The sequence below is a fragment of the Pongo abelii genome, chromosome 3 (genome assembly GCF_028885655.2).
Source record: "Pongo abelii isolate AG06213 chromosome 3, NHGRI_mPonAbe1-v2.0_pri, whole genome shotgun sequence".
NCBI lineage: Eukaryota > Metazoa > Chordata > Mammalia > Primates > Hominidae > Pongo > Pongo abelii.
In genome coordinates, this window is record NC_071988.2 from 207033002 (window position 1) to 207177180 (window position 144179).

The 144179-nt window shown below is 44.0% G+C and overlaps 1 protein-coding gene across 6 annotated transcripts; it reads right to left on the reverse strand.

Moving 5' to 3' along the window:
• Nucleotides 1–5731: 5731 nt before the first annotated feature.
• Nucleotides 5732–77772, reverse strand: ACSL1 (acyl-CoA synthetase long chain family member 1). Of its 6 annotated transcripts, none has more exon segments than NM_001132153.1 (21): nucleotides 5732–7399; nucleotides 7769–7840; nucleotides 7953–8054; nucleotides 10496–10639; nucleotides 12544–12660; nucleotides 13304–13392; nucleotides 14987–15059; nucleotides 16019–16114; nucleotides 16745–16879; nucleotides 18445–18579; nucleotides 20505–20582; nucleotides 23219–23292; nucleotides 23802–23853; nucleotides 23986–24018; nucleotides 27561–27739; nucleotides 27961–28060; nucleotides 31415–31516; nucleotides 34980–35044; nucleotides 39653–39767; nucleotides 54342–54568; nucleotides 76857–76976. In NM_001132153.1, coding segments are annotated over 20 exon segments (2097 nt in total). In that variant the 5' UTR covers nucleotides 54537–54568; nucleotides 76857–76976; the 3' UTR covers nucleotides 5732–7258.
• Nucleotides 77773–144179: the final 66407 nt, after the last annotated feature.

Consider the following 144179-nt stretch of genomic DNA (forward strand, 5'->3'; position numbering starts at 1 on the left):
AGGCGTGGTGGCTCATGCCTGTAATCCCAGCACTTTGGGAGGCTGAGGCAGGCAGATCACAAGATCAGGAGTACAAGACCAGCCTGGCCAACATGGTGAAACCCTATCTCTACTAAAAATACAAAAATTAGCCGGGCGTGATGGTGGACGCCTGTAGTCCCAGCTACTCAGGAGGCTGAGGAAGGAGAATCACTTGAACCCAGGAGGTGGAGGTTGCAGTGAGCCGAGATTGGGCCACTGCACCCCAGCCTGGGTGGCAGAGCGAGACTCTGTCTCAAAGAAAAACAAACAAAAAAAGACACAGAAGTATTCAGATAGCTCCCTAATCTTTCCACCCCAGTCACCATGGGTCTACCTGACATCTAACCCACATTGCCAAGTCTTCTCTTGTTGTAATGGAAGAGTCCTATCAATGGCCAGTCTCACCACTATCCTTCAGTTCTAACCCTCCCCACCTCTCGAGCTAGCCCTTTCCTAAATCATTCTCTCTCTGCTGGATCACTTCCACCAGCATGTCATTCTACTCCAGTATCTCCCATCTTAGAAACCACCACTACCTGCGAGCAAAAGCGAACCTCTCAACCCCACAGCCCTCTGCAGTTATCCATTCATCTCCACTTTCTTCACAGCAAAATAGAGCTATTTACCCTTTGTCCTGACCTCCTGGGAGTTCATTCCTCAATGTGCTCCAGCAGTCTCTGTCCTCCCTATTCTGCTGGAGCAGTTACTGGCAGGGTCACCACCACTGCTGAATGCAGTGGACTATCCCCACATTATTCTACCTTAAAAACAGACAGAGGTCTTGCTATGGTTGCCCAGGCTGGCCTCAAACTCCTGGCCTCAAGCAATCCTCCCGCCTCGGCCTCTCAAAGTGTTGGGATTATAGGAATGAGCCACCATGCCTGGCAACATATTCCGCTTTTAACAGCATATGCCTTAACCAGTGCCCCTTATGCCTTTCCTGCAATGCCTTTCTGCCTTGGCTGCAGGGACGTCGCACTCTTGGTTTTTGGTCGTTCCTGCAAGGCAGGTAATTCTCAATCACGCTTGCAGGCTCCTTCTTTAACCCACTTGTCAGAGGGCCCCAGGACTCTGTCTTGGGTCCTCCTCTACTGCATTTGCTATCTACACATCTTCGCCAGGTTACCTGATAAGGTCCCACAGCTCTAAATCCCTTCTCTAGCTGATGGCTTTCTGAACCGTTCTCTCCAGCTGGAGCTGTCTCCTGAGTCAGAGCCGCAGACTGGTGTGTTATCTTCAAGTGGTGGTCTGACAGGAACCTCAAGGGAAAACTTCCAGTCCAAGCTCTTGATCCCCTCCTCCTAAACACATGCCTCAGCATCTTCCCCGCCTCAGTAAGCACAGCCCCACCATCTACCCCAGTATGCTCACGCCCCAAGCCCTCTCTGCTCCTGGTTCCTCCCGTGCAGTGGTGCTACCTCCAAACTGCTTTCAAATAAACTCCTTCTCCAGCCACTGCCACTCACTGGGCTGAAGCTGCCCTCGCACACTGTACTCTCTCCACCTGTCTCCGTGCCTCTCCTCTTATCCCTCAGCAGCTGTTCCCAAAAGGGGAATTCAAGGAATGTCACTCCTTGCCCCAAACCCTTTCCTCCTGAACCAGCGGAAAACTGAGATTCCCTCTAGGGCGGCAGGGCCTGGTAACCTGCCCCCGCATCACCAACTTCTTTCCAGTCCACTCTTCCCCTTGCTCATGATGCTTTAGACACATCGGCTTCCTTTCAGTTCCTTGAATAGATCAAGTTCTTTCCCACCCCAGGGCCTTGCACCCACTACTTCTTTTCTTGGAAAACGTTTCCTCCAGAGCTTTGCAAGGCTTTCTGTTCATTCTTTGGCTTATCACCCCAAATGTCACTTCCTCAAAGAGACCTTTTTCTGACCACAACACTTAAAAATGGGCACTGTCAATACAACTGCTTTCTTCAAAGCATCCATCACAATCTGCAGTATTCGTTTGTTTTCTTGTCAACTGTCTCCTCTCTATTAGGAAGTAAGCCTCCCGAGGGCAAGGATCTCGTCTGCCACACTCACTGCCGCACCTCCACAGTATACAGTAGCGCCTGGCACTTAGTTGATGGTAAATATATCACTATGGACCGGCCACCCATCTAACAGGGGTTTTGTGAGAATTAAATTAGAGCATAAAGAGCACAGCATAGTATACTGCCCGTTAGCAAATCCACAATACGTATGGCTATTACCATTGATTGCCATGGTTGGTGATTCGTGGAAGTTCTGGGGAATCACATGAACCTGCGTATCTGTGACTCACGTGAGCATATGTTCTTCCTAATACAGAGTATCTGTTTTGTTTTTTTGAGACAGGTTATTGTTCTGTCACCCAGGCTGGAGTGCAGTGGCAGATCACAGCTCACTGTACCCTTGACCACCTGGGCTCAAGGAATCCACCCACCTCAGCCTCCCAAGTAGCTGGGACTACAGGTGAGTGCCACCATGCCTGGCTAATTGTTTGTTTGATTTTCTGTAGAGATGAGGTCTCATTGTATTGCCCAGCCTGGTCTCAAATTCCTGAGCTCAAGCAATCCTCCTGCCTCGGCCTCCCAAAGTGCTGGGATTACAGGCGTGTGCCACCACACCTGGTAAGCGGTGTTTCTACCAAGCTTTTGTTCTTGATGGATTTGGGGTTTCATTTTTGCTAAGTCATAAAACCAGAATAAAACTCTGGGAAGTGGCATTAGCCTCTACTGGGGCAAGGAAAAGTCATTAGATCAGAATCAAAACCATTTGTACTGAAGCTTGGAGGCAGAACTTGGCACCAGGCAGTCCAGGTCTTGTCAGGAAGTTCAGTGCCAAAAATACACATGAAGGAACAGCAATCCACAGCATGAGGTTTAGAGTTCAGTCTCTGGAGGCAGATGGCTAGCTCTAATTCTGTCTGGGGGCATGACACTGACGAAATTATTGGTGTGCTTCCATTTTGTCATCTGTAAACTGGAATAATGGTGGCATTTGGCTCAAAAGTTTGTAAGTATAAAATGGGTAATCTATGTAAAATATTCCTGGCGTGCAGCAACACATTTTAATTATTCCAATAATCTACAAATAGGGAGTGGGACAAAAATATTTAACAACCACATGCCAAATAGACTTAAAAAATAGATTGCTTTCTGAGTTTAGATATAAAATGAGGGTATGGCAGAGCTGGGGCCTGGGAGGGGTCCCTGGGGAGCTCTGAGGGCAGCAGGGTTGCTCTTGCCAGACCCTCACTTCCCCACTTGGGCCTCCTGACTCAGGCCCTACTGGAGACTTCAGCTCTCAGGGAAGTTGCGGAAAGAAGTGGTATTAGCATGCCAGGGGCCTGGACGGAAGAAAGGACTGCCACACAGCCAGGCAAACAACCATCTTGGAATCAATCATATGTTTTCTTTTCTGTTCTGGCTGGAGAGAGACCACTGGGCTTTTGAGACGGTTTTGATTTGAGGGAAGAAGCACCATCACATCTCTAGTGCTGTTGAGGAGGCACTGAACCTAAGCACGGCAGTGAAAATTAAGAATGAAAAACAGTGTTTAGGGATTAATATCTAGAATACATAGAGAACTCCCACAGCTCAATAACATAAAAACCCCAAGCAACTCACTTTTTAAAAATGGACAGAGGATTTGAATAGACGTTTCTCCAAAGAAGAGACACCAATGGTAATCAAGCATGTGAAAAGATGCTCAACATGACTGATCATCAGGGAAAGGCAAATCAAAACCACAGTGAAACAACACTTCACACTCATTAGGATGGCTACTTCTGAAAATAACAGAAAACAAGTGTTAGTGAGGATGTGGAGAAACTGGAACCCTTGGTGCGTTGTTGGTGGAAATGTAAAATGATATAGTTGATGTGGAAAACAATATGGCATTTCCTCAAAAAAAAAATTAAACATAGAATTACCATATGATGCAGCAATTCTACTTCAGGGCATATACACAGAAGAACTGAAAGCAGGGACTCCAACAGAATTGCACACTAGTGTTCACAGCAGCATCATTCACAACAGCCAGAGGGTAAGAACAATATGAGTGTCTATCGATGGATGAGTGGATAAACAAAACGTGGCCGATATATACGATGGAATATTATTCAGCCTTGCAAAGGAAGGAAATTTCTGACACATGCTACAACATGCATGAACCTTGGGGACATTATACTGAGTGAAATAAGCCACTCACAAAAGGACAAACACTGTATGATTCCACTTATATGAGGTACCTAGTCAATTTAATAGAAACAGAAAATAAGTGGTGGCTGCCAGGAGTTTAATGGGAGGAGAGAATGGGGAGTTGTCGTTTAACAGGTACAGAGTTTGCCTGGCAAGATGAAGAGCTTATGCAGCTGGATGGTAGTGATGACAGCACAGCAGTGAGGATGTCCTGAATGCCACGGAACTGTACACTGAAAAATGGTGACGGTGCTAACTTTATGTGAATTTCACCATGATTTTAAAAGAGCCCAGTGTTTATTATCAACCTCATTGCAAGAGGAGCTTTGTTCAAAATTTCAAGTATTTGTTCAAAAGGTTTATTTAATGAACATCTATTAGTTTCTAAGCCCTGTGTTCAGTGCTAAGGGAGAGGGGAGAAAGGAAAGGCCTTAAGAACCTCACACTTCATCAGGAGAGAAGGGGAAGAAGGTAAGCTGAGAAGACATGAGAAGGATCTTCATTAAAAAAAATTCCTGCCAGGTACAGTGGCTCACGCCTGTAATCCCAGCATTTTGGGAGGCCGAGGTGGGCGGATCACGTGAGGTCAGGAGTTCAAGACCAGCCTGACCAATATGATGAAACCCTGTCCCTACTAAAAATACAAAAATTAGCCGGGCATGGTGGCACGCACCTGTAATCCCAGCTACTCGGGAGGCTGAGGCAGGAGAATAGCTTGAACTTGGGAGGCAGAGGTTGCGGAGAGCCGAGATCATGCCATTACACTCCAGCCTGGGCAATAAGAGTGAAACTCTGTCTCAAAAAAAATTCTTTTAAGGGGCAGGCTGGACTCGAACTCGTGGGCTCAAGGGATCCTCCTGCCTCAGCCTCCCATGTAACTGGGACTACAGATGCACGCCACTGCCCCCTGCTAAGATAAGGATCTTAATAAATAAAAGTGGAAGAATGGACGAGATAGCATCTGCACAGGGCTTGATGTGTACCTCATCACACCAAACAGAATTTAAGAGAGGAAACTAGATTCAAACACAACAGTCTTGGAAGAAATTAAGGGGTTGATTCATTAATACCTGTGGAAAAGAAAATCTTTAAAATGGTAACAGAAGGAATACGGTGGAGATAGAAAAAGTTGGCTGCTATAAAGAGACATCTGAAATAATTCTACAGTAAGAGAATGACTAAATACTGCTAAAATGCAAGAGTGGAATTAAATTGACCACAGAGTCACCAGTTACAGCCAGCGACGCCTGAAATATACTTTCCAGCAAGGAAGCTGCATTTTCAGGACCTTCTCTGTTATTCATACCATGACTTTCTTTTCCACAACCAGTTAGGACTTTTGCCACAGACAACCTGGTGGGAGGCTCAGGTCAGTGTCTGTCAGTGCCTGAGGCCAGCTGAGTTAGAGGAGGGTGACTAAGAAGAAAAGGAGACAACTGGGAAGGATTCCAGGCCCGGGGCCATTCTTGCTCTTTGCTTGTGCACATTACAGGCTGTTCCGAATATTAAACATGACATTAAAAAAGATGCCTCACTCACCTGAAATGCAGAAATATTTATTTTGGTTTCCTTCATTGTTTTTGGAAATTTTGTTTTGGTTTATAAAACACAGAAATAGCCAACACTTAAAGCAAACATTCAAAACCCCAAGGTGACAAATTATTGACTTTTTGTGCAATTAAGAATACATATATGAAGTTAGGCTACCAAATAGTGTTATTACAATGACAATTCTTTAGTGCAAGCCCTGTTGTGCTTGTATATAATACATGTACTCTCACATACCCCAAAATAGCTGCTTTAAATGTACAAATGACAGCTCAATTCAGTCAAATGTGGCAAAGACTCACAATAAAGTGAACTGCTGTTAATTTCCCAAATTAACTTTAAAAAATCCCTGGAGAAGTTAATCCCAGGAAATGAACTTTCCAGATTTCTACATCCTAGAATTTTGGCTTGTCAAACACATTTCATAGAAACCAGGTAGCATTATAAGAACATTTGCTTATTACTGTCCATTTCAATAAGTACTCAAGTATATTTACTCCCTTAATAGCTTTAAAGAAATGCTTGCCTGAGAGTTTATTTTTTGGGGAAAAAAGCAAGTTAATCCCAACATGATCTTTTGATATGAAAACCACATTAAAAATCTGTTGGCCTTTACACAGAGTGAGTGGCTCAGTGAAGATAAAGTAGACAGTTATTCAGGCGTCACAGCTGAGCATGGCTGATCCAGGTAACTCTTTGTTGAAATGCTTCTCTTCACTATAGAATCTAAGGCAGATTTTTAAATAACCCCTGGAAAAGGATGGAGTAGGGGAATCAGGCCTGGAGAACCGAGTCCAAGAGCATTCTGCCATGAAAGAATCCACGCGTTCTGATGAGCACCCATTTGCCGGAGGCTCCTTTTCTGCACGGTTCTGAGTTGGATCTGCCCTCCCGCTTACTGGAAACCTTATGCTCCAACAGAAACCACAGGGGACTGGAGAAGAACATGAGTTTCGTAACCCTTATGAATCAGAAGGGTTCTGTGAATGCCTGTGAGAAGGGACAGTAGCAGGGATTTAAAAAGATCTCTGGTCCGCTTGTGAGATTCTCCAGCCAGTACAGTTGTTCTTATTTTTAAAGGGAACACTTCCCTCTAGCGCACTGTACTCTTTAGAGCAGCAGACAGCTGCAGAATTTGCAGCAAGTAGCAGACATCTCAGAGATAGCAAAGTCCTAACCCCTTGATTAGAAAAACAGGGAGACAGAAGATTTAAAACCCACTTTTTAAACTGAGGAAGTCCCAAATAACTTAGCACATTTATAGTATCCCCTTTACAATTTTTAAGGCTCATTTTGGAAAGTGTGTATTACCATAAACATGGTCTGCAACACGAGGTGACTGTAAGGCAGTGTTCTGTTTCCTCTAGCATTCCTATGAGAAGAACCCCGAATGGACAAGTCAAACATGAACGCTTCCTTCCCTACACTTGCTGTATTCAAAATTAACAACATGAAGGCCATCAGCAGGAGAAGAGATTGTGGAACTGTGCCATTTCCTCTGAGCTTTCTTCTTCACACTAAACCTTGATAGTGGAATACAGTTCATCTATCTGCGACCTGAAATAGTTCCGCAGCTCTGGCCTTTTCGCCTTCATTGTTGGAGTCAGAAGGCCATTGTCGATAGAAAATAATTCAGGGTGCAGTGTGATGCCTTTGACCTGCCAATAAACAAGGCAGTTAAAAGAGGAAAGAGGACACAGGCCACCGGTCTAAAAAGCACGTAAGCCTTGGAGGGGATCAACACTCTCCAGCCATCTAATCCATCCTTTTATTTCAGCCAAGCTGCACTTTCTCAACAAAGGACAGGCATCCATTCTTACGATAGGATTCGGGATCATATTCTGATGTCCAGGAAAAGAGAATAAATGCTCTTGATTTAAAAACCTTTCCCCTGTCAAACTACTCCATTATTTATTCCTTATGTATGTCTTTAGGTCACCCCATATGTTTATATAATCTACCGGTAAAAAAATCTTAAGTGGAAAATTTGTTTTACAGGAATTCATGCACTCAGATGAAGGTCATACCTGTTCAAATGGTTTCAGACCAGAATCCTTCCCAAGTCTCACCATGTCTTCGAGGATAGCTTTTTTGACATCCTAATAGGGTAACAAAAATAAATTACTTCCTCTGTTGGAGGTCCCTGAATATCTACAGGTAGATTTAATGCCAAGTTGTGATGAGGACAGACTGGACCCTTCAGAACCTTACCTTATTTCTGCACAGTTCCTCAAAGGACCCTTCAAATCCTCTCTTTCGGGCCCAGGAACATAATGTCTCGACATCTGGCACCACAATTGCAATGAGAAATGCCTTTAACACAGACAAATGAGTTATTACATAGCTTGATCCAAATGCTCTAAAATAGTGGTTCTTTATTTTTCCATCTTGTGGCCCCCTGGGAGAATATGATGAAAGTTATGGCTCATCTCTTCAGAACATACTACCCCCCTCCCCCAGGAGTTCACTCAGCCCAGATTAAGAACTCCTGGCTCTAAAATGTGGTAGGCATCAGGAATTTTGCAATTAATGTTTTTAAAAAACCACTGGAAATACCAATCTAACAAATCTCTAATTTGTATTTACTTTTGTATACTTATTTTTTAAAAGCAGGGTCAAATAAACAAGGTGATGGATATCAGATAACTGATTTTAAAAAAAGGGAAAAAAAGGGAGCCTGTCTCATGCTTGTAATCCTAGCACTTTGGGAAGCCAATGGGGATTACTTGAGGCCAGGAGTTCGAGACCAGCCTGGGCAACATAGTGAGACTCCATCTCTACCAAAAAATTGAAAATCAGCTGGGTGTGGTGGCTTGCACCTGTAATCCCAGCTACTCAGGAGGCTGAGGTAGGAGGATCCCCTGGAACCCAGCAGTTTGAAGCTGTAATGAGCTATGACTGCCATTACACTCCAGCCTGGACAACAGAGTGAGACCCTATCTTTAAGAAAATAAACAAAATTTATATAGGTTCATTTTTAAAGAAAAATCTCTAATATCCCATTCTTTATAATCTACTAACAATAAAATTAAAAATCAAAAGAATGAGAAGATTCTAGATCAAACGAAAATAGCTGCAATCTCAAAGAAAAATAAGTGCATTCTCTTATAAGAAAATATCCTAAAATAATTTTAAAATCTAACAACTTTTCTTTTTTTTTTATTATACTTTAAGTTTTAGGGTACATGTGCACAACGTGCAGGTTAGTTACATATGTATACATGTGCCATGTTGGTGTGCTGCACCCATTAACTAGTCATTTAACATTAGGTATATCTCCCAGTGCTATCCCTCCCCCCTCCCCACACCCCACAACAGGCCCCAGTGTGTGATGTTCCCCTTCCTGTCTCCATGTGTTCTCATTGTTCAATTCCCACCTATGAGTGAGAACATGCAGTGTTTAGTTTTTTGTCCTTGCGATAGTTTGCTGAGAATGATGGTTTCCAGCTTCATCCATGTCCCTACAAAGGACATGAACTCATCCTATTTTATGGCTGCATAGTATTCCATGGTGTATATGTACCACATTTTCTTAATCCAGTCTATCATTGTTGGACATTTGGGTTGGTTCCAAGTCTTTCCTATTGTGAATAGTACCACAATAAACATACGTGTGCATGTGTCTTTATAGCAGCATGATTTATAATCCTTTGGGTATATGCCCAGTAATGGGATGGCTGGGTCAAATGTCTAAAACACCAAAAGCAATGGCAACAAAAGCCAAAATTGACAAATGGGATCTAATTAAATTAAAGAGCTTCTGCACAGCAAAAGAAACTACCATCAGAGTGAACAGGCAACCTACAGAATGGGAGAAAATTTTTGCAATCTCCTCATCTGACAAAGGGCTAATATCCAGAATCTACAATGAACTCAAACAAATTTACATGAAAAAAACAACCCCATCAAAAAGTGGGCGAAGGATATGAACAGACACTTCTCAAAAGAAGACATTTATGCAGCCAAAAGACACATGAAAAAATGCTCATCATCACTGGCCATCAGAGAAATGCAAATCAAAACCACAATGAGATACCATCTCACACCAGTTAGAATGGCGATCATTAAAAAGTCAGGAAACAACAGGTGCTGGAGAGGATGTGGAGAAATAGGAACACTTTTACATTGTTGGTGGGACTGTAAACTAGTTCAACCATTGTGGAAGTCAGTGTAGCAATTCCTCAGGGATCTAGAACTAGAAATACCATTTGACCCAACTTTTCAAAAGGTTAATTTTCAGGAAACCAGATCCTCTCTTCCTTGGCATCATCTGTCCAACATTTTGGCAAATACCATAAATGTTTCACTGCAATACTGATTTTGATTTTCAACTTTGAGTATTCTTGGTTCACAACCACCATTTGCTCAAAAATGATTAGGAAGCATATCATCAATAGGCTGGGTTTAATATGTTTGAAAATTGTAAACTTTCTTATAACCCATGTCAGTATTTTCTTTCATAACTGGAAACATATATTATCCACGCCCCTCTCCCCCAGTATGTTTATCCAGCCTCCCTTGGTACATCAGACCTCTCTAAGTAAAATAAAAATGTGGAAGTTAAAGAGAACAAATTTTTCTGAGTAGGAAATGCCAAGCAACAAAAATCAGTAACAGGTCAATGATATTTTAGCAGGTTAGACATGAAAGCCAATTTATAGGCGTCTCAAACTTCCAATCACATTTAAAGCCCCTGGAGTACCAGGCAATGGCAATGTCTATGCAGCAAGATTCAAGACCCAGAAAGCACCTACCTGCAGGCTTTCTCCGTGGACAAACACCTGAGCAACAGGCTCACTTCGCACATAGATATTTTCAATCTTTTCAGGGGCTATGTATTCTCCTTGTGCCAGCTTAAATATGTGCTTTTTCCGGTCGATAATCTTCAAGGTGCCATTCTGTTGATCAGAAGGGAGGGGGTTATGAATGGGCTGATGGCTGGTTTCCAACCAGGATGGATCCCAATACAACAGTGAAAGGTATTTAATACACACTATTGATTAATTCTAATAACATCCTACAGAGGTCAGTTATGATCCCATTTTACAGAGAGGAAAACTAAGGCTTAGAGAGACTGAGGAACTCGTCCAAGGCTACTTGGCCAAGTGCAGAGATAGAGAAGGGGTCCCAGAGCCCGTGCTCATTCAGCGTCACCACTTGGCACCACTGACTGGTCAACACTAGCAAGGCTTTGCTCGCTCATTTAGCCTCCTGTCTGAATCAGGTGCATACACATCTGGCTCACCAAGTGACTCAAGTTCCTTAATAGCAGGAACACAACTGTTCCTTCCAAAGTGCTCTGCACAGCATAAGAGTTCAAGAAATGTTTCCTACACAAAGGCCAAATTCCTGTTTTCTTCCTCAATGTCTGGAGGGGTGCTCTTGGCCCTTTGGGAAGAGTGAGTCAACTGCGGAAGTACTCTAGCATCTCTGGACCAGACCAGCCACATCCCAGTAGTGCCGTAAGCAAAATCCTGGTCCCACTTTTACCCCATCCCACCCTGGGGCCACTGTCATGCCTCCAAAAGTCATCTGTAGAAAGTGTCTAGGGTTCTTTTGTTCCACACCAGTTCTCCATTTTCAAAAGGAGCAAACCAAGGTCCAGAGAGACTATGGGATGTGTTCGTGAGTGCCACAGTAGAATCAAAACTGACATTTAATCTCTCTTGAACCGGAAGAGGGGGACTTAATTTATCTCTAAATAGTTTGGGTATTGCAAAATCTAAAGTAATTTTGGGAGGTATTTTTCTAATCAATACAAATTCCAGAGAAGTAAGCACCTAAAATCTACAAGAATCTGCCAATACACAATAATAAAAATTATATTTGTAATTTTAGTGCTTGCAATCAGCATCATAATAACTTCGAAACAGCAGGTTATTGGTCAAACCAACAGGTAGGACAGGTCAGGCTTCACGAACAAGCTTCTCACTCTTAAGATAGTCTCTTCAGAATTTCTCTACAGTAAATGGTTCTGAGACTACATTCAACTAAATTCAAGGAGTCTGTCTAATCTGTGAAACACCCTATTTTTAATGAGATGACAAACCTAAGAAACACATTTATTCCCAAATCCTTGCCCATCCTACATTGCTGGAAGTCTACCACAACTTCCCCCAGATCTTATTTAACTGAGGCCTCAACATCATGGCTCAGTACGGCTATTGTAAAAAAAAGCCACTGTCTCTTTGTATTCCAGTTGAGAAGCAACAACCAGAATTGATGTTAAGCATCAAAACGGGCCAGGCATGGTGGCTCACGCCTATAATCTCAGCACTTTGGGAGGCCGAGGCGGGTGGATCACCTGAGGTCAGGAGTTTGAGACCAGCCTGGCCAACATGGTGAAACCCCGTCTCTACTAAAAATATAAAAATTAGCCAGGTGTGGTGGTGGGCACCTGTAATCCTAGATACTCGGGAGGCTAAGGCAGGAGAATCACTTGAACCCGGGAGGTGGAGGCTGCAGTGAGCCGAGATCACGCCATTGCACTCCAGACAACCTGGGCAACAAGAACATGACTCCGTCTCAAAAAAAAAAACCCCAAAAAACACAACAAACAAACAAAAAAGCATCAAAACAAAACATATTTGCTAAAGTGAAAGTGAAAATCCAACCAAGGATGCTAAGTGTAACCCTGTCCCCTGCAGGAAATGGAACAGTCTACATCATACCACTCACCAAGGAGGAAGGGAAAGAGAAAATTCAGGATGCCACTGCCACGTGGCAGCTGTACAGCAGACAAGATATTTTCTTCCCTACAGTGGAACAGAACTGTTTGTGACCTGAGGAGGCGGCAACTTACTGGTAACCATTTTCCAATGTCCCCTGTGTGTAACCAGCCATCTTTGTCCAAAGCTTCTGCTGTTTTCGCTGGGTCCTTCAAGTAGCCCTGAAATACATTTGGCCCTTTCACACACACCTAAAGAAAAGAAGATCATCAGTGAACAGCATTTACTGGGGTTTCTCCAGAGAAAACTGGTGTGTGCATGTGTGTATGTGTGTCTGCCCCAACCTTTAGCTGGAAGCCCTAAACTCCAGGATGCAGAGGGAGTTACCAGAGCCCCACCGGGGTCTGCGAGGGATCTCCAGTGCCCCTACTTCCCTTCCTGAATTACCTCAGCTCTGGCCAATTTGTAAGGCAAATGCTTGCCCTACGTTCTGGCTCAAAGCTGTTGGAAAGCCCCGCAGGGAATGAAATCACTTTTAAGTAATTAGGCTTCCTATCCAGTAGCCAGCAGCTCACTAATAGGTACCCAGGGCAATCAACAGGCAGGAGCTTCGTCCCAGGAACTGAGGCCACTGGGTGCCTTTCTTTGCAGGCTCTCCAGCCCAAATCCCTATGAGGCCTGGCAGAGGAAGGCAGGTGTCAGTGTCCCTCCTGCCCACTCCCCGAGAGCTGAACATAAATGTACCCTCAGAAAGAAGCCTGGCAGACTCCAGGATCACCAATGAAGTCAAGTTCAATGGCTTTACTGAGCTGTTGGGAAATACCACAGCATTCGCAAAGTCCAGCGATCACAGGAAACAGCAGCGAGGGAAAATGACTGACGGTTTTCACTCACCTCGCCCTCGCCCTCGGCAGCCATGTAATTCATTTCTTCCACATCAACAAGTTTTATCAAATTGCACGGCATCGGGGCCCCAACATGGCCTGTATATTAAATAAGCAAATGGTCATTCCTAAGGGAACTACTCATAACCTCAGGTCAAATTATTTTGATAGCAAACAGGATTCCACATAAGAAAAACAGCTGGGATAAACTTCTGATTTCTGCAATTACAGCCATTCTCTTCCTATTATAATTTAAGAGAGTCTATTCTTAGACTAGGGAAGAACATATTTAGTGTCTTCAGGACCTTTTCCAAGTGTGATGCTCTGAGTTATTTATGAGTAATTTGGCCTCTATGTGAAGGTTCCTACAAACACCTGGAAGCAGGCTCTCTCAAACCTTCACCCAGCTTCCACCCTCTGATCGCCCCCACCCATTACTTGCACTCATCTTACACAGAATTCTTAGCATCCTGTTCTCTGTAAGAAGAGAGAATATATGCAGCTTTGGCAAACCTCACACACCACCTGGTTCTGATCAACCTGGCCTTTATTTCCCTGCGTATGAAGAAGCATGTCTTACAGTTTTTTCTAAGATGGGACAGTGCTTATTTCTACAGCTAACTTAACTCTCTTGCCAAAGGCTGTTAAGACTGGGTTGTCTTTTCCAAAAGCTGCAACAACAGACATTAGATATGTTAGATATCACATTAGATATCATAAATAATTCTTCCTATGTTTTAATAATTTGAGCTTCTAGAGATCAGTATTCCAAATTCTCTGTTAAGGAAACTGAGGTTAAAAATTAAACAAATACCATAAAGAAGATTCACAGACTGTCTGCCTCAATTCCAGTAGAATGATGTTACTAGACAGTGCTAGGTTCTAGAATCTATGTTACTAACTGGTGCTAATACTTATAATACTCCAAATAAGCCGGGGAAGTTGATTTATCGCAGTGTAGAATTAACTACTCAGGTGACACAGAGGAAGCACAGAAGTTCTGCAGTCGGGCCGGGGTTGAAATCCTGGCTCCAAAGCATAATGCTGCGTAAATCCTCATACATTATTTACGTGTTACTTAAGCAACAATCTATGATTTCCTGTGAGAAGTACCAGAACTTATCTCACAGGGACACTGTTGTGGTTACACTGACATTAGGTACATCCTAAGCACCCATCATAGAGGCTTACCCATGACAGAAGCTCAATTATTTTTGTTTGTCCTCCTCCTTTTTCCTTTTGAGAAAAGACTCTTTGAGAAAAAGGACTTGTATTTATTCCTATCGGTAGTCCCAATACCTAGCACAGCACACAGTACAAATAACTATTTGTTGTTTAAAATGACCAGCAAATAACGAGACCCTACTCAATTACTAGGAAGCTCTGTTGGGCCAGACACTCTCAATCTGGAACACAGGGGCCCCTCTCAGATGTCACTAGTAGAGTCTAGGCAAGTCTCTGCTGCCACCAGCTTTACAGTCCGATCCCCAACACCACCCCTCAGTTGCAGGAGGTGTTTTCCCCACAATGCCCTGACTTACAAGAGTGTTTGCCCCCAGGGCCTAATGATCAGAAACATAGCACTTTTGTTTTAAGATGGTTAATGAACCAATCAGTGATTAACCCAATTCCAACATACCAATAACCCAATACGAATAACAAAATTCCAAAAAGGAGCCTCCCACAGCCATACCTGCGGTCCAGTCTCCAGGCATGGTCAGGCAGCACCCGGCAGTGCACTCGGTCTGTCCGTAGCCTTCATAAAACTGGGGCACCAAGAGACGTAACATTATTAAGGAGAGCACAATCACACCTTTGCTGGAAGTGCACAAGCAATGAAGTCTCACTAACTCCCAAGTCATGGCTGACTGGTGAAATCTCGTTTCAAATGGTCTGTTCAGTAAGTTCAGTCAATGGTCCAGTGTGCTTTACGCCAACACCAGCCGTCACCCAGGTACATCTTCTACTTAACTTCCTGTGGCCAAGCGAGGGAGAACCCCTATGTGACTGGTCACCACCCAGCAGCAGTGAACTCCCTTGGCCAATTCACAGGACGTGTACCCCACACATGTCCCGTCTGCCACCAAATCCTCCTTTCTCCCTTTACTACAGGTTGTCAGCATGGTGTGCGGGTAGGCTCATCACCTGTGACCCATTCCACAGCTGTATACCTGCTTCTAAAGGTTGTCTTGTACCTGATTCTAGAGAAACTTCAACAAATGGCAGACACACACATTCCCCTGCCTAGGGTAAAAAATACACATGTGGTTGCTTCTCCAAGCACCTAGTAATAACATATCTTCCAAACAAAAATAACACACACACACAAAGTAGGGGGTGGGAAGGATAGGGGTGATGTTGGTGAAAGGACACAAAGTCTCCATCAGGAGGAACTGGTTCAAGAGCTCCATAGCACCACGTGGTGACTACAGCTAACAACAATGTATCATATACTTGAAAACTGTCCAGAGGGTAGATTCCAAGTGTTCTCACCACATGGGAAAAAAAAGTATGGGTGGTAAGACACATGTTAATTAGATTGATTTAGCCATTCCACAATGTTTACATATTACATACATCAAAACATCATGTTGTACGCCATAAATATAGATACACTTGTCAATTAAGAACACACACACACACACAGAGTACAGACGACTTTTGGTGCAGAAGACGACTGGGCGTCCTAGTGTGGGAGAATCAGGCGCCGTGACATCCACCTCACCTGACAGCCCAGGGCTGCTCTGAGGAACGTCAGCACAGTGGCAGACACCGGGGCGGCTCCTGTCACCATCAGCCGGACTCTTCCGCCCAGGCTCGACTTTCAGGGAGGGAGAGTGGGAGAAGGTGAGGGTTACACACCTGGAAGTCGGTGGCCTCTCAGCAAGGAGGCCTGCTTGGGACCCCGTTCCCTAACCCATTGCTGCAGGCCACACGGAGGCCACACGGAGAACTCAGCCCTCACGATGGCAACACAGGGCTACAGTCTGTTTCCACCCGTGACTGCTCTGTTGCCTCCCAACGGGGATGAAGTCAGCCCCACCTCTGCAGAAGCTATTTCAGGGAATTAGAACACGACTGGGCGGATCTGTGGCAACTACCACAGTTCTGGCCTTCTGGGGGGTATGATATTGTTACACATTATCACTCATGCTTGAAAAATTACCTCAAGAGTGCCACGCTTGTTCCGGAAAAACGCAACAAAATGGAGAATGAGAAAGGCTCCACTACCCTGAATCCTTTTCCCCCAGATGGTTGCAATACTGTTGATCTTAGAAACTGAGGCCTCCTTAATGGCTTTGCCTTAGTTTTTAAACATGTGCCAGAATTAACAAAAACGTGTTATTCTCTCCCTTACCTTCCTCTCTCCCTCTCACAAAACAAGCCCTCCCAGAACTCTGAAAACCGAAGTTGGTTTCCAGGGGAGCAGTGGCTGTGAGTCACGTGTTACCTGTACTTTGTGGAAGATCAGCCGGTCCCACAGGCTGTTGTTTCTGATGATGCCGCTGCGAAGCTCTGCTTCTTTCCTCTTGGAGGCAAAGTCCAAGAGCCATCGCTTCAGTGTGGTGTTTGCTTGTCCGAAAATCTAATGAGGCAAGACATGAGAAGGTTTTCACACCTACTAGGACGGCCAGAGTCAAAAAGTGTGGAGAAATCAGAACCCTCATACACAGCTGGGGAACACAAAATGGCACAGCTGCTCTGACAGCCTGGCCGGTCCTCTAACGGTCCTATATGGTCAGCACAGGACCAGCAATTCCACACCTTGGTATACACCCAGGAGCAACGGACACATACATCCCCAAATGCCCATCAAGTAGGAATGCGTAGGCCAGGTGCGGTGTATCCCCACGCTTGTATTCCCAGCACTTTGGGAGGCTGAAGTGGGCGGATCTCCTGAGCTCAAGAGTTTGAGTCCAGTGTGGCCAACATGGTAAGTTCCCATCTCTACAAAAAATACAAAAATTAGCCTGGCATGGTGGCATGTGCCTGTGGTCCCAGCTACTCAGGAGGCTAAGGTGGGGGGACTGCTTGAGGCCTGGAGGTGGAGGCTGCTGTCAGCCATGATAACACCACTGCACTCTAGCCTGGATGACAGAGAGAGACCCTGTCTCAAAAAAAAAAAAGGAATGGATACATAAAATGCATTATATCCATACAGTGGAATACTATTTGGCCGTTAAAAGGAATGAAGTGCTAATACGTGCTACATGGATGCTTGTGAAAGAAGCCAGTCACAAAGGAGCACATACGGCATGATTCCATCCACAGAAAGTCCAGAATAGAGAAATACACAGATTTAGAACACAGATAAGCAGATGCTGAAGGGCGGAGGGGGTCTGGGAGATGATAAAGAATAGGTAAGGGTTTCTCTTGGAGGTAATGAAAATGTTCTAAAATTGATTGTAGTGATGGCTGCAGAACTCTGTGAAAGTACTCAAAACCTTTGAATTACACACTTTAAATCAGCAAATTATCCAGAGTATTATATGTTGATAAAGTTGTTCTTTTAAAAGGAACCATTAAAAACATAAAAAGGTTCTGAGAGATAACAGAAGTCCTGCCTCAAAATAAAGAGTAAGTGAAAACTCTTCCTGGAGATTGCTCATGCCCCTCGCGCCTGGCCCTGGCTGTGCGGTCCACACGATGATACCCACCGCAGAGGGGCTGGTGTTCTCTTGGGCTCTGCTGTGGCTTAGTCACTTCTTTCAGAGTAGCCAATTAAGTAATGTTTTACCATGTCCATGCAAGGAGCTTTACCATGAAGAAAACCATTTCATAGTTACTATTCTTACGTGATCCCATTAGCAACTTTTGGAGACAAACAGTAGGAGAGAAGAGGTAACAGTCCATGTTATACATGAGGAAGCAGAGGCTCGAAGTGTTTATTGTAAAAATAAAATGGCCTCCCACCTTATGCTTGTATTGTGACCACGGTTTACAAAGTGTGTTCATGCGTTTGCTCTTATAATCCTTATCAACAACTCTGAGAGGTAAACGCATTCTAATTTTACAGATGGGTAAACTCAAGTTCTGCAAGACTGGGAGGATTGTCCAGGGTCAGGTGGCACATGGCACAGCCCAATTCAAGCCCAAGCCCCTGCGTCCAAGTCAGTGCTCAGTTCTGGGACTCTGCTGCTTGGAACTTACTCGGTCAAACATCCGGTTCAGCAGTCTTGGGACCACAGGGAAGATAGTGGGTTGAAGCACCTTGAGGTCGTCCATGAGCAGCCTGATATCTCCTTGGAAAAATCCGATTTTAGCTCCATGACACAGCATTACACACTATAGGGGTAATGGAAACAACGAACATTTTATCGTCACAGCAGGGGTTACACAACACATGGACAACATCCAACATTTCAGTTTCAGCATTTCAGCCCAGTTTCCAGAAATCTTAAATTTCCTAAATATAGGTAACTTAAAAAAAATGTGCATTTACTAGTCACTGTACAACATGGAAATGTGGTATTTCTCTTGGTTATCCTGAAGATACAGGACTTAGTAGAAAACTAGGCTATGTTGTTTTTAGTGATGACCACAGAGATTCTACTCTTTTACTGCAGTGGTAAGTATCTGTTCAATGAATGACGTGGTATTACATATTCTAAATATTTTTAGTGGCCGAGCACGGTGGCTCACGCCTATAATCCCAGCACTTTGGGAGGCTGAGGCAGGTGGATCACTTGAGGTCAGGAGTTCCAGTCGAGCCTGGCCATGTTACGGTGAAACCCCATCTCTACTAAAACAAAAATTAGCCGGGCTTGGTGGCGGGTGCCCATAGTCCCAGCAACTCAGGAGGCTGAGGCTGGAGAATCGCTTGAACCCAGGAGGCAGAGATTGCAGTGGGCTGAGATTGTGCCACTGCTCTCCAGCCTGGGCCACGGAGGGAGACTCTGTCTCAAATATGGCCTTCCAGAAACTTTACATTTAAATTATTCTCAAAATAAAAACTTAACTTCTTGCCTAGAGTCCAAGTTTGTTAAAGTCTCACTTTCTTTTGTCTGAATCTAACTAGAAGTTTCTGAAAGGCCACCAAGTATGATGAATTTGTGACACCAGGGTATCTAATACCAGAGTGGCTTGCCATTCAGCTAGAATACACTGCATGATTTTTTTCCTGTCTAGTACAAACCGTACTGGCAAGCCATATGGACCTGACAGTTTGCCTATTTAAAATTTAAAAAGAAAAGATTCAAAAGATGACACAAGGGAAGTATAAATGTTCTCCGGCTTAGAAGCAGAAACCACAAGAAAGGTACACCATGGTTCACTGTTTAACGATTACAGCTCAGAAAGCTTTTGTTCAGTGTGCCCTGCCTTCTAGGCACACCTCTAAAACTCGTCAGGTACAGCAACTCATGTGAGATTGCTTTATAAACCCAGAAGATCCTGAGGTGTGCAGGAAGTAGAAGGAACAGATGGCAGATGGGATCTAATCGCCTTCGATCCTTTGGGGTGAGCAAATCTGACAGGGCAGCTGTCATCCAAAGCATCAGCGGATAGTCACCTCTGTCTCCAACACAGCAGCGGGCACACAGCTAGAGCTCAGTAACTACTCACTAAATGAATGAATGGTGCTCATTGTTTTTTCCTACAGCATAAAATCCAAAATTGTCAAAGAAGGAAAAAAGATGGTTCTTGGTCAGTTTTAAAATTAGTCACACAGTTGATTACAGGGAGCCTAGGAAAGTCAACTCAAGGATCATCCTCTTTTTCCAAGGGCACTTAGAATATTGCTGAAAAAATTAGTTGCAAGCCAACTTGTGCATTATGAACAAGCACAATCAAAAATAGAGACTTCTCACAGAATGGAAGCCTCGCTGGGCTTTGTAGAACTGAATTAATAATGACTTTACCTTTATAGTTGGTTTTTCTGGACTCATGTCCATATTAGTATCCTTCAAAAGTCTGAGCTCCTAATTTTAAAATGAGTGATTAAATTCCAGTATCCTGTTCATACTCACAAAAAGAATTTATATTCTTTCAAATAATCTGCATCATTTCTAAAACGGGGCTGAGCAAAGAATTCTCTATAGGGATGACAGTCTGCACGTCACACTTACCTTCAAGAGCTGTTCATACATGTGTGCAAGTGGTAAATATGAAATGTGTGTGTCACTGGCATTCAAGGGAAGTGCTTTCTGTAAAACACAACAACTTAGCAGAACATACACAAACAAGCAAGGAAAACAAAATTAAATGCCTACCTCTACAACTCTCTCAAACATATGGGCGAGAGGCAAGAAAGATATCAAAGTATCATCTGGGCAAGGATTGACTGTATTCTGTAAGCAAAGATAGCAGCAAGGCAGAAAAGCATTAAGACTCCCAGTGAAAGGGAACATCGCACACCGGGGACTGTCGTGGGGTCGGGGGAGGGGGGAGGGATAGCATTAGGAGATATACCTAATGCTAAATGACGAGTTAATGGGTGCAGCACACCAACATGGCACGTGTATACATATGTAACAAACCTGCATGTTGTGTACATGTACCCTAAAAGTATAATAATAATAAAATTAAAAAAAAAAAAGACTCCGAGTAACCTTCCGTTTTATTTCTGAGCACATAGTACCTCAACACTGAGGAGAAACAGCTTTTGCTTATGGTCTGCAATTTCTTCTCACTAAAGAATAAAATGAAAAGCAAGGGGCATGGTGGCTCATGCCTGTAATCCCAGCACTTTGGGAGGCCGAGGCGGGCAGATCACTTGAGGTCAGGAGTTCAAGACCAGCCTTGCCAACATGGTAAAACCCCATCCCTACTAAAAATACAAAAATTAGCCAGACATGGTGGCACATGCCTGTAATTCCAGCTACTTAGGAGGCTGAGGCAGCAGAATTGCTTGAATCAGGGAGGTGGAGGCTGCAGTAAGCCGAGATTGCACCACTGCACTCCAGCCTGAGCAACAGAGTGAGACTCTGAATCAAAAAAAAAAGCAATACTTTAATTATTCAAATAAAGTGGAAGTCACTCCCAATGACAAAGTAAATCCACTTCAGGGCTTTAATCAAAACAAGGAAAATTTTGCTCAAATTGGAAGGTTAAGGGATTATATGCTCTAATCAGTTAGTATTTCATCACTACAGTATCCTAGTACCCAGCAAGTTCAATTTTACCTTAAGAAATACAGGACCCATTTCAACATAAAATTGCATTTTATGTTGCTAGGGAAAGGAGGAAAGAAGATAAAAGAAGGTGGATTTCCAAGGTCCTTAGAGTATTTTGAGTTTGATCAATATTTGTAATACCTTAAAGCCCTACTTTACATATCACAATTTGTTTAATGCAACCTCAGATCTGGCACCCAGGAATTTGCTCTCCTATAAAATGCTGATCGTGATGGGTCCACAGACAGATTAAGTTTGGACATCTGGTTTCCCTCAGAATGGGCCTTACTTAGGGCAGTCACAGTGAGGGTTTGTATAGAATATTCATGTTATTAACATAAAGAATTCTGGCCAAAACAGGGGGTGTCCAACAGCAGCTGCTGTCATACCAACTAAGAAATGAGGGCATTGTCGTTACCTAGGGGATGATATACCAAGTTCTGAGCCATGCCCTTTCCTTTCCTAAAGCTGGGTCACCCTTAATAGTAATGTAACAATGGATGAAAGCATCAATCCTGAGCAAACACAGCAGCCCCAGAAGCACTGGATGTGGACTGAGCATGCTATAATCTCAGCTTGATATTATTCAGGTCTGACAGGCATCCCAAGTAGTACTTCTCAGGATGAAATTGTTATATTAATATAATGAGAAATCAGACTCCATTCTATCTATACTTTTCAACTTTCCGATTTAGAACAAAAATATTGTCCATTATCATGATCAGACATCTTACAAAGCTGAGAAGATACTGATATTGTAATTGACATTGTAATTGATTTGATATTGTAATTGACTTTAAACAAAGTTCTGTAATCGACTTTAAACAAAGTTCTGTAATCATTTGCCTCAATGAGCCACCAATGCGTTTTAAGTTTTCTTTGAAGGCCAATTAGGAAATCAAAATTTCACATTGGTAAGGTACTAAATGTTGAACTCTGTTTAGAAAGTAAACACCTTTAAAAAGGGCATTTGGAAAGTGTGAGCCAAGTAAAGTAAGTGGCAAGATCCCTCAAAGATCAGTTTTCTGCAGCCACCAAACATGTCCATTCCCCAAAGCCATTAAGCTCAGGCTCCTGCTACAAAAATCAGAGCTACGGAATACTTCCAAAGAGACTGCAAAAGCCAATTATGTTAAATGTAAAAAAGAGTATAAGGAAAAGGCATTATATGGTTCAATAAGCACCTTTTTAAAAGGCAAGTTTGGAATAGACTCTTGGTGTTATGGACTGAATCACATCACCCCCTTCTAAATTCATATGTTAACGTCCTAACTCCCAATGTAGATGGGGCCCTGCTGTGACTGGATAGACTAAGACACTGGACAGTAAACTTTAAAAGTACGGGAAATTAGCTGAAGTGCAAGGCTTTACTACTTCTAGTGCAATGGAAGTCACACTGACCACAACAGATAATAATCATTCAAAAACTTTTAACATATCATTGCCAATTTAAAATAAATTATTTCCCAAATACAGGGACACTGGATAAAAACACAAGAGAGCCCATCTCTTCTCTGTCTTTTCTTGGACATGTTTCTAGGGCAATATCCAAATAGAGTTTCTCTATAGAAATGTTGCAGTGAACTTCATCTGTCAGTTCACCTTAATTATCACAGGCAAGGGTTGGCGATTAGGTTCAAAGTGAAAAAAGAGAGAAGGTGGACTTGGGCCTGAAGTTCTGACCTTATCCGTACGTCACATCGTTTCTAAATGCCACATGGACCTAACACAGTGGTGCCACCTTCAGCACTTTCATTCTCAAGGACTAATGTCAACCAATGAGGAAAGATGACTACATCCCAAAAAGTTACCTCTGTTGCTTTCACAAAAGCTGAACAATCGCTCACTATGTTTCGATGAGTGACCATTGCTCCTTTGGGGTTGCCTGTGGAGCACATATGAAGCAGAACAAAGTTAAAGAATGACAGAAATGAAGGAAGCCCAGAAACCTCACATAATTAGGGCCTCAGACACCTCTACTGTTAGATATATCGTGAAAGCCAAATGTTGAACACTAAATTCCTAAGCAACCTGCAATCCTTACACTGACTTATCTTTAAAAACCTTTATTAATATGGGCACATTTTAAAGGGTATATACGTAGTCATAAGAGAAGAAAAACCAGAAATTTTCTTCCTGGGAGCCACCGATATAGTCTGTCCTAGGAAGATAGGCGAATCTATTACCACCCTCAATAAATGTTTGAGGAATTATCCGACACTCTTGGACTCTGAGAAGAGCTTACAGAGCAACAAGAAGACAGCACTTGAACCGCTTCCTTTTCTTCTGCTTTTGGTCTGTCTACTGTTAGCTGATAAGTCATCCAAAAGAGGTGGGGGAAGAGTACAGACCAATGGCTGCCACCTGTAGAAGCAATTCTATCTCAAAACTCACCTGTAGTTCCACTTGTGAAACAAATTACTGCAAGATCTTCAGGTGCTGGAGGCTAAAGAAGATTAAAAAAAAAAAAAAGCTGGTATAAATCAGAACAGAAAAGAGAACTATAAGCCACAAGGTACCAGGCTAGATATTGAAAACTACAAAGAAGACAGAGCAGGGTCTGCCACGGTGTGCTTACCTTGGGCTTCCGTCTGTTGGCTCTTCCCAGGTCCTTAATTAGAAGAGAAAAAAAGTCTTAAATGGAAACGTTTTCTAACTGTAAAGGATAAGGTCATATCAAGTCACTTAAAGCTGGCTTCATTCACAGCTGGCTCAAAAACAGCATAATTTTCTAATTAAAGAAACTATGGCAGTTTTAATTAACCAGAACCAAAGTATTTATTCATTGTTCTCAGAAGCCATTTTCCAGTTACCTCTTCTCTTACATAAAACTCCATAAATGGTATTAGGACTGGTCTTTGAAATAGGATGTATTAAAAAAACAGCAGCCAAAGTCTTTACCATGCATTTCTGGTCCCCACTTCCACTTCTTATTAGGGCCTTTAATAAAGCCCTGTTCTTAACCATAACGAGATACTGCAGATACTCTGCAGGTTCCTCAGATCAGAGCACAGCACTACCTCACTCCCACATTCTGCACAACTGACACATGCAATCTGGGAAGAAGAAAAATCAATCTCTGCTCGATTGAAATGCTAGGCATTTTGGAGAGGCTCAAATATCTGCTCAAATATCTCCCCTCGTAGAGTGGAGATAGGATTTGGGAGCCCCCAATTATAAAACAGGCCACAGCAGACCCTCTAAGACTACTTCCTGAATGGACTTGAAGGTTAAGAATGATGGACATGCGCATTGTGCAGGGACAGCATTTCCCAGCGGCAGGCTTCCAGTCACTACCACTGATGGGGTTCGGTTTACTGCATTAGGGCAGTCTTGGTGGCCACTTTAATATCTATTAATTTTAACAAATGAACTATTTATATTCTTTTCCTATTAAAATGGAACACCTTGAATGAGGATATGGAATGAACATGCCATTGAACATGTTCAATTCACGTGGAAATTAGATGGGTGTGCTCAGGGCTTAGTGAGTTTCTGCCCAGCATACATTAAGTTTTCAATCTTAATTACATTTTAAATGATGTAGTGACAGACCACCGATTAAGAACAGGAACTAATATATCCAATTAGAGGTCAGCCAAAAGCTAAAGCAATAATTCTGTACATTTTTTTCAAAATAACCTTTATTAGCTCCAGATTTCTACTTGTCTATTAAAAATTCTTACATAACTTCTGGAGATGCCCAATTCTTCAAAAATTGATGTTAAATAAAATAAAGCACCAGTTACATACAATTTTGCTCTTAATTTATTGGGAACAAACATTATCCAAATTAGTGCACTGTTGCCACAAAAGTTTCACAGCCTTACATCTCTCTTACGGTATCACTTAGGAAAAATACTGCAATTATTATTATTTTTTTTTTTTGAGATGGAGTCTCGCTCTGTCACCCAGGCTGCAGTGCAGTGGCATGATCTCGGCTCACTGCAACCTCTGCCTCCTGGGTTCAAGCAATTCTCCTGCCTCAGCCTCCCAAATAGCTGGGATTACAGGTGTGCGTCACCATACCAGGCTAATTTTTTGTATTTTTAGTAGAGACAGTGTTTCACCATGCTGCCAGGCTGGTCTCAACCTGACCTCGTGATCTGCCCGCCTCAGTCTCCCAAAATGCTGGGATTACAGGAGTGAGCCACCGTACCTGGCCAAATACTACAATTATTTAAAAAAAAAAAAAAAAAAGTTGCTATCTTTATGTTCCAAGAAAAAAACACCACCCGTAAACAAAAACTGAATTCTAGTTAATGATAAACACACTGAAGTATTTAGGGGTAATAAAATCTGCAACTTACTGGAAATGCATCAAAAAAATAAGATGGATGGATGAATGGAGGGACTGAGTGATGGACTGATATGCAATGAGGCAGATATATTAAAATGGCAATTGGTGCCGGGTATACAGCTGTCACGGCAGTTGGTGCCGGGTATACAGCTGTCACGGCAGTTGGTGCCGGGTATACAGCTGTCACGGCAGTTGGTGCCGGGTATACAGCTGTCACGGCAGTTGGTGCCGGGTATACAGCTGTCACGGCAGTTGGTGCCGGGTATACAGCTGTCACGGCAGTTGGTGCCGGGTATACAGCTGTCACGGCAGTTGGTGCCGGGTATACAGCTGTCACGGCAGTTGGTGCCGGGTATACAGCTGTCACGGCAGTTGGTGCTGGGTATACAGCTGTCCGCTATGCAATTCTTTCAACTGTTTGTATGTTTAAAATTTTCATAATTAAAACACTGAAAAATGCAAACATTCCAAATACCAGTGATTCTATTTTTGATCCTGTAAAAACATACATTAATATAAACTCAACACAAGATCAACCATAACGCTAGTTTTAAATTCTTTTTTTTAGACCTTCACCTTTTGCTCAGAATATTTTTAAAAACTAAGTATAAATCATATTAAGCAGTTAAGTGTAAAACAATATCTTCTATAAATTAATATTTTAATATAAACTTTATATTATAATCTTCAATCATCTAAATAATTTTTAAATTTCAACATTACTTCTTTATCATACAGCAGTCAAAAAACACCAGAAAAATTCCTGCATCTGTGGGAAGGGAGGGGAGAAAAAGGGAAGGTAAGGGAAAAGGAGATTACATTATAGTAAAAGAGGGTTAAAAGTAAAAAAACAGAAGTGGGGAAACACTAGGTAACAAGCTATAAAACCCCAATTCAACAAGGAAGCACCCGGGTCAGCACTTGCGGAATCATGTTCGATGCTACTGAGAGAGAGAATTGGGCAGGGGCGCACACACGCACAGGAGAGAAGGTTCTGTTAGAACACACGTGCTTCCCTGTGCCTACTGGGTTCCTCAGGAAAGGTTCTACAGATCCTTACTTATAGCCTCAAATTCTTTGTAGAAGGAGGAAAACTACACATAAAAATTTAAAATCCTATCTATAAGTTTCAGAAAAATATTTCTAACACCTTCAGAAAGAGAAGGACTGACTCTGTTTTCCTATGACTTGCTATGATATGTATATAAAAAGATCTTCCTCTGGCCATGTTCCTTGGATGGAACTCTAATCCAAGTCCAACTGACGGGGATCAACTTCTTGTATCATCTGACATCAAGCGCCCAAGCTGAGCATGGACCACGCTCATTCTCCTGGAATGGCTGCCTTTAAAGTTGTGATTGGTATGACTCTTAAAAGAGTCAATATGAAAACAAACCAAATCAAACATGTATGTTGGAAATTCATCAGGACTCTCCATGAGCCATCCAGGGAAAAGAACGATGAGGCTGATTTCTATACTTGGCTTGGCATTAGAGACAAATTAGTAAGTAAAAGGCATTAAAGCCCAAAGAAGACACAGAAACTGGAAGTTCCACCTGCCTGAAGCTGTAATTCCCATTTCTGGCATTTCCGGGCACAGCTTGTCAGTGCTCTGGAATAAATATTGGAGTGCTGAAAGCACTTGGGTAAGGTGTGATGTCTTAACACTGGGCACACATGTAGAATCCTTTTTCCAGCAATGAGACAGAAGTTTCTGCTCTCTTTCATGGGTTGCGGAGGCGACCGGCCAGCGCTGGGACTGCACGATAGCACTAGATACACTGGATAGCACGTGTGAGCCAACACGGCCCCAGGGAAAGCCTTCAGAGAAGGGAGGGAGGCGGGGAACTCACCTCCATCGCCTTCATGCTGGTGACTTCCACCCCACACTTCTGGCCTCGTTCCACCAGTTCACTGCCGTAGGCATCCATGAGAACTATGATTTTAAGGCCTGGTATTAACTTATTTTCTACACCCTCTAATAAGAGTATGGCCTTCTCTGGCTTGTCAACAAAAACCAGAGAGAGTTCAGCTGTAAATGAAGAGATACAATGAAGAATAAGCTCTGGGATGTTAAAAGATTGACTCTGTCATATCCAGCACAAGGATACTTGAAGTACTACATTCTTTGAATAAAAAGGTAGATATACATTTACATGTAAAATCTTTGTCAAATCAAATGTAAGCAAATGTAAAGTCCCTGAACCTAACCAATAACTATGCCAATAATCCAGGCAAAGATCACAGACGTACCTTTGTTGACTATGTAGGTGATGGCTTCATTTCCAAGGGTATCATAAAGTGGAACGACCACCATCGAATAAGCAAAGCATCCTTGTTCAATAATCACCCACTAAACAAACAGCAAAGGTCAGGGAGAGAAAACAAGATGTCATCACGGAATCAATAAGGAGAACAATACTCAAGAGAGATTCAAAGTGAAAATGTCTGACGCAGCAAAATTAACATCTGTGTTATCTACTACTCTGTGCCAGGTGCTATGAGGGGTTCAGAATGAGAAGAAAACACACCTGTCCCCTTCTTAAAAAGAAATTAAGGCCAGGCACACTGACTCACACCAGTAATCCCAGCACTTTGAGAGGCCAAGGTTGGGGGAATCAGTTGAGCCCAGGAGTTCAAGACCAGCCTGGGCAACATGGCAAAACCCTGCCTCTACAAAAGTTATCTGGACATAGTGGCACACACCTGTAGTCGCAGCTACTTGAGAGGCTGAGGCGGGAGGATTGCTTGAACCCAGGAGGTTGAGGCTGCAGTGAATTGTGATCACACCAGTGCACTCCAGCCTGGGTGACAGAGTGAGATCCTGTATGTATGTATGTATGTATGTATGTATGCACGTACAAAGAGAGGGAGGGAGGAGGGAAGGAAGGAAAGAGTGAGAAAGAAAGAGGAGAGAGAGGAGAGAGAGGACAGAGAGAGAAAGAGGAGAGACTGAGAAAGAAAAAAGAAAGGAAAGGAAAGGAGAGAAAGAAAGAAAGAGAAATTAAAATCCGCCTGAAGAATTGAGGCAAATATGTTAAAAGATAATTAGCAATAATTATCAGACAGGGACTGACTCAGAGATAAGAAAGCCCACCATCGGCCAAGGTAGCTACAGATGCTACTGGGAGGGTGTAACTGAGATTGCCTTTGGAAAGAGAAAGAAAGAGAGAGACAGACAGAGACAGAGGGAGGCAGGGAGATGCTAACAGAGGGGACGGCAGGATCAAAAGCAGGGGTGGTGAGACCGATCTGACTGGCACAGACGGTTCTGGCTGGAGAGCAGGGAGCAGCCACTGAGAGTTTCTCAGCACAACAGTGGCTGTGGGGCTCAAGGAAGACCCCTCTGGCAGCAGGGCACTGTATGCCCTGGAATAGGGGAAGGAGTACCTTGTCTAGCAGCAAAACTGTTTTGATAAAATCCCTCTAGAAAAGTGCAGGAAAGAAGTGAGACAATAACTGGCCACACTGCCACATGCAAGATGCAGTAAGATGTGTCTGAAGGCACTGGCCACATAGCCACTGCCCTACCTACTGGACAAAGGTGAAAGATCACTCCTTCACTACCATACCCAAGGGTACCCCACTGCCTCCGGCTGCACCTTTCTAATGAAATCATCTGCAGAACTCTGACACACAGGACAGATAAAGGCACAGCCAGGGGAAGGGGGCACAACCCACTCACATCCACTTGGCCTGGAACTAGGCTTCTGAGTTTCAGTTTTTTCCCAGAAGGAATTTTCAGCCAACAACATAGAGATCAGGTCCAAGCTCCTTAGGCACATGTGACGCATAAAGAAAGCTCTCTTTCCTGCCACTCCAACACATGAAAATGCTCCACTCCCAGACACAGGTGTGAACGTGGGCACTCCCTTGGCCTCCCCACCCCTATTTCCTTCGAGATTCTACTCAGGTGCCACCTCCAGGGAGCCCTCCTTGACTGAGCTCCCATAATCCTTCTGCCCTGCGCCCACACTTACCACTTGACAGAGAAAGCACCGGTATTTAGGTCTGTCTTTCCTTACGTGGTACCTTAGGAAGAGGGGCTGAGTCACTGTGCTTTGGCACCCCCACACAGTGTCTGACATATAGTGGGTGCTCAGCAAACATTTGTTGAATGAACTCATAAATATAGGAAGGAACCTACTTCTTCAAGAGATTCGTTTTGCAGTTCTAGATTCATGATAAAATTCCACCAAAACAAACATTTTGATGTGTTCATTTGGGATGAAAAAAACTAAATTCTACAAGCCCAGTCACAGTCCAGCTGTGGAGAATGCTGTTTTCCCCGTGAAAGACCACAAAACTCTAAGAAGCCATCTTTATTTATAAAAAAAAAAGTCAGTAGCACAGGGATTGAGCCAGCATGTCTTCTGGACACAAGTAGGTATAAGAATAAATTCGATTTCTTCAAGCCAGATGCTTCCATTTTTCTAACCCAGCTAGATCTACTAATCTGTTGAGTCATACCATAAGCAATACTTCCAAAAGAGCTGCTCATTTAAACTCAGTTTCTGATATGTTTTGGCTGTGTCCCCACCCAAATCTCAACTTGAATTGTATCTCCCAGAATTCCCACATGTTGTGGGAGGGACCCTGGGGGAGGTAACTGAATCATGGGGGCTGGTCTTTCCTGTGCTATTTTTGTGATAGTAAGTTTCATGAGATCTGATGGGTTTATCAGAGGTTTCTGCTTTTGCTTCTTCCTCATTTTTCTCTTGCTGCTACCATGTAAGGAGTGCCTTTCACCTCCTGCCATGATTCTGACGCCTCCCCAGCCATGTGGAACTGCAAGTCCAATTAAACCTCTTTTTCTTCTCAGTCTCAGGTACGTCTTTATCAGCAGTGTGAAAATGGACTAATACACTTTTACACACTGGTTTACAGAAACCATGCTGGGCCTAGACCGCCAATGACAGACTGCCCAAAGGAATGCCGGCTAGCAGTGAGTACTGTCCCCATCACCCATGGTATTTTAAACTCTGGAAACCAACCAGAGGGAAAGCTTCATACCTTTCAGAAAGGAAAAAAAGGAACCTGCTAATAACAAAAATGTATCTAAGTCTCTCTATAACTTATTAATGCCATTTTTCTAACCACAGAGGTGACTCTTAAAGTAAAAAGACTCCTTTGTTAGTTATCTGTTCTAAGGATTTTGTTTGAGAACCTGGTTTAAAAAAACTAAAATAATCCCCCCAAAAAAGTGATTTCTTTTTTCTCTTAATGGCAATTAAAAGGCCCTGCTTCAGGTTTTCTTTTCTTTTTTTTGAGACGGAGTTTCGCTCTTGTTGCCTAGGCTGAAGTGCAATGGCACAATCTTGGCTCACCACAACCTCTGCCTCCTGGATTCAAGTGATTCTCCTGCCTCAGCCTCCCGAGTAGCTGGGATTACAGATGCGTGCCACCAGGCCTGGCTAATTTTGTATTTTTAGTAGAGACGGGGTTTCTCCATGTTGGTCAGGCTGGTCTGGAACTCCCGACCTCTGGTGACCCACCCGCCTCAGCCTCCCAAAGTGCTGGGATTACAGGCGTGAGCCACTGTGCCCAGCCCTGGTTGAGGTTTTTGTATGTATAACTTTCTAAGGTGTAACGTAAAGCTATACTTTTAGTAGAAATCAGACTACAAAATTTGGTCTCTAGCAGAAGTTAGGCTCTTATATCTGAGAATTCTCAAAATCATGCACAGCAAGTACCTACTGGTTCATACCTCAGGTCTATTTTGAGCAAAGATGCCAATGAACTGATCTGGGGCAGTCTTGAAGCCCTTCTGGATCAGTGCTGAGCCTATGCACTCCGACAATTCTGCAACCTAAAATGGAGAGGAAAAAGTCAGAAGCAGCATCAGGCCCCAACTCCAGAAACAAAGCTGACCAGACGACAGGCTTGTCTCTCAGCCAGCACGCAATGCTGCACACAGAAGGGGGAGGGAACAGGCAGGTATTCCTTTATTGATAGATTTTTTGGTAAAACACAAGGTTTTATTCATAAGAAATCAGAATTAAGCGAACTGACCGCAGGGTTCCTTCTGCAAAGCAAATTAATCTTATCCCAACGGCTGCAGGTCACAGATAATTATATGGCAGGGCTTCTTAAACATTTTTTTCTATTTTAGTTTTATACAATTATAAAAATAATAGAGAGATGGATTTTTTTCTATTTATAAAGCAGCCAAAACTTGTTTATTTGGTATAAACACAGAAACAGCAACTTTTGAGAGACCTATAAAAAATAAGAGCAAGCTCTTATCCCTAAGTTCTACAATTCTATTCTTGAGAATGTAGTCTTAGGAAACAATTCAAACTCAGGAGGAGGTTTTTAAAAGCCTACATATAGGCCAGGCACGGTGGTTCACGCCTATAATCCCAGCACTTTGGGAGGCCAAGGCAGGCAGATCACTTGAGGGAGTTCGAGGCCAGCCTGGCCAACATGGTAAAACCACATCTCTACTGAAAATAAAAAATTAGCCAGGCATGGTGGCGTGAACCTGTAATCCCAGCTACTCAGGAGGCTGAGGCAGAAGAATTGCTTGAACCCAGGAGGCGGAGTCCGCAGTGCACTGAGATCACCCCACCGCACTCCAGCCTGGCTGACAGAGTGAGACTCCATCTCAAAAAAAAAAAAAAAAAAAAAAAAAGCCTACATATAAACATATGCAAATATTTCAAAATTATTGCATCAAAAATCTCTAATCATGGCTGGATGATTAAGTAAATGATGGTAAATCACTAAGAAAATGCTACATAGAAAATATTATAATTATGAAAATTACATCAAACTTGGGACAATATTACAATGATAAGCAACACATGTAAATATAAAAATGCATATTATAATAACTAAGTAAAAATTGGTAGGTTTGCAAAATTTGGCAGGGTAATCCTATCCTCTCCCTGTTCCTACCACAAATAAACTAAAATTTTTTAAAAATCTTAAACTTTGCAGTTCTTTTCTTTTTCTTTTTTCTTTTTCTGTTTTTTGAGACGGAGTCTCACTCTGTTGCCCAGGCTGGAGTACAAGGGCGTGGTCTTGGCTCACTGCAACTTCCACCTCACGGGTTCAAAGCAATTCTCCCTGCCTCAGCCTCCAGAGTAGCTGGGATTACAGGCACCTGCCACCACACCCAGCTAATTTTTGTATTTTTCAGTAAAGACGGGGTTTTGCCATGTTGGCCAGGCTGGTCTTGAACTCCTGACCTCAGGTGATCTGCCCCCGTCGGCCTCCCAAAGTGCTGGGATTATAGGCGTGAGCCATACCGTTCCTGGCCTGGAGTTATTTTCTTTATTCTCAGTTTGCAAATTCTCAAGAGCACTCTTAAAGCACACCCATACCCGTAGGAAATAAGGCCATACCTACTCCTGGCCTGGAACCCTACTGGTTCTGGGCCTTGACACCATCCTGGCCCTGCCTATGGGGAACAGACTGATCGTGGTAAGGTGACAATAGGATGACACAAACAGGCTCATTACTACTCTCTCCTTCAGAGACGAGTTCAAAAGTCTTGGTTGCATTTAAGAAATCGGAATCTGAGAAATGCCTGCAATTGGATGCTATATAGCTGGTAAATATGATTGAATAATACACACACATTTATATTTCTAGATCGGTCATACATTCTTAAAAAAAAAAAAAACCCTTTAAGGCATTCCTAGCCACCAAAATTCATATTCATTGGATGACTGAAAAAAAAAAAAGATTTCAATGTACAAATCCAAAGTTGGCTTCAGTTTTGTATCTTCACCTGCTTCCAAATGAAGCGTGCAAGTCATAGATTCACACCTTCAGAAACCCCAGTGATCTTCAATCTGCCTTGAAAACGCCAATCTGCAATGGACGTGTCTTCTCTCTTCCAGCCACTAAACAACAGAAGTAACCCAGGAGGCACAGAGGACTCCATGATGCCTCAGGACCATCACACACAACACACACGTTCAACACACACAGGCTGTTCTTACACTTGTGAAAATGAGGGATCCTGGAAACTACTATTTGTACAAGAAACTACTATTTGGCTCTGGCAGGACAGAATAAAATTGGGAAATCCTTCCAATCATGTGAGATACTGCTCCTAGCTCCTTCTACAGGGGAGGTGTGAGAAGTTGCTTCCCCTTCTCTTGAGAGACAGATGAACACCTCTCAAGCAAAGCCTTCTGCATCCTGTCGACCCCAGAGGACGGACGGGGAGAAATCATACACTTCAGCCTGAGAAGAACCAACAAGCACTACTGCAGGAGTGTGGCTCCGAGGCTGCAGAGAACGATCCCCTCCACAGATGCACCCCAAATACACCAGCTCCTAAACTGCCCTTCACACAAAACCCAGAAGGAGGAAGTGCATTTGTATTCATGATTCCACATGATTACCTGCCCCTAGAGCAGGAGAAGGGGAGCCAGGGGCGGGAGCCTTTCCTGGACAGCTGTGTGGAAGCAGCAGGCAGCAGAGCCGGCATGTCTGGAGCACCCGCCTGTCCCGGGGTGCCGTATGGACTAGGGAAGAGCCGTGGCATCCATATTCATTGTAATCATGATGAAAATAAAAATAAACAGCAACGTCTTCCTGCACTGCTACTGCCACTCCTGAACCGCTGTTTCAACAGCTGTAGCCATCGATGGGTGGGGACTAGAGACCGACAAGGGTCACCATACTCAGATCCCAGCTTCCTTTGTGCTTATACAGTAACACAAGTGTCTTCCCCGAACATCTGTGTTCCTCCCTACAGCTGCCTGGCGGTAAGTGTCACACAGGTGGTGAGTTGGCCAAGGACAGCTTTGAGGGTCAGCAGCACGCACTAGGAAAGCCTACACAAGAGGCTGCAGGCCTTGCTTCTGGTCCTGGTTCTGCCACTAACCAGTTCTGACCTTGGGTGAGTCACCTCTCTTCCTGAGACAGGTCCCCCTCATCTGTAAAATGAAGACATGTTCCCACGTTCCGGCTTCTGAGTTTTTCTAGTACCCCTCAAGTGGAGAGGAATAATCCTATGTCGCCAGGGGGACCGGGAGAATTTCTAGAATTTTATCTTTAAAATTATACTTGACTTCACAATGTATCCACATCAGCTTTGAAATACAATGCTTTGAACCACCTGTTAAATTCCTTAACTTGTTCTCCTCAAACCTTTGTGTCAAGTTTCTCCTTGGGCACCCCATGCTTACAGCAAGGCTCTGAGCTGGTCCAGCACATACACTCTGGAGAAACCTTCCAGCTCCAAGAATTCACGTACGGAAGCACCCCTGCTTGCAAGAGGAGTCCACAGAGTCTGTCTCATACAAACTCACCTGTTTATATGAAAGCCATTCATAGGGTTGGTCTGGTTTCCGAGAGCCTAAACAAGGGCCATTATCTAAAAAAAGAGAAAAAACAACGGATGAGCTGAACATACATAAACATTCCTAGATTTTAATTTGTACCCCAACCCCACTCTACTAAACATCAGCTAGACTCTACTTTAGTCCTCAGATAAGAAATGGTGGCTTCAGATTGGAAATGTTTTCTCCCTCAGTTTTGGTCTGACTTTTTCTTTGCTTGTTTATTTCTGTTTTGTTCAAGTGGGGCAGGAGAGGGGGACAGAGGGGAGAAAAGGCAAAATCCAACTCCTAAGGGCACTTAATTTATGATTCCTCTTTAACACCCTACTGGTTTAGACCAGGAGTCAGCAGACGAGTGGTAAAGAGAACCTGCTGTAGTGGTAAAGAGATACCTTTTCAGAAGAGGTATTCATCAAAACTTTTCAAGAAGTCTAAAGCATTCTAATTCAGAATACGGAAAGGAAAATATAATTCTTTATGTGTCCAAATTTTGATGACCAAAGGTATCAAGAATTACCTGGAATCCTAGTTACATGGGTGAAGTCATGATTGCAGAAAAACAAAAACAAAGAAAAGATGCAAAATGAGGTGACGTGAAGCGGTATCTGTGAAGCTAGGAAATACCGAGATGTTTCCCGATTCCTATTCAGGTTTCAAAGAAGCAAAAGGGGACCATAGTGCATCTGGCTTTAGCATGTTAGGTCTGAGTGTTTGTGAGGAGGCTCTGATTTGACGTGAGGACCTAAGGAAGTAGGACAGAAGGCAGGGCTGGCCCCATCACACAGATCATGCCCCAGACAACGGCAGTGTGCTGCACACGCAGATTCAGGAATCAGCCACGTGGCTGCGGAGGACGCAGGCTGGACACACTGACTTCTTTGCCATCCCTAAAAACAGTCTTGATGAAAACAGGAAGAGTTATTCTCGGACCCTCTCCAATTTACAGAGACTGTAACAAGCGCCATACAAGATGAGTCCGATCAGATGTTGTTTCCAGATGGGAAAAAAAATTACATTAGTCATATGAAATGATGCGATTTTATTCCTCAAAAACAGAGACAGGCACACTGCAGCCAAGGGCCACATCAGGCCCACTGCCTATTTTTGTAGACACAGTGATAGTGGCACACAGCCACACTCATTCATTTTTGTTCTGCGTGAGGCTGCAGTTGAGTAGTTGCAACCAAGACCATATGGCACCAAAGCCAAAAATATTTACTATCAGGCTTTTTACAGAAAACATATGCCAGCTCCAGCTCTAGAACTAGTCATTAAGCTGCAGGCTCACCGGGGGAACTTAATACTATACCAGGCTCTATTATTATACCCAGGCTCTAGAATTTTTTGTTCAGTTGAATAGGGATGGGGCCTGGGCCTCAGTATTTTTTAGAAGCTCCCCGATGGCACAAAAGTGCAGCTAGAGATGAGAGCCACTGAGAAGCAGGGAGCTCAATCTTTATAAATGGCTTCCTTGGTGCAGTTTTAAAGTACTAGGTTTAAAAACTCTAGGCGGGCTGCTTCTATCATTCAACAAACTTCTGACCCCTTATCCAAGTGCTGGGTCTTCTTGCTCTTTTGTTTGAGTTTAATTCTACAGTAGCCTAAGAAAATCAAAGCTTAGAATAAAAAGATCCTCTGGGGGAAAAAAAAAAAAAAAAAAGGAAGCAAATCGAGACCTGCAAAGCAGCTCCCTTCAATGAGTACAGATCAAGAAGACTGGACTTACTTTCCTTCACCTTCTCTGACACATCCATAAAAGGACTTTCATCTTCCAGGGGGAGCAAGCAACCAAAGTTATGTGACTTGTCTTCAGATCAGAGGAGAGTCAAAAGCATAATGTAAGTCACCACGCTCCTCGATGAATGTATATACATTTACATGTATACAGCAGGTCCTCAAATAACGGCATTTCATTTGTACGTTCTCCCCACATCTGTGTGGTTTTTCCTGGGAACTCTGGGTTCCTCCCACATCCCAAAGCTATGCCTGTGAGGTGAACTGGTGCATCTCTATGGTCCTAGTGAGTGTGGGTGAGCAGAGTGAGTGTGTGAGTGTGAGTGGGTGTGAGTATGAGTCTCCCTACGATGGGAGGATGGGAGGGTGTCCTGGCCAGGGCACTTCCCACCTGACATCCTGAGCTGCCCAGATGGGCTCCAGCCACCCATGACCCTTAACTGGAATAAACAGGTAAATATCTTATTTATTTTTATTAATTGTTCCTAAATGTATGTATCGCTCACATTTATTTCATGTTTAATATAAGAAGTGTGGTCTTTATTTAGAAGTTTGGTGATGTTTTTGTGACGAGAAATACGCTGTGGGAATTCAACTCTTGTTCGTATCAATTAGCCTATGGGAAAAATTGGTTTCATTATAGTCGTTTTCAAGTTGCAGTTTCCAAGAACCTATCAAAGACATTAACTGAGGACTTACCGTATACATGCTCTGTGGTGGTGGTAAAGAACACACACACACACACACACACTCACACTGTTTCATGTGCCATATGTTAGGCTGATCCACCTGATGGATATTTACTATCACAGACAAACCCTGACCTTGACACCAACTTTGAAAATGTTCATAAATTAAAAAATACACAAGTAAGCTTGCTTTTCCTTTGTAATAGGGCTTAATGCACCTGCTATGGGAACATTGGGACAAACTCGCCAAGCTGAAACATCCAATGTTACCAGTGTCAAGTAAAAAACAATAGGCACTTTTTTTTTTTTTTTTTTTTGAGACGGAGTCTCGCTCTGTCGCCCAGGCTAAAGTACAATGGTGCAATCTCGGCTCACTGCAACCTCCACCTCTCCAGTTCAAGCAATTCTCCTGCCTCAGCCTCCTGAGTAGTGGGGGTTACAGACATGCACCACCACGCCCGTTTAATTTTTGTATTTTTAGTAGAAACGGAGTTTCACCATGTTGGTCAGGCTGGTCTCGAACTCCTGACCTCGTGATCTGCCCGCCTCGGCCTCCCAAAGTGCTGGGATTACAGGTGTGAGCCACCATGCCTGGCCAATAGGCACTTATTGAGTGCATATTACATGCAACGTATCATGAGGGATAGAGCCAGCAATACCACATGGTTCCTGACCATAAAAAGATTACAATCTAGCTAGCAGTGGCCCAAATAAAAGCTAAGCATCAGAGGATTTAAATAACAAAGCACAGATTCCAAGACCATTTTTAGAGAAGTACCTGGTATAAGCAAAAATGAAGTGGCTAAAATAGAAAGAGGGGTGGAGAAACCAGAGGTACTCCCTCCTTCACTGAGGATGCATTAGTGGGGCGCTCACTGTGTGCCAGGCACTGTCAGTGCTGTGAAAAGAGATGATTGATAGCCACCTTGTTCTCAAGGAGCTCGGGCTAGGGGGGCAGAATGCCAGGTAAACACCTCTGTGCCATCAGGAGTTATGCAGAAGGAATATAACATGCTGGGAGGGAAAAGGGAAGAAATGCCTCACTTGGAGGTAGGGGATGAAAATGATAGACTAGGAAGGTTTTAGAGAAAAGGTGAAATGCAGTGAGTTTTGTAAGATTAAAGAATACATCAAGCACCCAGGCTGGGGGTAGAAAGAAGCTTTATGATGAAGAAAAAAAAGTGCACGGCCGGGCATGGTGGCTCACGCCTGTAATCCCAGCCCTTTGGGAGGCCAAGATGGGTGGATCACCTGAGGTTGGGAGTTTGAGACCAGCCTGACCAACATGGAGAAACCCCATCTCTATTAAAAAATACAAAATTAGCTGGGCGTGGTGGTGCATGTCTGTAATCCCAGCTACTCGGGAGGCTGAGGCAGGAGAATCACTTGAACCCAGGAGGTGTAGGTTGCGGTGAGCCAAGATCACGCCATTGCACTCCAGCCTGGGCAACAAGAGCAAAACTCCATCTCAAAAAAAAAAAAAAAAAAAAAAAGTGCACAAGTCTGGGCATGGCTCACACCTGTAGTCCCAGTGCTTTGGGAGGCTGAGGCAGGAGAATCACTTGAGGTCAGAAGTTTGAGTCCAGCCTGGGCAACATAGCAAGACCCCATTTCTAAAAAAAAAAAAAAAACTGCACAAAGCCTCAGGGCTAGGAGAGAGCAGAGGTAGTCGTGGCTCTGCAGGAAGTTCAGTATGACCTGAGGGCCCTATACAGGAGGCCTGGGAGGGACAGAGGCTAGAAAGGAGGTATGCTGGATATCACAGGGTTTCTTACACCACAGTTAATAATTAAGGGTAATCCCATGAGCCAACATTTCCCAAGTATCTTTAACAGAACACTGCCATCCTGGGATGTCAGTATTTCTTTCTCAAAATATGGGTCTCATGGTCAAGTACGCACGAAAAATGCCGGATTGGGCCTAGTTCAACAGACCTCTTTATCGCAGGAAACGTCAGAGCCTATTGTGCACTGGTGACTCACCATAAAATACAGGATGTGACACTCACACATTTGACCATGGAGCCCCCAGGGCCACAGGGAACATCTAGAGGGTCCAGTGAGCTTTGGGACTGACTCTGGGAAAGTTACAGTGGACACAGAGGGGCCTGAGCGACACCAAGGAGGCGAAAGATAGGAGCAAATGTGCATTTCTGAAAGGCCACTCATTCTTCATGAAACACGGCGAGCGGGAGCCATGCAAATGCAGGAAAATGCTTACTTGACACCTGTATTCCCCTCTGGAAACCTTCGTATAACGTTGTGACATCATCATAGAAATACACCAAGGGCTCGTCGCTGTCAAGTAGTGCGGATCTTCGTGCACCACCACTACCCTATCAAAACAGAAAGGGGGCATGTTAGAAGGCGATGAAACACGTATGCACTGTGGAATGGCTAAATCAAGCTAATTAACATATCCATTCCTTTACATCCTTGTCACTTATTCGTAGTGAGAACACTTAAAATCTATTCTCTTAGTAATTTCAGGTATATGGTGCATTGTTATTAACTACAGTCACCAACTAATAGTGAACATAGTCACCATTTTTATTAAAAATAGATGTCCTGAACTCGTTCCTATTATACAACATAAATACACACAACTTGTATTTGTCCATTAAAAAATAAAATGCTTAAAAATTAAATATAAAATCTAATACGCCCCTGTGGTATCCGCACCCCTCCAGGCGGCCACCTGTGGAACAGCTGCCCAGTGAGTGAGTGCTGAAAGACTACAGTGCAAGATGTGCTGATGTAAACCAATCATTCGCCTGGAGGTAAGCACAGGCTTCGAGGACCACAGCTAAGTCAGAAAGATGCCTGAAGAGAGAAAACAGGTTCACAGACCTATAAGTGCTGGTCCTGCCGGATAAGGCCAAAGAGAGCAAGAGAAGAGCCACAAACTGCCATCACTACACACACTGACAGTTCTCAAGCCACTGCCATCCACAGCACGGAAGATTGATCCCGCTCAGCTCTGGTGGAAATGAAACCCCATTTGGTTATACTTCTAAAATGTTATCTATATTCTTTTTGAGACTATTTCCACTATTTTATCTCCTCACCAAGCACAATATAATCTGTTAGAAACTTCACTTTCTTGCATAGCATCTCTAACAGTTAAAATCATCAGCTACAAAACATATGAATGTGCAGAGACAGGTCTTTACTAGTTTTAGGTGCAACATTTATAGGTGTGCAGATTTGACATCGCTGTGCACCTTTCTCTAAGTCGTCTTCATCTGCTGGCTTCCTGAGTATATTTGCTATGTGCAAGAACTCCTAATGATGGGTAAGGCGACAGAGCCTAGCCTCCCACAGTAGCAGCAGTAGTCTTTACAAGTAGCAGGTCTCCAATGTGAGCTGCTGAGTCCTCTGGGGCCAAAGGACACTGTGAAGCATCCAGACATCCACAGAAAGCCAAAAAGCACTCTTTAGAGACTGATAAATAAAAGCTCAGTGACTATAACATTAGAGCCTACCATTTGTTTTTTTTAATTTCAGAGAGGGGCCTTCACTTTTACAACAGTCTGGAAACCCTTGGAGAAATAAGACTATGATATGATAACTTCTGGTACCAACAGAAGAGAGCTGTCCAAAAGTGGAAGAGATCATTTCTGGCTTAAGGTGTGATGAAAGAAAACAGGAGACACCAAAAAGAAGTGGGAAAAAGCTAGGTCTCAGAGTAGGGCGGCAGGCTGAGGAGGGCAGCGCTGAGGAGGAAATAGATGGGTGCCAGGGGATGAACTCACAGGGAGACCCTTTAGAAGGTGATGACTGCCTGATCTGTTTCCATGGACTCTTCTATTTTTATTAGGATTATCCATTTCTCTTCCTACAAGCTCTTTCGCTTTTTGTCCACCCTTAAGTTATAATGTATATACTGTTTAAAAAACATTTAAGTGATACAGAAGAATATCAAGGAAAAATGATTACTATTAGTAGTTTGGTAAATTCCTCCCAGTCTTTTTTCTATGCTGATACATTTATAGACATTCTGTCAACATCTACTGTGTGCTACATATGTGTATTTAACTCTTGATCCAAAACTGCAAACAGTTTTCTGGAGTAAATATGACCCAATCATATCTTTTAATCATCACAATGTCTTCTCTCTCTTGGCAGAAACTTTCTAATACCTACGGCTGTGATTCCAAACATACTTACTAACTACAGCATGCTACTTTATAAAGCAGAAACGTTATTCTTTGTGTGCCTAAGAATGGAAGAATAACTCGCGTTAGTGTCACGTATTATTGTTACTTAATCGCTGAGTCTGTTTTCTTTTCTGTAAAATGGAGACATCATGAGTCCACTTCCAGGGTTATTTTTTGTTAAAGAGGAACTTTCCTGTAAAATATGATTGTGTAGAATATTACTTGTGCACCCAATAACATGCTCTAACTACAGTACAAGTCCTCCATCACCTCAGTCTTGACTCCAACAAATAGCCTGAAATTCAGAAGCAATTTTGTGGCTTTGTAGTGAATATCAGAAGCCTTTTCAACCCATGAAGCCACCAAAAACACCTAAGGCACCAAGGCTAAGGTAGGAAGAGAAAGGGGGAAAGGACAAAATGATAGAAAACAGGAAGAATGAGAGGGTGTGAAAAGAGATAAGAAAAGTACCAAGTATGATGGTGAAGTGTGGTTGTCTCAGCATGGCCTAGAGATGCAGGTGGCCTGGCCGCCCACAGGGAGGTCCTCACGATGCTCTGCTTACGATGGTGCCTTCTGTACCTCTTGGCACAACAGAAATGCACTCATGGTCTTTTTCAGTGCTCTCTCTTCAAAAGCAACCCCACTTTCTGCACCCTGCGGAGGAGTTCCCCTAGCTGTGAATGGGCAGATGGGAATAAGGTGAACAAGACACAAGCTTGTTCTCAAGGAGCCCACGTCTTGTCTCTAAGTGACCACAGGGACTCCAGGGAGCCCTGGTTGAGCAGAAGAGTGCAGGGAGAGTCAGGATGAACAGACAGAAGCAAGCCTGAAATCTCAGGTGCACAGGCTCATCCTAGAGCCAAGGTTCTCAAAGAGTGCTCTGTGGAACACCCGGCACTGGTTAGGAAAGCAAATCACACCAGACCTGCTGAATGCGGAACTCTGGGGATGCGATCCAGCAATCTGTGCTTTAAGAAGCCCTCCAGGGGATGCTCAAGTTTGAGAAGCACCTTCCTAGAGACATTAAGGTTTCCAGCAGGGAAGTGGTGAGGATGGGCTAACGGGTTAGAAAGAAATCTACAAGAAGTGTAAGCAGTGTGTGCAACAGGAGGGAAGGGAGAGACTGGGGAGAAACCAACTCCTACAGACCTGGATAGGGCAGTGGGAGTTGGGAGCTGGGAAGGACCAAGGCACTGGGCGTGCTGCAGCACTCAGGAACAGGATTTGACAGGTAATGGGGTGTAAGCAGAAAGAAGGAGGGCTGAGAAGAAAAACTGTTCCCTTTAATCAAACAGAAGACTGGGCACTGGGGGTAGGCTTCAGAAAAGAGATGAAGCTGAGCTTTGGACAATATCCCTTCAAGACAGGTCAACCACCTGGGTCAACATCCCAAATTTTATTTTGAGAACCACTGCTCTAGAGGACCATTTTATAACCAACTTTTAGCTAAATAATTTTTTAGTTAGGTTTAAGTTTTTGGTGGTATATAATCTTCTGGAATCCGAGAAACATGGAGGCAAACGAGCTAAATCAAAGTTAAAGAAGTGAATGATATCCCCAATAAAGCAACATCTTGACATGTAACCTGTGGCAAGATATTTATTATTACCCTAATTAGCAATTAGAATAATGAGAAAAGCTTGAAAATGAAGCAGTAAATGAGACATCTGCCAAACGGAGACACTAATTGAAGGCTGGATGATACGGGATAAAAGGTCACACTGTCACTCGGTTGTCAGGTGTAACTGTAATTTCAAGAAAGGGGGTTGAATAAGAAGGGGAAGGGCACAAAACATTAGGATCTGTGCCTCAAAATCTGTGGCTCTATGAAAAGACCACACATTCCAATAATGAATTTTTTTTTTTTTTTTTTTCCAAAACAGGGTCATGCTCTGTTGCCCGGGCTGGAGTTCAGTGGCATCATCAGAGCTCACTGCCGTCTCAACCGTCTGAGCTCAAGCAATCCTCGCACTTAGCCTCCCGAGTAGCTGAAACGACAGACACATGCCACCTCGCTTGGCTAATTTGTTTATTATTTGTAGAGACAGGGTCTCACTATGTTGCCCAGGCTGGTCTCAAACTCCTGGGCTCAAGTGATCCTTCCGCCTCGGCCTCCCAAAGTATTGGGATTACAGGCGTGAGCCACTGCGCCTGGCCCAGTGTTGCTATTTTTTGAACAAAAATGCTATATTTAAAACTGGGTGTTAGCAACCTTAGTTATATCTACATAAGCAAGGGGTTGCAAGCTGAGTGCTGGGAAGCAAAGCTGTAACAATTGGACTCTAAAATGCCTGTAGGTTTTACAAGATAGAATCACTTCAAAAGCTGGGGACTTAAATACTGTATTAGGTAAGTCCACGTGGCTATTTCTAGGGACGCCTGTTTAAATGAAAAATAGCTTAAATATGGCCCTTCTGACATAACCTACTGATCAGCGGGCAGTGTGTGGGGGTCGCTTGGGCTCAAGAAACAGGACAAGCAAAGCAGACAACCCCAGCTGAATGTGTAGGAAATCAGTCATGAGCCAGTAAGTCAGCAGGCATTATGGGTCTTTTATTCCTCCTGCTATAGACCTCTTTAATGTGGTTACATAGTGTTCCCAGTTAAAAAAAAAAAAAGATGGTGAGTCAAACCCACTACAGTGAAATCGGTGGTCATGAGTATATTCCGCAACATCTCTACAAGCTCAGGTTCCTCCTGAGGTCAGTCTCCCCACAAGGGCTGAATTAGGAAACAAGTCCAAGTTCCCCTTGGGGGCAGGAAGGGCAGGAAAACCATGAACATCTGCATATCAAAGGTTTCCAAGGCCAGAACTCTCACCAATATTTGACTAACAGGAACACAATGGCCAGTTATTTTGTACCACTCCCCTATTTGAGTGCAAAAGCAAATGATGTCATTGAGGATTTCTTAGGGGTAGAAAAGCCCAAGCTTTACCACTCATGGGCTCATTCATCTCCATGCCCAAATGGGCATCTGCAGGCCACAGCAGTTAAATGTCCCTTGTGTTGCTATTGTTTATGCAGGAGAGGGATAGGGAGGTGGACGCAGGGCGAAAGGGAGAAGGGAGAGAAGGGAGAATGAGAGAGAGGAGGGAAAGGAGTAGTAGGGGGAGAGGCAGAGCCAAGTAAGTTCTAAAGAGACTGCCAAAGACGTGGCTGGGTTCTAATGCGGGATCCATCTCTAGGGTGCAAGGGAGCATGCAGAACCACAGTCCAGGGGTAAAAATGATTCCTTTTTGTTCCTTCTAATACCTAACACGTGGTCTATACAGCTGTTCCCCTTCAGGGTACCCAAATCCAGATGCTCAAGTCTCTGATATAAAATGGCATAGTATTTGCATATAACCTATGCACATCTTTCTGTATACTCTAAATGGTCTCTAGATTACTCACAATACCTAATATGATGTAAATAAGTAGCTGTTATACCGTATTGTTCAGGGAATAATGACAAGGAAAAAATGTCTGGCAATGTTCAATAGACAAAACCATCCATTTATTTCCATGGAATATTTTTAATCCACGGATACCGAGCGCCAATCGTATCCTTCCCAGCATTTACATTTTACACGCATCTTAGCCTGCTCAGAACTCTGTCATGTGCTTCTTTTTGTAAACAGACACAAAACTACTTTTCCATCCAGTGACCTTTCAGAGAGGAACTCTGGCCATCAATTCTCGTATCTAGCAGACTACATCTTTGATATATTACACTAGGTCTTTTAAAGGCCAGCCCCTGGCAACTCCCCTTCCACAATAATTTGTAAATGACAATGGACAGATACTTTTAAAATTCCCAGATTCCCCCCAATACAGTGAACTGTAAATGTCACAAGGTAACAATGAGGCCTCACGCTCACTATTCATACTCACTATTGAACTAGCTGACTTCCCAAGATCCTTTCCTCCCAGCTGAGCACAGAAGGGCAGTACTATCCTGACACCGGTGTGCAGGAAAGATGGAAGGTGAGCGAATGTGTACGGAGCCTGCTAAAGGCCAGCCCCTCTCCAGATGAGGAAGTTCAGACTCGGGGGGCCACTTCCCTTCTCAGTCCCATGTCCACCACGTAGTGGAGAGGAGCTTCGAACCTAGTTCAACGAGACATCCATATACGTCAAGGTTTGCTTGGCGGTTCGCAGGCAGGTCCCAAGCATGCCCACACCTCCTTCGTCTGTGTGTGGAGACATCCTTCATCCTTGAGGAGGCGGGGTCCAGGTCACCTGTGCCTGGCTGGGTTTTCTGATTTTTCAACACTTGATCCTAACCCTCAGAACCTTTTTTCTTTTCATGCCTAGTTCATCTCCAGTTTCCAACTTCCCAGCTCCCCACTATCCCAATCAGAGGATTTGCTGAAGAGGGACAGGGGGTGGGGGTAGGAGGCTGACACTGTACTTCGCAAAACATCTCATCACCAGAAAAAAAATCAGCTGACCACAAACCCGCCTCAATGAAAGGGAAGAAAATTTGAAGTCACAACGTCCAAATTCCTACAAATACGCATTGTTCCAGAAAATAGGACTGCCAGTAGAAATTTTACATGCCAACCATTTGAATATACAAGGCATCTGCTTCACTTCTGCCTAGTTCAAAGGGAGGCACATTCCTATCTACTACCTTTGGTCGGCTTTTGGACAATGGGTGCTGAAGGTGTTTTGTCAAGAAACATAGCCTACGCTGGTCATTTTTCATTTGGCACCAGTTGGTTCCATTCGGCTATTTTTAAACATAAGTAAATATTACAGCACGCATTTCTGTCATTTATGCGTTTCTGTCATTAAACACGTTCTCTGTTTAATGAAGCCTGTGAGAAGCGACATCATTTCTACAAAATCAAATTGTGTTTTCAGACCTGCTTTATCATATTCCCTATGTATCTGTAGGGACCTTTAGTTTTTCTTCCTGGGTAAAGGGAGCCCGGAAATAGTTTTTTAAATATAACAATCAACCTCTTTCTTTCTTTGAATTCCTAAGCCAGGCACTTAATACTCCTGTGGCCTGGTCTTGGCATAAAGATCAGAAACTCTGCCTTCAGTTCTCACCCTGCAGGTCGCCCCACCCAACCACCACTGCTCATTACCAGCTCTAACACTTTTCCCACCTAATTCAGCCACCTAAAAGTGTCCCTAAGTCAGCAGACAGGTCTTACAGTCTCTTAGAAAGCAACTCAGTTGTTTCCTGTAATGTGAGATTTGTAAGAAAAAGTAATTTAGCAAGGTTTTTCATAACTTGTTATTAAGAAGCTCATTAAGTTTTAGAAAAGGTGCTGACGTTTACCTCAAGGCATGAAAATGCTGATGTTTGCACTCTGTCAGAATAACATTTCTAAACAAAAACACCCCCTCTAAGCATACTCTCTCCATCCCAGCTATGCTGGTTAATACTGAGTGTCAACTTGATTAGATCGAAGGATATGAAGTATTGATATTGGGTGTGTCTGTTGAGGGTGTTGCCAAAGGAGATTAACATTTGAGTCAGTGGGCTGGGAAAGGCAGACCCACCCTTAATCTGGGTGGGCACAATCTAATCAGCTGCCAGCACGGCCAGAATAAAAGGCAGAGGAATGCGAAAAGACTAGACTGGCTTAGCCTCCCAGCCTACATCTTTCTCCCATGCTGGATGCTTCCTGCCCTCGAACATCAGACTCCAAGTCCTTCAGCGTTGGGACTCGGACTGGCTTTCTTGCTCCTCAGTTTGCAGGTGGCCTACTTTGGGTCCTTTTGATCGTGTGAGTTAATGCTCCTTAATAAACTCCTATATATCCATTCTATTAGCTCTGTCCTTCTAGAGAACCCTGACTAATACACCACCCCACTGCCCCAACTGCCAGGACCGCTTGCCGCAATGTCCTCAAATGCTGGAATACTTCTCAGGAATTCTCTGAGTGCCACGTCAGCAAAGTTGCTAGGGGTAGAATTAAAAGGGGAAATCTTTGCTCCCATCTTCATTTGACCATTTGCACAATTACGTTGCTATCAAGACCATGGAATAACAGGCCACGGGGAATAGTGACCCGGAATCTGCAATCGCACATGGTAATAAATGGAAGTGAATGCCTAAAAACAGCCCAGATTTCCATAAGGATGAAGGATAGGGATGTAGCCAGAGCACTGGATCAGGAGATTCTTCTGAAGTCTCACACATGCTTCTAGTTAAATACACATCAGATAACTGATTTCTGTTCCTAAGCTTCCCAGAGATGAGAATTAGGTTTATATTTACAAATGACTGTAGAAACAGTACTTATTAGGTCATATTTACAAATGACTGCAGAAACAACCAGATGCTACTACTGTTCCTAATACTTGTCCCTTCCTCTCAGCATTCACCTGATACCTCCCCACCTGGTTCAAAATCATTCATCTATTGCCTCATCTTGCAACTGACTGTGACACTCCTTCTTCAGACCCATCAGGCTGGTTGTCAGTGAGGGCGAGTGACACCACCATCCAACTCAACCCCAGCTGCCCTTCCTGGACAGCGCCCTCCCTGCCCACTCCTGGCAGTTTCCACTAAGGCTTGTCTCTAAATGTCTACCTCACAGACACGTGTAATCCTGCCCAGATCAACAACAGCTCCCGCTCAGAGCAGGCCCCAGCCACTCAAGTCCAGAAGGGTGTCTCGCCGCCCTTAGCGTTTCCACTGGCATGATCCCTATAGGCCCACACTTGCTTCACCTCCACAAGTCTGGTTTGAGTCTTCATAAAAACTTATGAATCAACAAGCTGCTCTCTTCTCCTGCAAAAATTACTTCTCCCAGTTTGCAAGTGGGCCTTTACATGCATACATGTGTGAAGTATGATTACGTGGAAATGAGGGATTCCACCAGCCACACGGGGAAATCCTACTTGGTAATATGCTCCATATACACCCTCTAAACATGGACGAAGGATGCCAGTCCTTGTTGCAGTGTGCATGTGAGTTGGAGGTCTGTGGTTTGTTCATGCAGGTCATGACACTGAGAAGGCCTCTGGTGGAGTGTGACTTTTGAATTGTAAACCATGCTGTTGATTGAGCACGGCTCCCACAGCCTGGATATGCTGCCTTTAGTTTGCTTCTTTCAAATCCTTACCTGAGAATGAACCCACAGCTGTAGTTCTATGGCATGAAAACAAGTCACTTGCATTGACTGCTCTAGTCTCAAGATGGCTCTCACCCTCTGCCAAGGACAAGGGGTCTGAGTGATACTTCCTGCTGGCCTGGAGCTCCCTGAGGGCAGCAGCCTTCTCTGCCCTGGTACTATGTACATCATGCCAGAAAAACTCAAGTCCTTGCTGAATGAATATAGATCTGATAACTATTCTCTGTGACTTGCGGAGAATTAAACCCAAAGTGCCACATCCTCTGTGGCAGGCTTTATGAAGCACAGGATTAAAATGCTAAAGCAAGTTGCTAACCATATATATGCTAACATATGGATGTAGAAATTTGAATCTCTCATGCAAAAGGGCCACCGGCCAGCATGTGACCTGGAGGTCAAGAGATCGTTTGGTGTGGAATTTAGTCATCCAAATAGGAAACAAGATCAGTTATACCCAAGGAACTGGTTCTGTGTATTAGAAGATATGAACCCATGCTGGAACCAAGGTCTGATAACAATCTAAACAGTGAATCTGTGATAGACTAACTGGGTTAGTCACCAGAAGTAAACCTTAATCCAGGTTCCGATATTCTTAAAATCAAGTCTTAGAAAAGACTTGAAGGCATAAAAAAGTTTTTACTTGCTAAAATGTTATTCCCTTCTCTAATATCTAAAAACAAACAAATAACACATATCACAGGTTTTTGTTTAACTACATTATGATCTTGTAGTAGTTGTCAAAAATCTTTCTGAACTAATTTGACAAGTCAGTCATCTCAATGCCCATACCACGTCTCTCATAAGGACAGGAACTCACATATTCTCTCTGGAGGGTCTCCATCCCGCTGGCTTAGAAGGAGCAGGTGAAGGACAGGTGCCACTTGCATAGGGCTCATCACCAATGGCCCCCCTCTGGCAAACAGGGCCACACAGCAACCGTTCCCATTCCCGGGTGACCCTAAGGCACAGTATCCAAAATTCCAGTGGCTCCCCTCAGTCCAGTGAAACTGCTTCCACAGGAAGCAGCCCTTGAGGATGCCTCCAATCCAGAGCAGGGCCAGGCTGGCTGTGCCAGCATAGCACTGATTGTGATCATTGGAGTTGTAGCTGCAGACGGAGATAAGGTAGCCTCCAGAGCATCTCAGACATTCTGAGCTTCTGTGAATGTCACAGGGGTCCGTACTAACTGGGAGCAGCAGGTCTTGCACACAGGACTTGGCTGCACTACTACCTCCTTCAGCAATTACAAAGGTTCTCATCTATATTCATAATGGTTCATGGCCTAAATCTCTCAAACTCTGACAGGTGGACCTGAAACCACATCAACACCAACTTCTGCTCTGATTCCATCTATGTCTGACCTGGTTCAGGGATAGAGGATGAGGGAAGGACAGAGTCACTCAGGTTTTCACAGTCCTGTGCCCCTTTCATGCCAGTCCTCACCATTACCTGATTCTTTTTTTTTTTTTTTTTTTTTTGAGATGGAGTCTCGCTCTGTTGCCCAGGCTGGAGTGCAGTGGCGCAATCTCAGATCACTACAACCTCTGCCTCCCAGGTTCAAGCAATTCCCATGTCTCAGCCTCCCTAGTAGTTGGGATTACAGGCACACACCACCACACCTGGCTAATTTCTGTATTTTTAGTAGAGACGGGGTTTCACTATATTGGTCAGGCAGGTCTTGAACTCCTGAACTCAGGTGATCCACCCACCTTGGCCTCCCAAAGTGCTAGGATTACAGGCATCAGCCACTGTGCCCAGCCCACTACCCGATTCTTGACAATTTCTGATCCTATACCCAACAGAACCTAGACTCTGTTTTTATTTTACCTGTCCCTTTTGCTCCTCCATTTCCATCACTACCTTTAGACTCATTTGCCTGCATATCCATTTTCAAAAGAGCCTGCTCTAGGCCAGGTGCTGTGGCTCACACCTGTAATCCCAGCACTTCGGGAGGCGAAGGTGGGAGGATTGCTTGAGCCCAGGAGTTTGAGACCAGCCTGGGCAATATAGCAAGACCTCATTTCTAAAAAAATTTTTTTTAATTAGCCAGACATGGTGGTGCATGCCTATAGTCCTAGCTACTCTGGAGTTAGAGGTGAGAGAACAGCTTGAGCCCAGGAGTTTGAGGCTGTAGTGAGCTATGACCACACCACTGCACTCCAGCCTGGGCAACAGAGCAAGACCCTGTCTCCAAATAAACAAACAAACAAGCCTGCTCCTGGGTTCAGAGGCTCAAGCCACTGACTCTTCATATTGATCTGGACAGATCCAAACTTTCTATCCTGGCTTACTGCCCCCTTCCCCAAAGCTCTAGTTATAATACACAACTTTCTACTACTATATTACAGTAGTACAAAGTATAGGCAGCATAACAGAGTTCTGGACCTTCTACTAACTGTATGATATAATTTTACCTCTTTGGACTCAGTTTTCTTGTGTATAAAATATGAAGATTAAAAGACAAAGGGAAAAAACTAACATTTGCTGCACACTTATTGTGGGCCAAGCAGACATTGCATAACTATTCAGTCCAAGGTACTGTCACTTCTGTTTTCCATATGAGGAATCTGAAGGTCAGAAAAGCCTGGTGAACTTGCCCAAGGCTGCCTGCTCTAAGCTGGAGTCCAGTCCCACATCTGCCCCCATCCCTCTTTTCCCTGGTCCCTTTCCGCTCCAACATGCTCCTGTACTTTGCTTAACTGCAACCACGTGTGTCTGGGCTCTGACCAATCCCAAAAGGTTTCCAGTCACTCCAATGAAGATCGTTTTCACTAGGGGGCCATGGGGCTTCAATCTCAGAGAACAGGCTAAAACATTTAGCCAGGCTAAACCGGAACACTGGCTAACACTGGAAATCTTGCATTATCTGTGACAGTGATGTAAAAAGAAAGCAAACCCACAAAATCTGCTTCCATCCATTGCTCAAAGTCACAGAGCAGCAGCAGCAAAATCCTTCAGAAGATGGAAGTTCTTCCTTGGCACGCAGGGCATCGCAGTTATGACTGTGAGCTGCTACTATGGACACAAGGACGTGGTTCTCCAGACAGGGCCCTGATCAGTCCAGGCTCCAACACTTAGGAAACACTTTTTGGATTCTGTTCCTAACCCAGCTTGTCTGTCCCATTCTCTAATTTAGGTCTTCATTAGAGGTGACCAGCATGAGTGTTAACTTCCTCTTTACAACCCTGATTTTTATTTTTCTTAGAGACAAGGTCTCACTCTGTTGCCCAGGCTAGAGTGCAGTGATACAGTCATAGCTCACTGCAGTGTCCAACCGCTGGGTTCAAATGATTCGTCCACTTCAGTCTCCTGAGTAGCTGGGACTACAGCCATGAGCCACCACACCCAACTAATTAAAATAAAAAAATTTATAGAGATGAGGCCTTGCTATGTTGCCCAGGCTGGTCTCAAACTCCTGGCCTCAAGCAATCCTCTCACCTCGGCCTCCCAAAGTGCCGGGATTACAGTGATGTGCCACTGCACCCAGCCCTACAATCCTGGTTTTTAAAAGGAAATTTCAGAAGGTGTAACTTACAAAGAACCTCTGTGCTACTGCCTTAAAAATCAGTAGCTGGGAAACAGCCAGCGTGGGTTGTGATGAGAAGTGGCCAAACCAAAAAGTACGGATTCTTCTCATTTTATTATCCATGTAAACTTTATCGGACAAGGAGGGTGATAAAAACTGTGCATGTGAGATGGGGGTGCAGAGTGAGGGTGGGAACTGGCAAACCCTGCTTACTTGTTTTCAAAGTAGGAACACAGCAACAATATTCCACTCCAGCCACCAGCCCCCCGCAGCAGTGCCAGATGCACAGGCTCTTCACCGGTACCTTATGAAGTGAATCAATTTCCTCTTTCCCTGCCCTAGGTGTCCATAGGATGATGCTAGCTATATCAAAACATCTGTAATTATTAAGCACCATAATTCCAGAGCTACTTTTAAATTTAAATTTTTAACCTCTTTTTTAAAAAGGCAAAGCAAGCTCAGTATCTATTTCTAAGCCCCACAAATTCTGAAAATCAGAGCTAAATCAATGTCTATAAACAGAGAAAAATCAGGAAGCCTCTATACTGGGCAGTAAAATTATAGATTTTCATTTTTTGCTGCATATCTCAAGTTTTAAATTGTTCTGGAGAGAACATATGTAATTATTTTAATAAGGCACAATGCCTTTATGCTAAGCTGAAGTCTTAAAACCACATGTAAGTGCCCCCACAATTTCTCATATAACAGGAATTACTCATTTCTTACAGTTACTGCTAAGTTATACATGTCTTAACGTTGCACCTGCCAACAACTCTTCACAGAGATGGCAGCGCTGCCATGATACATCAGGTGCTCTGCCAGTAGAGAAGGAATGCCAGAACCTCACAGGAATCCCTTAGGAAAAGGGAGATTCCACTCATTCCCCAGCCTATGTGATTCGCTGAGGTGAAATATTAAGGTACCCTGACCTTCTAAATAGAAATCAAGTAGAAAGTTAACTTTTCTCAGCTGCAGTTCAGTCATTCTATATTTATATTTTGGCATGAATTAGACTGAAGAATCTTTTATATATTTTAAGAGTTTCACATTAATGAATCCAAGAACTTGTCTAAAATAAAACAAAGACCTAGAATCCCATAAATAACAAAAATGCTGATTCCAACCAGGGCTTTATGTGGAAGGGCACAAGCTCCCTCTGCGGCGGTCAGCCCGGGAGGGTGGGGAAGGCCTTGCATCTCTTACATCTGGAAGCAGTAAATGGGGGGACCTTGTGTTTCACAATGTTCTTCTGCATATCTGCTGAGTGGGGGAAACACTGAAGGGTGACTGACTTGGGTAGGGGAAAGCAAGCGACCACAGAGAAAACCAAAGAACAGGTGAGGAGTGGAAGCACCAGTGAGCATGCGGCCTCTTCATCTTCTCCACACCCCGCCTTTCTCACTAGGGAAGGCAGGGAGAGCAGGAGCACTAAGAATCTTCCTGAAAGGATCCTAAGGTTTCCTTACGCCATCCCACCTATTAAGCCCTAATTGCCCGCATTCCAGTTTCATTTTCCTAACATGAGAGCACAGCCTCCAGTTTGCCCAAGTCACACACAACCACAGCGCTCAGCAACCTAGCCAGACGCACCTCTTGAGGGTTGTTTCTTCATGTCCTGCCCTGAATTCCGCAGCCGTGTTCTTCCGTCAAGTTCTTACTCCAGCCCTATTCTATTTGAAATCCCAAAGTCCCTTCCAACAGCCTAGGGATGTGTTCTCAGTGTCAGATGTACCACGAGCGCATTCTTTTGGTAACATTTGTTTAAAAACTCTCATTCCTGCCAGAATCTAACTCCTGTGAGAACAGGGGTTCTGTGCTGTATTTTTCCTTGTGGAATCCTCCAGGCTGACCACAGTGCCTACCACAGTGTGGAAACTCAATGTCATTTCTAGAATGATCTTCCATGTGACAGGAGGTAGACACCCAACTGACACCCTCTCATCTGTCCCTGTGCCTATATTTTGCCCTGTACCTCTATTTACCACCATCAGTAATCTGGCACATTTCCATTTACAAAGTGCAGTTATAAACAAATATTTGATTGTCACTGTGATCTTGATGGCTATCACATTCGACAGGGCTCAGCTCATCTGGGGAAATGCGGAGAAAACGCACGAGGCAGGCTGGGCCCTCCACTCACCGCCACTTCCACTGACTGCATGGAGAGGTCGCATGGTGGCTTCAAGGGTTTGGGTCTCGTGGCGTACCAGAAAGTGGTGAGTGCTGCAAAAGCTCCAAAGCCCATAAGCGTGTTGGTCGGAAGGGTACGCACGTACTGTCGGAAGTCAACCAGCTCTGGCATTCGAAAATACCGGAACAGCTCGTGGGCTTGCATTGTCCTGTGTTGATAGTTCTCTAAGCTGAATTCTGTTGGAAGAGAAAAATGTCACGTTTGTTCCAGGGAAGCAGGACCCCTCTCCAGAACTCCAAAATTCCCACAGGCCAGCCATCTAATTGGGTAGCTGCTCGGCCAGTCCAGGCATTAAACCCACAATCTAATGATCTGGGGCTTTTTCTGGCTGTCAAGTGTCATTTTTCTAAAAACACTTTAGGATTTCATTTTCATTCTATTTCTCCATTACCTTGTATTGAAAAAAACCCATTCTCTTCCTTTCATTAACCATATTAAAAAGATTTTACTCAGGAAGAATTCTTCCCATAAAAACTCAAATAAGTAGATTTAAGTTTCTATTTTCTTCTTTGCTATTATGTCTCTGCTCTCGTCCATCCACCTAATCAAAAACACTTGACTCTCCTTGTCAAGGCTAATGGGAATATGAGTGAAGGGGAAGTACAAGCCCAAACCACCTAAGGGCCATCAGTTTCTATTTCTTTCAACAGATCTCAGAACAAGTTCCCAAACTGGTTAAACACACCAATCTAAATTTCACCTTCCTGTACTCCTCACACCACAATAGTGGCAATATAAATGCTGGGAAACCCATAGTTGGCTATTCTCGTAAGATCAGTTTCTTTAACACTCCCCCAGACATTATAGCCAAAAGAAACAAACAGATAAATTGGTGTGCAATAAACTTTAAACCAACCACCAGATATCTAAAGAGGGAATACAGCACAGTGTTGGAGAGAAAATACAGAATAGTATTTGAGATCCTAGATGCAGCTGGGCGCGGTAGCTCACGTCTGTAATCCCAGCACTTTGGGAGGCCGAGGCAGGTGGATCACTTGAGGTCAAGAGTTTGAGATCAGCCTTGCCAACATGGTGAAACTCCATCTCTTCAAAAAATACAAAAATTAGCCGGGTATGGTGGTGGGCACCTGTAATCCCAGCTACTCAGGAGGCTGAGGCAGGAGAATTGCCTGAATCCAGGAGGCAGAGGTTGCAGTGAGCCAGGATTGTGCCACTGTACTCCAATCTGGGTGACAAAGTGAGACTCCGTCTCAAAAAAGAAAAAAAAAAAAAAAAGACCCTAGATGCTAGAGCCAAGTTCTGCCTCCCTGGCCTATGAGCTGTATGATTTGGGACAAATGACCTCAGCTCCCTGTGCCTCAGTTTCCTCATCTGTAAATGGAGACGGAAATAGCACCTTATCTCGCAGGGCTTTTCTAACTGCTAAGTGACTCACGTAAAGAGGTAAGAATGATCTCACATACGTTAGAAAGTGCTCAAAAATGTTAGATGTTATGATTAGTTCCTCTACCAACGCTCTGTGATTCATCCTGAGTGCAGAACAAGTAAAGCACGCAGGTAAAAACACTGCCTACAAGGAGTGTTCAGACAAAATTAAGAAGCTTCTGCACAGCAAAAGAAACTACCATCAGAGTGAACAGACAACCTACAGAATGGGAGAAAAATTTTGCAATCTACCCATCTGATAAAGGGCTAATATCCAGAGTCTACAAAGAACCCAAAAAAATTTACAAGAAAAAAACAAAAATTTACAAAAAAAAAAAAAAACAAGTGGGCAAAGGATATGAACAGACACTTCTTAAAAGAAGACATTTATGCCACCAACAGACACATGAAAAAATGCTCATCATCACTGGTCATCAGAGAAATGCATTGTGGTTTTGATTTGCATTTCTTTTTCTTTGTTAAAATACAGAAATTTTCTGCTAAAGTTTAAATTTAAATGAAATTAATTTTAAATGTAATGGTCTCTGTTTCACAGGCCATTAATACTACCAGAACCAACATAATGTATTTGTTCTGCTCATTCAATCTCTGCTACAATGAATCCATGTAAGTGTACACACACACACACACATACACACACACACACGAAATTTCAAGGTTTACCATGACAGCAAAGAAAGAACAGATAAGCAGATTTCTTCAGGCCATGGTTCTAGAAAGAAGGCACCAGCACTTATAAAACCACTCACCATCTGTGCCACCAACAGCTGACTGCTAGGTGACACCCCACTGCAGACACAGAAGAGGGCAGTGAGCCTGGGAGTGGGTGGGGGTTAGCAGGGCTCAGCCACGCTCCCCCAGCCTACCAAGGTCTCTCAGGGCATAAGTCACATGCCGAGCCCCACGCTGCTGCCCACTGGGCTAAAGGTAACTAGCAGACAAAATCCACACTTGACTTCTCAGGAGAGCAGAGGGTGGAGGATAGGCCAATGGGCAGCCAGCAGCAAAGTCACCCCACTGCTCCACCCATGGGCAGGGACAGGCATCAGTGAGTGTTGCTGCCAGGACCGGTTCTGAAAACAGACACTGTTTTCTTTCTGCTCAGCTTCCCAGTAAGAGACAATGGGCATATATTTTTTAAACCACTGAAATGAAGGATAGGATGCTGGGTGGTATGTCTAACCAAGGTAAGGCATACCAAGAAAGAAACAGATTGCCCAGAGCATGCTGACAGCAGATTTATTCTAGATGAATACATAGGAATTGAGCTACTCCCGTCACTCTGCATATCTGAGCATCTACTGTGAGCCAGGCTTTGGCCAGGCGCTGGGGAGACAGTGTTGATGACCTGGTCTAGGCTTTCAATGGGCTAACCTTCTAGCAGGGAAGATAAAAATCAAACAAGCAAGGTCTGCAAGGCACTGGGGAAGGCCCTTCTGAGGAAGGGATGTACACCAGGCAGGATAAGCAGACAAATCAAGTCCATGTCCTATTGACACTGAGTGTTCAGATTTCAGAAACAGTATTGAACTCCACAACCTCAAAGCAGCCTTAGGAATATAATGTGCAAACTTGCCTTGCCCTCAAAACCTTCCACCTCTAGTTGTCTTCATCACCCTGCAGCACTCCAGGTCTGAATAGGAAGTACTCACCCCTGACACACACTGCCATGCCTTTCTCTCTTCTCTCCCCAAAGCTCCTACAGTAACTCCCATAAAATCTAGATTGTGTGAATTTGCAGGTGCTGTTCAACAGAATCACATCCCTGAGTGAGAATCTTAAATAATTCCTCTGTAAACAAATACAGTCAGACACAGGGGACTAATTCGTCTATTTCAAGCATCAGCAGTAGCCACGCTATAGACTGCATTACACCAAGAAAGTTTATTAAATCTAAGAAAGAACACTTTAAAAAAAAAACTTCAGAAAATTATATATTTAGTAGCATGTGTACAAGAACATTTCATTAGATACTAATCTATAATACTAAGGGTTTGAATCCAGCCAAATTCCTATATTTAGTAGGTGATAATGACAAACTATAGCAGTTTAATTTATGCCTCTTAGATGGCAGCCAGGTAACAAGCTGCAAGCCAACTTCACTGAACAAACTGATTAATGCTATACATAGGAAAACTATAGTCTATGCATAAAGAACTAAGACAATAGCTCATTTAGATCTGTGTGAAGAACAACTCTTAAACAGACACTGATAGCATTATAAATCTTTTCCCTTCTATTTAACTGCTATTAAGGAAAAGACACTTGGGGTATTTAAAAATGGAGGCAGACCGACATCCAAAGAAAATCAGGCACAATAAACAGCCTTTCAATGCTGTATGTGAACACAAGCATTAGGCCAAGGGGTCTGTAAAAAGGACTAAGACTCATACACTTGCTAACAAATGGTAAAACTCAGACAGATTGTATTCTTATTCCAATAGTGTTCTGGTTTGAATATTTCTTTATTCTTTCAAAATCAAATTTCCACATAAACAGCTAAGGAAATTTATAGCCTGGGCATATAAATCATGCTGCTGTTTGCCAAAAATATAATTCAATTGGCTTAAAGGCTTAAGGAGCCAGTATTTCCCAGCCGGGAACACACAAGACTACTGACAGCCAGCTTCTCCTTCCTCTACAGCCACTCCTGTGCACCCTCCTCCCCACTCTTACAGAAAGTGGGTTTGCTCAGCTGGGTTTTCTGAATTTCCTATAAACCTGGAGTTTAAAACCACAGAAGGACAGGGAAGGTAACAATGGCCAAGGAAATGTGGGCACAAGCCCAGTGTAAAGATCCAGCACAGAAGATTCCTTTAAACAGACCTGGGCAGAGACAGGCATACCGAGGCAGGGTGATGGAAACTGAACTGCACTGACTGTCAGAAACCGAAACCCTGGTACCCGTCTATGCAAACTTTGGATAGAAGAACTAAAAATGCAATTAGCATTTACTTAGTGTTTTGGAAAGGCTTTCATATCCAGTGTCTTACCTGAACATCACAAAAGCAAACTGATGAGGAAGAAACCAAGGCCAGAGACTTGCAAGGCTTCCCCAGGATGTTAGTCAAGAACAGGATGCCAACCAATGTGACTCTAAATCCAACCTATGCTAATAATTCTGAACTATGATAAGCCACTGACCCTCTCCCCTGAGAACACACACAACTATCATAAGTCTCCTTTAGCCCAATCCAGGTTAGGAACCATGAGGTCAGGTTTCTAAAGTCCTTCCAGTACTCACACTCCCAGGTATCACGACAGCTCCGTGCTGAGGTCCATTTAAATGCTCAATGTCTTACAAAAACGTCAGCATTTATTCCATCACCCTGACCTCTGAACATGCGGTGAGTGCAAGGCCCACTATACACAAAGGTTCACCTCTTCACCATTTTATATGTACCATGAAAATAGTGGCTAGGGCCAGAGGTGACTCACAAGGACATCATTCTCTTGAGGATACACATACACAAACATACACACATACACACACTGCCCCTGCAATTCTGCAAACTTTCACTTACATTAACATCGTATTCTCTTCATGTCATTTAGAAACCAAAAACCGGGTGGTCTGGATGTTTCTCTCCTTCTAAAGTTCCTCAAGCTTTCATCAAGATGAATAATGGCAGTTTGATAGAATACTTCACTAGGAATGCAGCCCTCAAACAAACCCACCTAAATAACACCCTTGCCCCAGCAGTGGCGAGTTAAGAAAGCCTGACATCTTTCCTTAACGCAGCAACCCAAGCTGGCAAGATGCTGCCATTCCGTGCCCCGCCTCCTCCCCTTGTACAATAGGCTATTTACAGAGGCTGAAAGCTCCCCCTTTGTCCTTCACTAGCTGGGCAGAGCTCAGGCTTCAGGGAGGAACAAGAGAGCAGCAGCCAGGCCATTTGCTGTTCTTTCAAAGCACCACTCCAAACCCGTTGGATTCGTGCTCCTTAACCCTGGCTTGGCAAATTCCCTAAAGTTACATTTGCTTAAGCCATTCCCTTTTGAACCAAAAGAGCAGTCAGGCTCTCCCTAGAGAGAGGGAGGTACAACAGCTTAAAAGAGATGCCAGTCTAGAGAGGAAAGCAGAGGTCGCTGTCCAAACCCTATCCCACTGATCTCTCTGACTGTGGCCGCTACTCTGGGCCCATCTCCTCACTCTGAGAGCATCAGGAGAAAGATTTGGGGTAACTTTGGGATCCCATCACAAACATGCAAGTGGTTCCACAGGGAGTTAGTTATTCCCACCCACTGCCTTGTGGCTTTTTCTTCCCAATTAAGTATAATAAATCTTAAACCCACTTGATTTTCATTAAAGTGATCTTATAGATCACCAATTGAATTTCCTAAGGACTTAAAAAGAAGAAACAAAGCAGATGCCCTGATTTTATTAATCTGACTTATTGAAATACTCAAGTCCAGCTGAATACTTCTACACTTAAACCACTCCCTGTCCATCCCCTTATAAAGTTATCAGAGAAAGAGTGAGACACAAAGCTTTTAACTGTTAACCAGTAAAATGAGGACCATACCTCAACCATTCACATTGGTCACAAATATCATATATGCCCCCCAAAATAAGGAGATCTCAAACACAATATGTCGAATTCTAACAGATACATTTTTAGGGTGTGGTGTCAAATATCTTATAGCAGTTTCCGTATTCATTAAACTACATCTACAGTTAAGTCACATGAAGAACTAAATTACTTTAGAAATACTGTTTAAATTCACATTTCATTAGGCCGGGCGCGGTGGCTCACGCCTGGAATCCCAGCACTTTGGGAGGCCGGGGCGGGCGGATCACGAGGTCAGGAGATCAAGACCATCCTGGTTAACACGGTGAAACCCCGTCTCTACTAAAAATACAAAAAAAATTAGCCGGGCGTGGTGGCGGGCGCCTGTAGTCCCAGCTACTCGGGAGGCTGAGGCAGGAGAATGGCGTGAACCCAGGAGGCGGAGCTTGCAGTGAGCCGAGATCGCGCCACTGCACTCCAGCCTGGGAGGCAGAGCGAGACTCTGTCTCAAAAAAAAATAAACAAACAAATAAATAAATCACATTTCATTAATATGTTATTTGAGTTCTTTGAATATGCATCTTCAAACAGGGTTTGGGGCATCTCTACAGCCACTTTTTGAGGCATCAAACAGTTTTCTGTGCCATACTTTCACATTTTCCTCTTCCATTGAAGTTGTTGAAATTGAAGCAGTTTTTGAAGTCATATATGTGCTACTAGTGAAAAAATTCTCCCAAGTCACAAGAATACATTTGAATGATATTAGAACAGGAGAAATTTTGTCCTATGGGTCCACATTTATCTAACTAAACCTCATACTCTATTTATTGCTTTTTAAACTGATTTTTAAATGCACTTTTTACAGTAACAACCAACATTTGCTTTTGTAAGGTCAAACTCTAAGAAATAATTACCCAGCTAGCATTAAATTTGCCTTACAAAAAGTCTAATTCAGCTAATTGACCTGTAAAAGGACCGATGACTAGGAATGGCAGAGATGGTTTCAGGACAAGGTGCCTTCTCTCCCTGAGGCTGTTGCAAATACAGGGGCTGAGAGCACCTCATACTATGACAGCCTTGGTAAGACTTAGGAAGGCTGAAGGAGAATTTGGGGACACTTTCATCTTATATTGGGGCAGGAATCTTATATTGGGCTTGGAATTAAAAGACATAACATAAATGTACACACAAAATAGTGGATAACAAAGTAGCAGTAAGTGCAAAAGGAATTCTGACAGGGAGCATTTGCTCTCAGGGAGGGTTGCATGGAGAAGGCACAGCTGAGCTGGTCCTCGACAAATGAGAATCATCTAGGAAAATGAGCTATCCTTCATGCCACAGGGACAGAGACAAGGCTGCTAGAAGTGCCTCCTGACCTCAGGGCTCGCATTTTCGCACATTAATCTGGAACAAACAATAGGGCTCAAGCGGATAGGATAGGATAGGAAAGGGGAAGGAAGATGTTTGGGGAAATCGGCTTAACTATGATTTTGTTAGGAGCCACCGTGCTTAAGCACTTGCCGTGTGTTAGGCGCTGTGCTAAGGGACCGCGCACAGGGCTAAATGCGTCCTCGTCACAGTCCTTACTGCACGGGGTTGTTACTGCCTTCAGCTCAAAGATCAGGAAACTGTATAGGAGTCAAATGTCCTGCCCTTGTTCCACATGAGAACAGGATGAGTGCCTGGGTCTGAAGCCAAAGCCCGTGGACCTCAAGAGCTGAGCACATCAGCCCAGTCGTGCGTGGGTGTTCAAGTCTAAACAGAGGGCATAGGTGACACTGATAATGACAAGCCATGATGCACAATGCTTTTTTTTTTTTTTTTGAGATGGAGTCTCGCTCTGTCGCCCAGGCTGGAGTGCAGTGGCGCGATCTCTGCTCACTGCAAGCTCTGCCTTCCAGGTTCACGCCATTCTCCTGCCTCAGCCTCCTGAGTAACTGGAACTTCAGGCACCTGCCACCACGCCCGGCTAATTTTTTTTGTATTTTTAGTAGAGACGGGGTTTCACCGTGTTAGCCAAGATGGTCTTCATCTCCTGACTTTGTGATCTGCCCACCTTGGCCTCCCAAAGTGCTGGGATTACAGGGGTGAGCCACCGCCCCCGGCTGCACAATGCTTTAAGAGCCCAGGATTCGAACCCAAATTTCCAAAACAGATGAACGGATCAACAAAATGTAGTCTATACAATGGAATATTATTCAACCTTTAAAAAGAAGGAAATTTGGATACATGCCATGACATGGATGAAGCAAAGGACAAATACTGCATGATCTCACTTCTAGGAGGTACCTAGAATCAGCAAATTCAGAGACAGAAAGCAGCAGAGAGGTTACTGGGGGCTGGGCAGGGGGAGGAGGAAGAAGCATTATTGCTGAACAGGTACAGAGTTTCAATTCGGGATGACGAAACATTCTGGAACTAGATGGTGGTAATGGTTATACAACCCTATGAATGTACTTCATACCACTGTGTAACTGTATACTTAAAAATGATTAGCATGACAAATTTTATGTTATATATATTTTACCACAATAAAAAAAGTTTAATTATTTTTAAAAATTGCTTAAGTGGATACAAATGGACAAAAGAGAAGTAATTTTGAGCCTGAGAATGAATGGCAAAACACTGAAGAGACACTGGGAGGAGGAGACAGGAGGGTGATTTGTGAGCAACCGGCCCAACTTTCCAGGGTCCTCAGGGCCCTGCTTCATGTGTGAGGAGGCGGCGGTTCCACAACCACCCAGAAATCTTACACAATCCCCTCTATGAGAAGCAATCAGTCCTTCCTTTGAACTCCAGTACTTCTTTATTTGTAACCCCTGTGTGGTACTTAGCACCTCCTGTCTTACACTTACAGTGAGTGGTACTTAGTACCTACGTAGATGCTTCTTCCTCTCCCCGGCCAGGATCTCCTCCCATCTGTCTTTATATGCCCTTGGTGCTTAACACAGTCCTGAGCCAAGGACAGGTGCTTAACAAACATCTACTGAGTCATGAATGACCCTCTGTGATTCTGACCATGTCAGACCCTCTGTGATTCTGACTGTGTCACTGCAGCAAGTCCCTGGAGGATATATTCATAGAACAGTGATTCTCCAAAAAGAAAGGGGGTATTAAGCATTTTCCAACTTCAGTAGTCTCCTTCTACCCACCACCAGACTCCTATACAGCACACCAGAAAGGAGGAGAGAACATCTCCTGGCTGACTGGGGGAAAAAGAAAAGGGTGCGAGCCACTGATTTAAAGGGGACATAAAAATATTCTCTTGCTCTTATTTTGATCATGTTTTATATTTCTCAAATTGTTTCACTTATGTAGAATGTCAGCCCAAGACCGCCGTCAACTCTAAGGGCAAGTGTCTTTAGAAGATGCTGAGATACACTGAGATTTGGACAGATGACTGATGATTCATTTAAAACAAATCAAGGCTGCCCCGGAGAAGGGAAGAGATCAAATAAGTACTTTTCTTAAGTAAAACAGCAAGTATCAGAAAGGCTTGAGCCCAGAGCCCCATACCAGGGCTGGACTCCAACTTCTGTGAGTTTTCTATGACAGAAAAGAGAATCTTCCAAATCAGGGAAACAGACAAGACTCAAGCACAAGATCCAGAGTCCCATGCGAGGGCTCTAGTGAGGAGAATGCTCCCAGAAACACGGAGCTAGTGGGTGGCCACCTGAGATGTACGGAATGCTGACAACAGGATCTGCCCAACATTCTCCAGAGCAAACAAAACAAAACAAAACATATAGCTCTCCTCCCTTCTCTCTTCACACACAGCTACAAAGATCTGTCATGTACATCCACTTGAGAAAATAATGATTATAGTTAGGACACGCCCCATGAGGATATCCAGGTCATGTACAGCCTTTGTGTGGGACAGCAGGGCCAAATTTTGGCAGTACATATTTAAGAGGGCAAGTTTCCATTCAAAAAATTTCCTATGAGAAGCAAGATGATTCCACTTGTCTTCCAATACTGACTGAACAAGGCTAAGCAACTGTTGTAGATATGTCACAATGAGGCAGAGAAGTTTACTGATAAGAGCTAGAGAAGGCAGCCGACTTGGGCAGATAGCCTCAGTCAACAGCTTTGTGGCAGCGGAGGGAGACAAAAAGATCTGCTTTTTAGGCTGAGGCAATCCTTCTGCAAAGAGCAAGACAGAAAAGGCTTGTGTAGATTAAACTTCTCACTCATGAACTGGATCAATACGGCATGTTATTTCAGTTGACGTTCAGCACAGGAAGAGTCGGAATTGTGTCTCTATGACAGCATGTTCTAAGGGTATTAGGCAAGACAAGCAGGGCCTGTTATTACAAAAGCTAAAGAAGGAAATCAAAGGCTTTTTGCCACTGAAATAATCCAGAAGACTCTTCACCTTACTGGACTCAGCTAACCACAAAGTAAGCCCTGAAGCAAGAGACCACACCAGGAGAAGAGAGCACAACTGAACAGCAGAGAGGATCAAATGTCCTTTCACAGTAGTCAGAGCTGGCCCCAAGCTATGCAGGCACTCTCCTCCTCCGAGGGCCATGGATGGAGAGGAAGCTCCATTTGTTTGAGAAACCTAGATCTTGGGGTCCTCTCAGGCGCTCTGCCCAAAGTCAGGATCTTCTCATCTTCCCGTGGTGACTATGGAAATAAACAGAATATGAACATGGATGGCTGGGCACGGTGGCTCACGCTTGTAATCCCAGCACTTTGGGAGGCTGAGGAGGGCGGAACACGAGGTCAGGAGATCAAGACCATCCTGGCTCACATGGTGAAACCCCGTCTCGACTAAAAATACAAAAAAATTAGCCATGCGTGCTGGCGGGCTCCTGTAGTCCCAGCTACTCGGGAGGCTGAGGCAGGAGAATGGCATGAACCCAGGAGGCGGAGCTTGCAGTGAGCCGAGATCGTGCCACTGCACTCCAGCCTGGGCGACAGAGCGAGACTCCATCTCAAAAAAAAAAAAAAAAAAAAAAGGAGAGTGGGAACACAGGAGAGCTACGCCTCTTTCCATCATGATAGCTTCTCCAAGACTATGTAAGAGAAGGGAAAAGATGGCCACGCAATCCTGGCGTCCAGGACTAAACAATCAAGTTTCCACCTATAGCCAAAAGCCCCAGGGAACAGTGATATATGAAGAAAAGAGTCAATGTTAAAACCTTCAATTCTATGTGGCGAGTCTATCGGTGTTTTTACTACTATGTTGTTGTTCTTTGTATGTTGCTGTATTTTTTCCAATTTTTTACTGTGGAAAAATTAATATAATATAAAACTTGCCATCCTATTAGCTGTATTTTTAAAAGTTTCTCCAGATAAAGAAGCTATAAGTGAGTCAGGTCAGTTAATGTCCTCTTGTATTTATGTATTTCCCACCTGCTCCACAAAGGATTTAGGTAGTGACCTGTCCTCAGAACAGAACGACAGATAGGATATAAACCCCTCCTGGAAAATACCTAGCTATGCTTTGCCCCGTCTGCCCATGCTGGACCCGGCTCAGCCACTGACCTGCTATGTGAGCCACTTCCACTTTTGTGCCTCTTTGAAAAAGGAGTCACACCACAAAAAAAGAAGCAACACTCTGAACATTCCAGGGGGATAACCAACTCTCTTTAGTCTCTGACAAACAGAAAGCCTGAGGATAAAGTACTTACAAGGTTTTCTTTGCCTTCAGCAAGTTTAGGATATCAATGAAGACAAGCACACCTGCAAGAGTTAACAGAGCTACAGAAGTCAGATCTGATAACCACGGCAGGTAGGGCCCTGGTGCTCCAGGAATCTAGGGGAGGGAGAAAACAGTACGCATGCACCAGGCATCCGAGGGAGGGCTGTCCAGAGAGCTGAGGGTGGAACCAGGCCAAGTCTGAACAGGCAGAGACAGGAGTGGGTGGAGAAACACCAGCAACAGGCAGACAGTGCTGCGAGCAAAGAGGCAGGGAGGAGGCCCTGCAGGAGCAGCAGGTAGGCTGGGGACTCACAGAGGCATTGTAAGGCAACCGTCAGGAGCCTCTGCCTCTCTCTCCCATGACAGCATTCTTGTCAATGTCTTGGCTGAGTAAGAAACAGCTGGCTGCAGGAGGCTCGCCCTTGCCCAGTGGGTGTTTAGTTCACAGAGCCCTCCTGTCCCCGCCAGGACCCAGGCCTGGGGTGGGAGACTGGGAAGAGCAAGATCCAGTCCTTGCCTTCAAGGAGTCCACACCACCCCACAGCTCGCAGAGGTCACAGCTATCACATATCAGTGACCTGGATAAGAAGGTTAAAGAGGGCACAGGTTGGGTAGAGTTACTCACACCTCTTAAAATAGACCAAGGTTTCAGAGACTGATAACCACAGAAATGGCTTAGCAGGACATGGGTGAGAAGACAGGACACAAAGACCTCTCTGCCCAGGGAGAAGAAGATCAGCCTCTCATGAGTTTGGAGAAATCCACTTCTGAGTTGAGTTTTTACAGATTTCAACAGGTACCTACTGTTATTTTAAAAAGCAGAGATGAGGCCAGGTTTACAGGTTCACGCCTGTAAACCCAGCACTTTGGGAGGCAGAGGTGGGTGGATCATCTGAGGTCAGGAGTTCGAGCCCAGCCTGGCCAACATGGCGAAACTCCGTCTCTACTGAAAATACAAAAATTAGCCAGGCGTGATGGCGCACACCTGTAGTCCCAGCTACTCAGGAGGCTGAGGCAGGAGAATCGATTGAACCGGGGGGGGGGGGTGCGCAGTGGCAGTGAGCCAAGATGGCACCACTGCACTCCAGCCTGGACAACAGAGACTCCATCAAAAAGAAAAAAAAAAAAAAAGCAGAGATGAATGGAATCTACAAGATAATCACAGGCTATGAAGTTCCGCAGGACTGGACACAGCCTGCAAAAAACATGGGACCCCGTTCTGACCTCTAAATTGTGCCTGTTATGTGGAAGACCTCAGTGGTGTTGGAGGAAGCAACAAGTGAAATAGCAAAAAGGTTAACCAGGATTTAGCTCATCGTATGGGGAAGGAGAAGAGAGGTACTGGTGACAACCACGAGACATGAGATAAAATTACACAAAGAGCTCAGGTAACTATAAAAAGAGGTGACTGGCTCTGGGGAAGCCAAAATCAAACCAAACCTAACAAGTTGCAGAAGATTACAGAATAATGACCAGTGTTTAAAAGACAGAAAGAAAAAGAGACTATGCAGTTCGGCCATTACCTGCTCGGAATGGGTGATACTAGTTTGGGGTCTCTATATTCCCTTTATGTTTCACTTAAAATTTATTATAAAAATTAAAATCTTTTCAAAAGTAGACACAGAAGTATAATAAAACCATATTTTATGTACCCATGACTCCAACTTCAGCTTCAGTAATGATCAACATTTTGCTGTTTCATTATACCCACTTCTTAAAAAATTCCTTTAAGTTACATCCCAACACCCTGTCTCTCAGGTGACGTTTCTGAGGCCTCCACGGTTCTACATGGTTCTACCGCGTGGGGGTATCATGTGCAGGACAGTAAAACTGACTGGCATGTAGGCTGCATCTTGCCAACTGGCCAAAGGTTTAAACAAAAGGAGGCAACCTGAATATTGACTTGAAGCATCCAACTCAGCATAATACTTAATTATCATGCAAGAGAAACGCCCATATATTCAATTTGCAAATACTGAGGATATGCAAGTCAGCTCCAGCCTCAGGGGATATGATAGTAAACAAAAGAGAAAAAAATAAAACCCTGATGCCAATGAGGCTTCCACACTGCTAAGTTTTGGGACCAGAGACAAAACATACTCTGGAGTTAACCCAATTCTCCTGAAGTCACAGGCCTATTTGACATGAATCACAACCTAGCCAGAGAGCAGTTTCTATTCCCCTTTAATTGACAAATTCTTTCCTTTTTAAAAAATGGCATTCAGAGGTCTCTCACAATACTGGTGCTAGAGAAGGAGTTAACTTTCTGGTTCTCTAAACTTCTGATGATGTACCCTAATAAATAAATGCACCCCTCATGTTAAATGCTTTTATCTATAAACTATATACATGTACATTCTGCAAGTATTTTCTGAACATTAGAAAACACACAAATATGAATTTAAAAGATGGCCAAAAAACAACTATCCATAGAAGTTCTAATGTTTCTATTCTATTCTACACTCTAATGGATGGTCTAGGCAGCCACTATGGGGCATACACGCCACTCTGGAGACAGTTCTTCCATCTCCTGAGCAGCCCTGCAGCCTCTTTGGTGGCTTGCCTAGCTAGTGTCTCCATCTGTTCCCCACCATGGGCAACAATGAATGAAACTGCTAATGGAAGCAACCTGAAATGCGTGCCACACCTGGGAGGCAGAAGGACAGGGCCTGCAAAAAGGGACTGTCACATCAAAGAGGGAGGCAAAGACACTCAGCATCACCCAGTAATGGAGGGAAGCATGCCAGAGAGAGCAGGACGCTACTGGTGACCACCACCTGGCCTGCCTGAGAGGGTGAGGAGACTGAGCCAGCCTCTCTGGAGGACAGACAGACTTGAGGCCGAGACCCATGCCAGGCTCCAGGGCTGGCCTCCTCTGAAGGTCTTGTCCTGGACACCCTGAAGCTTCAGCCCTGACCCGAAGGACAAGGATCTTCACCCTGCCTGAACTCTAGGGAGGTCTTGGCATCGGCAGAGTTTGCCTCTGACTCACATCAGGAGAGAAAAGCACACACTGGCTGTCTTCAGAGTCTAACCTGGGAGTCTGGGCTGCTCAGCCACTCCCTCAAGAACTCAGTTCCATCCACTGTGAGGTGCCTGGCTGGGCTGCTTGACAGACAAGGCCCCCCGCCAGCTCCCCATCCTGGGATGCCTCAGAAGCTTGCCTGAGGTGCACCATAGGTAATTGTCCTACAGAAGGAACAATGAGCCGTTTGACCATTTCACTAGTGGCACAGAAACAAGGGGCAATTTGAACACAAGAATACCAGGTAAAGGAAGACTACAGCAGAGTTATGTAACATTAGCTGGAGCTCAACACTAATCTCCTCCCCTCCCACACCCTGCAAAGACCACAGCCACCTGCTTCTCCAACACAACTGAAACTACACGGAAAGAGACACCTCAGATGTATTCCGAAACACAAACTTCACCCAGTGAAAGCACAGGCTTAGGTCCAAAGACTTTCGATGCCTTGATCTTGGCTATGAGATCTAAGTTTTGCACAGTATCAGAATGGACAAACCTGGAACATTACAATGTATATTCTTGTTAGGGACCACCTTCTATGGGACATCTGACCATCAGAACCTGCCCTACCCTCAATCCATCATTAGATAATCTTACATGCTTACTAGCGGTAAGGCCCTGTATTAAACGCTGCTGAAAACACAGAGATGACAATGACTAGGTCTCCCATGTGCCCAGAGCTTAGAGTGTGGCTGGGGTGCCAATCTGTGGAAGCCAGATATGCACTCATGAAAAGATGCACGTGGGACACAGGCTGGGATGCTCATCAAAATATTTAATAGCCAGTACGGCCAGACACCAACCAGTCAGAAAAGACACAGGCCAGTGCACCAAAAGAGGGCTCCGAAGTTCCTCTGCTGCCCCATGTATTAACCCTTTAGTTTCCACATGAAGGGGGGGCACTTGGGTAGCAGCTATTCTCTAGCCAGGATGGGAGTATTTCGACATTTTAACCACTAGCGTGATCGCTGGTGCATCCACAGCTGAATGACAGTGAGCGTAGCTGAGGAAGGGGAGAGTCACTCCAGGAAAAGTGCCTCTGAGGAGCAGGGCTCTGTGGGACAAGGAATGGCATTCCAAATAGGCCGACATGGGCATCGTACCCTTTAGATGTACTTTTTTTTTTTGGAGACAGATCCTCACTCTATACCCCAGGCTGGGGTGCACTGGCACGATCTCGGCTCACTGCAACCTCCACCTCCCAGGCTCAAGGGATTCTCCTGCCTCAGCCTCCTGAGTAGCTGGGATTACAGGCGCCTGCCACCACACCTGGCTAATTTTTGTATTTTTAGTAGAGACAGGGTTTCACCATGTTGTCCAGGCTGGTCTCGAACTCCTGACCTCAGGTGATCCACCTGCCTTGGCCTCCCAAAGTGCTGGGATTACAGGCGTGAGCTACCACACCCAGCCTAGATGTACTCAACACAAACTTTATCCCAGCAAAAGCACAGGCTTGGGTCCAGAGATTTTCAGTGTCTTGATCTTAGCTATAGCATCAAGGACACCATCAGACCAGGACACAGGAAGGTCAGTCGGGCAGATGACAGCACCCAGGTACAGTGTCTCGGGTACACAGACCCATTAACCCCATATCACCAGAGTTTACTTTCTAGAAGCCTCAGGATATGGTGGTTTGGAGAGAAGTGGAGATAGCAGGTAGGAACCAAGCTGCAGAAGCCCCTGACGGGCAAGGTAAATAACACCTAGAGCCTTATGGAGGGGAGCCTGGAAGGCTTCTGCTTAGGAGGGATTTGATCAGACCTGTGATTTAGAAGAAGCAACCATCCCCCTCTGCACCCTGCCCCTCTTTCTAACAAAGGCCTTCACTGTTTAAATTGGAGGTGACAATTCTGGATCACGATGGCAATACCGAGAAGGCATGGAGGAAATGCATGTGTGTTGGGCAATACCGCACACAGAGGGTCAGAATAAGCAGAACTGCTGACTGACTGGACTTTAGGGCAGAAACCAAGGGCAATACCGACATCCAGCCATTCTTTGAATGGGCACAGGGCCCGGGAACAAACTCCACACGTGTGCATGGCCAGGGGGGCAGACAGGTTGTGTCACCTTGGCCAAGTCACCCCCCTCCGAGCCCTGCAGCCTCCCAAGTAGCTGGGACTACAGGCGCCTGCCACTACGCCTGGCTAATTTTTTGTATTTTTAGTAGAGACAGGGTTTCACCGTGTTAGCCAGGATGGTCTTGATCTCCTGACCTCATGATCCGCCCACCTCAGCCTCCCAAAGTGCTGGATTACAGGCGTGAGCCACCGCGCCCGGCCAATCATGCATCTCAATTGTTCTCCAGCCTTACAAGACCAATGCCCAGTACAGGCAAAGCCTTTCATTTTTTAATTCTCTAGAAAGTCACAGCTACATAGCAGTGATCTTATCACTCCCTGAGCCAAGCTGAATCAAAATTTGTGGTCTCTTTCAGCACTCTAGTGGTATAAAGAGATAATTCAAGGCAGAGTGTAAATGAGATGGGGGTAAAATCAAGGAGCAGTGACACCGAAGGAGACCCAGCTCTGTCCTTCCTGTCTTACTGCCAGCTGTATAACCTGGAACTTTCTTTTTTTTCTTTTGGAGACAGAGTCTCACTCTGTCACCCAGGCTGGAGTGCTGTGGCGCAATCTTGGCTCACTGCAGCCTCCGCCTCCTGGGTTCATGCGATTCTCCTGCCTCAACCTCCTGAGTAGCTGAGACTACAGGCACGTGCCACCACGCCCGGTTAATTTTTGTATTTTTGGTAGAGACGGGGTTTCACCATATTGGTCAGGGGGATCCACCTGCCTCGGCCTCCCAAAATGCTGGGATTACAGGCGTGAGCCACCGCGCCTGACCTAACCTGGAACTTTCCAGGCCCTCCTGGACTGAGAAACTTCTAGCTCTGGAAGGGCAGTAGAGCCCAGCAATTCGGAGCACAGACCCTGAGGCCAGACTGCCAAGGTTCAAATTCTGGTTTGGGGAACTTAATCTTTGCACCTGTTCCTTTATCTTGTGTACAGTAAGGATAGCAGCAGGACCTACCTTCCAGGGTTGCTGGGGGTACTAATGAGTTAACCCATCAGAAGCTTAGCAGCACCTGGCTCTGTCTGCTGCTCTCATCACTGCTCCGTTCCTAAGCCTGGCCGTGTCCAGGCTATGGCTACCACCTCGGTCAGCTACCACAGCCCTGCTTCGTGGCAGACACCTGGACCCTGAAGGAGAAACTAGCTCCAGAAGCACTTTCTCATGACTCTGCTTAATAAAGGAATAAATAGTATTCAGAGTATTTCAGTCCTTCTTATATGGACATTTCTCCCACAACAAACCTAAGGGGAAAGTGCCCATTTCTATAGCAGCCAAAGCTGTGCTAATGGATAGAGCCTACATTTATCAGAAGTCCCCTCCAGAATGAGGAAATGGTCTACAGGCAGGCCCCGTTTCCTCCTCTGATACCCTAACTTCTTTCCATTTCTCTTTCCAAACCATGAAATCCCTATTTCAACTGCTTTAGACTAGAATACATGAACCCAAAAGTCCATTAAACCTACTCATTAGTAAAAACACTTTTCAAATTATTGTTAATTTCAAGAGTTTTAAAGCAGAACATTTTTTATTTTTTAAAGACGTATTTAAACATAATAACGAAGGTTGGTAAACTGTTGTGAAAAATATCCAACAAATGGGGAGAAGTAACTAAATTATGGCCCATACAGCAAATAATGCAGTCGTCTTCAGAACTTATTTTTTGAAGAATATGTAACAACGTGGAAAAAAGCCCACAATATAACTTAGGTGATTAAAGTTAAACTGTGAAAATTGTAATCTTTAATTAACAATGTATGCTTAAAATTTGTTTATTGTATAGGGAAAAAAGACTGGAAGAAAATATAACAAAATGTTAATAGTATTTAATCTCTGGAAGAGCTTCATTTTTCCTATTTCCAAAATTTTCTCCAATAAGTATGTATGACTCTTAAAATATGAAAAACAAATATAGCTTTTCTGTGGCAAGTGGTTTTTAGACATTAGACAGCTTTCAGAATTTTATTTAAACTTGAAGACCAGCAAATAATTCATAAAGAGAATCAGCCCAGGCACCTACATGGAACCACCAGTTTTGAGATTTTATTTTATTGTTTTTACTTTTTTTTTCTAGAGATGGGGTCCTGCTGTGTTGCCCAGGCTGGTCTTGAACTCCTGGCCTCAAGCAACAAGCTATTTGCCTCCAGATGATCACATCCTTCTAAGGCAGGCAGCATAGGGGAGCAGGGCCCTTACTCACCTCCACTTAAGGTTTTGTCCAAGGGTGACACCCTCCAAGCCAGCCACACTTCAAGGAGTCTCCAATATTTCACCCGCCCCTCTTGATTCCTCAAAGGTCATAAGTGAATCAATACTGTGTTGTTTCTAACACAGTCAAGAACATGAAGGTGGGCTGGGTGCAGTGGCTCACTCCTGTAATCCTAGCACTTTGGGGAGACCAAGGAGGGCAAATTGCTTGAGCCCAGGAGTTCGAGACAACTGGGCAATATGGCAAAACCGCTTCACTACGAAAAAAATATAAAAATTAGCTGGGCGTAGTGATGTGCGCCTGTAGTCTAAGCTGCTGGAGAGGCTGAGGTGGGAGGATCAACTGAGCCCAGGGAGGTGGAGGCTCCAACAAGCCATGATCATGCCTGTATTCCACCCTGGGTGACCGAGTGAGACCTTATCTGGGAAAAAAGAAAAAAAAAGAAAGTGAAAATGTCATGATGTCGAAAATGAACATAACTCAGATTATGTGATAGTTTTCTCTTCTTGCCATTATATACAACCCAAGGCTTGCCACAAACTGAAATTTCTTATGCACTGACATTCAGCATTTGATGTAAAATGACAATCTTAGAGTTGCTGCCACAAACCCTGGTAAAACTGTCCCTGCCTTCTCCAGTTCACTAAGTTCAGCTACTCCTTCAGGGCTTGTGCTCCTTTAAAACTTTTCAGAAGCCCCTTGAAGTACTAGCATGTTGAAACTCAAACTCAACTGCCTGCAGCTTCAGATCAGCTCTGGCCACTGAGAATTCTTCTCCAGGCCCGTGTCAAACGCACTTTTGACCATCATGTGTTTGTCTGACTACCAAGTTGGACTGCCAACCTTCACTAAAAACTCTGGCACCTTCATCTACGTCCTGTCAGATCACTGCCCGTCAGAGAGTGAGGCCTAAAAAGGCTTTAGGATATCAACAGCTTTGAGCTGCCTTAGAGGAACTTCTTTTCTATTTTGTAGTACAGGAGCCTCATGTACTGCATCATCCAAACAAGACTGTCCACAAAACATTACTAATGGATTCTAATTGAACAGAGTTTGGTTACAAGAGACAGTAAACACAAATGGGCACCTGTTTTAAATGGCAAACTTACACAATAAATTCAACTGATCTTAAAAACTAAACATTCCTCTAAGGTTACTGACTATAAATATCTAGAAATTACTATTCCTATAGTCTTGCTATTTCCAGAAAAGTGAAACTGGGAGAGAGGAGGAGAAATACCCAGTTATAATGACAAGACAACCTTATCTTTTCTCAAAAGCCTCCCCAAACACACAACCATTTTCCACAAAACAGTTACATCAAAAAAGATGTAGCAAGACCTAGACATTAAGCATGCTAGAAAGTAGGGACAGTTTTACCAGTGTTTGTGGCAGCAACTCTGAGATAGCCATTTTACATCAAATGCTAAATGTCAATGCATAAGAGATTTCAGTTTGTGGTAAGTCCTGGGTTATATATAATGGCAACAAGAGAAAACTATCACATAATCTGAATTATGTTCATTCTTCTGCATACACCACGGCATGCTGGTACACTTTCAGTTAGCCTAAACTTCACCCAAAAGTAGAGGTGGCTAAGAAAACTCTACCTGTATGGTATAAATAGATACCTATCCCTACATGCATGGGTCACTTGTATCTACCTTCTAAATACCAAAAACTTAAAAGCCCAGATTTCTTTTTAGTCAGGCTGCCTGCAATAATAATAAAAATACTGCCAAAATAGGAACAGAGACAGGAAGGAACTGTGTCAAAATGCTTATAATTGTGGGGAAGGGTATTTTTTTTTTTTTTTACAGAGTCCTGCTCTGTCGCTCAGTCTGGAGTGCAGTGGCGGGATCTTAGCTCATCACAACCTCTGCCTCCTGAGTTCAAGCGATTCTCCTGCCTCAGCCTCTCCAGTAGCTGGGACTACAGATGCGTGCCACCACGCTTGGCTAATTATTTGTATTTTTAGTAGAGATAGGGTTTCTCCATGTTGGTCAGGCTGGTCTCGAACTCCTGACCTCAAGTGATCTGCCTGCCTCTGCCTCCCAAAGTGCTGGGATTAGAGTGAGCCACCACGCCTGTCTGGGTAATTTTTTTTTTAAAATAAGTATTCTGTTTACAGTAAATTCAGAAAACAGAAGTCTTTAACATGTCTATTATTTTAAAGGGGAGAGGTATAAGGTGTGCTGCTAACAAGTTTATTTTTCTAGTCACAGAATTTGGACTCATGAATGATTTTAGTCTAATGCAGTTTGTTCACAAATATAAGGAGGGGGGCCTCAGACTAGGGAGGTGTTTTCCGAGTTGAGTCAGAACAAGAAAGTAAGTCTCCCAAGACCTGGTCCTTTTCCACTATATCACACTGCAATGTCTGGCTCCAATCTGATGGCGAGCAATGGTTCCTTAAAAAGCTCCATCTTCTCAAGCCTACCCAGCACAGACCTACAACTCAAACTTTAAGTTTTAGCCAGCCTAACCTTCCACGTCCACTTGAAAAAAAAAAAAAAGAAACAATCAACCAGAAGTCTTTGATTTTTTTGCTTGCATGAAGCCAATAATTGTTTTCCTTGGGACAATCACAGGTTAAGCTGTGAAATGTGTGGCAGAAACTGCAAGATTTAACCAGTTTCTCTCAACGCTAATCAAAGGTTAAGAAAATAAAAGGCAGGGCAGTGAGAATCGCGGGACTTCAGACACTCCTGCACCAAGAAGCTTAAAAGTCTTAGCCAGGGCACTAGAGGACGCTTTTAGAGTGGTCACTCTTAAGTACGCTCTATAACCCTGAAATTGGACTGAGTGGGGAATGGGTTTCCACACTCTCACAACGCACTAACTGGGGGAACGCCTGTCCCCAGACTCGAATCCACGTGTCCGTTCAAGTCATCTACCGCCACTCTCCGTCTACGCTGCCAGGTGACAGACATCATCTTTGCTTCTCAATTTCAAAAAATGCCAGCACTCCTTAGATCAATGACTCCACGGCCAAGTGCAGGGGCCACGGGCACTCCTCTGGAGTCACCGAGAGAATGTCTGCCTCTGGCAGCGGCCTCTGAGCTGCCTGTGGGCCTCGTGCCGGCGCGCGGCGTGGGGCCGGCATCTCAGCGGGCGCCGAGCGCAGTCTCGCCCCACGCGCGGTCCGAACGCCCGCGAGCCCGGCCTCTGGGCAGGCGGGGGCCGCGGCCAAGGGCAACGTCAGCGGCCCGGCGGGGCCACCTCCTCCCAGCCGAAGCGCGGCGGCGGGCTGCTTCGCCCGGCCGGTCCCCGCCGCCGCACACATAAGGGTAGGTCCCGCGCGCATCCCCGGCCGCGCACCAGCCCCGCGCCCGCGCCGCCCGCGGCTTAGACACAGGAAGCTGCGGCGGCACGGGCGCCCTGGAGGCCTCCGGCTGCCGAGGGAAACGGGGCCGCGGGCAGAAGGCCGGAAAGGCGGCGCGGCCCCACGAGCCTGGGGCGGCTCACGCGCCTCCGCGGCGGCCGCTGCTCCGAGCTCGGCCCTGAAGGGCAACGTCAGCCGGCGCCTCGGCCGGGGCCCGGGCACCGCCGCGGGAGCAGTGGCGGCTCCGCACGGCGGGCGCACTCACCTCCTCCGTGGACCGGCCGCTCCGCCGCCGGCTGTCACTGCAGCCCACTCCCTGCCCCGCGCCGGCTCCGGATGCTATTTAAGGCGCCGCTGGCGCCGCCGCCTCGGCCCGCTGGTTGCGCCCCCGCCACCGCCGCGGCTGAGCCAGGATGCTGCTGGTGCGCTCGCCGCGCCGGCCCCGCCCTCCTGCGGCCCCGCCCCGCCCCGCCCGCAGGCCCCGCCCCCGGCAGGCCCCGCCCCGCCGAGCGCCCGGCCGCCCTCCAGTCTGGGCGCGCGTGGCTGGCGGGTGGCCGGCGGTCGAGAGGCGGCGGCGGGCGAACGCAGCTGTAGTCGCCCAGACTGCCTCGGATTTCATAATGAATCTGAGGAAGGACAAAGGGTACATTGGACCGCCTCAGCTCAGAGGCCCCGCGGACCCTGGGCCCCGCGATGCCCGAGGGGCGGGCGGCGCCCTCCGGATCCTGCACCCTCAGCCCATGCCCCGCTGGCCTCCTGGCAGGCCGGGCAGAATTCTACTGCGAAGGCCCCGGAGGCAAGGGCCTTCCTTTCCGTTTTTCCTTGACACGGACGGGCGCGGCCCCTTTGAGCCCCTTTTCACCGCGGCCCCACAGCGTTACCCCACGCTGCCTGGCCGGAAGACCTTTTCTGTCTGGTGTCTGCAGAGCCTGACGTGGGCAGCGCCCGCAGCTCGCGCCGGTGCAGGGAAGCTGAGGGCCGACTGCACGCTGCACCAGGGCGGCCACCTGCTGTGCGGTTCTGAGGGCTTCCGCGTCCCTGCCATGCCCATCTGGGGGCTTCAGAAGCCAATACGATGGTTTTCGGGCTCACATCCCAAAGGCTGCTCTTCCTTTTAGCACCTGGGACCTACCAGAAACCTCAACCTCTAACAACATTGGTCCACGTTACCGTGGGGTTTGCGCCCAGCGTTGGCTGGAGGGCCGTTTGAAGAATGATTGTTGTCATAAAGGCCTTTGATAATAACAGATACTGTTTACCCAGTGCTTGATGCCAGGCACTGCTACAAACACTGTGTACACATTATTCTATTTAATCTTCATAACCCGGTGGGATAGGTACTGTCATTACTGTCCTTTCACAGAAGAGGAAGCTGGGGCACAGAGGTTAAATGCGAGTGAGGGCTGTACCGCACTTGGCACTCAGGCTGCCCCTAGAGTGTGGGCACAACCATCGCAGGGCTATGCCTGGGCTGCAGGCAGGGGAAACTGACCATGGGTTCGCTCCAGGCCTCAGCCACCCTACAGTTCACTCCCACAAATATCTGAAGGACTTTCCCTGGGTGTCTCCAGTGTGCTGGGCGCAGCGGTGCAGTGGGGTGAGGGCAACGCACACATCAGCAACCTCTCTAACAGCTCAGTCCTTCTAGATCTCCTCTAGATCTGTATCTTCCAGATCTAGAAAAAAATGGACTGCACGTTCGTTTTCACTGGTTCCCGCTTGGCTAATCCCTGGTTTTTCTGTCCAGATCTCGCCTCCTTACCCGTGATTTTGTCATCTTCGCCTCTCCTTTTTCCTCTTCTCCAACTGGTCCCTCAGCCCCAGAACCTCTGCAGGCACCTCCCAAGTTCTGTGGTCTACTTTTTTCAAGGGCTGCTGGAACGAAGTAGCACACACTAAGTGGCTTCAACAACCGAGATGTATGGTCTCTCCTGGTTCTGGAGACTAGAAGTACAAAATCACGGCGTGGGCAGGGCTGGCTGCCTCCGAGGGCCGTGAAAGAGCATCTGTGCCCGGCCACTCTGGCTTGCAGATGCCCATCTTCTCCCTATGTCTCCTCACACCATCTTCCCTGTAGTGTGTGTGTGCAAATCCCTCCTTTCTATAAGGACACCAGTCATACTGGACTAGGTCCCACCTGGATTGCCTCATTTTAACTTGATGACCTCTGTAATCATGAGGTAATCTCCAAGTAAGGTCCCATTCTAAGATACCTGAATGGCCAGGCACAGTGGCTCATGCCTGTAATCCCAGCAGTTTGGGAGGCCGAGGCAGGCAGGTCAACTGAAGTCAGGAGTTCAAGACCAGCCTGGCCAACATGGTGAAACCCTGTCTCTACTAAAAATGCAAAAATTAGCGGGGCGTGGTGGCGCATACCTGTAGTCCCAGCTACTCGGGAGGCTGAGGCAGAAGAATTGTTTGAACCCAGGGAGGTGGAGGTTGCAGTGAGCCAAGATCATACCACTGCACTCCAGCCTGGGAGACAGAGCAAGACTCTGTCTCAAGACAACAACAACAACAAACCCCTGAACATATGAACTTGGGGAGTGTGGGGGTGACAATTCAACCCATAACATGTGGATGGTCGTCACTGGCTGTCTCACCTTATCTCTTCTCCTCAAGACATTTTTCTCTTGAACTGGGTGCTTCTCCCTGGGCTCTAGCCCTTAATGCAGGTGATTTCCAACTCAAGGCTGGGAAAGGCACACAACCCAGAATCAGACCTGAGTTCACACTCCTTCTGGCAGGAACTTCTAGGTGACATCGGGAAGCAACTTCATTCCTTAGAACCTAGATTTCTCCTCAGGCTATAAGGGGGCTTGGCTAAATAATCTCTTAGGTCTCTTTCAGCATGAACACTTAAAAAAAAACTTTTTATCTAATCACTCCAAAAAGTTTTACAATGTATGGGGTTGTCTTGTGGCCTTGAGATAGAGACTTTGATGGGAGGCAGTATTGCATAGTGGTTAAGAACACAGGCTTTGGGGTGGGTGAATCCTCATCAAGCCTCACTGCATCCTCCTTAAATCAGGAATAATACCTACCTCAGACAGGTGTCATAGGATTGACAGCCATGCCCTTGGTGTTCTCATTAAATGAAGATTCCAGACTCTATAGTTGGGAGTTTGTGACTTAGGTAAGAAACCAGTCTTTTTTTTTGAGACAGAGTCTCGCTCTGTTGCCCAGGCTGGAGTGCAGTCGTGCTATCTTGGCTCACTGCAAGCTCCACCTCCTGGGTTCATGCCATTTTCCTGCCTCAGCCTCCCGAGTAGCTGGGACCACAGGCACCCGCCACCACGCCCAGCTAGTTTTTTGTATTTTTAGTAGAGACGGGGTTTCACCGTGTTAGCCAGGATGGTCTTGATCTCCCGACTTTGTGATCCACCCGCCTCGGCCTCCCAAAGTGCTGGGATTACAGGCATGAGCCACCGCGCCCGGCCTTTTTTTTTTTGAATGAAGGACATGGTTGTTTTTAAAAATTGGGCCAGGTGCAGTGGCTCACACCTGTAATCCCAGCACTTTGGGAGGCAAATGCAGGAGGATTGCTTGAGTCTGGGAATTCAAGACCAGCCTGAGCAACATAGTGAGACCCTGTCTCTAAGAAAAAGTTTTTAACAACTGTGTCACAGTCATCACAATGAGCACTATTCACATCATAATGGCTTTTCTTTTGGCTATTAACACTGCAGTGTTTTTGTATACTGAAATGTGTCTGTGGGACCAACAACATTAAAGAATAAAGATCCTAGATGAAAATAAACACTAATAATCCTGGTGTCCTCTCCAGTAGAATTAATCTAAACTCCTTATGAATCAGTAGCATTATAATGTTATGTAGTTATGAGGAATGGAATTCTTTTAGAAGTAGGCAGCATGAACTTATACTTCCTTGTACTTCTTTAAGAAACCAGTCTTAACCCTCCTTTCTACTTTCTTTTTTTTCAAACATCTCTCTAGCCAAGGGAATAAGAGCCAATTGGATATTATAGTGGTGCAAATTTCCTAGTGGAAATTTGAGTCTTTTTTCAGTTGCTCCTGCCCTTGTTACATTTTGGCCTGATTAAAATGTTGTGGCTAATTCTGGCTAGATCCACTTGACATCTACCTAACACTGATTGATCAATCTCCTGGAGAAGCTAAAGAGAGTTGGGCCAGGTGTGGTGGCACATGCCCGTAATCCCAGCATGTTGGGAGGCCAAGGTCGGCGGATCACTTCAGCCCAGGAGTTTGAGACCAGTGTGAACAACATGGCGAGATCCTGTCTCTACAAAAAACACAAAACCTAGCCCAGCATGGTGGTATGCACCTGTAGCCTGTAGTCCCAGCTACATGGGAGGTTGAGGTGGGAGGATCTCTTGAACCCAGGAGGGCGAGACTGCAGTGAACCGTGATTGCACCATCACACTTTGGCATGGGCAACAGAGCAAGACCATGTCAAAAAAAAAAAAAAAAAGAAAAGAAAAAAAGAATCAAAGTCTTTCTGGGACAAGCTGATTAGCAGGTTTACAGTGGCCTTGTCTCAAAAGTTCCCACTTGTGATTAGGAACTATGAAGCTGTGATTATTATTAATCTTCTGCATCTATTGCTTTTGAGCATGGCTATCTGAAGTATAGCCACGTCAATTAATAATGGCCGATGTGCTTTTAATTACAGACTGGTAATTGGCTGGTTAAAGGAAGATTGGCATCAGTAACTGAGTGCTTTTTGTTCAATCCATTTTGGGGCTGCAACTATATTAGGCATACATCCATGCCCCCATGAAACTGTAAGGGCCTGGAAGGAGGCAGTGTGTCCCATGAATCCTCATGAACCATCCCAGTCTTTCTTACTCCGCTGCACGTCCTCTTCATTTACACAGAGTAGGTATTCAGTTGTTGAGTTGGACACATTTTTCTAACTACTCAGATGTGATCAATGTCAACCAAGGGTAGATCCACGTTTGGAGCCTTAAACTTACACAGTTTAGGGAACCTCTATAAGAAAACTACAAATACAAAGTTGGATACAAAGGTGAATGTTTCCTTTAGAATTAGAACAGAAATCACAGTAAACTACAAATTTTAAAAGTTTGGACTTTCTGGGGCCTCCAGCAGTAGGGAAGGGAAAAAATGTTGCCCACATAATTGCAATCATAAATTTCACAAAATCCAGAAAAGAATCACCTAAAAATTTTATTCATTCTTTTTTCCTACCACTCTAATAAGTTTTTTTCCTATGTTTTGGGCTGCATGCTCATGAATGTTTTCTTCATGCGACATTTTAAATAAACTTTATAAAACAGTTTTTGATGTATAGAAAAATTGCCAAGTTCCATAAACCCCCCACCCAATTTCCACTAATTAACATCTTAGATTAACATTTGTGATGATGATTGAGCCAATATTGACAAATTATTATAACCAAAGCCCATCCATTGTTCAGATTTCATCCGTTTTTACCCAGTGCCCTTTTTCTGTCCCAGGATCCCAACCAGGATATGGCATTGCATTGGATCCCAACCAGGATATGGCATTGCATTGGATCCCAACCAGGATATGGCACTGCATTTACTCATCACACCTCCTTAGGTTCCTCTTGGCTGTGATGGTTTCTCAGACTATCTTTGTTTTTTAGGACCTTGACAGTTTTGAGGCATACTGGTGAGTATTTTGTAAAACATACTTCTATTGGGAGTTGTCTGATGTTTTTCTCATGATTAGACTGGGGTTATAGGTTTTTAGGAGGAAGGCCACATGTGATATTTTTATAATATAATTTTCTACAGGAAGAAAATTTGGACTTTTCTCTACCATGATTGATGGGCTTTTCTTACATTGTTAGTTTTGATTCAAAATCAAAACTATGTTGATGAGTACCAAATTCATTGCTTTTCATTTTAAATGAATGCTGATTGGAAGAATTTTCAGTGGTAAACCTATCGGCTATGTCCATTTCACTCCGTGTTTCTCTTCCCCTGCCCATCTCCTAAGATGCCTTAGGCGAGGGGAGATATGATCTCTGGGCTTGCACCTCCTGCCAGGATGCTAGATAAGTTGACAGAGAGGGTGGAGAAATATCCCTGAAGGCATTCCTGTGCAGAGAAAGCTAGAGCTATACATGCAAGTCACTGTGAATTCCATAACTACATCTCCCCAGACCCAAAGAAATGTATGTTCAGCTCCAGCTCCTCTTAGCTGGGTTCCAAAGATGACCTTGGCCACTTCAGCACCATAATGGGATGAGGTGGTGACAGAAGAGACTTAGCATAGAGTGCACCAACTGTGCTATGTGCTGCATCAACTGATTGCAGCTATGTGGTCTTACTTTTGCAAATTTTGTGGAAACATTTAACCATGTGACTAGGTTGCCAGAGCCCCTCCCAATGTCTCACAAGGGGCTTCTATAAGTGAGAAGCCCTAAAAATTAAGCTATGTGAGCCTCACAATAAATCTACTCCAGTTGGCAATGCTTTTTGCACCGTTATTGTGCCACTGCTTGGGCTTGCTAGTACAACTCTCCTGGGCTTCAGCAGTAGTGAAGAAGAGGCATTTCCACCAGGCCGACACTGTTCTAACACTGCTGATAATTATCCTTTGGTCTTCAGTGGCCCTAATGAAGCCATAGTCCCTTTCTCCACACCCCTTTTAGTTTTAACATGCACTTGATCCACTGGCTTCATCCACTCCATGAGGGAGAACAATCCACAGCTCCTTAGGCCACAGCTGCCTGGGGTTTCCCCTCTCTTTTCTGGGTCAGAGGCCTCCAGCTCTCCCAGAGTCACTGCTCAGGCCTTCTCCTGGCATTGCAGTTCTGCCCCAACATAGAGCTGACAAACCAAGGCTTCCAGACCCCACCCTGCATCCCCACAGCACTCTATTTTTTTGTTCCTGGAAGTGATATGAAGATTTTATGTAGTCAATGTCAAAAAGAAATGATAATTACTTCATTTTTCCCACTCAACTGGCCACTTATTCCCAACCAGTAAAATTCCACCTCTACAAGGGTTTCTAAGGCACCCTTCATAACCCAACCCTGCTTTCCCCACCAACAAGTTCATATCATTTTCCTCTCCAGCTATCTGTAGGTCAAGAGTCAAAAGTCTGGAGTCACACTGCTTGGATCCAATTCCACTACTTACTAGTTCAGACCCAAGGCAAGTAACCATCAAATCCCTATCTTTCTTATCTCCTGAGTGAATATAATATTGTATTGCATCAAATCTAAATCATCAATTGTAAGATGCACTATTAATTTATGTAGCCCTGATAAAGAAAAGAATTTCTGCTGATTTTAATTGCAAAACATTGTCCTTTGGAAGATGCACCCTCTATCAATTAGCGTTTGCTGTATGATAAATCATACCAAAACTTAATGGCTTCACACCACAATCATTTATTAGCTCATCATTCTGTAGGTTGGCACTCGGGCTAGGTTCAGCTGGGTGGTTCCCCTGCTGGTCTGTCTTAGGCTCCGTCCTGCAGCCACCAATAGCTGGTGGATCAGCTGGGGCCAGATGCTCTGGGATAGCCTCATTTACATGTTTGATGGTTGGCTGACAATTTGCTGAGGCTCCTCAGTTCTTCACATGGCCGCCCTAGCAAACTAGCTCAAGTGTGTTCAAATAGTGGTGTCACGGCTACAAGCACAGCAAAGGGGACAAGCCTCAGGGCACAAATGCTTTTCAAACCCCTTGCATCATGTTTGTGTGCTTGAATCCAGGCAGTCTGGTTCCAGACCCTTGACTCTTAACCTGCAGAGAGTTCCGTCTTGCTGGAGAGGGGAATGACAGCAGGGATGGGTTCCGTTGGCTAAAGCAAGCCACATGACCAAGTCATGACTCAGTATGGGAAGGAACTACTGAAGCACATGGGTACGAGAAGGAGAATTTTGCTGGCTATTTTGTAATCTACCCACATCCTGACTGTGTACATAATAAAGTCTGAAGAAATTTGTACTAAGAGTGCACAAGTACTAAGAGTAGTAGTGTTTGCCTCAAAGAGTTGAGTAGTAGGGCTCTGTGAGATAATGTCAGTAATATCACTTAGTACAGTGCTTGGCCCCTGGTGAATGTTCTGTACATACTATTACTGTCACATTTGTGCCTGTGCTTCTTTCTACCAGAAAGCTGGTAAATTCATGTTTATCCTTCCAAATCTAACTCAGACATCACTCTCCCTAGGACGCACACACAATTTATTGCTCCCAGAGCTGTGCCACCCTGTACTTTACACACATTGCATTTGTTGCAGCAGGTTGTCATTCTTCTGGTTTCGTGGGCCTGGCTTTGGGCTTTTTGGTAGCAGATATTCTGTGACTAGACATCTTCCATCCCCGAAACAGTGCCTGGCACTTGATATGTGTTTATTTAATTGAAGTGACATGTTACTTCCAACAGAACTGCTTTTCATTTCCCTGGGTATCATCTTCCTTTCCTCTGGGGATGCTCCCACAGCACCCTACCATCTTTCTAGTATAGGACTTGTGACACTGAGCTGTGATGACTTGTTTGCGTAACATGCATACGTAAAGAGTTTTCCTTATTTCTTTATATTACACAGAGCTCCCCAGTACCATGACTAGTGGTAGCAGCAAATACTCTATAAATACCTGTTACATTTATTTATTTATTTATTTATTTATTTATTTATTTATTTATTTATTTTTGAGACCGAGTCTCACTCTGTCACCCAGGCTGGAGTGAAGTGGTGCAATCTCAGCTCACTGCAACCTCCACCTCCCGGTTCAAGGGATTCTCATGCCTCAGCCTCCCGAGTAGTTAGGATTACAGGGACCTGCCACCAGGACCGGCTAATTTTTGTATTTTTAATAGAGACAATGTTTCACCATGTTGGCTGGTCTGGTCTCAAACTCCTGACCTCAGGTGGTCGGCTCACCTTGGCCTCCCAAAGTGCTGGGATTACAGGCATGAGCCACTGCACCTGGCCAACACCTGTTAAATTTAGAAAACAGAGTTTTCAATCTCTGTCTTACACTCAAGAAGGCCTGTGGCCCAGAGATCTGGAGTAAAATTAGATTTAGTATTTAATCCATCAATAGCTGTTTCTTATTGCATCCCTAGGGTATGAACTCTGCTGGCTTTTCTCTCCTCTTTAGATCACAACCCAGTGACATCACCACAACAGAGAGAATCATTGCAGGCCCTATCCATGTCCCCGTGGTCTCTCTGATCCCCCACCCCCACCCCAACACACACACACACACACATGCACGCTCACAAACATCAGTATTTTATGTGAGTAGAGTGTCTATAAATACCATGGACAGTGGATGGGACTTGGATCAGGTCATTTGTCACCCTATGATACCCTATGGGGGCAGGACCCCAGGACCCCATAGAGTTGGCATATTGGCTCGGAGGGATGTTGAAACTGTGAGTGGAGCAACATACACCATCCTCTACTTCCATTTGCACCCTCTACTTCTCTCCTGCAGCAGGCTGACGCCGGCCCAGAGCCTGCATACAGCCACGAGCTCACTTCTCAGCCTTTTGGAGGCCATGCACCACCTTGGGAATGCAATGGAAGATTCAGACCCTCCTCGTAAACGTTTCCCACATGCTTTCTATGGGTTCCCTGGGGTCCCCAGTTAAGAGCCCCGGTGGAATAGAAAGGGTACTGGATTTGTACTTGCAGAGATCTAAGTTCAAGATCTGATTGTACCTCTCAGTAATTCTGTGGCTGATCTCTCTGAGCCTCAATTTCTCCATCTGAAAATGAGGTATAGCCACACTGCAGGTTGTAAGGGGCCTGCTACGTGATAGGTCCTCAGTTTTGTCTTCCCTGTCTCAGCCTCCTAGGTACGTGGTTACCATTTGCAAGAGCCTGGAGCTAACAGGTGGAAGTTTCATTCCAAGTTCAGGTCTTCATGCAATCACGTGAAACCATTTACTGAGCATTTGTTATGTGCTACCACAGTGGTAGGTGCTGGAGTATGCAAGTGTGTGTTTATACCTGGCTGTGAAAGGTATACAGAGTTGAACATAATATGAGACCTCAGGGAGCTGGTAGTATGATGACCTAGTGCCCATCTATCCACAGAATGCAATTTGCCTAAAATGTTTAGCATAAAATGTTTTACCTGATTAACCCACTAAAAAGACATCTTATTATTGATACCTCCAGCATTTTGGCTATGGGATCAAAGTCTGGCCTATGTTTGACACCCGTATATCTCTGTGAAAATACATTCTCTTCCTTGAGTCTGTTAAATTCAATGCCAAGAGCCTCCATTAGGGATATTCTTGTGTAGTCAAAATTGAGTGAGATGTCTTTGGCATGAATATATTGAATGTACAGCCTTTGAAATTAGTTCAATATGGTAAATATCAATGTTCTCACTGACTGAATAAAATTGATTATAATATTGCACTCTACACAGCTAAAGATTATTAACTTTCGGGGAAATGATTTTTTATCATGGCTAAAAATCCATTTTTAAGATGCTTGTCAGGCTGTTCTTTTCAGCATAGTTCTCGATTGAAAATGTAGAGAGCTCATGGCATTGTGGGCATTTGTGCTCACTGCTGAACGCATTTGAATACCTCTGCTCTCACAGTCTTTTCTTCAAGTTGAACAGTCTATCAGAACGCACTAAGCTCCCGCTTTGCCAAGAACCTGGCTGTTTGGTAATAATCTGGAGAGATTCCTAAAGACTTCGATAATTGTAATTTTTTGAAAGCTCTGTCTCTTTGATGTCATTCCTACTGAGGCTGCTCATGTCATTCAGGTTCCATAATTCGGATGTTAAATGAAAAAAAAAATGAAGCAAAGTGGTCTAGTTTACAATTTAGGTTAATTGGCCTACTTCAATGTATCTCCTTTTCAAGTATTTTCACCTTTACTATTAACTCCTGCTTACTGAGCACCTACTATTTTGTACAGTTCTGGGCCAGGAACTGCTGTGAGTATGAGACAGCTGCCTTCTTGATTGTAAGCAACAGAAATCCACCATGAGCAATATGAGTAGATATAGAATTCACTGAAAGGAAATTGGAGACTTTCAGAGACTGAAAGACCTGAGCTGGTGTGTGGTCCAAGAAGCAGGAAGAACCACAGCCATCTCCTAACAAGAACAGGCTGCTCAGAAGGCTGCCAGCCAACACAGCCACAGTAACTGCTACCAGGCTGGGTCCACTGCAGGCCACAGCTGCTGCACAAGGAGGTTCCAGCCCTCCTTTTATCTTTGCCACACACACCCAGGAGTCAGAATTCTAGGCAAGAGCTCCTGGTTGCCAGTCTTTGGTCCTGTGCCTGTGCCCTGGCTGCCAGGGGTGGAGTGAGGAAGAGGATCCCTTTGCTTTGTTGTCTGTAGTTGCAGGCAGGGTGATGTGACCCCTCCAAGTAGGAAGAGGTTAAATACTGGATAGTAAAAAATGACAGATCCGCCACATTCTTTGTTCAATGCTAAGACAAGTACTAGCATTAGAATTAATTTAGACAAGGAGAATTCATTTTTTTTTTTGAGTCTCGCTGTGTTGCCCAGGCTGGAGTGCAGTGGCGCAATCTCAGCTCACTGCAACCTCTGCCTCCCAAGTTCAAGCGATTCTCCTGCCTCAGCCTCGCGAGTAGCTGGGATGACAGATGCACGCCACCACGCCCATCTAATTTTTGTATTTTTAGTAGAGACAGGGTTTCGCCATGTTGGCCAGGCTGGTCTCAAACGCCCGACCTCCAGTGATCTGTCCACCTCGGCCTCCCAAAGTGTTGGGATTACAGGCGTGAGCCACCATGCCCAGTGGGAATTAATTATTTACTGGAGAAATAACGGTAGGCCTCACAGTGGAGTAGACTTTTAAATAAAATTTTGAAGGAAGAATGGATAAGAATCACCATGCAGATAATGATAAGCCCAGGCATAAATGCTGATGTATACAGAGGCCCAGATATATGAGACAGCATAGAGGGTGAGGTTGGAGGAGTAAAGAAAGGAGACAGGGCAGAATTGGCTGCCCTTCTCAGCCAGCTTAGACCATTGGACTGTGGTACGGAGAGACACTGAGCAGTTTTAGACAGAGGCAGGTCACATTTACCTTTTAGAAAGCTCACCTGAGTCCCTCTGTGGAGAGTGGATGGCAAGAACTGGTGTGGGTTGGGGTAAGCCAGGCTCGGGGAGACCAGGTTTTCTCATTCTGGCTTTTTCTCCAATTAGCTGTGTGATCTGGCCTCCAACTTGATCTTAACCTGTCTCATTATTTTCATCTTTTAAAGTGCTTTGATTGGAAAAGACAATTCTAATATGGTCCATTCTAACTTCAAAGTTTTAGACTTTGTTACTGTAAAGGCAAATTAGAGTATGACTATTAAAAAAACTTAAGTTGCAGGATAAATTATTTGAACTACTTGTTCACTTATTCAACACATATTTTCATTTTTATTTTATTTTATTTTTAGAAACAGGGTCTCACTCTGTCACAGGCTAGAGTACAGTGTCGTGATCATAACTCACTACAGCGTTGAACTCCTGGGTTCGAGCAATCCTCCCACTTCAGCCTCCCAAGTAGTTGGGATGACAGGCGCATGCCACCACATCCTGCTAAGTTAATTTTTTTTGGTGGAGGTGGGTAGAGACAAGGGTCTTGCTTTCTTGTTCAGGCTGGCCTCCAACTCCTGGCCTCAAGTGATCCTCCCGCTTAGGTGTCTCAAAGCACTAGGATTACAGGCATGAGCCACTGCGCTGGCCTCAACAAATATTTACTGACTATTATTTATGTCTCAAACACTGTTCTAGGCTTCAGAGAATTAGCAGTAAATAAGAAAAGTCCTTACCACTATGTGAGGTCTTTTGAATGAGAGCTAGAGTCTAGCAAGAGGAGCGGGGGGCAGTCAACAATAAAGAAACAACTATCTAACGATATAAGGTGGAGGTATGTGCTATAAAGAACAAAGCAGGTTGGGGGGATTTGGGAGTGACCGGAGAGAGGCAACTCTTCATAGGCTGGCAGGGCGGCCTCTCAAAGAAGTGAAAGAGATTTTAAACAGAGATTCAAATGAAGGGAGGAATCAAATGAAGATAGGCAGGAAGAATTTTCCAAGCAGAAAGATCAAAGAAATGGCAAGTGGGAAGGTCTCCAGGCATGTGAGAGGAAGAGCAGGCAGGTCAGTGAGGGCAGAGCACAGAAGAGGGAAAAGCAAATACAAAGGCTCCGAGTCATGTTGAAGAGAAGACAAGAATATCTACATGACGTCATGGGGGGGCCAGAAAAGGGTGACAGGAGATGACTTCAGAGAAGCGGCCAGGGACCAACCTTCATTCGTGGATTGTTGATTGTTTCATTCTTTCAGTGCAAAAGGCACTGTGCTAGGATCTGGGAACGCAACCATGAGCTGGCCATGCCTTCAAGTAGCTTAAACCTCTTCCAAGAGGGGCTCAGAAGACATCAAATGTGTCTTTATTTTTTTTATTTTTATTTTTTAAGGCAGAGTCTCGCTCTGTTACCCAGGCTAGGGTGCAATGGCGTGGTCTCGGCTCACTGCAACCTCCGCCTCTCGGGTTCAAGCAATTCTCCTGCCTCAGCCCCCCAAGTAGCTGGGATTACAGGCACGTACCACCACACCTGGCTAATTTTTGTATTTTTAATAGAGATGGGGTTTCACTGTGTTTGCCAGCCTGGTCTTGAACTCCTGACCTTGTGATCTGCCCGCCTCGGCCTCCCAAAGTGCTGAGATTACAGGTGTGAGCCACCGCGCCTGGCCAAAAGACGTCAAACGTATCTTCTCTCGTCAATCTTTTTTTCCATGTCTCCATAGCTTGCCAACTCTCCTGCAGTCACACTTTTCTGGCCCATTGAGCTTTTGCTAAGGATGTTGGCTTTGCCTGGATTTGCCCTTGTTATCACCTCACACAGCTAAATCTTCCTTAACCTCTAAGATTCAGCTCAAATGCCAGTTCCTTGAGGAAGTTTCTAATACCCCAGACTGGGAGAAGTCTCTACTGCTCTATGTCACTCACCCATTTATCTGTCCATCTGTCTATTCAGCCATCCTTCCATCCACCCATCACCTTCATTGGTCTTTTCCCCTCCAGTCAGTAACAGGCCGGTCCTGGGTACCACTGATGCCATAGTGGACAAAACACAATCTTGCCTTCGAGTAAGTCAGAAAGCAATGGCAAAGTCAGACAAGAAAATGAACCATTGAAATATAGGGAAATATTACAGTGAATTATTTTTTAACGGGCACTGCTGTTTGTTCAATGTCATATGGAGCACAATAAATAATAACGAAAAGTGAAATATCAAATCCTGACTTTAAGCATGGCTCCTGTTTTACAAATGGAGTTTGTAAATAATTTTTCCATGTATAGGATAGATATTAAATATCGGCTTATTAAAGATTTAATATACAGTCTAAATGGTAGAAATTCAACTGGACAATTTGCTATGATGACAACAGTAAAATAATATTCTCATCTTCTCCTTTATGGCTTTCACTGACATAATGTTGTCAATTCCTCAAACAGTAAATTTCTTTTTCTTTTTCTTTTTTTTTTTTTTTTGAGACGGAGTTCTACTCTGTCACCCAGGCTAGAGTGCAGTGGCACGATCTCAGCTCACTGCAACCTCTGCCTCCCAGGTTCAAGTGATTTTCGTGCCTCAGCCTCCCGAGCAGCTGGGATCATAGGCACGTGTCACCACGCCGGCTAACTTTTGTATTTTTAGTGGAGACAGAATTTGGCCATGTTGGCCAGGCTGGTCTCAAACTCCTGACCTCAAGTGATCCACCCACCTCAGCCTCCCAAAGTGCTGGGATTACAGGCATGAGCCATCATGCCCAGCCCAAATAGTAAATTTCTATGTAGATAAAGTAATTAATCAAAAATTGGTATGAAACACTCTACCAACTAAAAATCTGCGGGAGAACCCTCCTCAAGGCATTTATATTATATAATTGTGGGGATAAGACTCAGAAATGAAAAAGTAATTCCATTTGTGAAATGCATTTTTAAAAAGGCGGTAGAGGATAAGAACCAAATGAATGATATATAGGAAGTCAGTGATATGAACTCACAGAAGTATTGAGGAGGGAGGTTTTGAATTGGTCCTTTCGTGATGAGCAAAGTTCAGAGGATAAAGTAAGTGGAGGAGAAACTTCACATTGGGGAAATAATGAAAGCAAAGGCCTGATTGAGAGCTGGTGAAGGGCTGAAAATCATACAGAAGAGTGTGGAGTTCATTGGAATTTATGAAGTTGGTGCTAAGTTGTCTTGTTTACCATTATCCCCAGCACCTAACATATAACTTGGCATAGCTATGTGTTGGATGAATGGATTTTTAAAAAATGAATGAGTAAGCCATAGGGAGCTACTGCAGATTCTTATTTACAATGACTTAAAGAAAATGGTGCTTATGGGAGATTAACCTGGCAGCAGTGATCATGATGAGCTGGACTGAATAGAGAAGACGGTGAAGAAAGGACCACCTCCTGGGAGGTCACATGAAGTATGGATATATGGATCTGCTCCAGGTGGTGCCTGCAGGTCTAAGAAACAGTTCAAGGAACGCATAAGAGTCACCAACGGAGATGAGTGGTCAGGCAGAAGGAGGAGTCAAAGATGACTGGAAGAATGGCGGTGTGTTTATGGGGCCTATTGAGTTGTAAGAGAGGAGGGTGTTTCAGGAGGATTGCCGTAGGAGAAGGTGACGTTTAGGGGCAGGAAGAGGGAGGGCATGAAGGTGTGGAGTCCCTAGTCTGATCACAGAGAGGAGCATCAGAGTCGTCTGCTCTTGTCGGCAAAGGCCTCACGTGAAACGTTCAGGCTCCTAGTCCTCCGTCTTCTTGTAAGCTAAGTTAATTTCCTCCGCAATTCTGTAGCAATACAGACTCATTAAATAACCAAATCAGGAAAGTGTGTCTGTGAGGTAGTTCCATCATCTTTGATTTCTCCTTCGTTTTTCTGCGATCCTGCAGGTGAGGGCTATTTTTTGTTTTGTATGTTCTAAGTAGGGATGAGGGTTCTGCTTTGCTTGCTTCTGAACTGGAGAATGCTGTTGGTGAGGTCCCCAAAGGCAGCAGGAAGAGCCCTGGGGTGGAAAGTGATGCTTGCTGTCGCTTTTGTACCCGCTATTGTACCCACCCTGTGGGGAAGGCTATGCAGCCAATGAATGGTCTAGTCAAAGCCTGGACCCCACATCTGTGGAGGGCTTTATAAAGAAGGTAGATTTCTGTCTGGACCAGCCAAGTGAAGACTTGCCCAAAGGCAGGTGTATATTTAGAGGACTGCCTCCAGCTGTTTCCCTCCCACAGTGGTGTCTCTGCGGAAGTGCATCCGTTACATGCGGATCAAAGTCATCTTGCCATGCAGTTCACAGCATCCATGTTTTTGTCTTTATCAGAAAGATAATAATGGCTTACAGAATTCTGATAGTGGTGGCAGCAACACCTGGACGGTCAGAAATAATGCACGTGAGAGATGAAGGGGGCTTATCCCTAGGTGGTAACAGTGACGGTGGAAAAAGTGGATGTAGTAGCAATGGGACTGTTTCTTTTCTTCTTCTTCTTCTTCTTCTTCTTCTTCTTCTTCTTCTTCTTCTTCTTCTTCTTCTTCTCTCCTCCTCCCTCCTCCTCCTCCTCCTCCTCCTCCTCCTCCTCCTCCTCCTCCTCCTCCTCCTCCTCCTCCTCCTCCTCCTCCTCCTCCTCCTCCTCCTCCTCCTCCTCCTCCTCCTCCTCCTCCTCCTCCTCCTCCTCCTCCTCCTCCTCCTCCTCCTCCTCCTCCTCCTCCTCCTCCTCCTCCTCCTCCTCCTCCTCTTTTAAGACAGAGTCTCACTCTGTCACCCAGGCTGGAGTGCAGTAGCATGATCTCAGCTCACTGCAACATCCGCCTCCTGGGTTCAAGTGATTCTCGTGCCTCAGCCTCCCAAGCAGCTGGGATTTCAGGCACATGCCACCATGCCCAGCTCATTTTTTTGTATTGTAGTAGAGACAGGGTTTCACCATGTTGACCAGGCTGGTCTTGAACTCCTGACCTCAAGTGATCCACCTGCCTCGGCCTCCCAAAGTGCTGGGATTACAGGCATGAGCCATAAAACTGTTTCTTGAATGGATGGGATTGGGCGGTGGTGATCATGGGGGAAGAAGAGTAGGAAACTAGAGGACTCAAGAATGACTTCTAGGTATTGGCCCTGAAAAAAAACAGATGGATCATGGCGCCATCTATTAAGATGAAAAAGACTTAGGTAGGAGCCAGTTTGCGGGGAAAATAAAAAATATTGTTTTGGAGATGTGAAGTTTGAGATGTCTATTACTCATCTAAGTGGAGTTTGCAAGTAGGCAGTCTGATATACATCTCAGGGGAGTTCAGGGCTGAAGATTCAAATTTGAGAGATGGATTTTTATAAATCTCCCACCTCCTTCTCAGGCATTAGCTTAAGATAGGGAGAGGGTAGAACTGCTTCTTGACTTACCAGAAATGAGGAGCAGATGCTATTTGTTCACTTGTACTTTTGTCCATCCCTCAAATATTTATGGAGTACTTTCAGTGCTGGGCACTGTGCTGACTTTTATGGACTGGATGAGCAGATACAGGTACAGACACCGCTCTCATTGAGTTTGACATCCAGGGCTGTGCAGTAGAAAGTGAGCCTACTACATAAGCTGAACTTTTCTAACGGCCATGTTGAAAAGGTCAAAAGAAAGAGGTGAAGTTAATTTTAATAATCTATTTTATTTAACCCAATATATAAAAAATTAGTATCATTTCAACATGTAATCAATATAAAATTACTGAGATATTTTATGTTCTTTTTCTCATACTGTCTTCAAAATCTGTTGTGTCTCTTACACACGGCACATCCCAATTCAGACTTAGCCGCATTTCAAGTGCTCAATAGCCAGGATCTAGAGGATGCTGTAGAACTTGGCTCCTTGATGTCTAAACCCCTCCCTTCTCTCCTGCCCATTGGTGATCTCCGGACCTTTGGGGACTGTTGGGAGCTCCAGTGTGCTGTAAAATAGTGAGGTGAAAACCTTGGGCACACAGCCCCACAGCAGAACCCCAGTCCACCTTGCCCTAAGTGCCAGCAATGGCAGCCTGATGATAGAGGTGCCATCATCACACAGATCAGTATCCAGCTGTTCCTAGCCACACCTGGATTAATTAGTGACCACTGGAAGATAATTGCTGTGTTTTAAAACTGAGAGCATTGCCACCATGTACCATGGTAAATATGTTTGTTAACAAGGTAAAAAAAAAATGTTTTTTAGTAAAAGCAACTTCAATCCTGGTGTCTCCCCCGACAACTCCCCTTGTCCTGTTTTCCTGGCACTGGGTGCTGACTATTAGGCAGCATTTCTTCTCTGAATCCCACCGCCTGGGCACAGGAGACATCAGAATGTGTTTGGTGAATGAACGAGCTCAAGAATGGGAGGCTTACTCTGTGACTCACGGGAGGAGAATGCGTGGGATTTTTGACATTGGTTCCTTCTTCGGATGACAGATACAAACAATGACGAACGCTCTCTCTTCTAATCAGGAGAGCTCAATGTGGGCGTTTCTTTCTGTAACAAGTATGCATCATGGCTGGCTGGCTCCTCCCCATAAAAAGCAGTTTAAAGGTGAACAAAAATGGGTCTTGACGATAGCAGCTTTTGGAAGCCTAGGCGCAGTACAGAAGGTCAGACAGGAATGGCTTGTCTTCCACTGCAACATGGGGCTTCATCGGAAGCACCGCTGCTGAGGAACAATCACCTCCTTCTGACCATCGCAAGCTGCCCAGGCAGACATGCTCACAGCAGTGTCTGTTTCCCTGCCTAACTTTCCACCAGAAGATTCCTCCGTGTCTACGGGCGGACCCAGGCCAATCTTAGCATGCATGTTTAAGTTTGTCTGACCTTTCTATCTTTTGCCTTCCTCTTCACTAGAGAACCTGAGCACTAGGTTCTCCTGTATTATTTATTTTATCTTATTATTATTATTTTTTTTTTTTTTTGAGGCAGGGCCTTGCTCTGTCACTGAGGCTGAAGTGCAATGGTGTGGTCATAGCTCACTCCTCAGCTCAAGTGATCCTCCAGCCTCAGCCTCTAGAGTAGCTGGGATTACAGATGTGCAGCACCACAGCCAGCCAATTTCTTTTTTTTCTTTCTTTCTTTTTTTTTTGTAGAGGTGGGAGTCTTGCTGTATTGCCTAGGTTGGCGTCCAACTCCTGGGCTCAAGTGATCCTCTTGCCTCAGCCTCCCAAAGTGCTGGGATCACAGGTGTGAGCCACCACATCTGGGCAGATTCTTCTTTAGGTTCCTGAGCCTGGAGAGATGGCCTGCAGGGGCATCTGCTGCAAAGGAATGAAATAAGCTGTGATAATCTGGGTCTTCCAAGAAGCAAAAGCCATAGATTTTATCAGGGAGCTGGAGAAAAGTGAGATGACCATTAGACTGCAGTGCAAGTCTGACTCCAAACGAAGGAGAGGAAAGGTTGTATGGAGGCCTCCTTGGCTCTAGGGAAAGTTCAGCAAGGCAGAAGAGAAGTGCTGAGACAACATTCTAGGCAGAGGAGCCCCATGTCTCTCAGGAAGGGGCATGCCTAGTGCCCCTGCCATGCCCCATCATGGGCGGGGAGCAGCCCATGGAAAGGGGGGCCTCAGCACGGGCCAGGATGGATTCAGAGCATGGAGTGGCAGCTGGTGCCCTGGGCCACATTGCTCCCAGCTGGAGGCACTTTCTCACAACTGCTGTGTAGGCCTGGGTCCATGTTGTTTCATGAGCAAAAGCCATGCGGGTGCTGCCTGGCACATGTGTAGAGCAAGTGCCGTATGACACGGTGGAAGGTGCTCTGGAATTGGCATCAATGTCCCGGGTCAAGTCCCTGATCCGTCACTTATTATTAGTTCATGATCTTAGGTGAGTCACTAAACCTCTCAGAGCCTTGGTTTCTTGATCTTAAAATAATACCTGTCTTACAGTATGGTTGTAGAGTGAAACTAGCTCTTGTGATAAAGATTGCTTTGTATAATGTTGACACAAATGCACACGTGGCAACAAAAGCAACAAAGCACAACTATTAAAGACCAATGACAGGAGCTCTGGAATTTTGCTGTAAGCAGTCTGTGGCAATGATAGAGATTTGTCTGTCTCTGTGGTTATACTTGCACGAAACTGCACACCATGCCAGTATACAAATTCCACAGGGTCTCAGTCACTTAGCAGATGTCAGTTGTCTTGACTGTTCTGGGCAGGTATTTATAAAAATAAAAAAATAAAAAACATTTCAGAAAACCCTATTTTTTTTTAAAACAAAAGATGGCTATTCTGCAGCTGCTAAATAATTCAAAGTCAGCAGTAATTCATAATGAGTCAGCGGTAACTTCTTACTGCTCCCCACTGCTTTTTTCCTTTTCTGCTTGTAAGATGAAGACACTGGCGATAAAGGGGTCGAGGTGTTTTAGTTCCCGGAAGTCCCTTGGTCTTTTATTTTTCTTTTGAGATGGAGTCTCTCTCTGTTGCCCAGACTGGAGTGCAGTAGTGCAATCTTGGCTCACCACAACCTCCCCCACCAGGATTCAAGCAGTTCTCCTGCCTCAGCCTCCCAAGTAGCTGGGATTACAGGCACGTGCTAATTTTGTATTTTTAGTAGAGATGGGGTTTCTCCATGTTGGTCAGGCTGGTCTCGAACTCCTGACCTCAAGTGATCCACCCGCCTCGGCCTCCCAAAGTGCTGGGATTATAGGCGTGAGCCACCGTGCCTGGCCGCTTGGGTTTTGTGCTAGGGAAATATTGAGATCTGAAAGGCTGTGGAGTAACCTGTTAGCGATGATGGGTGAGCTCACAGGCAGAGGCAGTGGCTCCAAGGCCTCATCCAGAGACCCAGATCCCATGGCAGATTCACTCATTTTGTCAACAATTCTAGGGGATGGGGTGACGGGAGCTGGAAAAATAAACCGGAAAGACTTCGTGGGTTTATTTCTAAATAGAAGAAGGTTTCAGAACAAGGTAAATTTTATGCAGGAAAAACGGGTGGCAGTAGATGATCTAGTGTTAGAATCTCAGCATGGCCCTGAGGCTGTGAGCAAATGAAATTAGATGTGGGACTGGCGGGAACCGGGTAGCCAAGGATGGAGGCCCAGCCAGAGTTGAGTGATTCACACCATTAACAATGACCAACTGTGAAGAAGCAGATCACCCCACCTGAGGACAGCCCCGAAGGAAGACATGCTTTTACCACCACCCAAGGATGAAAGGCAGCGATTTCTCCTTCAAATCCAGCCCCAAAGCTGTGGCTCTCCTCACCAGTTTTCCTTTCCTTCTGGCCATGCAACCTCTTCTGCTCCATGGCCAGTTCAGAGGACACATGACTCCAGCAGGAGGGGACAAACCAGTCACCATTCAGGAGCCTGACTAATCCAGGGCTTCTGACACCGTGGGCCTCAGACTACCAACATCAGCGCCACGTGGGCATCTCGTTAAGGAGGTGACTGCATCAGCCCACCCAGATCTGCCCGTTCAGAATATCTGGAAGGGGACTCCAGAACCTGTGTGCCCCTCCCTCATCTTCCTCAAGGCATTCTTTTGCACACAAAAATGTAAGAATCACCTGGCGCGGTGACTTGCACCTGTAATCCCAGCACTTTGGGAGGCTGAGGAGAGCAGATCATGAGGTCAGGAGTTCGAGACCAGCCTGGCCAACATGATGAAACCCCATCTCTACTAAAAATATAAAAATCAGCTGGGCATGGTGGCCTGTGCCTGTAATCCCAGCTACTCGGGAGGCTGAGGCAGAAGAAAGGCTTGAACCTGGGAGGCAGAGGTTGCAGTGAGCTGAGATCGCGCCACTGCACTCCAGCCTGGGCAACAAGAGCAAAACTCCATCTCAAAAAAAAAAAAAAAAAATTTGTGAGACCCAATTAAATGATCTCTAAGCTGCCAGATCAAAAATACTGTGACTTCAGAATCCCAGTTTGAGAAAAATGATCTTATTTCTCAGTAATTTATACTTTTAAAGGTTTAATCTTCTTTCTCCCCTAAGTATTATCTCTCCATCTTTAAGTCCCAACAAATTATTTATAAAATAATGTATGGGCTGGGCATGGTGGCTCACACCTGTAATCCCAGCACTTTGGGAGGCCGAGGTGGGTGGATCACCTGAGGTCAGGAGTTTGAGACCAGCCTGGCCAACATGATGAAACTCCTTCTCTACTAAAAATACAAAAATTAGCTGGGTATGGTGGCATGTGCCTGTAGTCCCAGCTACTCGGGAGGCTGAGGCAGGAGAATCACTTGAACCCAGGAGGCGGAGGTTGCAGTGAGCCGAGATTGCGCCATTGCACTCCAGCCTGGGGGACAAGAGTGAGACTTCGACTCAAAAATAATAATAATAATGATGATGATGATGATGTTTGAAGTTTTTTATGTGCAAAAACCTATGTTTTGCATGGAGGAAAAATATATGAGGCACCCTGTCCTTAAGGTGCCTCTAGGCTAGAAGAGGAGCTGAAAAGGTGTGGAACCAACTTTGCCGCAAGGCAGAGGGTGCTCCCAGGGCTGATAATCCAGGAAGCTTCCCTTCCGGGTCAGTTGATAAATATCCCAAATCTCAATCCTGGCAATAAGCATTGTATAAATGATGGAATCAAAAGTCTCAAAGATTTCAGAAGAGGGAGATAGGAAAACCGGCGGGGGAAGTGAGAGAAGCTTCAGAGAGGAAGCAGCATTTGAGAGAGGCCTTTAAGGATAAGTGGTATTTCAGTGGGCAGAAAACATTCTGGAAGAGATGGCATGAGAAAGGCATAGTGGTGGGGAATTGCAAACTGTACTGCAGAACAGGGGGAAGCTCATTTTGGCGTGAGTGGAGAGGGGTTTCACTGGAAAGCTGAGATGGTGTATCAGTTATCAGTTGCTGCATAATACACCACTCCAAAGTCTAAAGGTTTAAAACAACAATAGTCAATTCTTTTGCTCGTGGATCTACAGCTTGTCTGTGTTCCACCTTGTGTCAGCTTAATGGGACCTGGAGAGACCACTTTCAAAGTGGCTCCTCACATGGCTGGGAAGTTGGAGGTAGCTGTCTGTTCCTTTTGAGGGCTTCTCTGTGGCTGGAACTTCCTCACAGCAGTTTGATTTCAACAGAGCCAGGTGAAAGCTGTATTGCCACTGATGACGTAGTTTTTGGAGTCATAGTATCACTTCTGCTGCGGTCACAAGACGACATCCAAATTCAAAGAGAGGGAGCAAAGACTCCTCTCAGTGGAGGAGTGTCAAAGCATCATAAGAAGAGAATGTGGGAAGGGAGATATTATTGTAGCCAGTTTTGGAAACTACATGTAAAACTCTAATGCATGAAATACATAAAAACTCTAATCAGGCATTAAATAATAATATAAAGTTTTTTTTTAAAAAAAACAGAAATTTCATTATATGTCACAATAACCTTTCAAATAGGCAAAGCAAATATTATTTGTATTTTGCAAATAAAGGAACACAACTCAGAGAATTGGAGTAGAAAGGTGGATTTGCAATGAATTTAATGAAGTTTTCACTTTTAGAGCCCCTCACTAGCACTGACACCTTCTTCTGAGGCCCCAGAGGGGACCCAGAATTGTGTTCACATGGTCATATGTTTCGTAAATATTCAGAGGTAAGGTGTCTTTACCACAACTAGTTAAGTCTGCTGTACCTTCACTTCAGCCTCCCCTCCATCACATCCCCTTGTGTCAGGTGTTACTGGGCATTTTGGAGACCGAGTTAAGGGGAAATTGAGTTATAGCTACATTTAGTTTTGGTGGAGTAGGTTATAATGATGTGATTTTCTGTAACTTCAACATATGGTTAAGTTATTACTGGGCACCCCAGTGTAGAAATGACTTCCGGGAATACTCCTATGCCTTACTGACTAACTCAAATAGCATTGTGACACTAAAGTCCAGAACCAGAGGTCATACGGTGGTATGACTGTATCTTCTAGTACCCAGAATTCGCATGAAAATGTATAGGTAGTGGAGAAAAACAAGGTTTGAAAAGTACATCGCCAGAAGCTAGTCTGTGGAGAATTCTTCCAATCAGACATAAAATTACAAGGACAATACCTTTGTGTATAACTCTGGCTTTTAAAATCTTTTGAATGTTTCACATATTCAAAGAACAAACTTAAAATGAATAAGGTCCGGCAAAGTTACAGAATTAAGAGCAATGTACAAATATTAATTGCATTGTATACAGTAGCAATGAGCAAACCAAAAATGAAATTAAGAAAGTAATTTCACTTAAGATAAAAATTCTAAAATATTTAGAAGTAAATTTAACAAAGATGTACAAAACATACTGTGAAAACTACAAAGCTTTGTTGAAATAAATCAGAGAAGAAACCAAATAAATGTAAAAACAGTCTATGTTAATGGATTGGAAGATTTAATATTCTCAAGATGTCAGTATTAACATAACAAGATTTATGTTATACTCTAGTTTTTAAAAAATGGCCAAAAACGTGGTGGGATAGTTGAATATGATTCGTTCTTCCCAGACCCACACGACCTGAACACTATGATGCATTATAACGGCAGGGAGAGGAATTTTGGATTCAACCTGATCTGAATTGGAACCCTGGCTTTATTATTTACTAATGTATGTCTTTCCTCATTTTTTCTTGATGTTGCCGGTTCTGATTTTCTTCATTTGCTCAATAAGGATGATAAATAGCTACTCCTCAGGGTTGCTGTGGGGATCAGATATGATACAAGTAAAGGGCTGGCACTACTGGTTTCCTAAACCCAACTCCCTTCCTTCTTGCCCACATCCCATGCAGGTATTGGAAAACCCAAGCGTTGACTCTCCAGACCAGCCTTGCACCTAAGAATGCCGTGGGATGCAGTTTCAGACAGTGAGAAATCTGCTGGGGATGCCTGGGAAAGGGACATACCTGGCAGATGCCACTCCATGGCCTTCTTGCTGCCTTGAGTTGGGACATGAGCCTGAGTCACAGCAGCCATCTTGTGACTGAGAGGTGGCAAGCAGGAGGAAGAGGCTAAGAGAATAGAGACACTGTTGAGCTGCTGAAGCACAGCGAGCGGCCACTTCTCCATGCTTCTTGCTATTTGACTGTTAAGCTAGTGCAAGTTACTTTTCTGGTCAGAATGCATTCATAACTGAAACACGCTTTAAAGTATGACTACTATTATTAAATGCAGCACAAGCTTTCCATAGCTGATCACACCCACTGCTGTCTCAGACTGACCAGTGGCCAACTAAACATGACAGGAAGTACTGTTGCCAGCCTCTGCCTTCTTGTACTTGTGGAGTTTGTTTAAATCTAAATTCAGGACTCACCCTGTTAAATTTTATCTCCTTAGCTTTTCCCCTTCTTTTCAGAGATTTGCAATTCAAATTAGTATTATAACCTCAATTGATATATGGCTGTGGATGGAAAGCATAAGAGCCTGTAACTGCATTTTGTATCAACCCTCTCCTATGCCTTCCTCCTCACGTGCATCAACATCTCCTTTCTCTCAGAAAGACCTCATCTTATTTGAGGTGGTATTTGAGTACACAGTTCCTTTTAGGGTACTGGGGACCTTTTTGGTGGTAGGGTGGAGAGTGTGCACCACAGATACTAGTCGCCAAGAGTCCCTGCAGTTAAGTCTGTGTACCCTGTGCTGGTGAAGGGTGGGTGGGCTTTATGCAAATCTCTGCTTGGCTGCAGAGTCTCCCAGTGAGATGAGCAAGGTTGCTTTGAAGTCAGGGTTGAAACCCCAGAAGAACAGGAAATGATGCTGTTCCTGCCCAAAGGCAGAATGAAATGCAAGGAAAGGAGAAAAACATTATGACATAAGTATTAAGAAAGATGCTGTTTACGGGAACTCTGAAAGACTGGAATTCAGAGCCACTACCAATTAAGAAAGTTAATGATGACTTGCAGCAGGTTTGCAGAAAGTGAAAGGAAAGTGAGGCTATTTAATTGCCACCATAATAGAAGAACTTGTAGAGAATAGGAATGGGATCACAATCATTATTTTATTATTATTATTATTATACTTTAAGTTTTAGGTTACATGTGCACAATGTGCAGGTTAGTTACATATGTATACATGTGCCATGCTGGTGTGCTGCACCCATTAACTCGCCATTTAGCATTAGGTATAACTCCTAATGCTATCGCTCCCCCCTCCCCCCACCCCACAACAGTCCCCAGAGTGTGATGTTCCCCTTCCTGTGTCCATGTGTTCTCATTGTTCAATTCCCATCTATGAGTGAGAACATGCGGTGTTTGGTTTTTTGTCCTCACGATAGTTTACTGAGAATGATGATTTCCAATTTCATCCATGTCCCTACAAAGGACATGAACTCATCATTTTTTATGGCAGCATAGTATTCCATGGTGTATATGTGCCACATTTTCTTAATCCAGTCTATCATTGTTGGACATTTGGGTTGGTTCCAAGTCTTTGCTACTGTGAATAGTGCCTCAATAAACATATGTGTGCATGTGTCTTTATAGTAGCATGATTTATAGTCCTTTGGGTATATACCCAGTAATGGGATGGCTGGGTCAAATGGTATTTCTAGTTCTAGATCCCTGAGGAATCGCCACACTGACTTCCACAAGGGTTGAACTAGTTTACAGTCCCACCAACAGTGTAAAAGTGTTCCTGTTTCTCCACATCCTCTCCAGCACCTGTTGTTTCCTGACTTTTTAATGATTGCCATTCTAACTGGTGTGAGATGGTATCTCATTGTGGTTTTGATTTGCATTTCTCTGATGGCCAGTGATGATGAGCATTTTTTCATGTGTCTTTTGGCTGCATAAATGTCTTCTTTTGAGAAGTGTCTGTTCATATCCTTCGCCCACTTTTTGATGGGGTTGTTTGCTTTTTCTTGTAAATTTGTTTGAGTTCATTGTAGATTCTGGATATTAGCCCTTTGTCAGATGAGTAGGTTGCGAAAATTTTCTCCCATTTTGTAGGTTGCCTGTTCACTCTGATGGTAGTTTCTTTTGCTGTGCAGAAGCTCTTGAGTTTAATTAGATCCCATTTGTCAATTTTGGCTTTTGTTGCCATTGCTTTTGGTGTTTTAGATGTGAAGTCCTTGCCCATGCCTATGTCCTGAATGGTAATGCCTAGGTTTTCTTCTAGGGTTTTTATGGTTTTAGGTCGAACATTTAAGTCTTTAATCCATCTTGAATTAATTTTTGTATAAGGTGTAAGGAAGGGATCCAGTTTCAGCTTTGTACATATGGCTAGCCAGTTTTCCCAGCACCATTTATTAAATAGGGACTCCTTTCCCCATTGCTTGTTTTTCTCAGGTTTGTCAAAGATCAGATAGTTGTAGATATGCGGCGTTATTTCTGAGGGCTCTGTTCTGTTCCATTGATCTATATCTCTGTTTTGGTACCAGTACCATGCTGTTTTGGTTACTGTAGCCTTGTAGTATAGTTTGAAGTCAGGTAGTGTGATGCCTCCAGCTTTGTTCTTTTGGCTTAGGATTGACTTGGCAATGCAGGCTCTTTTTTGGTTCCATATGAACTTTAAAGTAGTTTTTTCCAATTCTGTGAAGAAAGTCATTGGTAGCTTGATGGGGATGGCATTGAATCTATAAATTACCTTGGGCAGTATGGCCATTTTCATGATATTGACTCTTCCTACCCATGAGCATGGGATGTTCTTCCATTTGTTTGTATCCTCTTTTATTTCATTGAGCAGTAGTTTGTAGTTCTCCTTGAAGAGGTCCTTCACATCCCTTGTAAGTTGGATTCCTAAGTATTTTATTCTCTTTGAAGCAATTGTGAATGGGAGTTCACTCATGATTTGGCTCTCTGTTTGTCTGTTATTGGTGTATAAGAATGCTTGTGATTTTTGTACATCGATTTTGTATCCTGAGATTTTGCTGAAGTTGCTTATCAGCTTAAGGAGATTTTGGGCTGAGACAATGGGCTTTTTCTAGATATACAATCATGTCATCTGCAAACAGGAACAATTCGACTTCCTCTTTTCCTAATTGAATACCCTTTATTTCCTTCTCCTGCCTAATTGCCCTGGCCAGAACTTCCAACACTATGTTGAATAGGAGTGGTGAGAGAGGGCATCCCTGTCTTGTGCCAGTTTTCAAAGGGAATGCTTCCAGTTTTTGCCCATTCAGTATGATATTGGCTGTGGGTTTGTCATAGATAGCTCTTATTATTTTGAGATACGTCCCATCAATACCTAATTTATTGAGAGTTTTTAGCATGAAGGGTTGTTGAATTTTGTCAAAGGCCTTTTCTGCATCTATTGAGATAATCATGTGGTTTTTGCCTTTGGTTCTGTTTATATGCTGGATTACATTTATTGATTTGCATATATTGAACCAGCCTTGCATCCCAGGGATGAAGCCCACTTGATCATGGTGGATAAGCTTTTTGATGTGCTGCTGGATTCGGTTTGCCAGTATTTTATTGAGGATTTTTGCATCAATATTCATCAAAGATATTGGTCTAAAATTCTCTTTTTTGGTTGTGTCTCTGCCCGGCTTTGGTATCAGGATGATGCTGGTCTCATAAAATGAGTTAGGGAGGATTCCCTCTTTTTCTATTGATTGGAATAGTTTCAGAAGGAATGGTACCAGTTCCTCCTTGTACCTCTGGTAGAATTCGGCTGTGAATCCATCTGGTCCTGGACTCTTTTTGGTTGGTAAGCCATTGATTATTGCCACAATTTCAGCTCTTGTTATTGGTCTATTCAGAGATTCAACTTCTTCCTGGTTTAGTCTTGGGAGAGTGTATGTGTCGAGGAATTTATCCATTTCTTCTACATAATGGTAAAGGGATCAATTCAACAAGAAGAGTTAACTATCCTAAATATATATGCACCCAATACAGGAGCACCCAGACTCATAAAGCAAGCCCTGAGTGACCTACAAAGAGACTTAGACTACCACACAATAATAATGGGAGACTTTAACACCCCACTGTCAACCTTAGACAGATCAACGAGACAGAAAGTTAACAAGGATACCCAGGAATTGAACTCAGCTCTGCACCAAGCGGACCTAATAGATATCTACAGAACTCTCCACCCCAAATCAACAGAATATACATTTTTTTCAGCACCACACCTATTCCAAAATTGACCACATAGTTGGAAGTAAAGCTCTCCTCAGCAAATGTAAAAGAACAGAAATTATAACAAACTGTCTCTCAGACCACAGTGCAATCAAACTAGAACTGAGGATTAAGAAACTCACTCAAAACCACTCAACTACATGGAAACTGAACAACCTGCTCCTGAATGACTACTGGGTACATAACGAAATGAAGGCAGAAATAAAGATGTTCTTTGAAACCAACGAGAACAAAGACACAACGTACCAGAATCTCTGGGACACATTCAAAGCAGTGTGTAGAGGGAAATTTATAGCACTAAATGCCCATAAGAGAAAGCAGGAAAGATCCAAAATTGACACCCTAACATCACAATTAAAAGAACTAGAAAAGCAAGAGCAAACACATTCAAAAGCTAGCAGAAGGCAAGAAATAACTAAAATCAGAGCAGAACTGAAGGAAATAGAGACAAAAAAAACCCTTCAAAAAATTAATGAATCCAGGAGCTGGTTTTTTGAAAGGATCAACAAAATTAAATAGACCGCTAGCAAGACTAATAAAGAAAAAAAGAGAGAAGAATCAAATAGACGCAATAAAAAAATGATAAAGAGGATATCACCACCGATCCCACAGAAATACAAACTACCATCAGAGAATACTACAAACACCTCTACGCAAATAAACTAGAAAATCTAGAAGAAATGGATAAATTCCACAGTCATTATTAACTCATAAAAAATTTATAGGGTGCCGTTTTCAATATGACACTGTGCAGGGATACTGCAGTCTAGCGTTACCTCCAGTTTAGACAGGCTGAAATACATACAGTTTCTCATCTGTATGAGATAAGGCAATATAAAATGAAGCTGATCGGGCTAGTTTATTGGATAAAACCAACAGCGAAGGGAAACAAGTAACTATTCATACAATGTGGTAACTATCTACATTGTTCATTAGCAGACGATGTTTGTAACTGGAGATGAAATGCATTAACCATGTTTGGGAAAGGAATAAATGGGATGTAACCATGGAAGTCCTATGCTTAACCAGGGTGGGGAAGGGGGCAGGGATTTAGACAACTTCAACTAGACAGGCTTTGTGGAGAAAGTGCGTGTCTAAGAATTACTTGCAAAGTGAGCTGTGTCAGGGAGTTTGTTCCTGGTGCATGCTCCAAGATATGTTGGATAACAGTTGAGTACAACTCATAATGGAATTACACAACTCCAAGATACAGTTGGGTAGCTGGGTAACAGTTGAGCATAATCATGATGGAAGAGACGAAGAGACTTTTTGAATGTGTTTGGGAGGAGTGAAATGAATCCTACAATGATAATAATAATAATTGCTATTATTTTTTCAGACACGTGTGAAACCAGAAAAAAAGTAAATTAGGTGAAAGAATCTTCATTCCTGGTGACACCTTAGAAGAAGAAACAGACAATCTTGGATGGATTTGTTAAAAGATCAGAGGATCCATAATGTCATCCAAAATGGTGGGACTGGGGGCAAACAGATCAAGTTGATGAGTGGGGTTAGCAACAGTGAGACCTGAAAGAGAAAACAAGTTAACAGAAGCCAGACTAAGTGCAGGCTCAGGAACCAGTCTGTGAGGAGTTGCACCATAGTAAGGGGTAGAGATGAACTGAAGCTCGCTCAGGATTATCAGCGGTATTGGCCTCTCCAAGAACTAAAAATAACCCCCTTCTTTGTCTTGCTATTACTTCCAAGCCACAGCCGAGTTCTCTTTCTATACTTACACCTCAGATGAATGGGCAGTGCCTGTGGCTGTGGCCAGTGTCTTTTATCCCCACCGGGTTCCTCCCAGTCTGCATTCCACGTTGTCACTGCCCCAACTGCAGAAGCCTTTTCCTAGTCCTCAATCTTTTCTCCCCACAGCAGCCCTGGGCACAGTAGACCTCCCTCGCCTTTTGAGGAACCTCTTCCTGTTACCTGACTGCTTTGGTCTACGTGACCATCTTACCTCTTCCTCTGCATTTTCCTTGTGTCTGTCACTGACTCTCTCCCGTGTCCCGCTCCCCAACTGTGGGCACCCCAGATGTGTCAATCCTCATTCTCCAATCTTCTCTCTTTGTACTAGACTCTAATTCACCTTTATTCACCTTTATTCCCAGAGTCAAGTTTTGATTATGTATATATAGCCAAATGGCATATATCTCTATCATCTATCTCTCTATCTCTCTATCTGTCTATCTATCTATCTATCTATCTATGCCATCTCATTGCACGTCTTCAGGAAATATCTGTTAGCTGTTTTTCTCGATTCTCATCCTTAAGCACTGTTGTGGTAGCAGTGGTGGTGGCAGCAGTAGTAGCAGTAACAGCAACAACTTCTATCATATAGTAAATGCTAACTATATCTCAGGTACTTTAGTAAAATCTCATTTAAGCCTTTCAATGTTATACATTGATATTGCTGTTGAACACATTTTATAGATGAGGAAACAGAATCTCAGCAGGTTTAACTGTGGTTCCCAGTCACACAGCTAACACAGAACATGGCCTTGAACTCAGATTTTGTCTGACTAAAGCTTGTCATCCTATTTCTGTGCTAAAACTTCTATGGCAGTCCCTGTTGCTTACCAGGTGAGGCCCAGCATCCTCATTGACCATCCCGGATCTCTGTAACGTAGCTCCACTGATCTGCCCCAGTGACCGCCTTCTGCTCCCAGAGTGGCACCTCCTTAACCACCCTCACCTTCCTACGCAGTGAATGAAGTGCAGACATGAATCCTGAGTCTGCCATTTAGTACTTCTCTAAAACTGACTTCTTGTATTTGTAAAATACCTGCCTCGCAATCTCAGGATTGCTGTGAGCATCATATATAATGAGAGCAAAGGGCCCGGCATAGTGCAAGGGACATGGTAGGTGCATAACGAATAGGACCCACTGAGGCTGTTACTCATATTTCTGCTCTTGTGCCTTTGTTCGTGTTATTCTCTACATATGAAATGTTTGTACTTCCTATTGCTCTGGCCTGACAGTCCTTAAGGGCTAAATTCCATCTTTACTAAATGTTTCCTTGGCTCTAGCACACATTGACCTCTCCCCTCCGCAATTGTGAATGCACTTTCCTTTTTTTTTTGAGACAGAGTCTTGCTCTGTTGCCCCAGCCTGGAGTGCAGTGGTGAGATCTCGGCTCACTGCAAGCTCCACCTCCTGGGTTCACGCCATTCTCCTGCCTCAGCCTCCTGAGTAGCTGGGACTACAGATGCCCGCCACCACGCCTGGCTAATTTTTTTGTATTTTTAGTAGAGATGGGGTTTCACCATGTTAGCCAGGATGGTCTCGATCTCCTGACCTCGTGATCCGCCCGCCTCGGCCTCCCAAAGTGCTGGGATTACAGGCATGAGCCACCGCGCCTGGCCCTCTGAATGCACTTTCTATATACACCAGGTGGCTGGTGTTATCTACTATCTTATTCTTGAATGGCTTCAGGTAAGCGAGCCTCATAAGTTACTGGTGAGCTTGCTTGTATTTCTTCTGTTCTTCTCTCAAAGCTACTGGCACACTGTACCAAAGTGATTTGTTCATTGATTGATGGAGAAATGTAAACACTGGGACAAATCAGAGAGAAAAAAGGGCAAATTGGACATTATCTTGTTCGATTTCAGTTGGCAGTCAATGGTTTGTGTTCAAATTATACTGCAGAGGCTTGAACCAGGAGGGGAGGTTCAGAAAACAGATGGTGGGAAAGAGAACAGATCTCTGCATTATGGAGCTTTGACTTTAAATTTATTTCTCTTAAAGAAGAGATAGACCCAAAAGGAAATGATCTGAGAAAAATTTCCAGGGAACAGTAAGACAGAAGTACCACTAAATATGAAGAGGCAGTGGGCTGGGAAAAATGAGAGAAGACCCAGGCAATCATGCCTGTAAGTTACGATAAAGAAAACAGGAAGCACATTTCGACAGAAAAACCATACTTTACATTAAAGAAGTGAGATTGTGTCTGTTGCAAGAGTGAGAGGGAAAGCCTGCAACGACCTCAGAGACCCAGTGAATTAGCTCACGGGAAGCCCAGGGCCTCTTTTGCTAGCTGCTAATGAAGGGAATTAGATAACCATGTTATTTTGAAAGAAAACAGATTATGTTTATTGAATGATCTAAAAGAAACGAAAAGGGCTAGGTAAAGATGCCATGTTTTGGATTCTGATGTTGAGTCACACCAGGGCGCCCATTCTCCTGTATTCACAAAATGCCCAAATAGGGAGAGGTCTTGCCAGGCGCGTGAACTCGCCACTGTGGATGAGCAACAAAGGTACATTGAAAGGAAGCGTGTGTGTTTGTGGCTTTGAGCCCCTTTTCCTATTCTGCTGAAGTTTAGGAAATTATAGGTTATATTGCTTGAAATGAAGACAGAGTAAATGGTAGGAGGGTTGTAAATCATCTGCGAAGCACCGTCTGTGACCATGCCATAATAGCAAGGCTACCCAAAACACTCCGGTCTCTAATTTGTTCAACTTAAAGAATAAGAGGGATATGTCAGTCAGGGCCTGCTAACTGCTGTATCAGACAACCCCAGATCCCTAACGACTTACCTCACAGTCATCAGGGGCTACACAAGCGACCTTCCACTACTCCTTTCCTGCAGTTCTCCAGTGCTCAGCACAGGGTCTCAAGATCATCTAGCATCAACCAATCAGCAAATGTCGGAAGAGGAAAGACAGCTTCCTTAGTCCCTAAGAGACAGCATCTTGTTTTCACTACATTCCACTGGTGAGAACTACTCATATGGCCACACCTAGATGCAGTGGTGACTGGAAAGTTAATTTGATTGTGTTTCCAGGAAAAGGAGATAGGCTTGGTGAGTCAATCTCTCTAGAGGAAAACATGGAATTGGGTTGGATTAAAAAAAAATCCAGCCTGGGCGCGGTGGCTCACACCTGTAATCCCAGCACTTCGGGAGGCCAAGGCAGGTGGATCACCAGAGGTCAGGAGTTCGAGACCAGCATGGCCAACATGGTAAAACTCCATCTCGATTAAAAATTAAAAAAAAAAAAATTAGCTGGGCGTGGTGGCGGGCGCCTATAATCCCAGCTACTCAGGACACTGAGGCAGGAGAATAGCTTGAACCCAAGAGGCAGAGGTTGCAGTGAGCTGAGACTGCACTCCAGCCTGGGTGACAGAGTGAGACTCCGTCTCAAAAAAACAAAAACAAAAACAAAAATTCAGGTAATGATTTATATGTTTCTATCAAGCAATATGCCCATAAACATGGAATGATTGAATTTTCAGTTTCAAATACATGTTTTGGGTTGTGAAGACTCAAAAAGCTTGTGGGTCTCTTTGTTTTTGTCAAAGTATATGAGTAAACGAGGATTGCAGAAGTTTACTTGTGGAATGAATGCATTAGTAAATTAATGAAGCTTTCTCCTGTGCTGAAAGAAGAGTATAAGGTCATTACTCATGGTCATGAGGTAGGAAATAGTTCTGCTCACCAAGAAACAAGGACATTTTAAATATCTAAAAAAGCAGAAATGAGAAAGGAAGCATGAAAAATAATCATTTAGCCAACAGTTACAGCACCTACTGACAGACAGAAAGTACAGGGCATTGACATAGTTTAAATCCAGTGACTTCCGTGTTTCCTAATAGAATCAGAGTGATACCGCATTTTAAAGGTTATTTTTATTATTTCATGTCTCCAAACCATTTTCAGAGGGAAATTATCATGGCTGTCACAACAGTAGCTTAGTACACAAGGTTGATGGTATTTTACAGAAGTGTCACAAGTGGATTTTAAAGTTAAAAAAAAAAAAGGGCTGAGTGCAGTGGCTCATGCCTGTAATCCCAGCACTTTGGGAGGCTGAGTCGGGTGGATCACCTGAGGTCAGGAGTTCGAGACCAGCCTGGACAACATGGTGAAACCCCGTCTCTACTAAAAATACAAAAATTATCCAGGTGTGGTGGTGCGTGCCTGTAATCCCAGCTACTCTGGAGGCAGAGGCAGGGGAATCACTTGAACCCTGGAGGCAGAGGTTGCAGTGAACTGAGATTGCACCACTATAGTCCAGCCTGGGTGACAGAGGGAGACTCCATCTCAAAAATAAAAAATAATAAATAAGGTTTAAAAAAAAGATCAGTATGATATAGCTTACATTAATAAAAAAGATGATTCTCGAACAATAGCATGAGGCATATGAGTTGAAAATAAAGACTAGAGGTCTTCACCTACGGCAGAGAACATTTTCACTCTCCCCCACCCCCCAGAAAACAGACAGACCTACCCCAAGATTAAAATGACATTAGCCCCATAAGCATGTTTCCCTCCTCAGGTAACAAAGATGATACCTCAGTTCTAAATCCACACAGTTTTAAAGATGTCATATATTTAATGCTCTTTTTTTTTTTTTTTTTTGAGATGGAGTCTCGCTTTGTTACCCAGGCTGGAGTGCAGTGGCGCAATCTTGGCTCACAGCAAACTCCGCCTCCCGGGTTCAAGTGATTCTCCTGCCTCAGACTCCCGCGTAGCTGGGATTACAGGTGCCCACCACCACATCCAGCTAATTTTTGTATTTTTAGTAGAGATGGGGTTTCACCATCTTGGCCAGTCTGGTCTTGAACTCCTGACCTCGTGATTCATCTGCCTTGACTTCCCAAAGTGCTGGGATTACAGGCGTGAGCCACCATGCCCAGCCTAATGCTCGTTCTAACTAGAAGGAAGTAAAGCCTCAGAGCAGTAAAATGATTTGCCGCATGTCACAGTTGCAGTAAACAGTTCAAGTCCACTCCAGAAAGAGATACTAGCAATCCTACGGTTTGTCGAAACCCAGGCTTCTCAGATAACAAAACATTCTAGGTTCTTTGACAAAATGGGTGATGGGAAGTAAGGAGGAGTGCCTAGTTTCTGAAGCTGCAGGTCATGGAAGGAGCTTGCCCTCAGGCTGGCAAGGCCTAGGAGTGGGGGGTACAGGCGGCCTTCAAGTGCCTGGGAGCCAAGAGGAAGTGCTGTTGTCCCCTGAAATCTTTTTATGGCAGGAACTGACACTGTGGGTCTGTTCAAGTCCCCAAAATGGGGACAGGCTGGGGGCTGAGGACACAGACAAAAGGCCCCTCACTGGCAGTCATGGCCAGGCCAAGGAGCCCAGGTCAGGGCTGCTGGCTTATTCTCAAGCCCCCCAGGGATGTGAAGAGGGATGCAGAGACTCACGTTTTGCACCCACGAAGTCCAGGACTGGGGTGTTAGAAGTGGGGTAGATTTAGTGGATGCAGCAGATTAAATGCACATGAAGAGCGCCCCAGCAGCTCTGCATCTCCCTAAGGTCCCAGCTGGTCCTCCGAAGACCTGGGATCACAACTCAACATCATCAACTTGGGGTCCCAAAGGTCCCAGCGGGTCCTCTGAAGACCTGGGATCACAACTGGACATCATCAACTTGGGGTCCCAAAGGTCCCAGCTGGTCCTCTGAAGACCTGGGATCACAACTCGACATCATCACTTTGGGGTCCCAAAGGTCCCAGCTGGTCCTCTGAAGACCTGGGATCACAACTCGACATCATCAACTTGGGGTCCCAAAGGTCCCAGCTGGTCCTCTGAAGACCTGGGATCACATCTCGACATCATCACTTTGGGGTCCCAAAGGTCCCAGCTGGTTCTCTGAAGACCTGGGATCACAACTTGACATCGTCACCTTGGGGTTGTAGACCCAGGGAAGTTGTTTGTACTCATGATGGTGCAGCTCCTTTCTTTGAAAGGGGGGAATAAGACAGCTGATAAGTAGGCCAGACCTCAGTGAGCTCACCATGTGCAAAGTTCACACCTGGAGCAGACGGCAGAGTTGCTGGAGGCTCAAAGGATCTGAGGCACGCGGAAGTGGCTTCAGGGCAGGGCAAGAGGGGCTGTTACACTTTCCAGTCACCTCCTCTCTGGCACCAGCAACCCATTCTTCCAGATTTTTCCTCACAGTTCCATTATACATTTTCTCCCCAATATGATAAAGTGTTGGGTTAGACCGAGGCCATTAAGAAAGAGCTACCTACCTAGATAATATCATAACCTCTATCTATTTAAGTAAAATGTTACTGAAATGTTACTAACAGTCAACATTATTGAATCTTTCATCAGTTGCCAGGTTCTATGATAGATGCTCTTTTTTTACCTTCATTACCCCTCCTGTGGTAACCCCACAACCTGGTGTCTATGACTAGCACCAATTTACAAATGGGGACACTGAGGCACACAGAGGTTACAACCATCAAATGGTGGAATCGGGACTTGAACTTAGGAAGCCTGAGCTTTATAACCTCCAAACTACATAGCCTTCCTTAGAGAAAACTACTAGATCATGAACAAGTCAGAACAGAGAGTAGAGAAGAAATTTTCCATGGAAGAGCTGAGAATTGGAGATTTTGGGGAGAGGGAGATGAAAAGAATTGAAATGGAGAAGAAAAATCCGTTTTTGTGGGGGAAAATATAGAAAGTAAGATTTGTCTTGGAATGAGATTAAAATGAAACCATCAAAGCTGGTTTTATTTATTCATCATATACTCATAAATTAAACATCCATTCATTAGCTAAAATTAAACATCCTATCAGCCTTGAGGGGACTCACAGTCCAAAAACCAGATGTTTCTACACTTCCAAAATCTAGTTCAATGATGAGAGAGGTTTCTGACAGAGAGGGAGTGGAAGTTACTGCCTAAAATAGATCCCTAGGCCAAGGGATACAGAAGAATAACAGTAGCCAAAGATGCCAGGGATCATCGTGTGGATCTCTTTCATCTCATACTCCACGGGGCGCAGGCTGCCAGAGATGAGAGAGAGCTGTGGGGTCTGAGGGATTCCTCCTATCTCCGCACAGAGGAGGTGGGGCGTGGGGCGGTGTCCTTCTGCAGCCGTGATCAAGGAAGCAGTTTCATTCATCTGGGTCAGACTGCCTCTCCTAAAATCAGCCAAGATCAGACAAGAATGTGCAAAAACTCAGGGTCAATTAGTTGGGTATGGAGAGGAAATGTAGAAATGAGGCCACTGGGGACTTTTTGCATTGCAAAGCCCTGAAATTCTCGGTTTTGCTGTGTTGCAAGCGGAGCCCCAAATTAGCAACGATTTCTTGGAGGAAAGGTGCTCAGCCCTTTCATTTATTAACCTCTGCCTGATATTTTCAGATAGCTTTTCGAGCCTCTAGAGGGGTTATGGCCTGGTATAAGCAGAGGAGGGGTCAAGACAATTATCCAAGAGCTATTGCAGGACTATTGTTAAAAGAATAAAAATCCTAGCACCAAAAAAAGAGAAGCTCTGGACCTTTTGAACACCGATGTAAACGCCCACTGGGTGGAATGAGGGGGATTGACAGATCACTGGAGTCCGGATGCCTCTGGAAGCCAGAAAGCCCAAAGCATAGTCGGGAGACAGCAGGATGGCGGACTGAGCAGGCGCCACTCTCTTGCTCAGTAAGTTCCGATCCTCCTGCATCCCTCCCTCATCATCTCGGATCTGGTCCTCTCTGTATTGATGAGGTGTGTGCTCACAGCATAAGCCCAGGAGGAAGAGGAAAATTAACAATCATCTCAGGCCAACATTGATTTCATAATTGCCTCCCTTCTTCCATTTATATTTTCCCCATACATAAAAATACAATGAACATTGGAGAGATTTGGAAAATATAGAAAGGGGCAAAAAAGAAAGAATCTTCTTATGACCCCAGTGTCCGTTACTCCCTCCACTAGAGCAAGGCGCTGTTTGTCTTGTTGACCAAGCTCTGTCCCCAGAACCAGAAGAGTAACTGGCACAAGTAGGGGCTCAATAGAATTATCTTTTTTCAATGAATCAATGAATACTCTGAGATTACATCTTAATATCTCATTACACATTGATTGTTGTTGTATAGTGAAAGAATAGCAATATGTCCTATATCTCAAAGCATGTGTTTTAAAAAAAATCATGTATACGGTTTTTTTCTACGCATGTTCTATTGTGGTAAAATATACTAACATGAAAGTTACCATTTTAGCCACTTTCAAGTGTAAATTCAGTGGCAGTGTTTCTTCACAATGTGGTGCAACCATTACCACATCCAGTTCCAGAACTTTTTCTGGAAAAAGAAACTGAAACTCTGTACCCACCAAAACTGAAACTCTGTAACCATCAAAGAAGAATTCTCCATTCCTGCTTCCCCCCAGCTCCTGATAACCTCTATTCTACTTGCTGTCTCTAATAATTTGCCTATTCTAGGTAACTCCTATAAGTGGAATCATAGAGTATTTATCGTTTTGTGTCTGGCCTATTTCAGTTAGATAATGTTCTCAAAGTTTACTCATGTTGTCACATATAGTGCCATTTAATTCCTTTTAAAGGCTAAAAAATGGCTGGACATGGTAGCTTATGCCTGTAATCCCAGCACTTTGGGAGTTGACCAGGTGACTCTAAAGTTTATGGGAAAATTAAAAGGACCACAAACATTCTACGCATGTTTGTGCGTGGATCATCTGAGGTGGGTGGATCATCTGAGGTCAGGAGATGGAGACCAGTCTGGCCAACGTGGCGAAACCCCATCTATGCTAATAATACAAAAATTAGCCAGGCGTGGTGGCGCATGCCTGTAGTCCCAGCTACTTGGGAGGCTGAGTCAGGGAGAATCTCTTGAACCCAGGAAGCAGAGTTTGCAGTGAGCCAAGATTGCACCACTGCACTCCAACCTGGGCGACAAGAGCGACACTCTATCTCAAAAAAATAAAATAAAAAATAAAGGCTAAAGAATATGCCATTGCATGTATGTCAAAGCTCCGTGTTGTTTCTTATCCATCTGCTGCTGGTAAGCATTTGGGCTGTTTCCAGTGTATCCAGTTTGCATCTCCTTCTTTCACTTTATAATTACTAGCATTTCTTCATTTTATTAAATTGCCTTCAGGAAACATTTTCTCTGATTGACTGCCAGTCTCACTCTAGGTGGACACGGTAATCTAATCATTTTGGGGTGTGTGTGTGTGTGTGTGTGTGTGTGTGTGAACATTTAGGTGATTTCATACTTTTGCCACGGCAAATAAGGCTGCAGCACCCTCAGACATAAAACTTTAGCCAAGTGTGTGATCAATATTATTTTCAAAGGATAGATTCCTAGAAGGTGAAACACTGTGATGGAGGAAAACATCTCCATGTTTTCTTTCCAATTTGCTTGTCAAGTGGCTTTCCAGATAGGTTGTACCTGTGTGCACTCTTCCAGGTGTGCATAAAAAAAATTAGTTTATTACACTCTTGCCAGCATGGAGTGTTATCATTTATGATGTCTTTGCTAATTTGATTGATGGAAAATGGTGTTCTGTTGATTTAATGTGCTTTAGATTGGTTACTTGAACTTCCTCTGGGGTAACTCCTTCTGTTTGTGGTCCTTTTAATTTTCCCATAAACTTTACAGTCACCTGGTCAACTGCCACAAAAAATAAACCTGAAACTTCTTTTGTTTTTGTTTTTGTTTCTTTTGAGATGGAGTCTTGCACTGTCGTCCAGGCTGGAGTGCAGTGGCGCGATCTTGGCTCACTGCAACCTCCACCTCCCGGGTTCAAGTGATTCTCCTGCTTCAGCCTCCAGAGTAGCTGGGATTACAGGTGCCCACCAACACGCTCAGCTAATTTTTGTATTTTTAGTACAGATAGGGTTTCACCATGTTGGCCAGGCTGGTCTTGAACTCCTGACCTCAAGTGATCCACCAGTCTCAGCCTCCCAAAGTGCTGGGATTACAAGTGTGAGCCACTGTGCCCAACCTGGAACTTCTTTTGACTCTATAGATTAATTCATGGAGACTGACATATTCTATATTACAATATAGGAGCTACTAACCCATAAACATGATATAACTTTTCGCTTATTATGTTTTAAAATTTCTCTTAATAATATTTTTACAGTTTTACTGAAGATGTCTTACATGTCTTTATTTAGGTTTACTTTTACATTGTTGATGATAAGTTTAATGCTATTATAAAAGGTATAATTGATTTTTTATATTTTTGCTTGTTGTTGGGATAAAAATACAGACTTGGTTTTTGCATCTGTATACCCAGCAACCTTGGTAAACTTAAATTTAGTAGTTCATCTGTAGATTCTTTGGGTTTTTTTTTTTCTTCTTCTTCTTTTTTTTTTTTTTCAGACAGGGTCTCCTTCTGTCACCCGGGCTGGAGTACAGTGGCATGATCATGGCTCACTACAACCTCAAGTGATCCTCCAGCCTCAGCCTCTCGAGTAGCTGAACTACAGGCATGCCACCAAGCCTGTTTTTTTTTTTTTTTTTTCCTAATTTTCTGTAAAGATAGGGGTCTCCCTGTGTTGCCCAGGCCGGTCTTGAACTCCTAAGCTCAAGAGATCCTCCTGCCTCAGCCTCCCAAAGTGCTGGGATTATAGACGTGAGCCACCATGCCCAGTGGATTTTCTATGTACGTCACTAAATTGCCTGTAAATAGGAACAGGTTTGGTCCTTGTGTTCACATTCTTATGCTTGCTTTCTTTCTCTTGCTTATCAGATTGGCCAGGACACTATTCTCTATTCTCAATTTCAGAGGGAAAGTTTTTAACATTTAATCAAAATATTTATGAAAGTTATTTGTTGGTGCATTTTATCAGATTCAAGCAGTTCTATCTATATTTGCTGTAAGATATGATCATGAATGTATATTGAATTTCATCAAATTTCTTTTCAGCATTTATCTAGAAGGCAGTGTTATGTTTTCTCCTTTTCTCTGTTAATGAGATGAATTTTACGTTTTCAAATATTTAACCATTCTTACTCTTGAAATAGGCCTATTTGGTCACAATGTATTCACCTTTTTAGACATTGCTGTTTTAGTTTTGCAAGAATGACAGCAACAAAAAAAACCCATGGGCCAGGCGTGACAGCTAGTTCTTTGAAAAGACGAGCAAAGTCATAAGTCCCTGGTGGGATGGATCAAGGAAAAGAGAGAAAGTTTATATATATATATATATATTTGATTTGTTTTCTATTCCATTTAGCTCTCCTCTTTCATACTTTCTCTCTTTTACTATCTTTGAGTTTAACTTGATATTTTTCTAACTTTTTGAGACAGATGCTAGGATATTACATAATATATACAATACATACATAATTAAAATATATATACGTGTAGGTTTTTATCCACAGCTCCTGTCTCATAACTCCCATAGCTCTTGTTGTAGTCTTGTAATAATGTTGGGGAACTTCAGGCCTCAGAAGCAGGACTCAGAAAACAAAATCTCTCTCTTTCTCTGAACTTCTCCTGCTCTCCTTTCACTTGCCCAAGGCGGGGCTCAACTATTCCCCTATCTGATTGCATGTCATAAGACCCTCATTTCAGAAGGGCTTCTGCCCCACACCCTGGAAGAATGTACGCCGCACAAAGAGGCCAAGAAGAATCTCAACAGGTAGGCCTTGCCGGTCGCCCCCACTCAGTCGATTAGTATTAGATCAGACCCTTTTTGTCCAATCACATATCTTCATGGTTGTCAACCATGCTGCCCGGTGAAGTCTCCATAAAGGGCCCAAGAGGATAGGGTACAGAGAGCTTTTGCGCTGGCCGAACACGTGGAGGTTCCTGTAGGAGGTGCACCCTGGAAAGACCTGGAAGCTCTGTGTCCCTTCCCCAACACCTCGCCCTATGCATCTTTTCATCTATGTCCCTTGTAATATCCTTTATATTAAACTGGTAAACTTAAGTGTTTTTCTGAGTTCTCTGAGAGCAAATTAATCAAATACAAAGAGGGGATTGTGGGAACACCAACTCGAAGCTCGTTGGTCAGAAGCTCCTGAGGCCCAGACTTGCCACTGGTGTCTGAGGTGGGAGCAGTCTTGAGGACTTTGCTTCAGCCCGTGGGATCTGACACTCTCTCCAGGTAGACAATGCTGGAGTTGAATTGGAGGACACCCAGCTGGGGTGTTGGCTGCAGAATTGCTTTGCTTTCTTGGTGTTTGGGGAGAAACCCCCACATTTGATCACAGAAGTCTTCTGTGTTGATTGTTGTTGTGCAGTGAAAGAATAGCAATAAAGCACTTTGAGTGTGTTTTTTCCACTATCAGAGATGCTTACATTATTGTTTTTGCAGCCTTTTTTTTTTCTATTGTGTGTATATGGGTATAAATTTTCCTCAGTGGCTTTAGCCACCCATTACCAACATTCTTTGTAATATTTTCTTTTTCATTCTACTAAAATACGTTCCAATATATATTGCTTTTTCTTCTTTGATTTATGGATTATTTAAAGGATAATTCTCAATTTCCACATATGGAGGGATCTTTAAATTATCTTCTTATAGTCTACTTATAATGTAATTCTCCTAGCCAGAAAACAACCTTTTTTATTTCAAGCCTTTGATATTTGTTGAGATTGGATTTAGAATCAGCACGTGGTAATTTTTATAAATACTCCAAGTGTGCTTTCAAACGAATGAATCTACAGCATTAGGTGAAATAGTCTTTATATGTCAGATAGATCAAGTTTGTTAATTGTGAAGTTCAAATCTATTTTTTGTCTTTAAAAAATATGTATTTGAATTTTTAATTAATTAATTAATTTTTTGTGATAGGGTCTTGTTCTGTCACTCAGGCTGCAGTACAGTGGTGAGATCATAGCTCATTGCAGCCTCAAACTCCTGGGCTCAAGCAATCCTCCTGCCTTAGCCTCCCAAGCAGCTGAAACTACAGATACGTACCAGTGCACCAAGCTAATTTTATTTTTTGTCTTGTTTCATAGCCCAGGCTGGTCTCAAACTCCTGGGCTCAAGCAATCCTCCCACCTGGGCCTCCCAAAGTGCTGAGATTATAAGGTGTGAGCCACCGTGCCTGGTTTTTGTTTTGTTTTTGTCTTCTTAATGAGAGAGGTATGTTAAAAGCTCCCACTATGACTGCAGAATTCTTCATTTCTTTCCATCATAATGTTAATTTTTGTCTCACACATTCTGAGGCTATGTTATTAGATGTGTACATTTGAGTAATTATTATATCTTTCTGGTAAATTAGATTATAGATTATTATGAAATATTCCTATATATCTCTAGTAATTATTTTTACCTTAAAGTCTACTTCTGCTTTTTTTTTTTTTTTTTTTTTGAGACAGTTTCACTCTTATTGCCCAGGCTGGAGTGCAATGGCGTGATCTTGGCCCACCGCAACCTCTGCCTCCCGGGTTCAAGCGATTCTCCTGCCTCAGCCTCCCTAGTAGCTGGGATTACGGGCATGCGCCACCATGCCCGACTAATTCTGTGTTTTTAGTAGAGACGGGGTTTCTCCATGTTGGTCAGGCTGGTCTCAAACTCCTGACCTCAGATGATCCGCCCGCCTCGGCCTCCCAAAGTGCTGGGATTACAGGCATGAGCCACAGCACCCAGCCTTCTACTTTCTCTTGTATTAATACAATAACCTTGGCTTTTTCGGGTTAATGTTTGCATAATTTATTTTTTCTGTTTCCTTACTTTCCATACTTCTGAATTCTGTATCCTTATCTTTGTTGTGTGTCTTCTGCAAGCAACATGTAGCTTTTTTCTTAATCCAGATAAACTAACTGGCCAGTTGCTTTCTACTATTATATCGAGCTGAGTGGTATTCTACTGTGCTGATATTCCACGATTTGTTTATACATTCACCGTTTCATGGACATTGGAAGTGCTGGGTTACATGGTAATGTATGCTCAGCTTTTTAAGAAACTACCACATTACAGCACTTTGGGAGGCCGAGGTGGGCGGATCATAGGGTCAGGAGATCGAGACCATCCTGGCTAACACGGTGAAACCCCGTCTCTACTAAAAATACAAAAAATTAGCCAGGCGTGGTGGTGGGCACCTGTAATCACAGCTACTTGGGAGGCTGAGGCAGGAGAATGGTGTGAACCCGGGAGGCGGAGCTTGCAGTGAGCCGGGATCAGGCCACTGTACTCCAGCCTGGGCGACACAGAGAGACTCTGTCTCAAAAAAAAAGAAACTACCACATTGCTTTCCAAAGTGACTCTGCCATGTGTTTTGCTTTGTATATATTTAAGCCTCCAAATATTTTATTATGATGATTTAAACCATCGATATTCACTTGTAGTCCCTGTGTGATTACCTTTTGGTTTTGTCTTCATTCTTTTCTGCATCTCTGAACTGCCACTGGGATCACTTTCCTTCTGCCTGAAGATCTTTTGGTATTTTCATTAGTGCTGGTCTGCTACTGCTGAATTCTCTTCATTCTTGTTTATCTGAAAATGTATTTAACCAACATTTTAAAAGACATTTTGGATGAAACATAGATTACAATTATTTCCTTTTGGTATTTTGAAGATATCGTTCTGTTGTCTCCTGGCCTTATTTTTTCTGTTGGAATGTTAACTGTCAGTCTTATTGTCGCTAATTTGAAGCTTATTTTTCTTAGTTATTTCTAAGGCATTTTTGTCTTTGGTTTTCATCTTTTGTGCTACAGTGTGCAAAGGTGTCATTTTCTTTACATTTACTTTCTTGGTTTTGTGGTGCTTCCTGAATCCGGTTTGATATCACCCACACATTTTGGAAAATTCCCAACTGTTAACTTGGCAAATATACTTTCTGTCTAATTCTCTCTTTCTTCTCCTCTGGACACCAAGTTACTCATATTTTAAAACTTTTTACTGTATCCTCTGTTTCTAAGCCTCTTTTCTGCATTTATTTATAGGTTTTTAAAATCTCTCTATGTTTTTATTTTGGATATTTCTTACCTTTCAGTTCACTAATTCTCTTTTCAGTTGTTAAACTCGTTATAGAGTTTTTCCATTCTAGAAATTTCATTTAAAAATTATTTCCAGTTTTCTACATAAATTCTAAACCTTGTCTTTTATTTCAGTGAACATGTTAAGTACAGTTATTCTAAGGTCTGTGTGTCTGATAACTTAGATACTTGTAATTCATTTTTTATTGTCTATTTTTCCCTTAGTTATCTGCCACATTAACTTGTTTCTTCAAATGTCTGATTATCTTTTAATGAGTGCCAGATATTGTATATAAAAATTGTAGAGATAAATTGAAGTCCAAGATGTTATAATCTTTCAATAAAGAGGGAAATTTTTTCTTCTTGTTAGTAGTTAAGGATTCTAGCAATCCCAGATAACCTTAGTCTAATCAGAGATTGAGATGATTTGAATCTGGCTCTAGTCCCTATGAAGGTCAGCCCACTTATAGTTCACCCTTAGTGCTAGAGCTTTTCCAAAGCTTAGGGGAATTACTAGAATCTCCTTCTCTGGTAGTGTATGAGCTCCAGGTGTTTCTCCCAAGTTTCATGAGCTTTCGGTGTCTCTGCTGAGCTCCTCAGCTTCTCATCTGCCTCTTCAGAAAGCTCCGGCGATCCTAATGCCTGCTCGTCTCTCTGTGTTTCCTTCGTTTCTAATATCTTGGCTTCCCTATTCTGCACTAACTTCGCAGTTCCCTGATGCCTTCAAACATTTTCAAAAAGTAATTATTAGCTTTTCTAGCTCTCAGCAAGAGAATTAATCTGAATTACTTACACTCTCACAACTAGAAATGGAACCCCCAGGAAGGAAGATGATTAGGTATAAATGAAAAGAATCAGAGTAAAGAAAAAGGCAAGCTACAAAAGAAAATATTAGAAATCATGTGTGCATGAACCTAACGTGTTTGTGTTTTATATAAAGAGCAAAAAATGAACAGAAGTGAAACATGGGTATAGTCTCACAATATTTCTTTTATCCTCAATTACACACACACACACACACACACACCCCTCTATAACAAAGTCCTTACTTTTATAAATTTACCTGGGAACTGTAAGGATATTTGTTATATAAACCCAAACTGTTAAGGTATTAGTGAGAAACTTAGAGGAGAAAAAGGAAATTATATACACCACAGTTACTGAGGTAATAAAACAAGAAAATAAGATGCAATTGGTCAATTATTAGGGGACAAAAAGATTGTCCTTCAAAAACTGATCATTCCATAGAAAGATGTGAGAACAGTGAAAACCTAAAATATACAAATTTGGGTAACTGTATGGTTGCTGTGAGAGGGGAAAAAAAAGCCAAACTAAGAGTAAGGGAATACCATCAAAACAAAAGTACAGCAGTGTTTTTTTTTAACAAAAAAGAAATCTTAAAAGAAACATTACCATCAACAAAAATAATGGAAGATGAAGTAGTAATAAAATAGAAATTAATGAAAGTAAAGTCCTTAAGCAGAAAACTCCCTTAAATATAAATTCTTGTTGAAAAATCAGTTTTGTATAAGGTAATCTATTATTTCCTGCCTCAATAGTTACATTTGAATATCACATATTTCAACAGCTTTGAGTGCTTTGAGATTTATAATCAGTTCCTTAGGATCACCACTTTATACCATCTTTTTTATTGAATAGATGGAAATATAAAATGTGTATGGGAGCAGGATGAGTTTATAGAGACCCAATTCATCCTGAACGATGTTTTTGGAATAAATTCCTGATATAATTTTTATTTTCCTTGTATTGGATTCTTCTTCATTTAAAAAATCCACTTACAAAAGCTTTCCAATGAAGTGGTTAATCAATGATTTGAAATAAAAATAAAAATTTAGAGACCAGGTATGTAGCCCATGCCTGTAATCTCAGCATTTTGAGAGGCCAAGGAGGCCGGATCACTTGAGGTCAGGAGTTTGAGACCAGCTTGGCCAACATGGCGAAACTCCATCTCTACTAAAAATACAAACATTAGCCAGCTGTGGTGGTGGGCACCTGTAGTCCCAGCTACTTGGGAGGCTGAGGTGGGAGAATTGCTTGAACCTGGGAGATTGAGGTTGTAGTAAGCCAAGATCATGCCACTGTGCCCCAGCCTGGGTGGCAGTGCAAGACTCTGTCTCAAAAATAAATAAATAAATAAAACTTTCAGAGGTGCAGCAATTTGGTACTATGGTATAAAATCATCAAAAGATACATTTATAAATAGGGGAGAGGAAAGGAAACAGAATTAGTGAGGATGGGGTGTTAGAAGCAGTTGAATAAATATTTTAGCTTGAGTCATTCTTTAGTGAATGATGGTGAAAGCAATAGTAGCCAACCGAGGCTAAGATGCAGGAGCATCGTAATTAGTCTATTCGAGAGTCAAAGAACATAAATAACAGCACTGCAGGTGCTTATGCTAGGTGCATTCTAGAAGTCAACACAGAGCATCAAATGCTAGATAGACACAAGAATGTTGAGCTCTTTAAATCTTGCTCTTGTAATTCAAGAATAGTTTGATATTTGGAGTACATTAAAAAAATGTAGTGTTGTAAAAAAAAAACACCCTGGTGTATGAAAATGGAAAATTCGCTCTAAAAAAACTGTATACGCACAAGTCATTAAAACGAGACCGAAATATGAGTGAAAACGCATAGACTGCACTCTCAAAATGGGATAGATTTTTCAAAATCTGACTTTGTGACTCAGGACATCTCCTCTGTGGGTTTCCTTCCACTTATTATTGTGAAATGATTTGGTGCAACATCCACTGTATTGATCCGGAAATCCTGCTCAAGAACAATTGGTGGATTCATGCGTTTTGCCTTCCATCGAGTCCCATAGCGCCTGTAAAGCTCCTGTCTCTCAGCTTCGCGCTTCCCTTCTGTGCTCTGCTTGCGATGACTGCACACATGCTTTGTCTGCTGGCTCCCTTTTGCACTCTGCCAGTGAAGAGCACTAGAGGAAAACCAGCAGGCAGGAAGAAGGGAGAGGGATCTGCCCCTTCTTGGAGCTTCTTGTGAGCTTCCTGTGTTTCCTGCCCGGCCAGCATTGCTTCCCACCCCACTGCCCAGCCCTCACCCCACGCCCCCACAGCCACACTTTACTGTGGATGCAGTAGTTTGCGGTTCTCCCCACCTTAAAAGAACCTGCCTCACTGGGCCCCTCCAGAGACACCAGCACTAGCCATCGGCATCTCATCCTCAGAAGTCTGGGTTTCTGCCCTGTGGAGTCCCATTTTGAAGGCTCCAAGTTTTAAACATTCCAACCTCTTCTCTTCATGACTTCAACCCTAGGGGAGGTTGCGGCTTCCTGCAGTTGCTGATTCAGTCCATAAATTATGATATCTTAGAGTTCTGTTTTTGCTTGTTAGTTACTCTTTTAGAATAATGGTCCTCTAAAGAGGCCTACATCGTAATCCCCCAAACCTGGGAGTAGGTTAGGTTATATGGCAAGAGGGACTCTGCAGGTGTGATTAAGTTAAGCACTGAGAGATGGGAAGATTACCCAGAATTATCTGCTTGGGCTCAGTGTAATCACAAGGGTCCTTATGAGAGGAGGGCAACAGGGCCAGAGTCAGAGAAGGAGACGTGGCAAGGGAAGCCAGCTGGAGCGATGGGGGCCATGTCACAGGAAGTGCAGGTGGCCTCTAGAAGCTGGGAGAGGGAAGGAAATAGACTGTCCCCTAGGGCCTCCAGAAGGAACACAGTTCTGCCAGCACCTCAATTTAGCCCAGTGAAACGATTTCAGATACCTAACCTCTGGAACTGTAAGGTAATAGATTTGTGTTGTCTTAAGTCACTAAATTAGTGGTAATTGTTACAGCAGCAATAGGGAACTACCATTCACCCAGTTAATAATACTTTAGATCAAATTTTCCCTATTAACTGCTGTGGTTTGTTCTCCTGACTTGACCCTAATTGAGTCAAGTAAAATCTGCATGTCTGATTCTATGTTATTTTTTTTAGAGACAAAGTCTTGCACTGTCAGTGAGTGCAGTGGCACCATCATCACTCACTGCAGCCTCGAATTTCTAGGCTCAAGTGATCCTCCCACATCAGCCTCCCCAAGTAGCTGGGACTACAGGTGTGAGCCATGATGCAGGGCTAATTTTATTTTTATTTTTTTGTAGAGATGGGGTCTCACTGTGTTGCCCAGGCTGATCTGGAACTCCTGGCCTCAAGCAATCCTCTCACCTTGGCGTCCCAAAGTGTTGGAATTTCAGGCATGAGCCACTGCACCTGGTGTAATTCTGTATTATTAAAAGATCAAGTACTGCTCATTTATTTCATTTGAATTATCAGGTCTCAATTATATTTTCCAAGGTTAACATTAGTTTGCAAGGACATACTTAGCATTGAATTTTTGTTTGTTTGAGACAGAGTTTCGCTCTTTCACCCAGGCTGGAGTGCAGTGGTGCAATCTCGGCTCACTGCAACCTCTGCCTCCCTGGTTCAAGCAATTCTCCTGCCTCAGCCTCCTGAGTAGCTGGGATTATAGGCACCCAGCACCACGCCTGGCTAATTTTTGTATTTTTAGTAGAGATGAGGTTTCACCATGTTGGCCAGGCTGGTCTCGAACTCCTGACCTTAGGTGATCCACCTGCCTCGGCCTCCCAAAGTGCTAGGATTACAAGCATGAGCCACTGCACCCAACCAGCATTGAATTTTTTTAAAAGTAATTTTCCTACTTGTAAAAATTGTCCTTTTACCTTGTAGAATGTAAAATTAAAATATATGCACTAAATTAGAAATTAAAGCAAAGGGCACTTACATATCAGGTTGTAAAGTTGTCATGGTGATGAGGAAGAGCTGATGTCAGATCCGTGGCACTGAAGATGGGCCTTGTGTGGGAAGCCAGGCAGGATGGCCTGGACCAGCTGGAGCTGGGAGTCTGGCTAATGACAAAATGAGTGAATGTTATTTATCTGGGCATGAAGGCAGAAAGCCCAGGAAGGCTGGGATTTGGAGTCTAGCGCAAGGTCCAGGAATTTAGTGAATGTATGAAGTTCTAACTGTGTGTGGTGATTCAGGTGGTCGAGCTGAATCCAACATTTAGGAAATCCCCAATGGAATAGAAGCAAGGCTGTCATCATGGTTTTTAGTAGGCAGAGTTCATTGTCCAGGGACATCTTCCAAGGCAGTAACGAACAAATGTATCCACAAAAGGGTTGCTAGAGCAGGAATTTTGACCTCTGTTCTCAAGGCAGATGCATGAATAGATGCACAGTAGGTCCCCCTTATCCATGGGAGATACCATCCAAGTCCCCCTGTGGATGCCTGAAACCATGGATAGTACCAAGTCGTAGATATATTGTTTTTTTCTTATATATACACACCTATAATAAAGTTTAATTTATAAATTAGGCACAGTAGGAGATTATAATAACAATAATAAAAAATAGAGAAATTATAGTAATATGCTGTAATTAAAGTTATATGAATGTGGTTTCTCTCTCTCCTCTCTCTCTCTCAGAATACTGTAATATTTTTAGACTGCAGTTGACCATAGGTAACTGAAACCATGGAAAACAAAACTGTGAATAAGGGGGACAACTGTATTATTTACTCTGAGTAACATCTTCAGGATGAAGTTGTTGTTGTTTTTTTTTTAACAGAGGCAGATGAGCACTGGTAGCAGACAGATTCCACTAATAACGAAAGTGAAAGGCTGTGCTTTTTAGGAGGTTCTGATTGCGTTACCTTGTGCAAAGCCTGGCACACAGACTTAGCAATAGTTCTTTTATTGCCACTGGAAGAAGATGGCTCAGAATCATCCTAGTGAAGCCTCCAGTTCATAGTAAAGAGGACTATGTGGCAAGTGCTCTGAATTGATGTGCTCTTAGAGGTAAATTCCACAGTCATGTACCCAGCTTTCTTTTCAATATGGGTGAACACTTCATATGCTGAAATCACATATTCTGCCTCCCCTCGAGTATTGTTGTTCGTTGGTATATTGGGGCCATGTCAAGGACCTAAATGGCTGGGCCTGTGTCTTTGGCTAAGTACAGTGGATGGTGTCAAGAACTGTGAAGATGCTAGGAATTTATCCTACTTGCAAGTTACCTTGCCAGTTTCGTGGGTGCTGGTGGAACCTATGACATATGTCATATGTGAAGATGTCAGAGACTCGGGACTTCATTACTCACAGCAAAAGCAGTAGGCTGAGTAACGTTTTTTATGGCAATTCCTGGAGCCCCAGTACCCATAGGGCAGCACAAAGAGAGGCAGGTGACAAGCGGACATGCAGTGAATAGCATTACTGGAGGAGAATTCTGAATTAGGAAACTTGAATTATAACAGGCGGTAGGCCATCTTGATCTTTGCCCTCAGGGAACCCTAACATTTGATGGCCAGGTTATGTCTATGTGACACTAAAGCAGCCTATCAGCCAAATTAGTTTAATCAATTTAGTAAAAAAAATTAATTGAATGAGTCATCAAAGGCTATGTAGAATGGGGCTTGCCCACCTAGAACATAACTAAAACACATGCTAGCCCACCTAGCAACTCCAGGAGTCTGGTGTGAATGAATTAAATACACACACTTTGAATGGTGTCTCCTCAATGCCTGGTTCCTCCTTCCCAGGAATCCTGCTTTCCTACACACCCCCACCTCTCCATTTTCTCCTCCTGTGACAGTTAATTTTAGGTGTCCACTTGACTGGGCTAAGGGATGCCCAGTTAGCTGGCAAAACATTTATTTTTCTGAGAGTGTCTGTGACAGTGTTTCTGCAAGAAATTAGCATTTGAATCAGTGGACTGAGTAAAGAAGATCCCCCTCACCAATGTGGGTGGGTATCACCTTTCCATTGCAGGCCCGAATTGAATGCAAAAGTGGAGGAAAGGCAAATTTGCTCCCTGCTTAAGCTGGAACATCCATCTTCTCTTATCCTTGGACATCAGCACTGCTTGTCCTTAAGCCTGTGGACTTGGACTGGGACTTCTATCACTGAAACAGAACCACACCACTGGCTTTCCTGGGCTCTGAGCTTGCAGACTACAGACAATAAGCCTTCTTGGCCCCCATAATCACAGGAGTGAATCCTTTATACTAAATCTCTTTTATCTATCTATCTATCTGTCTATTTATCTATCTATCATCTGTCTATCTATCTACCTATCAATTATCTATCTATCATCTACCTGTCTATCTATGTATCTCTCTATCATCTCTCTACCTATCTATCTATCTATCTATCTATCATCTATCTATCATCTCCAATCATTTCTGGATGAAATGTTTCACTTAGAAGAAAACTGACTAATACACCTCTCCACTCCATTAAGAATTTATTCTTCATGTCTGTAATTCACAGCATTTAGATGAAGTTTGCTGCTTAACATGAAACTAACCTTGAGGATTTCTCCCACATGTTAGTAATTATACTTTTGGTACCTAGTGATTAGGGAAAAAAAGCAAAAACAATCAAAAGTTGCAATGAATTTGGTAACATTTTCAAATGAACTTGTATTTTATTAATCATAATGATTTTTTATCTATATTGGAAAAAGGACGAGTTATTATCTATTTAGCCATATAACTATAACCTACCAAGAGTTTTGCTTCCATTTAGTGTCTATCACACCAATCAGGGAACTGTTAAAGACCAAACACCTTTTGGAACACAACAGAAGAAAACAACCATTCTGGGACAGCAGGAGCCAGTGTTAGTATTTTGATAGCAGGGTCCTTGGCCTACATTAAAGAATAGTTTCAACCCAGAGCTGCAGGGAAAGGTTCATGCTGAGTTGAGAAGAAGGGCTGCTTAGAGACCAATGCTATCCCACTATGTTTCTATTGTTTGTTCTATTCTTCTATTTCTCCCATTAGATTGTAGGCTGAGAAAGGGTAGGGGTCATACCTGTTGTATTTCCAAGCCCTCGCACAGTTACTAATACATGGTGAGTGTCAACAATTATTATTTTGGATAAACGAATGAATAATAAATCTAGTCTTATACTACTGAGGCTTAGTATAGTCCTAATGATTTCTTACCAATGCCATTGGTCAAATCAGTGACTTCTTGCGATGGCTGCATCCTGTTCTCAGCCCCTACTCACAGAAAGAAATGAATGAAGGCATGTCTTAGTCCCTCTGAAAAGCTTCTGACTCTGGGTATAGGCAGGATAATGCCTTGGTCCCAAGGTTGATGTTACTGACAGAAATTATATTGTTATGTAGAATAATAATAAACCTTACTGAAAATAACTGTATGGCTATTTCCTGTAAGATAAAGTCTAAACTCGTTGGTGTAATAGAGGCCTGATAAACCAGTCATCACCTTACCCTCTGATCTTCTTCACCACTCTCTCCTTCACTGGACTTCTCCTGGCCTCCAGCTAAGACAAGCGGCTCGCTGTTTTCAAACAGGCCACCCTCTTTACCCCTCTCCACCGTGGAATCTGTCACTGTCCTTCAGAATTGCGTCCATGCAGCCAGAGGCCACCTCCCCATTTCAGTTCCCACATCACCCCATCTATGTCGCGGAAACAGCTTTTGCTGACTCTGAATTGACTGCAGTCGTGTTGAAGCCAAGAGATTGTATTTGCTTATGTTTATATCTCCAAGCTGCTGTACAATAGGTGCTTGATAAATGTTTATTTCAGGAACAAACTTATACATTTATAAACTTTCCACCATCAGAGGAGAATTCAGATAAAACTTCTAATTGTAGAGAAGCTCCATCTTGACCTTCCTTGGATGTTTCCTTTACATTTTGCTCCCTTTGTTCGTAATGCCTGGAAACACGCCCTCATATTCAAAGGCCTTTAAACAGTAAGGGGCATCCTTCCTTTTCACTTGCCTCAATACTTAATTGGCATTTTATCATCTTCTTTCTAACTTTCCAGCTGCACTGATTTCACTTTTCCCTCAAGACCGTTTTGTGAAAATAAGGAAATATTCCCTCCATGGACTCCTCCAAGGATGACAATGACTATCCAAGGGTCAGATTTGCAACTGCACAGGCCAGCTGCCTTTTCCCCAAGGGAGATTTGATCTCCATGATGATCTCTGAGTTTGATGTCATTAAAGGAGCCATCAGTTTTCCTTGTACTGTTTTATTGAAACTGTTAACGGGAACACTCACATTCTCAGAATCCTAGTACCTATTTAGATTGCAGTGGAATAGAGCATCTGACCGTCTGATGTTCGCTATAGTTGGTGGTAGCATCCATCATTGCAAAGAGAGGGAAAAAACAGATAGAAATACACACAAAAGAAAATAAAATGTACTATGGAATATTTTTATGCCAATAAATGTAGCTCTAACTTGTGACTTTTTATGACTTCAGAGGTTTCTATTTTATAACTTTATAACAACCCAATCCAATCTACATTCTTGGACATTTAATTTTCTCATGCTATACACATGTTTTGTAGATGGTTTTGAACTCTAGGCTGATCAAGAAAGTTAAAACAATAACAAAATGGAATCCGGTGCCTCCTCTTTTTTCCAGGATGCCTGATAACAGTGATTGATTTTGTTCAACTGTCCTCCACCAAGTGGTCTTAAAGCCAAGAGCCTGGGGTGGTCACACAGCAAGGCACTGGCCAGGCTGAGAAACCTGAGCTTTGTGTCCAACTCTGCCTCTTGCTCTGAAACCATGGTCTTTCACAAGACATCAGTGGTGTCTCAAGCCTGAGGAAATAGATCTCCTTTAGGCAGAGTTCACCTTGTGATGAAAGATCTTGGCCAATGGAAATTTGTTGGAGTAAAAAGAATCTGTAGAAATCAGAATGTGAGGTTGCCTATTTCATGAAAAGCAGTTCCAAAAGCAAGAAGCCCTTTGATATATGGGCCAAAAAGCAGTCAAGAGCCTAATCTTCCAACATCCCCTCTGACAATTTAGTATAAAATGTAACTCTGAAATGATTAAAAGAGTTCTTTTGTAGTGCCTGCAGTTTTGGTGTGCTCTATTCTTGCTATCTCCTTATTATCTCTTTCATTGATGTGAAATATGTGAGCATCTTTTCAAAGTACTTTCAGTACTTTCAAACTTTTCAATTTTACCACAGTCTATATTCTGCCTCACAGCTCAGCTAGGTCAGAAAGCTTTTCAGGTTTTTAGAGAATTACAGATGGTAGTTTATCATGGCTATAAAATCAAAAATAATATTTGGTATCACAGTTAATAATGTGCTTGGGTTTTCTCTATAAAAACATAAATTATTATATTGCATATGGCCTTGTATTTCTTTAAAAAGGGAAGAAAATATCTATTTCCAATTCAGGCAGGATTTTGAGGGGGACTGTAGGACTATGTTATTCTGAGGGTGCTTTTTGGAATTTAAGTGCTTATATAGGGAATGAGGGCAAAATGCTGGTGAAATTCAGAAGCTAAACCTATTAAAGTGTGGGGAAAGTCTGGCAAGTATTCAAGCCATAACAAGCAAGCAGGGACAGTCCCTTCAGGGACAGGACAGAACCTGCATTTTAGAGGCAAGTAGGACCTTAGAATATGCCTGGCACAGCCCCTCATAGCAGAATAACACAGCCCAGAGGACATGCACCCGACACCCAGCTGGGCCATCCTTCCTCCTCCTGCCCCGGGGGCCTCATTCCCCTCTCAGCTGCTCCTCTCTGGGAGCAGGAAGAATTCTAGATACAGACTACAATATATTTCCAGATGGAAAATATGATGTCTGGGATTTCCAGGCAGTTGGGGGACATTGGTGTAGATATAGATGAAACAAAATTAGTCACGAGTTGATAATTATTAAAGATGATAATGGAGCCAGGCGCGGTGGCTTACGCCTATAATCCCAGCACTTTGGGAGGCCGAGGTGGGAGGATCATGAGGTCAGGAGTTCAAGACCAGCCTGGCCAATAAGTGAAACCCCGTCTTTATTAAAAATACAAAAAAAAAAAAAATTAGCTGGGTTTGGTGTTGCACGCTTGTAGTCCCAGCTACTCGAGAGGCTAAGGTAGAAGAATTGCTTGAACCCAGGAGGCGGAGGTTGCAGTGAGCTGAGATCCATGGAGGTTATTATACTATTCTTTCTACTTTCACATATGTTTGAACATTTTTGTAATAAAACATTAAAAAAATTTTTTTAAGAGAAGGGTCTTGCTCTGTCACCCAGGCTGGAATGCAGTGGGATGTGATCATAGCTCACTGCAGCCTCGAATTCTTGGGCACAAGCAATCCTCCCAAGTAGCTGGGACTACAGGTACATACTACCACACCCAGCTAATTTTTACATTTTTTTGTAGAGATGGGGTCTGGTTATGTTGACCAGGCTGGTCTTGAACCCCTGGCCTCAAGTGATCCTCCTGCCTTGGCCTCTCAAAGCACCAGTAGTACAGGTGTGAGCCACTGTATACAGCCCATAAAACATTCTTTACAAACTGTGAGACAGAAAAAAAAGGAAGAAAGAAAGAAAGAGAAAGAAAGGAAGGAAGGAAGGAAGAGAAAGAGAAAATGATGCTCTCTAAAAATCAGTGAGAAGAGCTAGGAATGCCCTACAGATCATCGGTCTGGTGTCCTGTACATGACTTTCGGTACTATGATTAACAGAGGCAATGATCAGAACAATAACATGTGAAGAGACTGGCAGAGAGAAACTGGGTAGATATGAAGTGCAGTCCAGGAACCTACCCTTGTAACAAGCACTTCAGATGACTTAGATACAGGTGGCATATGGACCACAGTTCGAGAAATGCTTCAATAATGAGTTAAATGATGTAGCTTCATTTTTAGCACAGCAGTATGTGGGCAATTCACTCAACTTACCTCATCAGCCTGAACAGTTTGAAAAGTATAACAGGTAAGTACTTACCAAATGCTACCTGCCGAATTACAACAGATCTATTGACAAGACAATCTTCCGTAGCTCCTAATGATCCTTTTTATGCATCAGACTAAAGAAGCACCACCAGTTAGCAACCAGGTTGTTAGGTGGTTTCATAGAAAAACTGTTAATCATTCAAAAAAAAAAAAAAAAAAAAAGATAGGAAAATACTGAAAGTTCTTGGTGTTGATGAAAGTGATATAAAGAACATTGTTGAAAAAATCATCAACTTATATCACTATTGGAGTAAACAATGTACTACCATGTCTTTGCCAGGTCCAGGGAGCCAAGTCTAGTTCGGGGAAAGGAACAAGCCAACAGTGTTCCCCTCTGAGATATAGTTCCGCATTTTGGAAGAAGTCATGCTATCTGTGAGACATTTAAGAGCAAAGTTATGGGAGGCCAAGGCAGGCGGATCACCTGAGGTCAGGAGTTAAAGACCAGCCTGGCCAACATGGTGAAACCCCGTCTCTACTAAAACAAAAAACAAAAATTAGACAGGTATGGTGGCGGGCGCCTGTAGTCCCAGTTACTCAGGAGGCTGAGGCAGGAGAATCGCTTGAACTCGGGAGGTGGAGGTTGCAGTGAGCAAAGATAGTGCCACTGTACTCCAGCCTGGTTGACGGAGTGAGACTTCGTCTCAAAAGAAAAAAAAAAGAGCAAAGTTATAGGAAAACATGATGTCTCATATCTTGTTTTAGGACTGCAGAACCTCACAACTTCAGTGAAGAGAGATTTGGCAATATCTTTCAAAATTACAGACATACTTGTATTTGACCCAGCAATCCTACTTCTGAGTATTTTTCTATAGATACAACTCCACACATGTAAATGAACAGCATTGATGCAGTAATTGTAATAACAAACAATTGGAAATAACCAAATTGTCCATCAATAGGAGACTGGTTAAAAAGCCATAGTCATCTACACAATGGGTGCCATGCAGCTGCAAGAGAAAAAGAAAAGAAAAAAGAAAGAAAAGATGAGGATCATTTCTACAAAAAGGGTTCCCTGTTATTAGGAAGAAAAGCCAGGTGCTGAAAAGAATACATAAGATGGAAAAATAGAAATCTATATTCCTCTTTGCTTAATTCTGCATCAAGAAAAGCTTGAAGGAACTAGTGAAAGTGGTTAACTATAGATAGGGTAAACATATTATTTTTGCCTAAATGGAATAGTTTTGAGAGTGAGAGGGTCAGTATTAATTTTTTTTTTTAATTTTAGACAGAGTCTTGCTCTGTCACCCAGGCTGGAGTGTAATGGCATGGTCTCAGCTCACTGCAACCTCTGCCTCCTGGGTTCAAGTGATTCTCCTGCCTCAGCCTCCCAAGTAGCTGGGATTACAGGCACCCACCACCATGCGCGACTAATTTTTTGTATTTTTAGTAGAGACAATATTTCACCATGTTGGCCAGGCTGGTCTTGAACTCCCGACCTCAGGTAACCCACCCCCCTCAGCCTCCCAAAGTGCTGGGATGACAGGTGTGAGCCACCGTGCCCAGCCAAATTATTAATATTTAATACCAAGACAATAGATGTAGCTTGGAACTGTTCCAGATAAACCAGTCCCCATGGTCACTCTACGTAGAGGGGGTAAGGGATAGGGCTTGGGGAATAGAGTAGCTGGGGAATTCCCAAAGTGCATCTTGTATTGCTTTGACTTTGGAATAATGCACATGTATTACCTATTGGAAACAATAGGAAATTTAGAAAATGTCGGGAGGACCATGGTCAATGTAAAATTTGTTGCTGGACTTTAATGGTCCCTCACCGTGGATTAGCACTTAATGGTATCTGAACTCCCTATTGACAGTGCTTGAAGACAAAAATGGAGCATGCATCACTACACATCTACCTACTCACAGGTGAATTTTCTAATTAAGAGCTGAGGATATTCAACCTTTACTTATTCATGCATCCATTCAGCCATTCATTTGACTTTCAGCAAATATTAATGGGGCACTACGCTAAGCAATGGGGACTCTCTGGTGCTCAGGATACATCAGTGCCTCCCCATGGAGCTCTTGGTCTCATGGAGGATACAGACAAGTACACAGGATGTCAGAACAGAGTGGAAAAGTGTAGTCACCAGGGAAGTAGACGTGCTCTGGGCACTGCGTTTCCCTCAGGGGATCACTGGCCAGTTGAATGAGTGAGCAAATGAATGAATGATTGCAATGAAATAAAATGACTGCTTACATTCCTTCCAAATCTGCAATTCACTTGTGTAACATAGAGGGTTTCCAATATTTTGGAGAAACAAGAATAGGATTAAACTCAAATTGTTCTGCTTGGTTGCAGAGAGGGCTTGGTTCATCATTTTGCATATGTAAAGCACATTTTCTCTAGGAGAAAGTGTAGGTGTGAGGCAGACATGGCATCATGAAGAGAGATGGGGCCTAATAGAAAAAAAAATCAGCTTATTTCTTTTGAAAAAGTCTTCATAGTTTATAAGGCAGGGGGATTTTTTTTTTTTTTTTAGACTGAGTCTCGCTCTGTCACCCAGGCTAGAGTGCAGTGGCGAGATCTCGGCTCACTGCAACCTCCGCCAGCTGGGTTCAATCAATTCTTCTGCCTCAGCCGGATTCAAGCAATTCTTCTGCCTCAGCCTTCCAGGTAGCTAGGACTACAGGTGCATGCCGCCACACCCAGTTAATTTTTGCATTTTTAGTAGAGACAGAGCTTCAGCATGTTGGCCAGCTGGTCTCAAACTCCTGACCCTAAGTGATCCATCTGCCTCGGCCTCCCAAAGTGCTGGAATCACAGGCAGTTGTGAGCCACCACCCCTGGCCAGCAGGGGAAAAAATTAATCCAATAGCAGAAGTCCTATTAAGAACAGAAGTACTATCTAGGAAAATACTTTGATGATATAAAATTTCAGTCATACAGGAAGAATAATTCAGGGGGTCTATTGTACAACATGATGAATATAGTAAGAAGAAAGAGGGGGTAAGGAGGTAATGATATAAAATAGTCCAGAGCTCTGCGTTCTAGTCCCCGTCTTCCACTGGCTTACTGTGAGACTTTAGGGATGGAAATGAGCCTCTCTAAACTTTTTTTTTTTTTTTAATTTTTGAGATGGGGTCTTGCTGTGTCACCCAGGTTAGAGTTCAGTGGTGCAATCATGAATTACTACAGCCTTGACCTCCCAGGCTCAAGCGATCCTCCCACCTCAGTCTTCCAAGTACCTGGGACTACAGGCATGCACCACCACTCCTGGCTAATTTTTAAATTTTTTTGTAGAGACAGGGTCTTGCTGTGTTGCCCAGGCTGGTCTTGAGCTCCTGGGCTCAAGTGATCCTCCTGCCTCAGCCTCCCAAAGTGCTGGGATTACAGGCGTGAGCCACCGTGCCCGGCCTATACTTTAGAAAATATAAACTCATGGTGTTTGGCAAGTTGTTGTCTATGGCTCCTCTTAGATACCTAATTCTTCGTTCTACTTGTGGATTTTTTTTTTCCCAGTATCTCCCTCTCCTTTGGAAGCAGACATTTAATTTCCCATCTCAGGGCCTTGGCGTGTGCCATTCCCTCCACGTGGCCTGGCCTTGCTCTCCGTCTTCCCGCGGCCAGCTCCTCCTCACCTTGCAAGTCTCAGCCTCGCCTTTCACAGAAGTCTCTATCAAAGCTGGTCGCTCTATCAGAGTTCAGTGCCCTTTTTATTTTCTGTTTCCTTCACAGTTCTTATTGTATTTTCCAGCTTTTCATCTGAAATTATAAACTTAGTAAAGCAAGTTTAGTGAAGCAAATGTCCAGCGTCTAGCACCTGGAAAATAGTAAGTTCCCATAATGATTTGTTGAATGAATCAATGAAAAATCCTTCCATTTGCTCATATTCTAATTTCCTGAATGGATTGGAAGGTTGCATAGATAACCTCAAAGGTCCCTGCTTCTAGCTCAAACCATAGCTGTATCTTGCCCAGATTAAGCTGGCACCATCTCCCCGAATCTCGTCACCCCTACTTTGCCAGGAGGGGAGCACTCACATTTGGGCTGCTGCAACGCTTAGGTGATTGCAGATTGTGGGGACAGATATTGGAGGCAGTTGTTTCCAAATCTGAGTATTTCAGAGATGTAGCTCCCACAGGACACTAGAGTTTCTCTCTGGATATAATTTTTGCCAAACCAATAATTATAGCAGTTTATGCAACTGACATATAATTCCACCAGGACTGAAGTGGCAGGGTTAACAAGAAGCTCGCCATTGTGTACGATTTGGGGCCCGTCTGCATAGATCTATTCTCTAAGAGATCAAAAATGTCTTTCTTAGGGCTTCTTCTTTTTTGTGATTTTTTTTCCCACCTCTGCTTTTGAATTGGACGTTAACAGGCTGCAGCTAGCTTAATTTTGTGTTGCCACTCGGGGCCTCTCACCCTCCTGAAGCACTGACTTCATCTTCCATTCACTTTATCAATGACATCCACACAGGCTAGAAATAAATGAGGAAACACCAGTCAAGGGGAACATGAAAAATTTGTAAATTGTGGAATTGGGCTCTGCAAATTAATCATAATTTGGAAAATGTTTTCATGGTCACTGTTCATCAGATATCGTCTCCTCTTGCCTTCTGCAGATGTCCAGGCCTCTTAGCATGCCATAGAACCATGGAACAACACCCACTCCAAAAACTCACTTTGCAAGTGACAGCAGAGAGGTCCCAATGGTGGAGTGATTTGCCAACATAACAGGGCACGGCCATGGCCAACGTGGGAGCCAGAAAACCTTGTCCGCCCTGCCAGCCATCCTTAGCTGCTCCACCCTTCCCCAGCGGGCCCATGTCCTGCCATACGTACCCCAGTTCACCTCCACATCCCATCCGTCGGCATCAGTGCAACGTGAGGTCTGGGTTTCTCTTTTCTACCCAAGTCAGGCCGACTACCTGGTGAAGAGGAAGCTTCCCAACTGTGTTAGTTTCCTGGGGCCACTGTAACCGAGAACCATGAACTGGAGGCTTAAACAACAGAAAGTTTGTGTCTCTCGTTCCTGGAGGCGGGAAGTCCAGGATAGTTCGGGTGTGGGAGGGATGGGTTGATTCCTCCCCAGGGCTGTGAGGGAGAGCCTGCTCCATGCTGCTTGCAGCTTCCAGTGGCCCCAGAAATTCCACGGCTGCAGTCCCAGAGCTCCAGCCTCCGCCTGCATCTTCCCCAGTCGCCTCGTCCCTGTGTGTGTCTTCACCTCAGCTTCCCTCTGTGCATGTCTGCCTGTGTCCACGTTGCCCCTTTTCATAAGGACACCAATCACATTGGATTAGGGCTCACCCTAATGACCTCATTTGAACTTGATGACCTCTGTAAAGAGCCCATTTCCAAATAAGGTCACATTCTGAGGTACTGGGGGCTAGGACTTCATATATTTTGGGGTGAACATAACGTAACCCATAATATCATCTGAAACCCTTTCTCTGTCAACCGATCCGCAAAACCCCCACCTGACAGGGAGAAGATCGATAATGAAATGCAGCCAAGGGGAGGCTTCCTAAACCAAGGTGGAGTTTAAAGAACTGAGCAGATAGGGGCCGGGCGCGGTGGCTCATGCCTGTAATCCCAGCACTTTCGGAGGCCGAGGCGGGTGGATTGCCTGAGGTCGGGAGTTCGAGACCAGCCTGACCAACATTGAGAAACCCCATCTCTACTAAAAATACAAAAATTAGCCAGGCGTGGAGGTGCATGCCTGTAATCCCAGCTACTCGAAAGGCTGAGGCAGGAGAATCGCTTGAACCCGGGAGGCAGAGGTTGCAGTGAGCCGAGATCCTGCCATTGCACTCCAGCCTGGGTAACAAGAGCAAAAAACTCCATCTCAAAAACAAACAAACAAACAAACAAAACCCTGAGCAGATAGTAACTTAAATTTAAAAGTAGTATGATTGTTATTATTGTTGTTCTTGTTATTTACTTTCAACATTCTCCTTAACCAAGTTCTCTCTCATTCACTTATTAATTCATTGCAGATTGATTGCATGCTTACTATATGTTAGGCAGTATTCTAGGAGCCAGATACATCAACAAACAAAGCAGACAAAAGATCTGATCCTCATGGAGCTATATCCTAGTTGTGGAAGATCGACGTATATTAAATATGTACTTAAGTCAGATTATAATAAATACTATGAAGAAAAAGCAAGGAAGGAAGGAAGGGTAAGAGTGCCAAGGGAGGAGAATAACCCAGTTTTAGGCCAGGGGGTGAGAGAAGAGCTGACTGAAGACATGGCATTGGAGGAAAGACCTGGAGGATGGATGAGGAAGCCGTTGGGGGTACCTGGGGAAGTGCATTCCCAGCAGAGGAACAGCAATCATGAAGGCCCTGAAGTTGGCGCATGCCCAGAGCAGCTGAGGACCAGCAAGGAGGCCAATATTGCTGGAGCAGAGGGAGCAAGTGGGGCAAGGGCAGCAGGAGGGAAGACTGGGGAGGTGCAGCGTGGAGGTAGGTGCACAGACCATGGGCCTTGCAGGACATTAGAAGGACGCTGGCCTTTCACTCTGAGAGAAATGGCAGTGAGGATGGGCTTTGAGTGAGGGAGCATGCCATGGTTTGGATATGGTTTGCTTGGCCCCACCAAGTCTCATGTTAAAATGTGATCCCCAGTGTTGGAGGTGCGGCCTGGTGGGAGGTGTTTGGCTCGTGGTGGGTGGGTCGCTCATGAATATCTTGGTGCTGCTCTCGAAGTAGTAAGTGAATTCTCACTCTGTTAGTTCATGCAAGAGCTGGTTGTTAAAAAGAGCATGGCACCTCTTCTATTTCTGCTGTCTCACCATGTGACATGCTGGCCCCTATTCTTCTCCCACCGTGAGTAGAAGCTTCCTGAGACCCTCCCCAGAAGTAGATGTCAGTGACATGCTTCCTGTGCGGCCTGCAGAACCCTTAGCCAAACAGACCTCTTTTCTTTATAAATTACCCAATCTCAGGTATTTCTTTGTAGCAACAAACAATGGACTAAGACAGAGTGATATGATCTGACTTGCATTTTTAAAATAACGCCTTTGGCAGCTGCACTGAGAGCAGACTCCGGGGCACAACGGTAGAAGCAGGGCAGTCAACCCAAGAGGCGCGGTGGTGAGCTGGGCAGGAGGAGCGGAGACTGGACCTTGGTGGAGAGTGGGCGTGGGGAAAAGCGGTTGCATTCTAGAATCTAGGCACACTGGGAAGGTAGAGCTCATCTTTTTTCCTAATAGATTAAACTCAGTTTATGAAAGAAAGGGAGGGGACAAGACTGACTCCAAGATTTTTGGCCTGGCAAGTGGGAGGATGCAGTAGCCATCAACGCATCCCAAGATGTAAAAACCTGGGATTTGGAGCTCAGTTTAGAACCAGTGAAGTTCAGGATGCTTATTAGACACCCATATGGAGATGCCAGAGTGCCTGTGAGTAGATTGTGCCTATAGGACAAAACAGCTGCTTGTTAGGCCCTCATGGCCCTGCATTCATCAGTCCCACCCAGCTACCCAGTGTGATCCCTCACTTCTTCCCCCTGTGAACCATGGCAGTTTTCCTCCCTCTCCCCACTTATTTGTGCCACTATGACTTATCTGGTATTTTCCCTCTTTCTAAGAATGTCATCTCAACTCGTTTCTTTCTATCTGAATTCAAACTACCCCTGATTTTCTATTTTTCATTCAACAAACACTTACTCTGATCCAGACACTGCAGAGGCAGAAGTCCAGTGGGTGACTGTGGGCCCCTCGGCGCCTTTATCAGCAGCTGCCTTTACCCACACTGATCTCCTCTGACCTCAGTCCTGACTGAATCCTGGCTGTCTGGAGCCTCCTTCAGGACTTGGTTGCATACAGCCCTGAGTGTTACTTAACAATTTGGGGCAAATCTGCAATTTTCTAATGAAGATGTAAGCTGTCTGCATTGAGCACTTGGTCCATGTTCAATGGCTCCTTGTGGGGCTGAAGTCGCAGCTCTGGTTTGCTTGTTTGATCTACAGAGCCTTGCTTTCCAGGTGCACCTCCCGACCCAGCCCAAGCTTCTCTCACCTCCCCAGGGGTCTCATCTCTCCGGCACTAGTAAAGGAACAGGAGGGAGGAGGGGAGGGAAAGGAGGGAAGAAAGGGTGTAAGTTGTCAGTACTGGACTCTTGGCCATGATCTAATGGGCTGTGGGCCTTTGGTTCTTCTGCTCTGGCTCATGGCCCTGTCCTCCAGATGCAGCTGATGAATAGCATTGCTCTGAGGAAGGTTGTGTGGTATTGTATAAGCAGCATGAGCTTTGTACTCGAGCCGATTTGGGCTTGGATGCTGAGTCCACTACCTGGCAATGTAAAGTAACTCATTTCACTCTATCAGTCTCATCTTGCTGATCTCTAGAATGGCATACTCTTCAAAGATTTTGTAAGAATTAATACATATATATAAAACAGATAGCACAGTGCCAGGCATAGCAACCATGCCAGGGAAAAAATGCCACCTTCCCAGAAAAGGTCCACTGGGATCTTCTCTGGTTCCTGTGCTGGACCATGGTAATTTGAGCATGGTCAGTTCCTTGGCTCCAGGCTTTGGCCAATTCCAGAGGATCATGGCCAGCTTGAGATACCTGCCCCACAGTGGGGGATAACTGATATGTCCCAGGGTCAATTAGGGATGAGAGAGTTTATATGGGGGAGTCACAAAGGAGCTATGGGAATTCCATGTGGAACCTCGTTCTAGACTCTTGGCCTTGGTCTAACGGGCTCATCAACAGTGAGAACCTCTTTTCTTGGATCTTGAGCTTCAAAAAAGCTGTGTGTGTGTGTGTGTGTGTGTGTGTGTGTGTGTTTCAATCAAGAAATAAGAGCTTGGGGAAATGTTAGTAAAAAAGATAAAGATGCCTTTTCTATACTGACCCTTGAGCAATGCAAGACATTCCAGGAAGTTCACTGCTGATCAGGTCCTTGCAGTGGAGGAGTAGAGGTGTGGGGGTTGGGGCTGCAGTGCAGGCCAGATATGGGGAGGGTGGGGAGGCGGGGATGGGGAGGGGTGCTCTGTGAGAAAATGTGACCATTTTCACAGCCTTTTCATTGTCTCTGTTTCCACTCACTCCAATTTAAGAATCCAGCTCTCTTCTGGCCTTGTCCAGTTAGTTTTCTCAGTGCCCTTTCCCCCATCTCCTGGCCTTAGCCCCTCTCATTGGCTCTCTCAAGGCTGCTCACCTCCTGCTTGGGTCCGTCTTGCCCTCTGGCCTGATCAGTCAAGCAGAAATGACTCCATCTGGAATTGGGCCTGGATTCTCAGTACTGCTCGGAGTTTCCTGTAACTGCTACCGAAGACCTTAACCTTGCAGGTTTGGAATCCATGCATCTTAACCTTAATCTTGTACCTATTCATGGTACAGGCTAATAATTATTCCTTGGGTAATTAGCACCTAATAAAACTTTCTTGAACAAATATAGTTGTGAGACAGAGTAGCAAATGTAAGAAGCTGCGTTTTCTCAATTTGCTGGCCAGCATAATTTCACAAAGCCCCTGACCCTGTGACGAGTGTAGCTCTCCGGAGGGATGCCTTGAAGACACGGCAGGGTAGAGCACACGGCTCCCACCTCTCTTGCCTGGGTCACTGTATTCCAGAAAAGGTAAGTGACCCTGGTCTTTGCCCTTTCCTAGACATAAGACAACATCTGGTGTGGTTAATGCTTATGCCTTTGTGACCTATAATCAGATGTACTCTTACATCCCAACCTTGATGTATTTCTGCTTTACTGTAACTTCTGAGCAAGTTTGATGTGATTTTGCATAAACTATGAACTAAAATACTGCTTTGGAGGAGTCTGACCTCTCTGAAAGACTCCTCCCAGGCTATAGTCCTCAGTCCATAGTCCTGAGTCAGACTTCTGAATAAAACTAACTCTAATTCTTTAAAAGCTCGATTTTCTTTTCTTCAGTCAACATAATATCAGAGCCCCAACACTTCCTTTGAACTAAGCAGAAGCATGATTTGATCAGAAAGAACTTTTGAAAGGTACTCACTCCAACTTTCTTGCAACACACAATCTTCTCAATAAATATTTATTGAATAAATGAACATCTAAATACATTTGTGAATAAATAGGACACAGAAGTTTTTCCTACCAAATACATAAAGTTTCAGAGCGTGCACTGACACTTTGCATAATGGGGAACCTCATACATTTGGAAGAAGCCTACCCTGCTGCTGCACCATTTTATTCTTTCAGGCTCTTTCTTAG

What these genes read in the sequence shown, in the direction of transcription:
- ACSL1 (XM_054553216.1), bottom strand. Translation starts at nt 54,536, where the DNA reads ATGCAAGCCCACGAGCTGTTCCGGTATTTTCGAATGCCAGAGCTGGTT. An exon ending in GAGGGGAATACAGGTGTCAA is followed by an intron (nt 35,045 to 39,652) that starts GTAAGCATTTTC and finishes CTCTTTTTTTAG; the next exon opens with ATAATGGCCCTTGTTTAGGC. An exon ending in CTGCCGAGGGCGAGGGCGAG is followed by an intron (nt 12,661 to 13,303) that starts GTGAGTGAAAAC and finishes TCTTTTCTTTAG; the next exon opens with GTGTGTGTGAAAGGGCCAAA.